The sequence below is a fragment of the Dreissena polymorpha genome, chromosome 4, assembly GCF_020536995.1.
Source record: "Dreissena polymorpha isolate Duluth1 chromosome 4, UMN_Dpol_1.0, whole genome shotgun sequence".
Classification (NCBI taxonomy): Eukaryota; Metazoa; Mollusca; class Bivalvia; order Myida; family Dreissenidae; genus Dreissena; species Dreissena polymorpha.
In genome coordinates this window covers 114,860,950-114,964,680 of record NC_068358.1, presented here as the reverse complement: position 1 = coordinate 114,964,680, position 103,731 = coordinate 114,860,950, and the positions used below count along the sequence as shown (strand labels likewise).

The window sequence follows — 103,731 nt, the reverse complement described above, 5'->3', positions numbered from 1 at the left end:
GCATCACACAAAATAGACCTGTTTGTATTACTTTTGTCTACATTAAACAACCTTAGCGCTTCTAAATACATATTACGCGCAACTCTACAATCATGATCAAACCAATCTTTATCTCTTTTACTGTAACCCTCAAAATAAACATCATTTGAATAAAAACATTCTTTGGCAAACAATGGATCCGCAACATCGCGGATAGTATTTGAAAACTTATCAATCAAAACATTAATTGAGTCCCTGTCAGGGCAGTTGGTATTACGCACAATATCATTAAAAGTTGGTAAAATTCGAATAATCCCTGATCGAAATTGTTCCCGCAGGGAATCATTCCATTTATATTTAATACCTGATTGGCTTTCTTCGCTATGAAATCTATTATTGCATAACAATGAAAAGCAGAGCGGTGCATGGTCACTCCATTCATTAAAACTTTGTATACAAAATTGTTGTATGTGTGAAAAGTAGTTTTCTTTTGTTAAAAGATAATCGATCACTGAACAGCCGTTATTTGACAAAAATGTATACTGATCACTATTACCAATGCGACCATTTACAATACGAAAAGACGAGCCTTTACAAATATCGAGCAATTTTATCCCGTGACTGTTGAGTGATTTATCTAATGAGGCCCTGTCAGGGATACAATCTGAAGTATAATCGTGCTATCGATACAACTATTAAATTTGTCACAAACAATATAATCTTTCTTATCACCAACTCTACTGTTAAAATCTCCACATATATACACACAACCAAGATTATCATATAAACATATATCATGCTCTAAAATCTCAAATAAATCAACGTTAAAAATATTATATATAGGCGAATCATCACCCCAAATATATGATCCACATAAATATATATCTTTTGCAGTATTAAAAAAGGAACGATCTAATTTCAACCAAATTATAGTGTCGTAATGGTTTTTTATTATATGTATTCCATTCTTTAAATATTCTTTGTAAAGTAAAACAATTCCACCACTATTACGTTTGGCATTTTTATGTTTGAATTTACGATAAAAATTGTGAGATAAATATCCGTTAAACTGAACATTACTTGTCGAGTCACACCAAGATTCATACAGAAAACATATGTCATAATTTTTAAGAATATTTACAAAATCGTCAGATTCTTTTTTGTCTCTCGTCAGTCCATGTACGTTCCACGAAAGTATCGATAGCTCACCCTCGCCGTGTTCCTAGGGACGTACCGGCTTGCCATCGACGTAGAGGGTATCGTATGCGATCCACGCACGTTTACCCTCCTTTCTGGCATCTTTCATGTGGGGAACCAGTTTGCGCCGTTTCTCTAGCACTTCCGGTGGAAACTGTTCGTGCATTTGGTAGTTTGTACCTGTAAGATGTTTCCACTGTTTTCTTACTAATTCCCTGTCCTTAAAAAACGTAAACTTTGCGATTATATTTCGCACTTTACCATGGACCGGATGTGATGGTGACCGGTGCACACGCTCAAAACGCATGGCATCAGCTGTTTCTTTAGCAATTTTGAGTTTTTCTTCAAGGTGATTGCGGAGCTTCCGCTCTGTGACTTCGGGCGGCTCACTTCCTGTCGAGTTATCTTCCGGGATATTAGTGAAAACTAAGTTGTTTCGCATAGACTGCGATTTCAAATATGCAACGTCATCCCGGAGCTCATTGCGTTCCTTTTCCAACTGTGTTATCCTGTCCGCCACTATCGTTGCCCCAACGTCCACTAACTCCACCTTTTCTTCTAGAGCACACACGCGCGCGTCAGTGCGCTTCACTCTATCCTCCAGAGCGACCCATATTTTCTTGAGTTCTTTGTCAAAATCACATACTTTCTTCTCTAAAGAGTCTATCGCATGTAATTTTAGCTCAATCGCCACTAACCTGGTATCTATAGTTCTCATACAGTTCATAACGTCCTTGATTGTTGGCTCATATCCGCTGTCTGCCATCTTTTCGGGACTTAATTTGAACGAATCTGTGTATGACCGCTCGAAAACTTCACTCTGTACTACATAGTGGTCCAATTGCATCTGGATATAAGGCTGCACTTGCTTGCCCCAATAATTCACTTATTGAAATACTTGTATCCTCCTGTGACGGGCCTCTCTGTTTGGTCAGCTTTGTTTTGTTTACACTTCCACTACCACTACTATTCCTGTCTTTTCGTTTTTTCCCCATATTCTATAAACTGGATAAATAATCCACACGCCATAATAGTCCACAATTTCACAAAATCAACTTAAAAAAGCAACGATTTCATTGAAATTAAATTTAAAATCCTAAAATTTCTTTCTCAGTTCAAAAACACGTCCTCTTCGCGCCTATCACGTGACATATAACCATTGGAACGACCATGGCGTCAAATAATGAAAGCTTGGTTTTAATGTCTAATTGCACTTTATCAAAAATAGATATTAAACTACAATAGGCTTTAAGAGCCTGGTCCTGTAACATTTTAACAGCGTTTTTCATGTTTCCTGTAGAGGTAAAATTTATGCCCAAGTAAGTAAAATCGTCGACAGTTTCGATGCTTTCTCCATTAATACTTAAGTTTATTTCAGAATTTACAACTGTTTTGCGTTTTCAAAAACACAGATTTTTGTTTTATTGACATTTATTTTCAAGCCCCATTTTACTGAATACGAATATATAGCATCTAGTTGGGCTTGTAAACTAAGCTGATTTGTCGTGAATAATACAATGTCGTCAGCAAACAAAATCATGTACATAGAGAGAAGTTCTACATCTTTTCCAGTTAAATCATCCAAATTGATGGTTTTAAAAACGTCATTAATAAATAAGATAAATAATATCGGCGAGAGTGGCTCCCCTTGTTTCAAGCCCATTGTTACTTCAAAGGAATCTGAGTAAGAAGTATTAGCATTATTTGCCTTTGAAAAGTTAGGCAGCTTGAGACACGACTGGACATTTTTATAAATACATTGAAACATATTAATCATTTTGCAACTGATACCGGCTTTAACAAGTTTAACCCATAATGCATCATGGTTAACGGTATCGAATGCACGTTGATAATCAATGAACGCACACCAAAGTTTTTCCTTTGAGTTAAGTACTTTTTGAATAATTGCATGCAGAAGAAAGATTGCATCAGTCGTCGAATGGTTATCTCTAAAACCAAATTGGCAACTTTCAAAAACGTTTTCATTCTCACACCATTTGTTAATGCGATTTCGTAATACAAGGGAAAAAATCTTTGCAGTAATATTAATAAGAGTTATCCCTCTACAGTTAGCTGGATTTGATTTGTCGCCCTTTTTATGAATAGGGACGATTACACCTTTTGTCCATGATATTGGATAAGATCCAACATCGAACAAGTAATTAAATATTTTACACAAATATGGCGATATAATCTCATTTGCATCGATAAAAAAATCAGCTACATTGTTATCAAAATCACAGGACTTAAAACGGTGCATGGACTTAATAGACTTAGTAATTTCTTCTATTGTCAATGGGCAGTCGAGCTGTTCAATATAAACAGGATTAGCTCTATCCGAGTTATGTTCATCGGGCGTGAAATTGCCCTCACGGGTATTCGAAATGTTAACAAAGTGATTAAGCATTTCATGTTCACTAAATTGGCCATTTGTCGATACTGATTTTTTTAATTTATTAATGTATTTCCAAAATTTACGAGGAGACTTCTTACTCAATTCAGAAAGTTTAGATTTTTCTTTGGAAAAATATTTAGCTTTGGCCCTCCTTTTAATTTTATGAAAATGGTTTCTTGCATTCAAAAATGAGAGTTTGTTATCTTTACAATTATTAAGATACAATGTTTTCTTAGCAGTATAAAACTGTTTCTTTGCTGTTTTACAATCATTGTTAAACCAAGGGCATTTCTTTTTAAAACTATTACTTTTAAACGGACAGCATCTTTTTAAAAAACAGGATGCTGATATGTCATAGATAATATTTCCTAATTCGGACATACATTCATCAATTGTACTTTCACCTGATAATAGTTGCGAAGTTATACTATCAAAAACATATTTTTTCGAGTCAACACAGTTCAAAAACGATTCTTTTTTAGAAGAATCCCAAGCCAACTTATAAGTGAAGGCGCTATTTTCGCTGTTTACAATACATTTACATTTCATATCAAAATAGATAGGACAATGGTCAGAGAATTCAGTTATATCAAGTACGTGTAAATTAGTAACAGATTCATAACAGTTATAATCGCATATAACGTAGTCGATTGTACTGGCCACAGGTTTAGTTCTTTAAATAGAATGAAAAGTACATTTACCCTCTTCCTTCCTACCATTCAATATACATAGACCATTTTCTTTGCATAGAGTGAGTAATTTATTTCCAAAATAGTTACACTGTGTATCTTGGTTATGCCTAGTCGGTAGATTATTGACAAATAAGCTATTGACAGGCATGTCAAGAAAACGGTCAAGGCTTATATCAGGGATTAAATCGGGCGAGATACCCGTGCGACTGTTAAAATCTCCTGTTAAATATATATCACCTAGTTGGCTGTAAAATCGAACACTACTAGATACTAGAACACTACTAGATAAATGCTCAAAAAAATCGAAGTCAAATAGCTCGGAATTAGTATTTCTATAGCAGCTTGAATCATGAGGAGGTATGTAGCATAGACATAAATATTTATCTTGTTCAGAAAGTGTTAATGACTTTGATATTTTTAACCATATAATTCCTTTGCTGTCACTATTTTCACAATCGATATATTGTTTCAAGTTGCTCTTGACATACACAGCTATACCACCACTAAATCGTTTAGCTTTATTGTTACCTTTCGGACGGTGACAGTTGATGTTCACATAGCCACTTAAATCAATGTTAGTGATATTAGAATTCCACGTTTCAGTGAACAATAAAATATCGTAATCACATACAAAATTAAGAAAATCAGAGTCATTTAGTTTACATTTTATACCCTGTACATTCCAGAGTAAGAATGAGAGCTGTTCCTGGTCGCCATCCTAGCTGTATCCGGCTAAGCTTACGGTGTCCACGGTGAAGGCCTGGCCGTTGATGATCAGCTTATCATATGATATATAAGCCGTCTTGCCTGGCCTTGATCATGGTTGGGATCAGCTTACGGCGCCGCTCCTGAATGGCGGGCGGAAACTGGTCACTGCACCGGATATGCGGAGTACCGGAAGTTCCGGATGAAAAATAATCATATTATAACGAAAAATTAACTTTTCTGAAAAAATCACTATCAAATATATATATATATATATATATATATATATATATATATATATATATATATATATATATATATAGTTATATAAGACAGATGCCTTAAAGTAAACATTTAGATGAATGAACTGAAATCTTCAAGGAGTAAAGGGCATTTTCCCTGCAAAGTTCACGAACCTCGATACCATAATTCAATAATTCGTATGAAAATACATTATAACCGTGCTTGCCGTTACATTATGCATCAAAACTAACTGTCCAGCGCCGTTTGAAACCTTTGTTTACATACATTTCAATAAACTGACATTTTAAACACACGAGTGATTTCATTGGTCCAATGCGGAGGTGTGTCTTTAGAACTGGAGATTTCATTCATAAATACTGCCTGATCAGTGTCAACTGGGTCATACGAGTTGTGTATCGTGTTATTTCTTAAAAGTTGACCCAGCATGTGTAAAAATATTGCAAGACATGTAAATTTCCAGAAAGGAAAATCATTTCTGCGTTGAATAAGACCGAGATCGTGAAAATCGCTGCACAATTGATGAAGATATGGCTGTTCAAAGCGATGCACCCCGTTTTGGGGTGATTTTGAGTTGCATACCTTGTTATTTATATATATATATATATATTTGATGGTGAATTTTTTTCAGAAAAGTTAATTTTTCGTTATAATATGATTATTTATCATTCAAAATGATGTTTTCACTAATTAATATCATAGCCACACGCTTACCACATGTCTTGTTAACCGCCGTGAATACGCCCTGACACTTGTTTTGTCGCATTAACCGTGATATATCTGTATCAAACCACGTCGCACCGTTACAATCCGTACTGTTTATGTCACACACTTGGCAGGTTCGTCAAATCCGTCGTCAAACCGTTTTGCATACGTATCGGTTCCGTATTGGACTAAGGAATTCTGCATATCGGGGGTCAACAATGGGGTTTGCTCCGTAGTGGAACCGGCGGGATGTCCTTGAACATGCATACTGTGACCTGAAAATAGCTCAACTTTAGGGCATACAGTTCGTATTCTCTTCCATTAACTTCAATTCGTTATTACGTTAAATATATTAATATGTTACCAGCAATTACGTATAATACACTGTCATTTACATCGAGACCAAAATGCTTAAACGATCAAGTAAACCATTTAACTGTTAACTTGAGGAGTACTGGTAAATAAAATTCGTATTCATATCAGCATACTAACCAAATCTTGAAAAAATATTGAGGTGCGCAAGTTTCATGCTTGTTAATGTTGATAAATTTTCATCCCCATGTACCCTGTAACAGCAATACATTTCGCGGGACACACAAATCCGATAGACGGACACGCGCATAACCGTACCACTTAGACCAATTTAAAATATAATCACTGGCATTTATTTCTACACATCTCTTTATAAAACTATAAATGTTAGTGCATAGCATTGAAGAAGGGACGAGTGTTTGCAATTTAAGTAAATCGTCGACTATTTTATAGAAATATTTAGTCGATACACTGACGTGTGTCGTTGGACATGGTCGCTAAATACCTATTTATTAAGATCGCGACACTATTCGCATTTGTAAAAGATCAACGAGCATCCATTTTACGCAACTTTTCGTTGCTTAACAAAGCGCGATGATGGGACAATCACATGTTCAATTGTCGCGTGTCGTTGTTCATATCGCGTTCATTGCATTGTGTCGACTTAAAAGGGAAACAAACGACATTCAATATGACATACCGGGGTAACCGGATTCCGTACAAAACAAAATCTATACCATTACAAGACCAAGAGGCTTCATATTTGGTATGTACTATCAAATAGCTATCCTATTCAATGATTTTGAGCATATTATTCCAATAAAAAATGCGCAGACCTTAAACTATGTTAGTTTAAACCTATATATTTAGCTCCATTTCAACGAAAGCCCAATGCCTATTGAAACGCTTCTCTCGAGTCCGTTTCCTTTGACTAGAACCAGTACTCAGTGTCTATGGGGGAGATTTAAAGAACGCTCCCACATTGGGGATCGAACCCATGGCCTCCAGGCAGACCCCGTATCCACTAAACAACGGCGATGTGACCATGAGTTAAGATGGAAAAGTACGAAACCGTTAAGATACCTCTTCAAGACCGCCGATTCATTATCTGAGAGCACATCTTATCTTAGCAATCGTAAGATTTACCTTACCTTGCGATGTCGTGAGGTAATACACAATGGCATAATGACGCGGTTGAATTAAGATTGTATTTCGTTTGTAAAACCTTTCTAAATTATGAATTGGTAAACGTTTGCCAAAACATGTAAAAATACCGGTAAAGATGTAGATTGTATGTACTTTCCTTATTAATTTGGTTTGAGTAGCAGGTGTTTCATTTTAATTTGAACACTGCTTTATTATGCATTTTCCAGGCTGTCATATATGAACATATCCATTAACGTGAACTAATGAATTGTACACCACTTAAAATGTGAGAGTACCGGATACATTTATTTTTCGGAAGATTCATTTGGTTGAAAATGGCGTCATCAGGAACGAACAAACGTTGCCGCGGTTGTTTATATATTTCAACTGACCGCAGCGGCTTCCGCGTCATTCAGCGACAACTTTGTGCTTTTACACGTGGTCACGATTTCACGACTGTATATTATTGTGAAGAGTGTACCATATTAAGCCCGGTTTTCTCAGAACGCGTCTCATTTGAATAATTGACTGTCGTTACTCTCTGTGCAAAAAAACCAACGCATCTGAGCTAAACTGAAAGTAATAGAAACTACCAACCATGCATTGTATGTACTGTAATCAATGTGTGGCAGATTCTCCATAGGCTGGCTGAGGTTATTCAGAGGAGAGAAATGAAGATAACTGATGATTACCTATTGTCACCGGGATGGACAAATTGTGTCTTGTTCTGAGAAAACTGGGCATAATGAATGTGCGTAAAGTGTTTTCCCATATTAGCCTGTGCAGTCCGCACAGGCTAATCAGGGACGACACTTTCCGCCTAAACTTGATTTTCGGTAAGGAGGGACTTCATTGAAACTAAAAATACCATACAAGCGGAAAGTGTCGTCCCTGATTAGCCTGTGCGGACTGCACAGGCTAATCTGGAATGACACTTTACGCACATGCATTAAGCCCAGTTTTCTCAGAACGCGGCTCAATTGATCTCATTTCCTGCTGGAGCTAGCCTATTTATCAGATTAAAGCCTCTTTATCCACTGACTGATTGTTAATAGGGATAAAAAAATCCATTAGAAAGGAATGTAAAAGACGTGATATGTTCCATGAGGCTACATAAGATAGTAATTGTGAAGCCCACTTTTGTATCATGACACCAATGTCTAAAACCCTCTATAATGACCTTAAGCGGCACATAGTTATCACATTGTCCATCTGTGTGTCCCTCTTCTTGTAATCTGAAAAGTATTTATGGGATTTAAAATATCTCATACATTAGGTTGCCAAAACAGCTTTTGGAGGCCAGGGCACCCTGTCTCGCCATATGCTTATTTGTCCTCTACCGGTTAAACCCGAGGGGACTTCTGGTTTGCGTCTGTGAATCTGTCAGTCACACTTTTCTGGATCTTGCGATAACTTTCATAAAACTTAAAACATGGACAGATTGCAATATGGAGATTATGCACGTAATTTCATTTTGTTCCTACGTCAAGAATTCTGGTTGCAATTGCAACACATAGAGTAGAAATATTGCTGAAAATGGTGGATCCTGCGATAACTTTAAAAGTTCTTGATATTTTTTCATGAAACTTGAAACATGGATAGATGGCAGTATCAAGATTGTGCACGTCATTTCATTTTGTTCATACGTCAAGAATTCTGGTTGCTATGGCAACAAATGAACAATAAATATTGCTGAAAATGGTGGGGTTTCACCGGTAGTGTACGTATATTGCTTGGTAATAGTCTTGTTTATATTTAATTTAGAAATAAAATTAAATTATTATGCTGCAACTTGATGCATGATTTTCTCTGCATCTCATTTTTTTCTTTATCCCTTTATAGTTTGGTTAAAGAGGCTCATAAATTAAACATTATGATTTATCCTTATTTCAAACTTTTATATGTCACCTGGTGCTCTATTGTGACCACTGTACGTCTTGTGTTGTTTCATTGTGTCGTTTTTTTTTTAAATTGTAGAGGCCACATTTTTATCAAATATGTAGGCGAAGTTTGAATCTGGGTCTGGTATGTGCAAATACTAGATCACCAGGTCAAATGTTAGAAAAAAATATTCTTTTAACTCTCCAGGTGGGATTATTGACTCAATCTTTTGATAAAGGGTAAAAATATTAATGTTGATATTATATAGGCCAAGAGCTAGAATCTGGTTATAGTGCGCCCAAACACAATGTTACCAAAACAAATCTAAGAAACTAAATCAAATTTCAAGCTTATTATTAAGTTGTATTGTTTCATCCAATCTTGATGAAACTTCATTCAAATTCTTATCATGTCAATCTTGGCTTGGTTTGGATCTGGTTCATGTGCATACAATAAATAGGTCACCTTGTCAAATCTTGGAAAACTTTTTTTGCTCTAGAGGGCACATTTCTTACTCAAACTTTATTCAACTTAGTCAAAATGTTAATCTTGACTACATTAGCTGGAGTTGAATCAGTCTCGCGTGCATCGCGTGCAAACTTGGTCACAATATCAAACCTTTTAACAACCATAATTCCATTTTAGAGGCCTCATTCCTCATTTCTGACACAATCTTGATGAAACTCTTTCATAATGTTTTTATTCCCCCGGATCGAATGTCCGAGTGTATATTGTTTTTGGTCTGTCTGTCTGTCTGCCATTGTATGTGTGTGTGCGTGTCCCAAAACTTTAAGGTTGGTCATAACGTTTGCAATATTGAATACTGTATAGCAACTTTATATTTGACATGCATGTGTATCTCATGAAGCTGCACATTTTAAATGGTGAAAAGTCAAGGTCAACGTCAAAGGTCTTCTTTTTTTTAATAGCTGCAATGCGGCTTCAAAGCGCAGGAGGCATTGTATTTCACAAACACAGCTCTTGTTTTTTGTTAATTAAATTCTTTCAGATATAGAGCGGATATTTGGAATGCGAGTCTACCAACATGACTTACATATATAGCGTGAGTTCCGTTCCGGTCCATTGCCTTTAGCGAGATTATGTGACTGGGTTCAACTGTCCTAAGACCGTGTTTTTTTTCCCAGTGGCGACTACTGTATGCATTACTCACAAAGAGACATAGCTTTGGCCACTTTAAATTGGTATTTTTCATTCACCACGAATTGAAAGAACCGATATAGTTAATAGGATAGTCTTATGAGTTGTCAATAACATTATTTGATCATTTTCAGCGTATTCGAGTACAATAATCTGTGAGAGTTCCTCGATGCATCTGTCCTGCCCAGCAGATCTAGTCATCCACATTGGAAAAGCCGTGTACGGGCGCATACAGGCAGGTGATATCTGCCCTCATCCCATGATCCAGACGACCGAATGTGAATCCGAAACCTCGACTGATATCGTGAAGAATCTGTGTCAAGGGATGACCTCATGCCATCTCAAAGCCAGCAATGCGATATTTGACGACCCGTGTACAATGACATAAATATCTGGAGGTTACACACGCGTGCCTCTAACTGCCGAACTGTGTATTGTCATGGATACGAGTTACAAACCCGACTTAATGATCTGTTATAAGTAAATTGAAGTTGTGAAAGACTGGTTAATTTATGTTGCACCAAACCACATTGTGTTGGACTAAGTATTCAATAGGTCATTGTTCTTTTCTGAACACAATACCGATTTGACAAACAGTCTTCGGTTTAGACATTAATTGCTTATTTTTTATATATAACCATGTTTATTAAAAAATAAACTAGACTTTAAATATTGAAAAGTAATCGAATTTATGCTCCCGGATCGATAGATCGGGGGTATATTGTTTTTGGCCTGTCTTTCTTTCTTTCTGTCTGTCTGTCATTGCGTCATTCTGTCATTCTGTCACCAAAACTTTAACCTTACAGTTAAGTTTTGCAATAACTTTTGAAATATTGAACATAGCAACTTGATATTTGGCATGCATGTGTATCTCATGGAGCTGCACATTTTGAGTGGTGAAAGGTCAAGGTCATCCTTTAAGGTCAAAGGTAAAAAAAAGCCGCGCATTAGGGGGCATTGTGTTTCTGACAAACACATCTCTTGTTTGTATTCATATATATTTCGTAAACAAACCAGCCCTTATTTTGTTCATACAACTTTGCAATAAATCTATATGTCACAAATGCAAACAACGACTTAAAATGTAATAATACAGTTGGGGTAATCTTTTCTTGTCGAATACATGTAAATTCTATAGAATCCGTTATACTTATACTGTACGGTCACAGAAGTAAAATAAATATATCCACAAGCACGAGCTCCGGCGGAGGTTCTGCTAGGTGTATGGTCATTTCCATGAGGACTGTAAAGCGGAGTAGACTTGAGTTTAAGTCTATGATATGTACCAATACTAGATATCAAAGTCATATATATATATGGGCTTCTAGATAAGTGGCTTATCAGTTTAGAAAACGACTGCATTTAAACTTGGCAGGGTTTTAACATTTACCAAAACATACATTTTATTCAAACACTGTAGTTTACAAGGATCAAAAATCTAATACATAAATTATATAAATGTTCTTTGAAATAATAAGGGTTATTCTTTATTTTAGTAATATGAACTAAAAAAATGCGAATAAACATTACTAAATATTTAGCACCATATACTTAGTATTGAATTATATTTATTACATAACTTGTAAAGAATCAAAATATTAGTGGTTCATATATGAAGTACCATATACTTCCAAATTCCAACTTTACCTCAGTAGTATTATACGCAGGCGTAACAATGTTTTCCGAGGAGTTATATTGGTGGCTGTTTTTGTACGTGTCCGATTTGGTAATGTCAAGGCAACTATTTCTCCACTAGTGCAATTTCGATTCTTGCCAATATTTGAGTTGGCAAAAGAACTGACACTAATTTTCTGTATCTAACGTAACTTATTACACAAGGTTTGCCCGTTTGAATTCAGCAAGACCTGCACAGTCTTTAAAGGCAAGTAAAGTGGCTTTACAGCGAGTGTTATTGTTTCGTTTAAAAAAGAAGTTAAAGGCTTCTATTTCAATAACAATTCCATAATTATTTAACCGACCTCTCAAGCCAGGATAGTTCTGATAAGATATTGTGAAGATGATCCAATATAAAAATTGTGTACTTACTCATTACTTTTTATGGCCCCGAAGGAGGGCATATAGTGATCGGAATGTCCGTCCGTCCGTCCGTCTGTCTGTCCGTCACACTTTGCGTTTAGGTTTCGAAAAATGCTCATAACTTCTATGTCGCTTCAGATAGCAATTTCATATTTGGCATGCATGTGAACATAGCCAAGGCCTTTCCATACGCACACAAATTTTAACCCCTGTGACCTTGACCTTGAACTTTCCGCGTTTAGGTTTCGAAATCTGCGTTTAGGTGACAGCTCTAGTTTTTATTAGCAATCAACAGTACAATGCAAGATAATTCAATTTGCGAATTAAATTCTGCAATTAGATGTTTGTAGAGACAGTACTTAAATACTCTAAATACTGCTGGTAGCTGCACAAATTATGGTCCACCCTTGCATAATTTTATAGTTTCAGATCTCTTTCTATGAGCATTATTTAGATAATATACATGTTACCCATTAACAATTTTTTTTTCAAAATAAATTATTTATTTTAAACGAGTTTAAAAAACTAAACAAATCGTACTTTAAGGCCGTATAATTGATGTGACTTCTTTCATCAATTTTTTTTCACAAGTGAAGCAATTAAGCCCATAGATCTACTATCTTTTCACGGTTTGGTAAATTGACAAAATTGAAAAAAGTTGTTTCAGATTCGCAAATGTTCGTTTTAGTTATGATATTTGTGAGGAAACAGTATTACTGAACATTTACCATAGTCCAATATAGCCATTACATGTATCTTTTGACGATTTGAAAACCTAAAAATTATTAAGCGTTGCAACGCGAAACGATCGAATAATTTGGTGAGTTCTGTTGTTGTCGATTAAATTTACGAAACTACGAAGATTGCTTATATAATGTATAAAATACTCAACTGTGTCTTCCCGGCGGAATAGCCGAGAGGGCTAATGCGTTTTTACTTCAGACTAACTCCAGGACTCCGGGGGTCACTGGTTCGAGCCCTGGTAATGGCTACATTTTTTTGGCTTTTTTAAATTTTATTCTTGATTTTTTTTAACTGGAGCTTTTAAGATCCAATGTTTACATTTATCAATATAAAGCATTTAATGACAAACTTCAAAATATGCCAAAATCTGTGAAAAGGCCCCTTTAAGAAACCTTATTGTTTAAACAATAAACCTAAGATGTCCACGTTTTAGCCCAGTTCCTGCTAAATGGTACTTATAAATATACTGCCCATGAATGCATTGAACAAACTTGCCATACGAGTTAAACACATTTATTACACAGAGAAGAGTCATCAGCTATGTTTCTTGTTATCAAATATGTATTCCTTGCTTGTTTTATTGATTTAAATATTGACAGCGAATCAGTCCGTTAAAAGAAAAAATCTCCCACTTCTATCACGTACAAGGTATACACTACAAATATCTGTTTTAATGGTTCAACAGCAATCTATGATTTGCACCAACTCTTTGTCAATGTCGAATCCTCTCCGAACCTGCCATATGCCATCGTGCAACACGCGATCAAAAGCTTTCTTAAGGTAGTGGGAGCCTAATAGGTACTTTATCAGAAATACAATTCATTATTTTTCCATTGTAAATTGTATATTAAAACTTATTGCAAAATTTCGAAACTTTTTACCAACCAGTTAACTGTACACTTGGCTGGATACAACTACTTATTGAATTGGTTTCGCGTGTTCTATGGAATGGGTCATAAAATGTTTAGTTTTTGTAAATGCGATATACATATATTTTGACAATTAACTTTTCAAACATACTCAAAATGATTGTGCTAGTAGACACGGCATGAAAACAGTGTCATAAAAGCGAATTGTGCCATTCATCTACAATAATATGTGCACTCATCTGGATAAAGTGGCAAAAACGACAACAATTCGTTCAGTGACAAGACACTTTACTTACGTTTTATGTCATTTGTAGTAGGATGAAATGCATATAATGTACATATTAATTTAACACAATATATTTTATAAATAATACATGAATTTCAGGAAGTTGTCCAGTTTCTATCTCAATTAATTACACTGAGTATGCCTACCCCCATTCATTATCACTCAATGGATTTCGGTATAAATGGGGTACATGTATATCCCGTCTATTTTTGGGTTTTCTAGTTTCTTATTATAAGAGACAGTTATACACTCTAATATATGATACAATTTGGCTTAGTAGTGTTATAATAAAACATAAATCATTAAATCGTAAGGCAACCAACCATACAGCTGCACTTCACCATAAAATGTCAAGGTATTTCCAATCTTACATAGCAAATATATGTTGTAATGGAGGCACTATTCACAATGCAACCGTTAACATACATGGTGCGATAAGCTTCAACAGAGATGCCAGCAACTTTCTGGGATTTAGGAAAATTCGGCACTTATGTCTTCACATATGTGGAGAACTTCGAATTCGTTTTCAAATCAACGACAGCAATCTGAGTTTTATCCGGAATCACTGTACATACAACTGTAATAAATTCACACAATGCGTTTTTTTAAGAATTCAAGGATCGCTTTTTAGCTCGACCATTACATATGAACTATATATAGTGGAGCTATCCTACTCACCCCGGCGGGAGCGTCGGAATGTTAAAGTTTGCGTACCACATCTCTTGACGTATTGCTTTTATATTTTGCATACTTCTTGACCAACATGACCCCAATCTATAAACAAGAGCAGACAATTGTATCAAGCATTTTGTAAGAATTATGACCCAGAGTAAAAACGGCGGATAATACTGAACTTTTTTCAGTTGCTGATATACTCATATCAAATAAATGAGCGTATATATAACCATAAATATATAGTACTTGCGACATTGTATATGACATAATTATAAAAATTCGCGCTGAAAGGCATTACTACTTCTTTCGCCATCATCTACTATCACTTTTCGCGGTGATAGACCATTTGCGTATTATGTGACATTTGAAAATCCTCAGCATTTTCAGTAATTATTTCTTGATTTAATTAAATGAATGTTTAATTTTTAAAGAAGTTTTAAAGAAGTAAATTCATATAAAAAACGTATTATGTTGTAGAACGTGTAGAACGTGTTTATTAAAAGACATGATGAAACCGTATTCGCCCACTGAAAGCTCTTTCGCTATTAAGTATCACGCTTCTTGAGACGGCTTCCGGAAAACATTTGCGAAACCGAACTTTTGCAATTCTGTAACCTTGTTCCTTTAAGATATTAATATTTCAGAAAATATTTGCGATACAGTTTGTCCTATATTGTTCCTTATCACTAGAATTAATTACAAACATAAACGACCATCAATAGCAGAAGCTGTTAATTCATAGCACCCTTAATCCTCACAAAGGCTGATATATACAAGAAAAAAGTTAACACATACAATTTCAGTATTTTTAAAATACCTGTTTAATCCACATGCCGTACCGAGCTGACCTCACTATCAGACAGCGTTTGCAATCCAAGATTACTTTTAGTAAAACATTTAGATTCAAACAAGTATTACCTATCACGATCCTGTTCGGAACACATGTTCGAAAGTATTTCCATGCAATGAGATTACTTTTCTTCTAATTTTTTCTATGGAAACATATCGTGTCTATGATCTTATACATTTGTCTAAAGCTGTACAGTACCGAATCTTGAAGGATGTTAAGTTTGTATAGGTATCCCTCAATTTCATAGTTACGGCCCTCCTCATTGTATCTTGACTTTCAAGAGTCCAATTGAAAGAACCTCAAGAAGTACAGTACAGTTGACGGTAATAAATGTTTAGAAGTTTAAATGTACCGGTATTTATTGTTTATGAATGACAATTACGATGCTGATTTTATGATTTTCGGGATTCATTTGTAAGTAGGTAATATTTATTTCAAGGTGATGCTATTATTTTTAATTTATGTATTATCAGTAGGTTAATCAATAGTTTAAAAAGACACTTATTTTTGAAAAATATAAGCATATTGTAAAAACAACATGAGAAATTGTTTCGTTTTTCCATTAAAGGGACCTGCTCCCGTTTAGGTAAATTTAAAAAATTAATAATAAATGTTTAAGAATCGCAAATTTTCGTTGTAGTTATGATGTTTGTGTGGAAAAAAAGTAATACTGAACATTAACCATTCTCCATTATAGGCATCTTTTGACGAATTAAAAACATGACAATTATAAAGCGTTGCAACGCGAAACGATTGAATAATTTGGAGAGTTCTGTTGTTGTCGTTATATTTTGTGATTGCTTATATAAAGTGTAAAATACCTCAGTCAATGTATGAGCTTGGATGGCCGAGTGGTCTAAGCGTTGACTTTTACTCTAGGGATCAGTTGTTCGAGCTCAGTTGAGTGTTACTTTTTTCTTTCTTTAATATAATTCTTGTTTTATATACTGGAGCTTTTTAGCTCCAATGTTTACAATGCCATTGTGTATATGATTAGAGCTAACGGATCAACACGGCATTATCCAAAATGTGAATCGTGTAGCCGCCGTGTAGCTCCGTGTCCTTCCTTGTAGGTCCTTTAACATCCGGGCATGTTCTTGGGGCTACGGGCGGCAAACACAGCAGTATTGTGAAGTGTAAATCTGCTGTGTTGAACCATTACCATTCATGCTTTTGCGGGACTGGGGATTTAGTAACATTAAAATGTAACCTATATTTTAACTTTAATTTATTTTTATATGTAAAAAGTGGGACCGCAATCCAATAAGCTCGCAGTATAAGTGTATTTGCTGCCCTATGAATTCTGATACCAAAATCGATTAATAAATGCAAAAGACGTTAATGTTTTCATGTTGTTGAGGAATATTGTAGTTGTTTTCGCATTTAAACATACGACACTCAAATTCATTTCATCACATTTAGTATTAAAGATGATTGCTTGTAATATGTAATCAGATCTTTGTGCAATTAGTTAGGGAATGTCTAAAATACCAATTCATATCTACACGCGCCTGAATTAAGAATTTAGTTCCCACGCAAACATCACATACATCAATATTATTATCTTTTCCTTGATAAGAAAGACTTGAATAAAATATGTTGTTGTTTTTACACTGGCTGCTTTAACCGAGACCCGAATCCTTGTCTTCTAGTCGTTAAGTAGATGCGCATACTCATACCTCTTGCAAAAGTAAATTAACGGAATTTCGGACAATACATATTTATTCAACATTAAAATGCAGACAAGTTTAAAAGTAGTTTATATGTTTATATGTTTATTTTCTGTTATTTGTATTTATAAATAGAAGCATAGATAATTGGCCTTCATGGGTGATAATTAAACTGTTGTATTTCTGTTTGACAAGTCATGTGGTTTTAACAGCAAACGATTATTTCATCAGTCGTGAGGGTAAAAAACATTCGATGTTCAAATAATATTTGTTAAATCAATTGATAAAACGCAGTAAACAAACATAGATCAAATGTTCATGCGTCAATTTAAAGATTTTCCAACCATTTCGGAAAATAAATGGGCATGGTGGGAAAGAAAAAAGCACAATTAACAATACATTATTATTACATATACTCAATACTCGATATTACATATACAGATGTAGTCTGAAAAATGTTTAACCTAACGATATTGATGGTAAAACAGCGCAATGATTACTCTTCGATCATATAACCATATCAACTTTAGAAACAACAGAAAAATAAAAAATAAAACACAAAAATAAAATAATGAATAAAACATAACAATTTATTTGGGGTTGTATTTGCAATTAACATTTTCATTAAAGGAGTAACTGCATTTTTATTACGGAACCGTCGTTTCGCATACAGACTTTGAAAATTGATCTAATGATGGTTGCGGTTTGACATCCGTTTCAGACAGGCATGATTTCTCGTCTGGTTTAGATAAAAGGCAGTTCTGAAGATGCAGGAGTTTAAAGAAACTTTGCCTGAACTTTCTAGACCCCAAGACATACATGATAAAATTCGTGGAATAGTTCAGAAGCTCGAGCAACTGGACGACCTCGATTATCACAAAATAGCCGAGAGTGTCCGAGTACAATAATCTGTGAGAGTTCCTCGATGCATCTGTCCTGCCCAGCAGATCTAGTCATCCACATTGGAAAAGCCGTGTACGGGCGCATACAGGCAGGTGATATCTGCCCTCATCCCATGATCCAGACGACCGAATGTGAATCCGAAACCTCGACTGATATCGTGAAGAATCTGTGTCAAGGGATGACCTCATGCCATCTCAAAGCCAGCAATGCGATATTTGACGACCCGTGTACAATGACATAAATATCTGGAGGTTACACACGCGTGCCTCTAACTGCCGAACTGTGTATTGTCATGGATACGAGTTACAAACCCGACTTAATGATCTGTTATAAGTAAATTGAAGTTGTGAAAGACTGGTTAATTTATGTTGCACCAAACCACATTGTGTTGGACTAAGTATTCAATAGGTCATTGTTCTTTTCTGAACACAATACCGATTTGACAAACAGTCTTCGGTTTAGACATTAATTGCTTATTTTTTATATATAACCATGTTTATTAAAAAATAAACTAGACTTTAAATATTGAAAAGTAATCGAATTTATGCTCCCGGATCGATAGATCGGGGGTATATTGTTTTTGGCCTGTCTTTCTTTCTTTCTGTCTGTCTGTCATTGCGTCATTCTGTCATTCTGTCACCAAAACTTTAACCTTACAGTTAAGTTTTGCAATAACTTTTGAAATATTGAACATAGCAACTTGATATTTGGCATGCATGTGTATCTCATGGAGCTGCACATTTTGAGTGGTGAAAGGTCAAGGTCATCCTTTAAGGTCAAAGGTAAAAAAAAGCCGCGCATTAGGGGGCATTGTGTTTCTGACAAACACATCTCTTGTTTGTATTCATATATATTTCGTAAACAAACCAGCCCTTATTTTGTTCATACAACTTTGCAATAAATCTATATGTCACAAATGCAAACAACGACTTAAAATGTAATAATACAGTTGGGGTAATCTTTTCTTGTCGAATACATGTAAATTCTATAGAATCCGTTATACTTATACTGTACGGTCACAGAAGTAAAATAAATATATCCACAAGCACGAGCTCCGGCGGAGGTTCTGCTAGGTGTATGGTCATTTCCATGAGGACTGTAAAGCGGAGTAGACTTGAGTTTAAGTCTATGATATGTACCAATACTAGATATCAAAGTCATATATATATATGGGCTTCTAGATAAGTGGCTTATCAGTTTAGAAAACGACTGCATTTAAACTTGGCAGGGTTTTAACATTTACCAAAACATACATTTTATTCAAACACTGTAGTTTACAAGGATCAAAAATCTAATACATAAATTATATAAATGTTCTTTGAAATAATAAGGGTTATTCTTTATTTTAGTAATATGAACTAAAAAAATGCGAATAAACATTACTAAATATTTAGCACCATATACTTAGTATTGAATTATATTTATTACATAACTTGTAAAGAATCAAAATATTAGTGGTTCATATATGAAGTACCATATACTTCCAAATTCCAACTTTACCTCAGTAGTATTATACGCAGGCGTAACAATGTTTTCCGAGGAGTTATATTGGTGGCTGTTTTTGTACGTGTCCGATTTGGTAATGTCAAGGCAACTATTTCTCCACTAGTGCAATTTCCATTCTTGCCAATATTTGAGTTGGCAAAAGAACTGACACTAATTTTCTGTATCTAACGTAACTTATTACACAAGGTTTGCCCGTTTGAATTCAGCAAGACCTGCACAGTCTTTAAAGGCAAGTAAAGTGGCTTTACAGCGAGTGTTATTGTTTCGTTTAAAAAAGAAGTTAAAGGCTTCTATTTCAATAACAATTCCATAATTATTTAACCGACCTCTCAAGCCAGGATAGTTCTGATAAGATATTGTGAAGATGATCCAATATAAAAATTGTGTACTTACTCATTACTTTTTATGGCCCCGAAGGAGGGCATATAGTGATCGGAATGTCCGTCCGTCCGTCCGTCTGTCTGTCCGTCACACTTTGCGTTTAGGTTTCGAAAAATGCTCATAACTTCTATGTCGCTTCAGATAGCAATTTCATATTTGGCATGCATGTGAACATAGCCAAGGCCTTTCCATACGCACACAAATTTTAACCCCTGTGACCTTGACCTTGAACTTTCCGCGTTTAGGTTTCGAAATCTGCGTTTAGGTGACAGCTCTAGTTTTTATTAGCAATCAACAGTACAATGCAAGATAATTCAATTTGCGAATTAAATTCTGCAATTAGATGTTTGTAGAGACAGTACTTAAATACTCTAAATACTGCTGGTAGCTGCACAAATTATGGTCCACCCTTGCATAATTTTATAGTTTCAGATCTCTTTCTATGAGCATTATTTAGATAATATACATGTTACCCATTAACAATTTTTTTTTCAAAATAAATTATTTATTTTAAACGAGTTTAAAAAACTAAACAAATCGTACTTTAAGGCCGTATAATTGATGTGACTTCTTTCATCAATTTTTTTTCACAAGTGAAGCAATTAAGCCCATAGATCTACTATCTTTTCACGGTTTGGTAAATTGACAAAATTGAAAAAAGTTGTTTCAGATTCGCAAATGTTCGTTTTAGTTATGATATTTGTGAGGAAACAGTATTACTGAACATTTACCATAGTCCAATATAGCCATTACATGTATCTTTTGACGATTTGAAAACCTAAAAATTATTAAGCGTTGCAACGCGAAACGATCGAATAATTTGGTGAGTTCTGTTGTTGTCGATTAAATTTACGAAACTACGAAGATTGCTTATATAATGTATAAAATACTCAACTGTGTCTTCCCGGCGGAATAGCCGAGAGGGCTAATGCGTTTTTACTTCAGACTAACTCCAGGACTCCGGGGGTCACTGGTTCGAGCCCTGGTAATGGCTACATTTTTTTGGCTTTTTTAAATTTTATTCTTGATTTTTTTTAACTGGAGCTTTTAAGATCCAATGTTTACATTTATCAATATAAAGCATTTAATGACAAACTTCAAAATATGCCAAAATCTGTGAAAAGGCCCCTTTAAGAAACCTTATTGTTTAAACAATAAACCTAAGATGTCCACGTTTTAGCCCAGTTCCTGCTAAATGGTACTTATAAATATACTGCCCATGAATGCATTGAACAAACTTGCCATACGAGTTAAACACATTTATTACACAGAGAAGAGTCATCAGCTATGTTTCTTGTTATCAAATATGTATTCCTTGCTTGTTTTATTGATTTAAATATTGACAGCGAATCAGTCCGTTAAAAGAAAAAATCTCCCACTTCTATCACGTACAAGGTATACACTACAAATATCTGTTTTAATGGTTCAACAGCAATCTATGATTTGCACCAACTCTTTGTCAATGTCGAATCCTCTCCGAACCTGCCATATGCCATCGTGCAACACGCGATCAAAAGCTTTCTTAAGGTAGTGGGAGCCTAATAGGTACTTTATCAGAAATACAATTTATTATTTTTCCATTGTAAATTGTATATTAAAACTTATTGCAAAATTTCGAAACTTTTTACCAACCAGTTAACTGTACACTTGGCTGGATACAACTACTTATTGAATTGGTTTCGCGTGTTCTATGGAATGGGTCATAAAATGTTTAGTTTTTGTAAATGCGATATACATATATTTTGACAATTAACTTTTCAAACATACTCAAAATGATTGTGCTAGTAGACACGGCATGAAAACAGTGTCATAAAAGCGAATTGTGCCATTCATCTACAATAATATGTGCACTCATCTGGATAAAGTGGCAAAAACGACAACAATTCGTTCAGTGACAAGACACTTTACTTACGTTTTATGTCATTTGTAGTAGGATGAAATGCATATAATGTACATATTAATTTAACACAATATATTTTATAAATAATACATGAATTTCAGGAAGTTGTCCAGTTTCTATCTCAATTAATTACACTGAGTATGCCTACCCCCATTCATTATCACTCAATGGATTTCGGTATAAATGGGGTACATGTATATCCCGTCTATTTTTGGGTTTTCTAGTTTCTTATTATAAGAGACAGTTATACACTCTAATATATGATACAATTTGGCTTAGTAGTGTTATAATAAAACATAAATCATTAAATCGTAAGGCAACCAACCATACAGCTGCACTTCACCATAAAATGTCAAGGTATTTCCAATCTTACATAGCAAATATATGTTGTAATGGAGGCACTATTCACAATGCAACCGTTAACATACATGGTGCGATAAGCTTCAACAGAGATGCCAGCAACTTTCTGGGATTTAGGAAAATTCGGCACTTATGTCTTCACATATGTGGAGAACTTCGAATTCGTTTTCAAATCAACGACAGCAATCTGAGTTTTATCCGGAATCACTGTACATACAACTGTAATAAATTCACACAATGCGTTTTTTTAAGAATTCAAGGATCGCTTTTTAGCTCGACCATTACATATGAACTATATATAGTGGAGCTATCCTACTCACCCCGGCGGGAGCGTCGGAATGTTAAAGTTTGCGTACCACATCTCTTGACGTATTGCTTTTATATTTTGCATACTTCTTGACCAACATGACCCCAATCTATAAACAAGAGCAGACAATTGTATCAAGCATTTTGTAAGAATTATGACCCAGAGTAAAAACGGCGGATAATACTGAACTTTTTTCAGTTGCTGATATACTCATATCAAATAAATGAGCGTATATATAACCATAAATATATAGTACTTGCGACATTGTATATGACATAATTATAAAAATTCGCGCTGAAAGGCATTACTACTTCTTTCGCCATCATCTACTATCACTTTTCGCGGTGATAGACCATTTGCGTATTATGTGACATTTGAAAATCCTCAGCATTTTCAGTAATTATTTCTTGATTTAATTAAATGAATGTTTAATTTTTAAAGAAGTTTTAAAGAAGTAAATTCATATAAAAAACGTATTATGTTGTAGAACGTGTAGAACGTGTTTATTAAAAGACATGATGAAACCGTATTCGCCCACTGAAAGCTCTTTCGCTATTAAGTATCACGCTTCTTGAGACGGCTTCCGGAAAACATTTGCGAAACCGAACTTTTGCAATTCTGTAACCTTGTTCCTTTAAGATATTAATATTTCAGAAAATATTTGCGATACAGTTTGTCCTATATTGTTCCTTATCACTAGAATTAATTACAAACATAAACGACCATCAATAGCAGAAGCTGTTAATTCATAGCACCCTTAATCCTCACAAAGGCTGATATATACAAGAAAAAAGTTAACACATACAATTTCAGTATTTTTAAAATACCTGTTTAATCCACATGCCGTACCGAGCTGACCTCACTATCAGACAGCGTTTGCAATCCAAGATTACTTTTAGTAAAACATTTAGATTCAAACAAGTATTACCTATCACGATCCTGTTCGGAACACATGTTCGAAAGTATTTCCATGCAATGAGATTACTTTTCTTCTAATTTTTTCTATGGAAACATATCGTGTCTATGATCTTATACATTTGTCTAAAGCTGTACAGTACCGAATCTTGAAGGATGTTAAGTTTGTATAGGTATCCCTCAATTTCATAGTTACGGCCCTCCTCATTGTATCTTGACTTTCAAGAGTCCAATTGAAAGAACCTCAAGAAGTACAGTACAGTTGACGGTAATAAATGTTTAGAAGTTTAAATGTACCGGTATTTATTGTTTATGAATGACAATTACGATGCTGATTTTATGATTTTCGGGATTCATTTGTAAGTAGGTAATATTTATTTCAAGGTGATGCTATTATTTTTAATTTATGTATTATCAGTAGGTTAATCAATAGTTTAAAAAGACACTTATTTTTGAAAAATATAAGCATATTGTAAAAACAACATGAGAAATTGTTTCGTTTTTCCATTAAAGGGACCTGCTCCCGTTTAGGTAAATTTAAAAAATTAATAATAAATGTTTAAGAATCGCAAATTTTCGTTGTAGTTATGATGTTTGTGTGGAAAAAAAGTAATACTGAACATTAACCATTCTCCATTATAGGCATCTTTTGACGAATTAAAAACATGACAATTATAAAGCGTTGCAACGCGAAACGATTGAATAATTTGGAGAGTTCTGTTGTTGTCGTTATATTTTGTGATTGCTTATATAAAGTGTAAAATACCTCAGTCAATGTATGAGCTTGGATGGCCGAGTGGTCTAAGCGTTGACTTTTACTCTAGGGATCAGTTGTTCGAGCTCAGTTGAGTGTTACTTTTTTCTTTCTTTAATATAATTCTTGTTTTATATACTGGAGCTTTTTAGCTCCAATGTTTACAATGCCATTGTGTATATGATTAGAGCTAACGGATCAACACGGCATTATCCAAAATGTGAATCGTGTAGCCGCCGTGTAGCTCCGTGTCCTTCCTTGTAGGTCCTTTAACATCCGGGCATGTTCTTGGGGCTACGGGCGGCAAACACAGCAGTATTGTGAAGTGTAAATCTGCTGTGTTGAACCATTACCATTCATGCTTTTGCGGGACTGGGGATTTAGTAACATTAAAATGTAACCTATATTTTAACTTTAATTTATTTTTATATGTAAAAAGTGGGACCGCAATCCAATAAGCTCGCAGTATAAGTGTATTTGCTGCCCTATGAATTCTGATACCAAAATCGATTAATAAATGCAAAAGACGTTAATGTTTTCATGTTGTTGAGGAATATTGTAGTTGTTTTCGCATTTAAACATACGACACTCAAATTCATTTCATCACATTTAGTATTAAAGATGATTGCTTGTAATATGTAATCAGATCTTTGTGCAATTAGTTAGGGAATGTCTAAAATACCAATTCATATCTACACGCGCCTGAATTAAGAATTTAGTTCCCACGCAAACATCACATACATCAATATTATTATCTTTTCCTTGATAAGAAAGACTTGAATAAAATATGTTGTTGTTTTTACACTGGCTGCTTTAACCGAGACCCGAATCCTTGTCTTCTAGTCGTTAAGTAGATGCGCATACTCATACCTCTTGCAAAAGTAAATTAACGGAATTTCGGACAATACATATTTATTCAACATTAAAATGCAGACAAGTTTAAAAGTAGTTTATATGTTTATATGTTTATTTTCTGTTATTTGTATTTATAAATAGAAGCATAGATAATTGGCCTTCATGGGTGATAATTAAACTGTTGTATTTCTGTTTGACAAGTCATGTGGTTTTAACAGCAAACGATTATTTCATCAGTCGTGAGGGTAAAAAACATTCGATGTTCAAATAATATTTGTTAAATCAATTGATAAAACGCAGTAAACAAACATAGATCAAATGTTCATGCGTCAATTTAAAGATTTTCCAACCATTTCGGAAAATAAATGGGCATGGTGGGAAAGAAAAAAGCACAATTAACAATACATTATTATTACATATACTCAATACTCGATATTACATATACAGATGTAGTCTGAAAAATGTTTAACCTAACGATATTGATGGTAAAACAGCGCAATGATTACTCTTCGATCATATAACCATATCAACTTTAGAAACAACAGAAAAATAAAAAATAAAACACAAAAATAAAATAATGAATAAAACATAACAATTTATTTGGGGTTGTATTTGCAATTAACATTTTCATTAAAGGAGTAACTGCATTTTTATTACGGAACCGTCGTTTCGCATACAGACTTTGAAAATTGATCAAATGATGGTTGCGGTTTGACATCCGTTTCAGACAGGCATGATTTCTCGTCTGGTTTAGATAAAAGGCAGTTCTGAAGATGCAGGAGTTTAAAGAAACTTTGCCTGAACTTTCTAGACCCCAAGACATACATGATAAAATTCGTGGAATAGTTCAGAAGCTCGAGCAACTGGACGACCTCGATTATCACAAAATAGCCGAGAGTGTCCGCTTCGTGAATGGATATGTGTTGGCTTGAATTCATGGCAAAATGAACCACCGTGACGGGCATTATGAAAACCACGTATGCCACCACAACGGCTACCAGCATGGCAGAAACTCGAAATGTTTCTATGTCCCCACTGTCGTTTGTGAAGGTTCCGCCTGCACGCATGTTCCGTTTCTTTGCTTGCTGTTGGTAAAGTCGATAGACAATGACAGGCGTCAACACAATCATGATAGCTAGGGGTATGATTGAGAAGAGGATTGTACCAATCTGCTTCAACGCTTTATGAAGGTTTGTGTTTTCTGGACTGGGGAAGTTTTGTTTGCAGATGTTGTTCTCAACTGTTGTGGAAACGGTCCACAGCCCGTTATATAATGAGTTAAATACATAGTTAACTATTATAGCAATGATAACTGTTCTGTTTGTTATCAGAGCGTTTCGTTTGAAGGGCAAAACGACCGAAATGAACCTCTCCATGCATACCATAACTACTAACCAGGATGAAGTCATCTTCATCGTTCTGTAGACAAGATAGAACATCTTGCAACCTTCAACGGATAACGCTCGAATATCACGTCCGGTTAGCTTCACCATGAAACTTTTATTGAATACATGCGTGACGATAAAAGTTAAATCAGATATTGCCAGCGCTACTAGAACGAACCTAATTTGCATCTTTGCAAATTCTTTGGACACCATTACCAACATCGTTAGGATATTCCCAAGGAGTCCCATCAACATAAAAGTGACTGTGAGGGCCGCAGTGATCTTCATTATATGTTCCTTAATGTCAGCCCACCAAACCTCGTCGGACTCCTGGGACATTGCCAAGGTCGAGTTTATGAGGCTGACACCATCGGTTGTATTCGCGGCATATGATGGACTTAAAAAGAAAACAGTCGATTTATTGCAATATATAATTTAGCCTATTCTCATACATAAGAAACAAAATAACTTACTTAGCGCGAATTTACATGGCTTTTTGGTGACCTTTACCTTATTGGCACCATTAAGTAATATCGCCAAATATTCGTAAATATAAACATTTGACCGATGTTCTGATCCTTAGGACTACTTCTTCCAAAAAGTAAATAATATATTACATGCTTATTACACACATACAACGTAATTCACCAGCGCATTTCTATTATGCGTAAATGTATTACTAAGATATAAGCTCTTTTGTCGCATTTTTTTTCTTTCTACGATTGCAACGAACTCATCAAAATACATAACCAACGCCCGTTTTGCTTGTATTCTAATTTATTATATTTTTGTTGAGTAAAACAGTCATGGGTTATTGGGTATAACGTTTCCACTGGTTGTCTTAAGTGTGGCCGTGTAATTCAAAACAGCCATCTACTATTACGTAAAGCGTTCTGTCTTCCTCACCTATTTATCCATTTCTTATATCCACGTCACTCCGGATTGGTGACTTTTTAATATTAGAAAATTCAGTTTTATGAATATAGCAGATAGTGGTAGTAAGTGCGTCAGTGTGTGTTTCTAAAACAATTAGCATTTCGTCAAATATCACGCCGGTGGTCCTATGGTATTTTAAAAACGCGGCGTTATCTCTACGTCATGTACGTTTTCATTACGTTTTTACTGCGATCACATTGCGTTCTTCTCATGAAGCCATAACAACGCAGCAAATCAATTTACTTTAAACATCTCAAAATTAGTAACCGTAACGTCGCTGACTTCAGCGTTCTTGGCGTTTGGACGCCGTCTTCATGTGTTTTACAACAACCTCTTGGCGTCTTTGGTGACCCTGCTGCGCTCTGCGTTTACGTGAAAACAAATTAAGTATACGAGCCCCGTGTGACGGAATATAATGTATTAGCTTTTTGCAAAGTTATCAAATAATTGTAAAATTTATGGTGTGCGTTGACCCATGCTACACAATTAACAAGAAACGCGATATTGACATAACTGTGTTTATCTGGATTGTTATACATGTAAATCAACGCAATTTTGTTTCTTCGTGTTTCTATAGCTTCAAAAGTAAAACTTTTTTATGAGTGGGTTTTTGCAGATTTATTATCTTACCTTGATTTGGACTCCATTGTTACTCTTCCTCCTATGTTTAAATCGCTATTTAAGCGTTTTCTGCAAATACAGAAAAACATATGCTGCATATATAAACCTGTCATATAAGTACTTAGACACATATCTTACGACGTGCTTCAAATATGATGAAAGATGTGCGTCAAATACAGAGAACTAAGTGCTGCATATACAGAGTATATTAGACATATTGGCTGCAAATATAGCTACACACGTACTGCAAATGAAGAGAAATATATACTTCAAATGCAGCGAAACATGCTTCAGTACAAATAAATATATACTGAACACTCAGAGAAACATGCAAACGTAAAAAAACAGTCAGTCTGTCGCTTAGTGTATAGGGTTTCCTTTTCAAAAAAACTAAATGCGAAGTTACCCATACATTAACGGGGTCCGATTTCGCCATCCCATTCCCAGACTTAAGTATAATACATACACTTTTGTTATGCTTTTTTCTGTTTCTAAAATCAACTCAAAAATATTAAATTACCATGAAACATTTTAATAATGAAACTTAGAATTCTTTATTTCCAGAAGGAAACATATTGTGATACAAAAAAACGGAATTACATAAAGTATTACACGAAAGAAAGAATAAAAAGCCATGTTTCACAATATAGATTATTGGCGTGTTATATCTATTTCATAATATCTTTACACATAAACAATTATTAATGAAGTAACTGGTACGAAAAAATATATAATAGTGAATTGAATTTTTTACCAGTAATTTAACATTTATTTTAACATAAAACAATTCGTGCACCTTTGATGAATAATAAATAACGATGCCTGCAACGAGACAACGTCATGTGAAATGTGAAATTTTATAAAAGCATCATGGAAAGTTTCGAAATCAGCTTTAACTGAATTGTTTGTATCATAGCTACCAGACTCACACAAATTTTACACATAAAGATTACATCAGTTACTTCTTAATTGTTTGGCATAAACATATGCTTGTGCCGTGATCATTAATATAACCCCAATTTTTTTTAATGCATTGACGAAAATCAGATGGGAGAGCATTATTTACATTTGTTATCATCTTATTATGATCATCTTCGAATGGTAACCATGGTAACCGGAAATTAAATATTTAGTTTGACATTTTAAACAGTTACTCTGTGTATTTTAACACTTGATTCAGAAGGAACGCACCATATAAAGTTGACATAATCATTACCTAGCTAAGTTTTTGAACAGGATCTGTTTTTGAAAATTAAATTAAATCAAATGCTTTAAACGCATTTCACCAGATCGAGTTTAAGTATGATCTGCGTTCATTCATACTTATCTAGCGGCCATTAAGTCCTTAATTCGAAATGTGAATTTCATTAAAGTTCAACACGTTTAAAACAAATAAGCAATAAACAAATAGTGCTGGTATTTTAATATAAAAACTTCTGCAAAAAAGCCCAAAACGCACTTTAATGTAAAGTATGTTGATGAATAAAAAAAAAAGAAGAACGTTCTAAATTGTCAGTAGTTCTGGCTTCCATAACTTTAAATTTCGCATTTTAAGATTTTTGACAGGCGTGACATTAAGTTATGGATCAACCCCATTAGGAAAGTCAACCAGAAATTACCGAAAAGTTGACAGTTAACAAAGACCGGTCTAAAACAGCTTTTAAATGCAGTTATTGGTCCAAATGAACCAATTGATCGGAAAGATTGACATTTTTCACATTTAACTGATATATTCTTTTACAAAATACCATCTAAAACATTTAAAATTTATTTTTTCTGAGATCGAACACACATTTATGAATGCAAACATGCAATTCATTAAACATGTTAAGTTTGGATCTTAAAATTATCACGGTAAACATTGATAATTAGCGTTTTTTGTTTGGTCGTCATATACACTTTATGCAGTTCAATCAATGTTTATGTTTATCGTACATGTATTTATATTCAGTATCAGTTTTATTTATGTTTATTAAATAAAAATTTCATACTGGCAATTATAAAGTTTAAATTAAATGAACTGTAAGGGTAAATATTCCTTATAACATAATAACAAATTATGTATATTTATATTTAAGATTTTCAGTTTGGAACGTCATCAGTGGTTGTTTTAGTTATACATAAATGTATTTGTGTTGGTGGTACAAAAAGTTATATTCTGACCCTCTTTTTGAGTTATTTATTTCATGCCCGAATTGTTTAAATATAATATATTAACATACGGATTTTTAAATTTTTATAATTATAAAAGTGTTACCTTGATAACGAACAAGTAGAGGTAGGTAAATGCTTTATTTTTGAGTGTGTATAATAATTTTAGTGATCTAAAATGATCAAATATTTGTTTTCATAAAAACTCATTAAGTGATAGCATAGGTTTGACATAAAACAGTAAGAAAAATAAAATCATTTATTAATTAAATTTTTTATTGCCATTTTATCTAACAAGGTGTGAAGGGCGTTTGATTTGTTTTAGATTGTTGCTGTATTTTACCCATTTGTTTGAAGACAGCAGTGTTCGGTTGTATTATTACGGGCCATAACTAATGTCAATATGTTTACACGAGTATTTTTTTGTAAAATACGACTTCTGTTCGTATTGAAAGCATGGCTAACGACCTACATTTGACTCGTATGCTTGTTAAAGCATTGCTTGTGTATTCAACATGGCACGTATCTTTATAAGATAACTGGATTACAGAAATCAACAAGATCAATCATGTGCTGAGCATTGGGCGGAAAGTCCAGTGGTGTTTAAAATTACTAATTATAAATATGTATAGTAGATCTAAACTGAAGGTACATTTCCCCCTTGCCGTGAAACGCACACGCAAATGTTTGTAAAGTAAGATGTATTGGGAACGAAAACAAAATGTGAAAGGTTTTTAAAAACTTATTGAAATATGTTTTGATAAATGGTCACTGCAAAATTGATACCAACACATATTATCGGCATTTACGTTCTCCCGTTTATAAATATATAATTCATGTTTTGTTAATTCTGAAATAAAAAACGCAATCGTTTCTGAGAACTTAAAATTATTTTGATGATCATATATTGACAAGAAAAATTCCCATATCTTAATTGGAATAATCAAGAAACTTGATTTAAAAGAGAAACGAGCGATTTAATGCTGATCAGTATGTTCAATCTCCTCTATAACTGCGACTCAATCATAAATGACTTGACACATTTTCAACTAAAACACTTTGAACGAGTAGAAACAAAAAAAAGATTGTAAAAATTGTATATCTATTTGCAATAAATACTTAGAAAAAAGAAATAAAAATGATATTTACGGTAATGATATGAGCCGTCTTTTTCGCGCAAAGTTTTTCAGTAACCCTTTTTTGCGTAATGCCTTATTCATTTTATAAAACACCCATGACATATGTATTATATTTGAATGACAAGAAAAATGATGATCATTCACTTACCTGTCAGAGAGACGAAACCTCTTAGATTGACTAACCAGAGCATTACAGTTCTTTTATATAGCTGACGACTTCATCTTATGCCTTCAGCCCGCTCTAAATATAGCATATTGGCAGCAGAACAAATACGGAATCTCAGGCTGTTTTAGTACTTTATCCGCACGTTAACAAACATGAAAAAATACCCATTAAACACCTTTCCAATTGACTGTTGTTGTTTTCACACGATCTATAGACCACTGCAGTTATGTGATAGAAGTATTTCGCGAGGCATTCATAGGCTATGAACTGGTTAGAAAGCGTCGTTAGTACTTTATCCGCACGTGAACAAATATGAAAAATAACCCATTAAAAACCTTTGCAATTGACTGTTGTTTTCACACGATCTTTAGACCACTGCAGTTATGTGATAGAAATCATTTCGCGAGTTATTCATAGGCTATGAACTGGTTAGAAAGCGTCGTTATTTGTTATTAGTTATTAATGATCATTACAATTATGGGTCGTAATAAACTTACAACACATCGTATGAAAATTATATGGAATAACTATACACGTTTCAATTTGGAAATAGCGTTTTGATAAACACATCGTCGTTTGTCATTGTCGCAAATATCACAACGAATCATATTTATTTGGAAACCGAAAAAAACGAAGATATTTTTATAATAATGAAATAATGGAATTCTCACTCCGCGTAGACTGATGTTATGTACTAATTGTATCGCTTATTGATTGTTTTGATAAAGAAACTCATTTACGGCTACACTCACCCGATCAAATATTTCTGAAATGTGTGTAATAAAAATGAAATATATTACAACATGAAGTGCATTCTTCTGAACAACGTTATACCTTCCCAACAGAACACAACAAATAACATACAAAACAGTCAGTGTCGTATCTAGCAGGGGGTTTAATACATGTGCGTTAAGTGTTTAAAACTAGAATAGGCGGAAAGTGTCGTCCCTGATTAGCCTGTTCGGACTGCACAGGCAGTCAATTCAAATTAAAGAAATAAAACATATTCATTATGATCAAAACTTGTATAACTTACTATGAGCTGACGGCAGACGTAACAAGCAACTGCATAGTTTTCGACTCCGCCTTCTTGTTGGCACAAGGTCGTGGTAAACACATATTAGGCGCGCACTGAAAGTGTTGAAAAGTAAAGTTTATTTTCACACTTATTCAATTTATGAAATTCATCAACATCATCATCATCATCGTCATCATCATCGTCGTCGTCGTCATCATTATCACCATCATCATCATCATCATCATCGTCACCATCATCATCGTCGTCGTCATCGTTGTCGTCGTCGTCATCATCATCATCATCATTATCATCATCATACTCATCATCATCCTCCTCATCATCATCATCATACTAATCATCATCATCATCATCAGTTGTATTGGGTGAAGTGTGCTGATATTATGTACCATAGCAGCTTACATGTAGACAAAGCTTTGGATTGCATGTTTGGGCAAATCGAATCAAGGTATTTCTCAACGATAATGCATAAGTGTATTGAGAATATGTTGTGTTCGGTTTCCACCTGATTTATTACTAGAAAAATCGCTAGTACAGACATAGAGACGTCAACATCATAATATGCTTAGCGAGAAAGGCGACGCGCAATTTCAGCTGTATTCTTTGGACCGCTAAGTGAAAAAACAATATGTTCTTAATGACCACACCATAAGTTTTCATTATTGACACATGTAATCATAGAAATCTTTTTAAAATAGTAATATTGGCCCTCATGGAAACCCTTAGCTTGAACATTATTAAATAAATAGATACACGCCTTATAACATTAATTAAAATGAACCCAATGCTCTGAATAGTATATATTTGTTATATTATGTACATAGATGGCCCTAGTAAATTGTCGATCACAACATATTCTCCACATACAGTTTATTAAATAGTGTTTTAAATAATAGGCTTTAAAATAATACACTAGATATATGTTGGATTAAAGACTAAAAGCAATTTATTACAGTTGTTTTTTTTTTTTACTGATATTGTTTACCGTATTATAATTGCTACATGGTTTCGAGCGATGTTTAAACATTGGCAAGCGTCTTAATTGCAGCCGTGTTTGAATGTTACCACGTGTTCTGCAAACGTGTTTGTTGCAGTGTTCACCTATGTGCACGTGTTTTATAGCCCAGCCAGCCCCGGAGTACGGAATATACGGCTATACGGATGTGTTTAACGACTGCACAAGTCAGTACAACACCATAATGGCGAACTGTGCTTGTTGTCAACATGGTAAGATATTTTTCCGCTTGCCTTGCAGTATTAGCATGTCTATACGTAGTATCGGCCCTCTTAATGAATACATATGAATTTTGGAGGTGAACAAATACAAAAACACGCACATGTTACATGTCAATCTATAGTTAAATGTTTATTTTTGGACATAACAACAAGAACTGCATTTAAATCGGAAATGTTTTGACAAAATACAGGCTAGACTTAATTAGCTCCCTGTAGAACTCTGCTTCATGTACTATTGGCTCATTGTATCGACCCTTCTGATTGGGTGCTAAGATTTGTCACTATGCGCATGTGCTTGTTCTATAAAAAGTAATTTAATGGAAAAACGAAACTCTGGCTCATGTTGTTCTTACCATATTTTTACATTTTATTAAAAAATAAGCTGCATATAAAATGATAAAGTTACTATTAACGCATAAACAATAATAATAAAAGTCATAGTATCACCCTGAAATAAACATCACCTATTTTCAAACGAACACTGGATAACCATCAAGTAAATTACAACTTCTAAAACAAGAAAAAAACATTAACTTTCCCGCACTTCTTGAAGGCTTTTCGTTAAAACCTATGCTACGATGCTATGAGGAGGACCGACACTTTGAGAGTAAGATATAAATTATAGCAGTTAAGGAAAACACATTCGGTTGAATAAGTACACAAATAACGAATACTTTTGAACTCCCGGGAATTCAAGCGAATAATTATTGACATCTATTAAAATGAACTACTACTACTACTACTACTACTACTACTATTACTACTACTACTACTACTACTACTACTACTACTACTACTACTACTACTACTACTACTACTAGTCCTACTTCTACTACTTCTACCGCTACTGCTTCTCCTACTAATCCACCACCACCACCACCACCACCACCACCACCACCACCACCAACAACAACCACCACCCACCACCCACCACCACCACCACCACCACCCTTTATTGTGTCGGATCTCCATTATTACTATAGTTTGCTTTTACATAGTTTCCCTTCTTTACTATTTGTTCTTTTTTGTTCCCCAATTTCATCTGGTTTCTTTCTTTGTGTTTCATTATTTTCCTTAGTTCTTTTCTCACTGGATTCCATTCCCTCCTTCAGGTATAAACGCGTGCAAGTGCGGAAAGAAACACCGAGACCAGTGCGTGGATTGCAGCCACATGGAACATTCGGACCCCGATTGATGGACCCGTAGGCAAATAAATATAAGCATTTATGGTTTGTTATCTCCGATAATGAGCTTGTCGTTTATGCGTTGATTATAGGCACTTGGACTACGTAATTAGTCAACAAATGTACGAATGTACAACGAACCGAAACAACATAATATATATATATATATATATATATATATATATATATATATATATATATATATATATATATATATATATATATATATATATATATATATATATATATATATATATATATATATGGGATTAGTAGGAATACTGCATACACAATTTTGGAAAATCGGTTAAGTCGTTCCTGAGTTCACGTCGAAAGTTTGTCTCGCATACCCTCAACTTCAATATCAGTAATCTTTTTATGAGGGAGGGAGGGAGGGAGGGAGGGAGGGAGGGAGGGAGGGAGGTAGAGAGAGAGAGCGAGAGAGAGAGAGAGAGAGAGAGAGAGAGAGAGTAGAGAGAGAGCTCGCGTCTCTCTAGCGCGCGCGCTCTCTGCTCGCCGCCGGTTGTCTATTTTGTGCGGTTTTGCTTGTTCCTTGGTCGTAGAGGAGAGAGATTCACATTTAATGTCATCTACAGTTACCATCCCGCCATATTATTTTTGCAACAACCTGGGCGGAGGAACTCTTTAGCATAGCCAGTGATGAAAAGCGCAGTTTTGCTAACATGTCTAGATGCACTTTTTACCAAATATTGAGGAGAACTGCATCAGGGATCAAATGAAACAAAGGTCTGATTATTTGAAGAAATATATAAACATTTGTGTAGGTGTTTTAGTTGCTTGCTTGACTGATATATATTTATAAAAACATAAACTGTTTTATACATTGAACTAATCCAATTTGTAGTTTCACTTTCAAGCCAATCTTATGTTGCAAGAGTGCATTCACTGGTCATTCAGGGTTTTCTGCAAAACCTTGTATCACATGACTGCAACTTACAGTTAACTCTTCTATTCTTGAATGTGTTAGGAATAATATTAAGAAAGTAATAGTTTCAAGACATTCAACAGATATTCGACCTTCATCAGTAAAGTATTTCTGCAGATTGGATTTCAACTCCATTTAGAAGTTGTAAAAATGTATCAAAGTAAGAACTAAGCTATAACTTAAGATATGTTCGGATATAAACTGTAGTTTCTAAGTAAACCTCATCTCCACTGTCTACAATATCTCCATAATGTGTATCTTTCTGTAATTTACTGGTGTGTAAGTTGATGACGTATATTGTCTTACTGCTGCTAATATCAGGTTTGAATGTATTGAATAGGAAATTTTTAGCAATTGTTATAAATGCCATCGAAGGGACTTATGAAAACTTCCGCATGGAACAAATCAGGATTTAGTTTATCACTAATTCATTGACAATAGTTCATGAATGATCGATATATCTCCGTTAAAAAGCACTGAGGTATTTTATTTAAATGAGGCATAGTTGAACTAGTTTGGAAATATTTGTATCTGAGAGTCTTCATTACGGATTGAGCGTTGTAATCTGTATTTATACCAAGTTAGGGACTCGTAAGCAGAGATGCAATTTTCTTGAAGGGGATTGTTTTTTCTATTAACTGCACTTCTAATGAAAAGAGCTTTAAGAATCCGATAATTCGACCCTCGCGAATTCGAGCCATCCGACAGCAGTTTATATGAATATATAGGAATAACAATTCGGTGATATTGTTGTGCGGGTCGTATAATTTCTGATGGTTTCTCCATTTCGTGATGTAGTTTTGTTTTGCTCCAACGGTGTCCGTTACAAAATATTTTAGATAAGCTGGTGTAAGATTCGTAAGAGTTGATGCCACCATGTTTAAAACTAGAACAACATATATTTGTGTGAGCTTGTAATTATTTAAGCCTAGTGGTAACTTAATTCGACTATTTACATGGTGCCTATACCACGTGACTTTTTAAGATCTGTGTTGGGAGAACAATGTGCGACCCAATTAACTTTTTTTATGGTGTCTTTTTCAAATATTTCACCAGTTTTAATGGGATAAAGTGGAGAGCCCGCTCATTCGTGAGAGTTTTCTATACGTATTATGATCTTTGTAAACAAATAAGTATTTTTTCAGTAAAGTGCAACCGCGCGTTGGTAATTTGAAGTCCCCACACTGATCCGACATTTTTAACCGTTTAAACGCGCGGTTGCACTAAACTGAAAAAAATACTTTTTTGTTTAAAAAAAATCATGATACCTAGAGAAAACTGTTACGAATAAGCGGGCTCTCCATTTTATCCCATTAAAAATGGTGAAATATTTAAAAAGAAATCCTTAAAAATGTTAACTGGGTCGCGCTTTATTCTCCCAACACAGATCCAAAAGAAGCCACGTGGTATAGGCACCGTGATTTACCAGACCATTTAATAAAATGTATAAGTTTGTGCAGTTTTTAGGTCAGGTACAGGCGTTAAATGGTTATTGTTTTAAAATGTTAAGACGGAATGAACTTACTATATTGTTACAGGCAATCTCGCTTCTTCCTGTTTAAAACTAGTTGTGTTTTTTCACATATCGTGCATTTCTTAATTGGCAATTACTGCAAATACATCATTTTTATAAGCAACCGTAGAAGAGTCTGTTTTTAAGGATAAAAACCAATGGTTAACAAGTGAAAGTAACGGTAAAAAAAGATACTCTGAACTGTCTTCACTAGTAATGTTTGTCAATAAAGCATAATAACATGGATGAATATATAACAAAAAGAAACGATTGACTTTTATGTAAATCAAAAGCGTTAACTCGATCAATTTAGATTGCATGTTTTTGCGATAGTGAAGCTAAAGAATAAAAAAGCATTTTTTTTATATTAGTGCGATTAAATCAATACTGTAGCCAAAAACTTGAATAGACAAGAGCACCACATAACGGGTGCCTTGCTCGGCTGCGAAAGCTTGTAAAAATTTATTTTTTAAGAGGTCACAGTGACCTTGACCTTTGACCTAGTGACCCAACAAGAGATGTGTTTGTCAGAAACACAATGCCCCCTACTTCGCCGCATTGAAATAAAATTTCTATTTATCATTTGGCAGGTATAGAAATCATCTCCCTTTAAAGGTTATGGTTACAATATACTAAATCTTTTTGGAGTGCAATGCTATACTCTAAAAACATGAACATCATTTATTTGAAGACACGGTTTTCTGTAGGGTCACTTGCCATGACTTTATTTTAGTATATTTCTGTGTGCATGTGGCAGGGAAAACATAGTTGTTTACTAAAAATTCAATCTTTTATCTGAAGATTGGAGACTACATAAGACTTTGACAGATGGCGGGAAACCCTCATGAACTGGATAGAAGCCGGTAAATAGATGGCCGTAAAACAGTGACTTTTGATGCGTTACGAGTTCTTTCTTACATACCGCGTGACCTATCTTTTTTAATGCTAATATCAATTCGGCTTGGAATGCTCTTCGAGAAAAGGTATGGTTATGAGGGTCTCTATGCGCAAAAGTTTGACATAATTTTTCGTTAAAGTTATTGCTTTTACATTGAATTTGTGTAGGAAATCTTTTGGTATATTGTGACCTTACTACTTCCTTTGAATTTTGTCCAATCCAACCGGGGGGTGGGGGGTGGGGGTGGGTGGGGAGGGAGGGTCTCACAGTCAATTATGACCATGTCAGACATCACTGAGAACCAAGGCCTGTGGTTAAAAAGAGATCATAACCAGAGGGTTTTTTCTTTTTCATAATATATATATAGAGAGAGAGAGAGAGAGAGAGAGAGAGAGAGAGAGAGAGAGAGAGAGAGAGAGAGAGAGAGAGAGAGAGAGAGAGAGAGAGAGAGAGAGAGATACATATATATATATATATATATATATATATATATATATATATATATATATATAACTAGAGTTTTTTTTTCTTTTTCATAAAACCAGAGTTGATCATGTATCTATGGACATAAGTCCACAGGTATGTAATGAACATCAAAGAAATTATTATTATATCATTTTAAAAAAACTTTGAAAAATCAATCTTTTGGGTTATAAATAATCAGAATAATAAATTAATAAATCTGTACAGTAACTGTATTCTTGGTAAGGAAATATATAATATGAGATTTATAATTATATAAATTACTTCCCTTGAAAATAATTGTAACAAATCTCTTTTTTTAGTAGCAAATAATTAAAAGCCACTATACTGTGACTGTAGATTCACCACTCAAAATGTGCAGCTCCATGAGATACACGTGCATGCCAAATATATTAAGTAAATATATTAAGTGGCTATGTTCAATATTGAATAATTTTCTCCCTTTTTAAAGCTTATAACTTCCCTTAAATCTGTATTTTTTACCATAGATCGTAAAGGATGACCTTGACCATTTACCACAATGTGTTTGTCAGAAACACAATGCCGCCTACTGCGCCGTTTTGATTTATTTAACAAAAATATATACGTGGGCAGGTCAGATAACTATGTCCATTTAAATTTTACCACTCAAAATGTGCAGCTTCATGAGATACACAAGCATGCCAAATATCAAGGTGCTATGTTCAATATTTAAAAAGTTATGGCCAATGTTAAGGTTTTAGCACGACGCCTACGGCGGACGTCGGACGACGAGCTGGCTATGACAATAGCTCGGGTTTTCTCCGAAAACAGCCTCGCTAAAAATTATTTGTCAAAAATGTGAAAATTATACGGTTTAACAAGCGGCATATTACATGTACCATGTTGTAGATATCATTACTAACACGCAATTGTTATATTACTACCGAATATATTTCTCTTGAAACAGGCGCCGGAAAAATTTAACATGTTCATGATGTTTACTAATGGATTTCGGCTCTTATAGCCTGGTATAAGAGCTAGCAATGGACCAAGTATATAGCTCAGCCCTGACGAAGAGCTTTATTTCTATTAAAAAAGCATTTATTCTCAATGATCTTTCACTTATCACCTACGCAGATTGCTTAAAAAGATCATACATCACCACGACAAAAGCTTCATCACAATATTGTTTCATTTTGTTTGAGACGCTTACAAACGTGTGTATTGACCCATTTCGATATAGCAACAGTTTCGGTCACTCGGTCTCGACGAACGATATAGATTACCACGATATTTCTACGCATGCCGGCCACAGACCATTGTTGCCAAGCGACCCATGGGGATCTTAATTAGGGCCTAACGAGTGTTTCACTGTTGAATTATAATATGCTATTTGTAACAAGGAAACCAATCTATTTGGCTATGCATAAGTTTCACAATTAGCATCATGGTATATTCTGGTAAATTTAAGCAACATATTCAACATAGACTGCGTGTTTAAAAAAAATACAGTATATGTAAATTCAAAAAGCATGCGTTGATGAACTGAAAAAGAAGACATAAAGCTATGCATTCAAGTCGTGATTAAGTGCGGAGTTACCGATAATTAGACAGTGATATTGGCAAAAAATCACTAAAGAAATAAAGACCTTAAATTGCTCACATTTAACTGATACCGATTACTTAAAACGCAAGTGGTACGAAATCCGGACACTTAAATATTTATTTTCGCTTCTTTAGAACACCGTGTGCTATGAATATATGAAACGGATATGCTACAGAACAATAAAACAAATTAGTACGTAAGAGCAGAACGACGAAACTAAACATCGGAGTATAATTGCTATTTTTACCATTTTTTACCATCTTAAAATATACATAAGAACAAGTGAAACCCCGAACTCAGAAAACGGTTGAACAGTGGGGGCATTTTCTCAAAAGGGTTAATCTCATCTCGTACCAGATATGGGATGCGGAACGTCCAAGACAGCAGAAGAGACGTGCAAAGCAAAGCAGCCGAGAGGGAAAACGATCGCGCGCAAGTTGAGCATTACCCAGACTTCACATATCGAGATCACTTGCGTACAATTGACGCCGGACGCTGACTCGGATATGAACCCGAAGCTGGGATTCAAACGCCTTTCTGTTGGTGGTGGGACGTAGAGGAAAGTGCGTAGCGATTTGTGGACATTTGTTATCGAATGTGAGGATTCTTTTGTCCCTACACACGTCTATATATATATTGTTGCGATATATGCACTACTAGAACAGTAATATTGCTCAACAGTTTTAATTTTTTGCTCATATCGCTGGTTTTATCACAAAGTTCAACTAGCTATTACTATAAATCTTAAAATCTATAACTTCTGTTTTTGTGCTCGGAAATATCTAAATGGATGGAGATAAATAAGACACTCAATCATATAAATAGGTACTGTCGAATGTTATATTACTCAATTTCTCGGTTCAAGAATGATTTAAAGTAGGTTTGAAGTCCTTGCACTCTTTTCAAGAAGAAATAGTCTTGTATTATGTTATTAAATACGCCAGTGTATTGTCTGACTGCATAATCATGTAATCCGAAAAATACAGTCACTAAATAACAATCAAACACGTGTTATTTATTTATTGTGTTGGTCACATTACACATGAATAAGGGCCATTAGTTTTTCCAATTTACAAAATCGCGCCAGAAATTGATTAAAAAATATGTTTTGGCTCCGGAAAACAGAAAAATAGGAATTCCTCATCGCTAGACGCCGTCATCTAACGGCGTGAAAGGCGAGGCTGGTGTACTGGCAAATAATTTCCTGTGTCAGGGAGGGTCGCACGGATGTCAGTGCTCGTCGGAAGTGGTCATGGGAGACCGCAGCAGCCTCGAGATTCTCCGTGAGAGCACACAGGGCCGCCTGTAAATGAAAAAATAATGTGCAGGATAACCGTAAATGGTTGTGAATTGAAGTGTAGGAATTTGAAACGCATATTTAGAAAAGTAAAGGATATTCCTGACGCCGAATATGTTAAAAAGTGTGTGTAGCTAGTTGAATCAATTAAGATGAGACTTACAATGCTCTGATATTCAATACACAATACCAAGGTTCAGTGGCAGCCGTTTCTAGTAGTACTAAACATAGCCTAGTGGCTAATCTCGACTGGCGAGTAAATACAAGCGCTCATCCCCTTGTTTATCAGGGGCAATAAAACACATCCGCGCATTTGTATTACGGGGAAGTGTACTGTGGGCCCGTTCATGTGAAAATTTTTTGCAGAAGGCCCATTATTATAAAATCATAACTCGACAGTCAGCTGGGGGGCCCGGGCCCCTAGGCCCAGTGCCTGGGTACGGGCCTGAGTAGAGTACGGAAATTTGCGCACGAAATTAGAGTTGGAATTTAATTACTTCTGTTTTCATAACGTTAAGAAAGCATTTTCTCTTTCAGCGAGTACCTTTTAGAGTTTTAACAGAATTTCATGATTTCATAAATGAGACTATGGATGTTCGTTATGTATGTTAGTTTAATTAGCTGTTAGAATTAATTCATTTTCCCATTCGATGCTTCAACATAGTTCAAATAAAGCTAAAAAACGAAAACAGCACATGTGTAGGTTTTTCTTAATGAACAAATGGTGTAAGAAGACACTGTTCTATGACATTTCAAGCAACAATTGCAACGTGCATATTTTCTATGAGGCAGTGTTTTCAAATACATTTTGTGTGTGAAATATAAACTATGTGCTCTTAAGCAATCGACGCGTTGACGACTTATATACAATAGTACAGTAATTAACCAGTAAAATTGATCTTATGTATAAACATATATCTGCGAGTAAATGCATTATTATTGTATAATGTTGAAAATTTAAAGTAAACAAAGTACTTAAATAAGTATTCTTATAATATTTAAATATCGAGCGATCTTTCTTATTTATTATTTCAAACTTTGTATTTTGTAAATTGAGTCTAAGACATCCATTAGTACTGTTTAGTACAGAACGTTACCTTAGGCAAGTCTAACAGCGAGCGTAACTAAATGCAAATATAAGACATTCTCAGTTGAAGGAATTGTATAGAAATACAATGTATTCCGTTACTGTGTTAAAGTTTACATTTTCGTAATAATTTTTTTTGAACTTCTGGATTTCTGAGAAACTGCTCCCAGCTCTTTGTGTACCTTGCCATATAAAGATAAAATGCTCTTTATTCTCTTTATCATAAGGGATAATGCAAACAAGCTTGAATGTTGTACATTTGACAGTTCTTGGGACATTCTTCAGACATGTTTGTGTCTTAATATGAATAATCACGCTGACAGAAAGATACACGGACAGATGTTGAATGATGTTCCATTATATGTTTACTTGGGGGGCTAAATAGTTTTTATGAAACATGTATATATTGGAAAAGGTATAGGAAAATGATCTTGAAATAGGAAAATAATCTTGAAATTCCATTTTATTATCTACTCTTTAAACATGATCAAACGAACAGAAGTTCCAATTAATTTACAAATTAAGTTTAAGGCTTATTGAAAGACAACAGCAAATGTTTGAACAAGACTGTGTTGTGAAAGGATAAACAAGTAAATAAAATGTTTATTTTACCTAAATAGTTTTGGATATAAAAACATATCTTGATGCAATTTCAGGGTTAATAAAGAACTTGCAAAACAAAATTCAACTAGAGCTTTGTCACAGACATGACGAAAAACCCCACATAAAGAGGGGATTAAAAGTACTTGAAATAGGGGACACCATGCTGAATGTGTAAAATGCACTAACTGACCCCGTTACCTAGTTTTTGGCCCAGCATGGCTCATGTTTGAACAAGGACTAGAGATCATCTAGCTAAAACTTCTGACCAAGTTTTGTGAAGATCAGATGAAAACTACTTGAATTATAGAGCAGACACCATGCTGAATGTTAAAAAACTCACTAAGTGACCCCATGACCTAGTTTTCTGCCCAGCATGACCCATGTTCAAACTTGGCCTCAAGATCATCTAGATAAAACTGCTGACCAAGTTTGGTGAAGATTGGGTATAATACTTGAATTAGAGAGCGGATAACATGCTGAATGTTTAAAACACACTAAGTGACCCTATGACCTTGTTTTTGACCCTGCATGACCCATATTCAAACTTGATTTCGACATCATCTAGATACAACTTCTGACCAAGTTTGGTGAATAATCGGATGAAAACAACTTGAATAAGACAGACAGACAGACCGACAGACAAGTTCACTCCTATATACCCCCCTAAACTTCGTTTGTGGGGGTATAATAACATCTAAAGGACTTTCCATTCAATTGCAAGGATTTATATTAAAAAAGAACCCTATTCATTTAATATGTCCTTTGTTTAATTTACACAGAATATTTATTAAAAGTCTGTGTTTCCTTGATCATATTGTTCAAACATAAAAATTCTCCAGTTCAGTAGGTTTTACCTCTTTTTAAAGCTTTTTGTACCAATATATGAAGAAATAGTTTATGTTATGTGTAGAAATGGTTTTGTTAGTCAACCATTACCTTTCAAGATTTAAGTGTCAATAACAGATGGATAATAATCACTCTTAAATTTCCTGCTTCTCTAAGGGCCTGCATAAATCCCAGGCCTGCTATATATATATATAACAATCAGGTATCCCATATTGCCCTTAGGCTATGACCCCCAGACTGCATACTGACCTCTCTACATAGGCTCTCGAGGTCAGCACCAGTGTACATGTCAGTCTCCTGCGCCAGCTGACCCAGGGTCACGTCTGACAGGCCCCACCCCCGAGTGTAAACTGACAAGATCTGGTGACGCGCCTGCAATCACAACTTATATAGAGGGACTCTGTATGTGTTTATGGTGTTAAAGTTGGCTCAGTGCATAATTATGTGTTGTTGTTTTTTACAAATGTTATTAGTTTATTACAAAAAAGTTTTGTTTAATATGGAAATATACTTGTATACAGTGCACAGCTGAAAAATCATATTTGCCAATGTGAGTACATGTATTTCAAACAATATTTTAATTATATTCCTATTGCATTCATAGCCATTTGCACTGCTCATTTTCAATACAAATTACGCAAATGAGGACAGGAGTTTACAATATTCAATGACAATATTTTAGAAGGTCACATAGTGTTTATTTAAAAAAGCCCTCAGAAAAAATTAACAATGTTATTTCAAGCATATTTAAATGAGACACTAATAAGTTAACCACATTTCCACAGATCTTCAATAGATCTACATTCAACATCAAGCAGTTTCTATGTTTGAAGTTTGCTACAAAATGATCAGAAATTATGATGTTAACTCGGATCAGCGAATATGGAATATATTGGATGCAATACAGTGGAAAATTGGACGGTAACATTGCACAAATGACGACATCTGATTAAATGATATAACAAGAGATGTGTTTGCCAGAAACACAATGCCCCCTATTGCGCCGCTTTCAAGCCATATCTTTGACCTTGAAGGATGACCTTGACCTTTCACCACTCAAAATGTGCAGCTCCATGAAATACACATGCATGTCAAATATCAAGTTGCTATCTTCAATATTGCAAAATTTATGACCAAGGTTAAAGTTTAGTGAAAGACACACAGACACACACATACAATGACAGACAGACAGGCCAAAAACAATATACCCCCGATCATTCGATCCGGGGGCATAAAAAGACATATAATCAACAGATGTATTATACATATACTATAGTAAATTCTTATAATAAATTCACATGTTAGGAACTAAACGTTCACATGCATGAGTGTATTAGTATATAAACTGCTTTTTTATCAATAATTGTTTCTCACAACAAAACTGAAACAAAGTACATGGTATTTATATTAAATTTTTTAACATAGCAGTGGTATGTGCATGTGGTAATATTGAATTCTTTAAAATATCAAATCCAATGGACACTTATTTCCTATATGCTACTCATTTATTTTGTTAAATTAAAACATGTATTCAATGGAAACATACTATGTTAGGATACATCTCGCATATATCTTCCAACATCCAACTACAATCTTATGAAATACCGCTAAATAACATGTTTACGCCTTACCAAAACGTCTGGGGGCCCCACAAAACATACTATGTAAAGATACATCTCCCATATATCTTCCTATAACCAACTGCAATCTTGTGAAATACCGCTAAATAACATGTTTACACCTTACCACAACGTCTGGGGGCCCAACATATATCACGCGATCCATACGTCCCGGCCTCATTAGTGCCTCGTCCAGCATGTCGGGCCGGTTGCTAGCGGCAACCACAAGCACCTGTTTGTTGTCAGCTTCCTCTGTGGTTTGTGACTTCTAGAGACATAACAGAAACAAGCACAACTATATACTTTTGTATTTCTTCAGGGCCCGTATTCACCAACCCATTCTTAGACTTGAGAATAAAGAAAAGACTTGGAACCAAGAAAAATGCATTCATTATTTGAATATATAGACGCCTCCACTGGTACTTGTGTCATTAACAAACTGTTCTACATGAAGAATGCCACAGATAGAGGTGGTTAATAACAAGTTTTACTCAAATTTCAAGTAATTATTGAATATATCAATTTAAAGAATATTCTTTATTCTTAGACTTAAGTCTAAGAATTGTTTGGTGAATACGGGCCCCGGTGTTTTTTATTGCTTTTGATTTCTGCAAATTTCCGCGTGATTTTCCTCCTAATGAATATTGTTTTAGAATAAGCATCAATGGAAGAAGAGACAGCATAATAATAACTTAACAATCATAATACTTCACTATTAAGATATTTCACTAAAAGCTTTACATTATTTAGAAATAAATCCATTTTTTAATAACCTTCTATTCAACAAGATATGCCCTTCAATAAATGCTGATCTGGAGGAAGCCATGTCAGTATTGATATTGGCCGCTATAATACATGTCATTGTGGGTTATCCTTGTATGGACTGACAGAAGGTCTGATTAAAAATGAAAGAACAAAGAAACAAATTGGAAAAGCCAATATATGGTTTTAATAAATAAGAACAATTGTTATTAAACAAAACAAGAGCTGTGTTTGTGGAATACAATGCCCCCAACTGCGCCACTTTGAAGGGGCATGACAGCTATTATAGAAACAAGAGCACCGCATAACGGATGCCAACGCTCGGCTTTGGGTGCAGTTTTCAAACAAAAGGGCCATGATGGCCCTGAATCGCTCACCCGACTAACCAAATACAATCCCAACCCAGATTTCATCAAGATAAACATTCTGACCAAATTTTATAAAGATTAGATGAAAACTGTGACCTCTATTGTCTACACAAGGTTTTTCTATTATTTGACCTAGTGACCTAGTTTTTGACCCCAGGTGACTCAAATACAATCCCAACCCAGATTTCATCAAGATTAACATTCTGATCAAATTTTATAAAGATTGGATGAAAACTGTGACCTCTATTGTGTACACAAGGTTTTTCCACTATTTGAACTAGTGACCTAGTTTTTGACCCCAGATGACCCAAATACAATCCCAACCCAGATTTCATCAAGATAAACATTCTGACCAAATTTCATTAAGATTGGATGAAAACTGTGAACTCTTTTTTCTACACAAACAAATTGTTGACGGTTTTTCTTTTATTTGACCTAGTGACCAAGTGTTTGACCTCAGATGACTCAAATACAATCCCAACCCAGATTTCATCAAGATAAACATTCTGACCAAATTTCATAAAGATTGGATGAAAACTGCTACCTCTATTGTCTACACAAGGTTTTTCTATTATTTGACCTAGTTTTTGACCTAGTGACCTAGTGTTTGACCCCATATGACCCAAATACCATCCCAACCCAGATTTCATCAAGATAAATATTCTGACCGAATTTCATAAAGATTGGATGAAAACTGTGATCTCTACTGTCTACACAAGGTTTTTCTATTATTTGACCTAGTGACCTAGTGTTTGACCCCATATGACCCAAATACAATCCCAACACAGATTTTATCAAGATAAATATTCTGACCAAATTTCATAAAGATTGGATGAAAACTGTGACCTCTAGTGTCTACACAAGGTTTTTTCTATTATTTGACCTGGTTTTTGACCTAGTGACCTAGTTTTTGACCCCAGATGACCCAAATACAATCCCAACCCAGATTTCATCAAGATAAACATTCTGACCAAATTTCATAAAGATTGGATGAAAACTGCGACCTCTATTGTCTATACAAAGTTTTTCTATTATTTGACCTATATTGTGACCTAGTTTTTGACCTAGTGACCTAGTTTTTGACCCCAGATGACCCAAATACAATCCTAACCCAGATTTTATCAAGATAAACATTCTGACCAAATTTCATAAAGATTGGATGAAAACTGTGACCTCTAATGTCTACACAAACAAATTGTTGACGGACACACGCATGCACCCACATATGGACGCCGGACATCACACGGTCACATAAGCTTACCATGTCACTTCGTGACAGGTGAGCTAAAAATGAAAGCTTGTCTGATTTTTTTTTTTTTTTTGAGGTCACAGTGACCTTGACCTTTGACCTAGTGACCAAAAAATGGGTGTGGCGTGTAGAACTCATCAAGGTGCATCTACATATGAAGTTTCAAAGTTGTAGGTGGAAGTACTTTGATTTTAGAGCCAATGTTAAGGTTTTAGCACGACGCCTACGGCAGACAGCTGACGGCGGACGACGAGCTGGCTATGGCAATACCTCGGGTTTTCTCCAAAAACGCCGAACTAAAACATAACCTTTGACCATGAAGGATGACCTTGACCTTTCACCACTCAAAATGTGCAGCTCCATGAGATACACATGCATGCCAAATATCAAGTTGCTATCTTCAATATTGCAAAAGTTATTACCAAGGTTAAAGTTTTGGGACACACACACACATACAATGACAGACAGACACATACAATGACAGACAGACAGGCCAAAAACAATATACCCCGATCATTCGATCCAGGGGCATAAAAAGTGTTTTGATGACTACATCATACTAGAACCTAAGTAGATTTCATGTACCGATTCGTTTTTCACAAATAGCAATTACAGATTAACAAACAAAAATGTACATACGATAATCTAAAAAAATATAGTTTCATAACAATATGCTTTCTAGTGAAAAAATGGCCTTTGCCTGGTTAGGAAACTGTGTGCTTTAGCTAATCTATGGTTCTTACAATAGTTCCTTTAGACATCAGAACTTTATTTATAGTGTCTTTTCACACCAATTCATATATTTTTTTAATATCTATCCTAAATATGTGTTATAAATCGTCCTCATGATTATTTTTGGACACAACAGTATTTTGTAAATAATTGTTATTGTCAAAAATGTAGTTTAAAAAAATATGATTTATAGTTCCTTCTTAGTATCTATGGTTTCCGTTAAGAAAATAGGTTCTTCCTTTTCTGCAAATAAATATGTTTACAAACAAAGTCTCATGACTACAACATTTAATCTAACCTCAATAAAACCTTGAGAAGAACCTTCCAAAAGCTTCTGTTTAGCCGACCCTGATGCCTCCCCAAGTCTTACACCTATGCCATCCATTTCATTGAGGAGCGCGGAAAGTATGCGCTCTCCAACCCCATGGTTACCAGTTTCACTCCGCTTGCCTATGATGGAGTCGATCTCATCCAGGAACAGAATCGATGGGGCGCATGCCCTTGCCTTGTGGAAAACCTGCATATGAAATGTATACATCCTTAAAGGTTGAACTATAAATTGAATCCTAATATATATTAGCATCAGTCTGGGAAATTGGGGCTTAATACATGTGAGTAGTGTATTCCCAGATGAGCCGACGCAGAGTGCACAGGCTAATCATGGATGTACCTTTCCACTTTTATGGTATTTTTATATAAAGGAAATCTCTTTTAAAGAGAACATCTGGTTTATTCAGAAAGTTTCCTCCGTGATTAGTATCTGCTGACTGCAAGGCTAATTTAGGACAACACTTCACACACATGAATTTAGCCTGTTTACCCACAAACAGGCTAAGAATAGTTTGAGCTGGACAGAATAGACTACATGATGATTCCTTAACCTCACAGTCATTTAAATCTACAGAAATAACTGGTTTCCTTGCAAAGAAAAACATAATGATTTATAAACTTGTCTTTGCTAAATTTAATGATTTCTAAATAAGCAATTATGTTGTTTTCCCCTTAATAATTATACACCTATTATACAAATATTCTGACCACAATTCATGAAGATTGAAGTAAAAATAATACTTAAGGAGTGTTAACAGGGTAATACTGTAGCCATACATGAAAATCTGCCCCGCTCCCTGGTGGCCATGTTTTCAACGGACCAGAACCATTTTCAAACTCAGCTGAGATATCATCGAAAAAAATGTTCAAACCAAGTTTCATAAAGATTTGATAATGCATGTGGCCTCTTGAGAGTCAATAAGGTAAATGTTAACAATCTCAGAGGACAATGGAGGACACATGCCAGACAAAAAAAAATCACAAAAGTTTACCATGAGCAGGTTGTGCTCAGGTGAGGTAAAAAGACCTTAGTCATTTGCTTAAATGAAAAAATAAATGCAGACACATGTTAAAAAGACGGACATGAACAAGAAACATATAAAGTTCTAAACCCAAGGGAACCAGGTATTTAGTGTTATGTTTATCAATTAAATTTATCAATTAAATTTGAATAACTGCAATCCTGAACTAGGTCTGCATATAAGAAGCCTAGAAATATGAGGGACACAAAATGTACTGTAAGCACAAGATCTCATTCCATATTCAAGTTATTAAGCAGAAACCAGTTTTCATTTTTTTAATAACAGTGCTTTTGTTAATCGTCCCCAACCAGCTCGTGCAACGTGCGCCAAAATTCAGGTTTGACGAGAAACTTCTGTTTTGGACCCACCATTCATGACTCCTCTTTTTTCTTATTCTGTTTTAATACACAACTTGCAGCCTAAATAAATTCCTTTCCAAACCAACCTCAGAGATAAGACGTTCAGAGTCGCCCACATAGGGCGAGTACAGCTGAGCCCCACTGATAGACAGGAAGGTAACATGACACGAGGTAGCTGCTGCCCGCACCAGGGTTGTCTTGCAACATCCTGGGGGCCCGTAGAGCAGCACGCCTCGGGGTGGGGACAGGCCCATACGCTTGAACGCTTCTGGGTGCTTCAGTGGCCACTCTACAGCCTGTGTAGCATAGGCAAGAAGGAGTAACAAATGTGTTATATTACACAATACTTAATTGACATTAGGATTCTAACATACATTTTTTACACTAGCCTCCATTTTGTTTAGAATATCAATAAAGCCTGCAATAATTAAGTATTGTTTGTACATATTTGACAAATATATACAGAAATCAAAGAACTGTTACTGAGCTCTTTCATATAAATGATGCAAATTAATCCATGCGTCAATCAGCGCTGACTTGGTGAGCTTAAACAAAAAATGGAAGGCACAAAATCATTTCCGAGCAAAGACTGCCATGTCATCACACCTTTGAAAGACACATTCAGTCTCACGCTATGTTTTGAGAGCACTTGCCCACATAATCATGTTATGCAGTTAACATTTTAAATCTGCTACTTGTCCGAATTTTAAAATGCAAAATACATACTTTTCCAATTTTCATTTAACTTGCAAAAGGCCTCTGTGGATAAGCATAAACACTGCCCCTAGCACAACGGTTTGAGGTGCAACTTAAAAATAAACAATTATGTCTATATGAGACCAATATTTTATTATGAAAAAAAGTTGAACGGGAAATTGGAAATTCAACAATGTGTATTTTGATGAAATAAAAAAAAGAGGAAAATCCACTGGTCCGGAGAAAAAGTAGAGTTCACCAGTTCTCAAGGTGAAACACCACCACCTAAAACAGAACCCCTGGAGTCACATGGACCTGCTGTAGCTGCCTCTTGACCTCGTGCAGGCCCCCTATGTCCCCCCAGCTGACCGGCCTCACATCCACCACCCCCTCCGCACCCTTCTGTAGTGACGGACGGATCTGACGACTTGCACGGATGAAATGCTCCTGGTTTATCTGAGATAGACACAGTCAATTACAAACAGCTGTCACACACTGACCTTAGGTACAAATACTACAATTACTATGGCTGTATTCAAGGCATTTAAGTATTATATATCATAATAAAAAATCAGGCCCATACCTTGACTTTTTTTTATAACATGGCAGGTGAAATAAAATAGTAAAATACATGCCTAACAAGTAAAAAGATTCATTTGATGATAAAATAATAAAAATGCATTATTAGTTTGAAATATCTATTAAACGTTATATTCTTAGTTTTTCTAAGTTTAGAGCAAAGTCTAAATTTAAATATACTTTAACCAAGAAATAATTGTGGGAGTTAGATCTGTACCAAAACATTTTCCCCAGAATCTTTGCACTCAGCCATCGCAAGATATGATGCTTCTTGACAAAGAGCCTTAAGGTCAGCTCCCACGTAGCCATTGGTGATGGTAGCTATGGCAGCCAGGTCAAGGTCACCAACAACAGGAAATGATGTCACATTCATATGAAGAATCTCGAGCCTCTGATGGAGATCAGGTGGGCTAATCAGCACCTGTTAAACATGCAAAACACATTTCGTTTAGACCTATAAATTATACTGGTATACATGTATTTTGGTTGACCAGATTTCATTGGCAAAAGGTTTTACAATTCATTTGATTTCATGAATATTTGTATAAAAATACTTATAAACAACAGAAACTGTTTATCTTAAGGTTAATTTAGAAAGGCATTGCTTTCACTGTCATAGTAAGGTATAGCAAAGCCAGGTTTTTAGTCTGATACAAAGTGAATAGTAATAGTGAAAAGTTATAGAAATATTAAGGGTATATTTGATAACATTTTAATCATTTTGCCATTGACTTATTAATAACAATAATGATATACAGTATAAAAAAATGTCCAACATTACAATAATATCACTTATCAGAAAAAAATTAAACCTTAGACAAAAAAAAGAGAAAGTATTGATATTATTTATAACTACAGTACATAACCTCCCTATCCAACCTCCCAGGTCTTCTGAGTGCTTGATCTACTGCTGACGGTCTGTTTGTAGCACCAATAACTAAAAAATCATCATCAAAATCCATACCATCCAAGAGGTCAAGGAACTGCGCGGTGGCTCGAGATGCATTGGTACTTGAGGAAACCCCACGTCTTGGACAAACTGAATCAATTTCATCCACAAAAAGTATACAAGGACCCTCCTGACTTAAAAGCTTTGTTTTTTCAAATATTTTGCGAAGATTTGATTCTGTTTCTCCAGGCAAGGAATCAAATATTTCAGGTCCATTTATGGATACCAAAAGAATATTTTCTGACGCGGCTAAATAACGGACTAATGATGTTTTGCCACATCCTGGCGGTCCTCGAAGAAGGATTCCACGAGGTGGTTTGACACCAAGCACTGCAAAATTTTCCCTCTGAGTAAAAGGAAGACATACTAGGTCTTTTAACATAGATAATACAAAATCGATTCCACCTGGTTTTGGTGCTGAAATATTTCTATTAATTTGATTAAACCATTCCAAGCTATGTATTGTGTTTATTTTAACAATGCATTTCATGTCCACTGACAGGCAATCAGCAGTTGTTCCTGAATTCCTCTGCGATGCATCTTGTATAATAATGTAAGCAATTCCGACCATACTGGAGTACTTTGACTTCGAGCAATTAACTACATAATTATTTGCTAAATACAGATGATTAAGAATATTCAGACAGGTTTTTGGTAGATCATCGAAAGGAGAAACACATTTTTTAGCCTTTTCAACATCATTTATATTTGTTAAAATCACATCAACTGTTATTCTATTAGCCTTCGTTGGGGTGAGAGTTTTAAATATGTTTGTTGTGTGCGAGTCATGATTTTCCGCTGTCAAAGACACCTGTTTATTGAAATATATTGCATCAGAGGGTACAGCTCTTCCAACCCACACTGAGTTTATGTATCTTTTGGCACCAGTCTGAATTTCCACCACTTGCCCGACAAAGAAGGAAAGTGAATTAAACAATTCACAACTAACAAAGCATTTCTGATGAAAGCCATCATCATAATCTTGATCGATAACTTGGATATGCATAGTCTTCAATGATTTGTGTTCGGCTCAAAAACCTGAAATTGAAACAAAATTAAAACACCATGTCCGTCTCAAAATTCAGCGAGTGATAAGTGGACATGTGTTGATGTCATTTGATGTTTTTGTTGTTTCCCGTAAAAATGTGGATATGTAATATATTTTACTTAAAATAAACGCAAACCGGAAGAAAACGTATACTTTGGGGCAGTTTCGATTATGAACTGGTATTTCCGCTCAGGTATTATTGCTAATAAACCATACCTTTTACAGATAGGCTGAAGAACATTTTATATATTGGAGTAATGCAAAATAATAATAAAAAATGTATTCCGATACATAAGTGTTTATCGTATTTATCTTTGCCTGCCTATAGCTTGACTGCTATTGAACTAGGCGAATGAATGACATACTCCCCCGGACTATATTCAGAGTGGCAGACAAGACACAACGATGAAAAAGTCGATCCTACCCGGACTAGAGGCCCTGGTCGAACTTTCTTATTCATTTGACGCCAAGTAAGTTTTTAGCCACTGCTTGTCCGTCGAACTCCACCGCTCTTTCTGTCGTAATTGTTGAACGACCGAGGCGATTTGATGACAGACAATGACCGCACCAACAACCTCTGCGAACGCCTCCAGCAGAACGTAGCATTGGCGATCACGTCAAGCATTCAGCGGGCCTCCTGTCAGCGACACAGAAACTGCAGACGAAACTACTGTCGCTCTGCCATGCCACGGAGTGTATATTGACAGGAGATGAATCGAGTATTTGACCCTTACTTTAGTAAATTCAATCTTATGCAAAAACTATTCATCCGATTTTATTGGTTTATACGTTATCTTGTTGCTTATTAATTCCTCTTTCAAAAAAATATAACTTTTAGTATATTCCTGTTGTTATTAATGGATTTATAGCGAGTTAAACACAAGAAATACAAATTTTATGTTTTACCACCGCGCGTTTTAACGTGTCGTGGCTATCGATCTTTTACGATTAGCGTACAGCGAAGCGCCGAGGTTATACATTTTGATGTACCCACTCACGTCTTTTGTTAAATTATAGTTTCATTTCTCGGCCGATTTTGACAAATTATATATCATTAGAAAGCTTACGTTACGCAGTAAACAGATATATCAATATATATTAAGTTTTTCTTCTGATTTCGACAGCCCGGCGAGTTATAACTTTAACTTTTGCAAATATCATACCGTTTTGGAGTTTTAGAATCTAGATTTACGGTTGACATGTTCGTACTTAATACCAATTTGTAGCGTTTATATTTGGAGTTCAGTTTTAAAAATTACATCTTGCTTAGGAGAAAAGAATTCTGTATACGATAGAAAAAAATTTTGTTTAAAAACCAAAGTAATTAAGGAATGAAGGCGGGAAAATGTAGCGCGCGTTCCTAACGCACTGAACTGATGCTACGGTCTTGGCGATTATGCTTTTGTTTAGAAATCGGCCATTGAATTTCTTTTGCCATCTTATTATATTTTTTATGGAATATATTGTAGTATTTTGTTCACGAAACATATCAATAAAGCTTATTATAAATGAATCTTAATAAATTAACGATTTCAGCTCTTGTTTATAACACAGAAAGGTTGTAAAATTTATGATGAAACAGCGTATATAGCGGACCCTCTCGATATTATTCGGCTTTGCATGCATACTTGAAATAAAATGGGTGTCAAAAACATTCATCGTTTGCTGTTTATTATCAACAAGGTAATTATGTATAATTATTTGAAATGTTATTTACCTTAAATTATCAATTTATTAAAGATTCTTGAAAATCACGGTCCGTGTTACGCGGGTCATTTCGTATTTTGACATCAGGGCATCATGTCCAACTATTGAAAATCAGATTTTTTCACCGGGACGATGACGGCTTGGATTTAGACAGGCAGACAGATAGTTTATTCAGACTTAAACAACAGTACATCGTCTTCAACTCAAATATATAAATTATTTTTAGACGAATTGTTAGGTGATTACACATATAGCAGTGATGATTCTGAGAATGTTGCCATGTTTCTTATCCGTGTATTCTAGAGTCCATGGTTTGAGCATTTTTATCGCGGTGTTCAAAAAAAGATATCTCAATAATCTTGTTTATTGATAGATCTGTGGTTTTATTGCCCCTGTGTTCAGCACAAACCAATTATCTCGTTATGATCAGATACTGTGCCGACCAATACTAAATAACACTATGGTGTCATACGCCACAGCAGGGACCTATACTTGTATATTGGTCCCTAACCACAGGTGGCAATGTCTGGTCAGATTACACTTTTTATGATACCTCCATGTCTTCTCGTGGTATTAGTGGTCATTTCTTGGAGTAATGTAACGCCCAATACTCAATTTTGCGTTTATGAGATATGTAGCGTATTGAAAACATTTATAGTCATCTGCCCATACAGATTGCCATAAACTAAATACTGTATAGATGTCAGCCAGCTAAATCACAATAATTATAAGTGCTTAATACCTATACATGTACATTTTAAACATTTAAAAAATCTAATACTTAACATTTGACGTATTTAGCGGGTACCGGTAAAAAAACTCCGTCATTTCGTAGTCCTATAAAGAGTGTATGAATAATCTTTCCGAAAAATACAAATAATACAGTGTTTTAATTTAGAATTCTATATATTTATAACTCTGTTAACTTATAAAGATATTTCAATATACATGCATAGACAGTTGACCGTGATTTTCAAGAATCTTTAAATAATTTTAATTAATTTATAATTTATGGTTAATAACCTTTCATATAATTTTACATAATTACCTTTTTGATAATAAACAACAAACGATGAATGTTTTGACACCCATTATATTTGAAGTATGCAAAGCCGAAAAATATCAAGAGGGTCCGCTATACATTTGTATACGCTGTTTCATCATAAAATTAACACCCTTTCTGTGTTATAATCAAGAGCTGAAATCGTAAATTTATTAAGCTTCATTAATACTTAGCTTTATGGATATGTCTCTAGAACAAAATATTGCAATATATTTCATAAAAAATATAATAATCATGGCAAAGGAAATTCAATGGCCGGTATCTAAACAAAAGCATAATCGCCAAGACCGTAGCATCAGTTCAGAGCGTTAGGAACGCGCGCTACATTTTCCCGCCTTCATTCCTTAATTACTTTAGTTTTTAAACAATTTTGTTTTCTATCGTATACAGAATTCTATTCTCCTAAGCAAGATGTTATTTTTAAAACTGAACTCCAAATATAAACGCTACAAATCGGTATAAAGTACGAACATGTCAACCGTAAATCTAGATTCTAAAACTCCAAAACGGTATGTTATTTGCAAAAGTTAAAGTTATAACTCGCCGGGCTGCCGAAATCAGAAGAAAAACTCAATATATAATGATATATCTGAAAACTACGTTACGTTAGCTTTCTAATGATATATAATTTGTGAAAATCGGCCTAGAAATGAAACTATAATTTAACAAAATACGTGAGTGAGTACATCAAATTTATAACCTCGGCGCTTCGATAAAAGATCGATAGTTACGACACGGTCACGTGACTTAGACACGACAAGATATTTGGCGTAACGGTCCCGTTTCTTATCCGTGTAATCTAGAATCCGTGGCCATGCTCGTCGCGATTAGAAAGTTGTCAAGTTAAAATTTCACGCTGCAATTTACTATAATACGTTAGTACTAGTGATCAATTGAAATACAATGCACTTATAATTTAAATATATTATCATTTGACACTTACGTATGCTTAGTTATATGTTTATGATAGATAGAAATATTATATACTGATGAAATATATGACAAATTTACATGTTGAAATACGGATAATGTCTGGGGAGATAATAAACCACGGTTAGATATTTTCCAGGATGTGTTATATCCTTGAGATCTATTCATAGAACATATCATATTGTTAATGACGTCGGTGACGTTCATGACGTTGTCGTCACGGTGATTTAGTTTATATATACAGAGTCAAAGAGAGTGAGCATTAAAGTATTGAAATAGCGAGCAGTCTTAGTGTGAGTCTTTTACATTGGCGACGAGAGAAAAAAAGAGGACTGATGCAGCTGTTATTGCACGCATAATACGGAATTGAGATATGGCAAACAGCAATAGAAGGCTTGATTTGCAACCGTTTCGGGTGGACTGCAGTGACCACATAGCAACGGGCGAGGCATGGTGTGAATGGCTAGAGGACTTTGAAAGGCAACTCAGATACTTCAAAATCACTGAAGATGATGATAAAACGGACGCTTTACTAATCTACGGCGGGCCAGAGGTAAAAAGGCACTCTGGATCAGCAGACGATTTATTTCATAAATCAATCTCTGGGTTAATGGTCGCCATCTTTCGAACTACTTTCAAGGTTACATTACACTAAATCATTGTGTATCCCTCCGTGGTCCATTCGAAAGTAGTGCCTATTTCTAAAGAGTTCCTTTTCTCTTCTTGAATATAAGCCATTTAACAATGTGAGACATGTCTTTTGTGGTTATTTGTAATATCCTGTATGTGTCTGGAGTACTTTGATGCCTTGGATTGGAAGCTAACTTAAAAGATGAACTTTTGAGGGTGTGTTTTCTATTGTGTGGGGCTTTTGTCGAAATTAGGATTCCGAAACGCGTTTTTCTACGGTGGGTTCATTCGACAGCGATTTACTTTCTTAGAAGTTGCGAGACGGTATGTTTTTGATTGCAATTATTGGAAGATGACAGATCCATCTTTAAAATGATACCAGGTTCGGAAAAATTGATACGTCGGAAAGGCAAGAAAAATGCTGTGAAAGTTGTCAGTTTTATAATGGGACCCTATGGGAATCGGAATTAGTGTAATATAACCTTTAAAAAGCACATTTACTGCAATGTCAAGGTCACATGGATTCGTCTGCAAGCGAGACAAGTAGAAAATGAATTTTAATGAATGTTTTGATGATTTGGGTGCTAAAATAGATGAGAGATGTCAATATTTTGGTCCAAATGGATGTTTTAGGTGGTTTTGGACTGTTCCGGACGGGTGGGGGACCTGGTATGGACAAGTAAGGGTAACATTTCCAACAAATCTTAAATGTAAATATTATTATGTCCATAGATTGAAGTTTCAGGTGGAGAGCAAGATGAAAAATATGCCAAATTACATGCATGCAACCAATTTATGCCATTTTTCTCTTTGTTTGTAGGCCTGACCGTTTGTCCTTGAGCCGTAGATGGTCAACAATCCGCTAGCTGTCTTGCTCTGACTGGTGCACTGGACATGATTTCAATGTGAGTCATCATACTGATTGTTTAATTAACACATGAATTTCAGTTTGTTCGTTAAAGTACTAACTTAGCTGTGTATTTACAGTGGACGTAGTGGTGCGCAGCAGGTGGTAGACTAGGTATTTCCATAAGTACACTATGTTTACAGAATTGCGGCCAGTGGAGCAACATAGCTGATGAGTTAATAGCACTAGTTCTTCAGACAAATAACTTTATTTTCAACCTATAAAGCATATTTAGCTGTAGGTGGGGCCATTTAGCTGTAAGATCTGGCTTTTGTTCTGTTATACCCTTAGAGTAATGAATTTCAGAGTGAAGACCATAGCGCCTTTTCCTAGTCAAGTATCGGGCAGCTGTATGTCTTTTCAGAAATGCACATGCCTTCTTAAGCATGTCATTGTGTTTGCTTTTAATAAGATAGGCAATAAACTCATAACCTTTAGACAAATGAGCATCTGCAAATTCAGATTTCACTATTTCAGAGTCAGCCTGACCATGATTGAGCTTAAGGATTGTGCTGCGGATGCAGCCTGTGCAGTTCCGGGAGAAAGTCACTGTCTTGGGCAATGCGGTCTGGTATCAGGTAAGCACTATTGAAAGCCTCACGCTTTTGGGGGGTCTGAAACCTTGTGCTGTCAATGCGATCTGGTTCAAGTACAATCAGAATGCATTTTCAAAGCAGTACTTCATCAGATATGGTTATCTCAAGCTTACAGTTCGCGGGCAGATATGACTTCGATTTGTTCTTGCTAGCAGAACCCCTACAGGCCAAACTATGCGTTAAGCACTATTTTCCACAGCAACCCTTGCAGACAGAAAAACAATACTTAAAATTACTTCTGGCATTTAATTTCTAATTTCCTTAAAATCTCTTTTGTATGTTTGTTTGCCCTTTTTAACTCTGACATGCCATCTTGCTCACATTGATGGAGCATACCTGTTTTTGTTTAGAGCCAAGTCCCCAGCCGCTCGAGTTTTCCGTGTCGATAATGAGAAAGCCATGGCATGATGTCTCCTCTATGTGTTTCCTTATCTCAGTGTTGAACATAATTGCCAGTTTCAGGGGCCTAAACATTTTATTTTATTAAAGGTCTGGATGATCCTTGCCTGACCGCGGGTTTGTGTACACCTCAATCCGACTCTGTGTCCTGAACAGAGGCCGCAGTGGTGCAGCGCTTGTGGACGATCCATCAACATCCTGAAAGGTCAACACTACACCAAGCTGGGAAAATTGATCCTGATAGTCATCCCCAGGTAGTGGAATGAATGTACACTGAACTACAGAGGAATCACACCCAAATGACTTTCCTGCCACGACATTAGTGTGGCCACTCGCGTAGGGATCCTTAGCCAACGTGCTCTTTTGCATGGTGACTGTGGGCATTTTTGCAAAACTTACGCTTTCAACACTGGATTTTAAAGGGAATACTTAATAAAATGTTGCTAACAGGACTTATTTATATGAGAGAGACTATCTGGATGCGCATTAAGTGTCACTTTGTGTCGTAAGCTGTTGAAGGAGCGATTTGCGCCTTTTTAAGTGTTAATTTTGGGTAGCCGGCTTGTATCGGCTTGAAAGCTGCAAATTATGCCTCTCATCATAATAGCATTAATTTTTGTAAATGCAATGTGTATGTTTAGATTGTAAGTGAAGCTTTTAATAATAATTTTCTTAAAAAACATGATTTTATATGCTGTCAGTGAGTTTTTTATTGAAAAAAGTGCTTAAAATTTAAAAAAAGTCTCCTATTTCATCAAGAAAAGTACACTGATTCACAATCAATACATTTATTTGGGCCTTTTGCTGATATATTGGTGAATTTCGCATGCAATGATACCAGTTTTTGCCATAAAAGTTACGCATAACAATAATTGGAGACACAAAATCAGCTGTCGTCACTAAGACTAAAAATCATGCATTCCGACTTGACTGCGGCCAATTTAGTCACCGCTTTAAATGGCCATTTTAAGGCCTTTACCCCCATCCGAATGCACTGAAATTGCATATTCATTGTGGAAATAGTTGAAATCTCATGTGGAGAAAGTTTGAAAAAGATAGGACAATGTTGAGTTCCCTTAAAGGTTACATTACACTAAATCATTGTGTATCCCTCCGTGGTCCATTCGAAAGTAGTGCCTATTTCTAAAGAGTTCCTTTTCTCTTCTTGAATATAAGCCATTTAACAATGTGAGACATGTCTTTTGTGGTTATTTGTAATATCCTGTATGTGTCTGGAGTACTTTGATGCCTTGGATTGGAAGCTAACTTAAAAGATGAACTTTTGAGGGTGTGTTTTCTATTGTGTGGGGCTTTTGTCGAAATTAGGATTCCGAAACGCGTTTTTCTACGGTGGGTTCATTCGACAGCGATTTACTTTCTTAGAAGTTGCGAGACGGTATGTTTTTGATTGCAATTATTGGAAGATGACAGATCCATCTTTAAAATGATACCAGGTTCGGAAAAATTGATACGTCGGAAAGGCAAGAAAAATGCTGTGAAAGTTGTCAGTTTTATAATGGGACCCTATGGGAATCGGAATTAGTGTAATATAACCTTCAAAAGTACAACAACAACAATAACAGTAGAAGACAATTTTAATTGCGAAAAGTTGAAAAATTGAGTACATGTGTCACGGTTGTTGAGTGAAATAGTGTTATTTTCAACTGTGTATGAAGCATGTGAACTGGTAGTTGAATAACCGAATTGTTGGTGGAAATGGAATTTAGAAATATATCTAATAATTCATCATCGTGTAGAATAATCATCAGCATCATTTCTGTGGAACATTGCACTATTAAAAAAACAAGTGTTTCATAGATATGGTGCTTTTGACATAGTTCACTAACCATCAAGACTGAAATGATTCATGCACACAGGTAAAGTAAATAATTGAATTTGTGCAGAATGTTTATTTTTTACAAATTATTATTTAATTTGACTAGTTCTGGCTACCATAACTTTAAATGTCGCTTTTTATGATTTTTGACTGGCGCGACTTTACAGGTCTGTCAATACTATATAAACTGTACGCTGAAGTTTCTTTAGCTATAATTTGACCAATTTATTTTAGATTGATTGCACTGAAACTCAAAGTCTAAAGCTTAGTAAGACACTTAAGCCAGTTTTCTGAGAAGAAACAATACTTGTTCAGAGTATAGCAGGCTCATGCGGCCTCTGCCCTGGTTTATTTATTTGGCCTCGGCCTTTAACCTGGGTCGCTGTTTAGCCCCCATATCAACAAGGCTCTCGACCCTATATGTAGTTATTTATATTGTTTAAAGATTTTGAGAACCCTCACTCGGTGCCAGTGGGGATAAAACAGGGACCTTGTTATAGCTAGATGAATGCATCAAATATGCCAGCAACACTTTATAATCAATAACTTTATAATTGATGATTCTGTTCTTTTAACTACATTACTAATTTACCAAAACAATGTGAAACACATTTTTATGCCCCCAAAGGAGGGCATATAGTGATCGCACTGTCCGTCTGTCTATCCGTCACACTTTGCATTTAGGTTTCAAAAAAATGCTCATAACTTCTATGTAGCTTCAGATGTAACATTCATATTTGGTATGCATGTGTATATGGACAAGGCCTTCCCATACACACACAAATTTTGACCCCTTTGACCTTGAACTTAGGGTCGGCTTTTAGGTTTTGAAAAATGCTCATAACTTCTATTAAAGCGTTTATTGGGGGCGTATGTCATCCTACGGAGACAGCTCTTGTTTTTGCTACTGTCCTCTGCACAAACCATGATATATCTGCATATATGCATCCAACCAAATCAGTAAAACTATTTGTCACTTAATTACAGTAAACTTATTGCATGTTAACTTTTCAACAATATATATATACATGTATATATAATTATATATAACAGATCTTGAAAAACACTCACATCAAACTTCAAATTGTTTTAGTAAATTATAGGCTTTAATTGGTATTGTGACATTGACACCACTCATGCATGCGACTATACAATTATACAACTATGGAGCACATTATTTATGAGAAATTCCAATACATCAACATATCGTCTCAGATTTAAGGCAGATAATCTAGTGCTTTTTTGCTGCCATTTTTACTATTACACATTTTTTCATTTTATGTTATGATGCATTGATCTTGTTTCTAAATTAACCAAGCAATCATGTTAAACTTTTGAAGAAAGATGTTGTCTGATAAATATAGGAAATATAATCACTACAAAGTGAACAAAATTCAGTTGCATACTGTGACCAACAAAGATTTGCCAAAGAGCAATTCAGATCATTATTTAAATTAAATACAAGTAATATGAAAGTCTGCCTATTAGATCCCAGTTAAGACTTATTTGTCAAATCTGCACATTAATTTTCCCTTAGCCATGTAGAATTGGGGACTAAATACTATCAAGTCATGTAAAAAGGTGCAGGGTATAGCACGCTGCTATTGATCTCTTGAGCGTTCACATGAATTTTACGGGTAATTTTCATACAACAAATGATATTTTGTAGTGTAATGATAAAGCATTATGAGCACAAATTATATCTCTTACTAGTGGTGCAAAAATCATTTAAGTGTCACATTTCAAAAGAAAATTTATATAAGAAGGTATTATTAATTGTTAAAACGTTATAAAAGGTTATTTCAATTCACTAAAGCATTTAATTACAAGAACAAGTGCATTTTATGTCCATTACAATACATGTAACAGTATTGGCATTGTATTTATCTGCATTTGATGTGCATTTAATACACTTAAAAATGCAGACAAGACACACTTCTAACAGAAACAAATGTATTTTTTTCTGCATTTTTCCAGCATTAATACTCTTCAAGTGTATTTTTTATCATCCCAAATACACTTTACCAGGAAAAAGGTATGTTAAAATGCATTTTTAGTTTGTTTTAAGTATATTTTCAAATGCATTAAGACACTCTTTTCTTTTGCAAAAAATGTTGAACAAAAACTTGAAAATATTTAATATACTAAAGTGTAGTAATAATTAAAGTTTTGTATGAGTATCAAAAACAGTGTCAAATTCATACCAGTGCCTATTTAGTAGCAGTAAGCCTTATATGGTCTACTTGTGGTAGAAATAATGCATTTTGTATAATACAACATACATAAATTAAAAAATATAGCTGCCCATACAGTTCAATACAATGTTCAATTAACTACACTATGCAAAGTTGAAATATGACATCAAGCTTGGAATAATCTTTTCAATTATGAATAATATGCTGTTTTAATTTATAAGTGAAATAGACACTTGCATATAAAAACTGATTTTAAATCAAAACTAAATGTTTAATTTGATTTTTAGCTCCACTGGCCAAAGGTCCTGTGTCCATCGTGCATCCATGCATAAACTTTTCCTTTAAACATCTTCTCCTAAACTACTGGTCCAATTCTGATGAAATTTCTGAGGAATGTTCCTGGGGTGTACCTCTTTCAAATTTGTTCAAATTATGCCCCTGTGGTCAAATTTGACTCTGCCCTGGGGGTCACAAAATTGAAAATTTGCTTAAATACAATGTAAGGCCTATTTTGTGAACACTTTTAAAATCTCCCGTCCATAACCATTGGGCCTAGGGCTATCAAATTTGGTATGTAGAGACATCTAATAGTCCTCTACCAAATTTGTTCAAATTATACCCCTGGGGTCAAATTTGACCCTGCCCAGGGGGTCACAAAATTGAACATATGCATATACAGGGTATATTTTGTGAAAACTTTACAAATCTTCTCGTCCATAACCATTGGCCTAGGGCTACCAAATTTGGTATGTAGTGGCATCTTATAGTCCTCTACCAAGTTTGTTCAAATTATGCCCCTGGGGTCAAGTTTGACCCTGCTCCGAGGGTCACAAAATTGAACATATGCTTATATAAGGCCTATTTTGTGAAAACTTCAAAAAAATTCTTGTCAATAACAATCCGGCCTAGGGCTATCAAAGTTGGTATATAGTGACATCTAATAGTCCTCTACCAAATTTGTTCAAATTTAATCCCTAGGGTCAAATTTGACCCATTCCCCGGGGGTCACAAAATTGAACATATGCTTATATAATGCCTATTTTGTGATAACTTAAAAAAAAATCTTGTCCATAACCATTAAGCCTAGGGCTACACAATTTGGTATGTAGTGACAATGTATAGTCCTCTACTTAGTTTGTTTAAATTATGCCCCAGGGGTCAAATTTGACCCTGCCCCGGTGGCCACAAAATCAATTTTATGCTTATATAGTGCCTTTTTTTGTGAAAATTTTAAAACTCTTCTTGTCCTTAACCATAAGGCATAGGGCTACCAAATTTGGTATGTAGTGACATGTTATAGTTCTCTACCAAGTTTGTTCTAATTATGCCCCTTGGGTCAAATTTGACCCTGCCCGGGGTCACAAAACTGAACATACGCTTATATGGGGCCTATTTTGTGAAAACTTTAAAAATCTTGTTGTCCATAACCATTCGGCCTAGGGCTACCAAATTTGGTATGTAGTGACATCTAAAAAACCTCTACCAAATTTGTTCAAATAATGCCTCTGGGGTCAACTTTGACCCTGACCCTCACAAAATTGAATAAACGCTTTCAAAGCGCCTATTTTGTGAAATCTTTAAAAATCTTCTTGTCGAAAACCATTTGGACTATGGCTACCAAATTTGGTATGCAGTAACATCTTATAGTCCTCTACCAAGTTTGTTCAAATTATGCCCTTTGGGTCAAATTTGATCCTGACCTGCATGTCACAAAATTGAACATTATATACGCTTATATCTTGCTTATTTTGTGAAAACTTTAAAAATATTCTTGTCCTTAACTCTAGGACCTAGGGCTACCACATTTTGTATGTAGTGAGATATAGTAGTCCTCTACAAAGTTTTCTCAAATTATGCCCCTGGGGTTAAATTTGACCCAGCCCAGAAGGTCACAAAAGTGTACATGTGCTTAAATAGGGCCTATAGTTAAGTATTTGCACATGCAGAGAAATTTGTTTCAGCCTTTTTTTCAGCAGTGGAGTGATACAGGGCCATCATGGCCCTCTTGTTTAAATACTCAAAAAATGAAACCGTGTTCATGCTTGCATGAACACAGTTTATAAATGCTGTCAGAATTATAAAATATGCAATTACTATAAATACAAATGCCAGGGAAAAGTGCTTTTTGTACTAAAAAATTCGAATGAATATTACAATAATACATTCTGAATACTTTAGTATGTAATTAACAGTTTTTGTCTGAGAAAATCACTAAATTTTATATATTTATTCAAATTCACATAAATCATATTTCAAAAACACATCATTACTTCAAATCCTTTCACACAATACTGTAAAAAATGCACAGTTTCTGATTGTTATTGATTCTTTATTAATTTATACATGTACCATTTTTTAATCTTGATGCATCCTCAATTGTATAATGCACATCTTAATCTGTTTTAACAATTATAATATAAAGATTAAGGCTGACTCAGTAAAATAATAATCCATGATTTCTGCAGTACTTGCAGACAAAATAGGAATACTGCTGTGATATTATCTATCTATCTAATGGGATATTAATTTGGCTTCAATAGAAAAAAATCAAAGCATACACATGTATAAAATGTGTATGTATATATTAGTTAAACTTAAATTGATTGACCATCGATAAAAAGATATTATAATATATGTATGTATATATATATCCTTGTAAAACTAAAAATTAAATATGTATGTTTCTATTACATCATTTAGGACTTTTATTTTCAGACAAAGTAGAGTGAAGCTTAAAACAGTATCCAATTGTAACAGTCAATTTTGGGAAAATCAACCTTATAATTATTTTCTGTGTTGGCCAATGTCATAATTGGTATAAAATGTATATTGAACTGGAAGTTTTCTTTATTTTAAATGATAACATTTGCTTGGTCAGCCATAATTGTCACAATCAAGTGGTCTTTTTACACTGTAGTTTTCTCACTGACTATGGGTTTGTTCTGAGAATGAGCCACACAAAGTGTTGTTCGGGAGATGAGTTGTCAATTTTATGTTTATCAGTCTTTCATAATCCAGTATACCTGTAAAAAGGGAATTTGTAACTAATAATCACACAATATACACAATTAAAATTGTATGCATTTAGATTTATTTAGTACAGCACATTAATCATTTTCCAAAAATATGTAGCAACATTACATTATATAATGCTGCAATACTAAAGTAATTTACTAATTAAAGGTCGCTGATGTGTAATGGATGTGGTGTCCACCTTATGATCTGGAGGTCACTGGTTTGATCCCCAGTGTGGGAGCATTCTTAAGAAATCTCCAAGAGACACCCAAGTACTGGTTCTAGGCCCAGGAAACGAACTCAAGAGCATTTCACATACATGTACGTAGGTAGTACTTTAAATTTAATCAAACTAAAAATGGGTTAAAACTAACAACTGAAACCCTTATTAATACATTTTATTTTGAATCAAGCAAATGTGCAAATTCATTAAAAATAATGAGTAAACTATAAAAATTCTACTTTAAAGTAATCATGATAATTTAGATCATTTTCAGAATATTTAATGATGATAATGATACAATTATATATTCCCTAAATGATAAAAATAAAACATGTAATGTTAATTTATGAAAAAAACGTTGTAATTTTATCAATATCATGGTAATTACAACTAGATACAGGCAATTAGATCAGAAACGTGCATTAATTATATTAACCCAGGACATTGCAAACAGCGTAAACCCAGATGAGACGCCGCATGATGCGGCGTCTCATCTGGGTCTGCGCTGTTTGCTTAAAGAAATTTCTGTAAGAAATATTCTAAATATAGAAATAAATATACCAGACACCCCTACTTTTGGAAATAAATTGATCCAATTTAGAAGGATGGGAGAGTCCACTGGGCATAAATGGGTTAATGAACAACCCAGACATTAACGTTCTATACATGACCTGTCATAAAAGGTATTTTTTAGCCAGTACTACATTCGGCAATGATAGTCTGTATTGCATACATATTCCAACGTCTATTATCGATTCGCTTCCTCAAACTGAACAAATATTTAATGTTTACATCGCGAAACGTAATGCATTCAGTTTCACTTTCGGTTTGGTTGGTTTTGTAAACACCGTAATTTCATCTTAAAAATTGGATGATAGGGTGATTAAATAATACTGGAAAAGTAAATCACTTGGATAATAGGTCAAAATGCAACACAAATGAACGTTAATAGTGCTCTTAATATCAAAGTTTCGGTAAAAAGTTTGGCGCTAGTTCAACGCGCATGTATACAGCCTCATAACAATAGACTGACAACCTTTTGGGTAGTAAAGTAGTAATACAAGGCAATATGGCGACGGTTAGCCACGAGGCCTATCTTACGGAGGAATCCGAGATAGCCGATGTATCACGATTGGTAAAAAGGCTAAGTAGAAGTTTAGAGGATCCGGAGAAAAGCACAAATTATGAGAAGCTGTCAAGTAAGTTGTCGGATTATTTTTCGCCTAAAAAGAACAAACATTACTCTATATATTTATTCTTTAAGATGCGTCCCAATAGCGGGGAAAGCACAATTGAATATGCTGCTAGGCTACGGGAAAAGGCGCTTTCATGCAATTTTGTGGACATAGATGATCGTATACTTGAACATCTCGTACAAACTACTAGCAATTCTGAGTTTGTTAGGAAAGTACTATATAAAAAGTGGACTCTCCAAGAAGCACTTAGCGCTGCACAAATCAGTGAGAGTACAAGTATCCAGTTAAAGGAGATGAATAAAAAAGCACTGGAAATAGATAGAATACGCAGAAAGAAGAAAGAGTACAGCACTTCAATAGAAACATCTAGTAGCAGCAATTATAAGGATGGAAATAGCAAATCTAATCATCAGATTTGTCAAGATAGACAAACAACTGGCAGAAGACAGATGCCCAACAGACGGAAAAATGACTACACAGATAGTGAAACTTCAAGCAGTTCAGAAGAAGAATCCAGAGAATTCATTCATGCAGTCAAGAGTCGGACCAAACTGCATTTGCAAAGACAGAAAATAGCAAAGAGAAATTACGCACCGTGTGGATATTGTGGACGAAATCAAGTGCATGCAAGAAAGGAGCATTGTATAGCTTATGGGAAAAGGTGCTATTCTTGCAACAAGTGGCACCACATAGCCAAAGTATGTAAATCTGCTGAAAACGATCATAACGAGAATACAGTACCAGGCAAGAGCAACATGCAAAGGAGAGGAACAAGACAAAGAAGAATTAATGACTTTTCATCTTCTGATGAATCGGATCACAGCTTATCCAGATCTAGTTTAACAAGAAGCGTTCAGCATATCAGCAAATGTTATGACTTGATCGGAAATGGCTTTATGGTTGATGCCTTTCAAGGAACAGGAGTCAATTCATAACCATCATAAACATTGATTATACGTTTAATCAATTGTTATTTGATAATTTATTTGTTTTGTTTAATTTGCACAATTTCATTCTTTTTCAAATGTTAGGAGAAATGTTATATCCTTGAGATCTATTCATAGAACATATCATATTGTTAATGACGTCGGTGACGTTCATGACGTTGTCGTCACGGTGATTTAGTTTATATATACAGAGTCAAAGAGAGTGAGCATTAAAGTATTGAAATAGCGAGCAGTCTTAGTGTGAGTCTTTTACAGGATGGTGAATATTATTATTTGCCTTTGCCTTGAGTATTGCTGTTGTATTTGAGCTTCCTTCTTTTTCTTTCTTCTTCTGGTATTTTTATATAAATTCAAGGACTCGTCGACAAGGAATTCAATTTTTCGTATTCACTGGGGGCTGACGAAGTATAAGCGTAGTCCGTTTCGCTACGAAGTCGGGTATATGTTTTACTACGAAAACATTGTGTACATACACTTGACATCGAAGAACGGATTAGTGGAAATTTGTGTTTAAAACAGGTAAGATTAGGCTTTGTAATAACAAAACTCTGAATTTAAGCACAATGACATTTCATAGGTCTGTTACATCAAATTATGATTCAACATGTGTCTGGTTTATGCGTTAAACATTAAATTTACCACTGATTTATCAAACCGAAGTCAAGTTTTATTTTACAAAAATGCAATTAAGGTTTACAACTATGTTTAATTGACACAATTTTACAATTTCCATATTGATGTATGTATCGTTAAGCCACTGGTGTGTTCAGAAATGTATAGGGTGACCCAGTTGTCAGAAATAAAGGCTAAATAGTATTATTATGTATGATCATGTCTCTGACAGTATACGTATATGCCTCGCTACGACAACGCTTTAGCGTGTATGCGTTTCTAACAGAGGACGTATTGGTTATCTCTCAAACGCGAAATAAAGAACATATTTTTTTTAAATACAGAGTCATGGAGTGGCTGGATGTTTCCTTTGAGGAAGAGATAGTAACAACGACACAACATGATCCGAAGCGCACAGTCGACATGGTAATGCACATTATTATGATATAATTAAATTCACGACTAGGCCAAAGGAAACGATCAAAATCGAAAATCCATATATAAGACGATAGTTGAGAGTCGAGAACCTATTGTCGTCGGTCTCAATAAAAATTACGCATCTTCACCTTGTGACAATCCCTTATACGTTCTTTTGGATAGAGACCGACGATAGTTTTTTAGCATACGGTATTTTTTATCAAATAACATTCGATGCTCGTTATGTTATCTCGAAACTCTGCTTATGTCAAAGTAAATCCCATGTCCCAACTTCGATCCTTCTTTATCTCATACGGATTTTGATTTTTACATTTTATCTGTCAAAGCGATTTTCTTGAAAATCGGTTATCGCAAACTAATTTTTGAGATGAATTTCATGTTCGTATACATGATTTTACCTGTAAAATCAACACCTGTAACAGCCGTAAGGTGTGGAAAGCAGGTACCCAATGGCACAAATCCGCAATTTCCTAATCAATGTATTGTTGTTAAGGCTTGACAGTGGGTTTCTGTCACAGGTTATTGTTTACTGTGTACATGACGGCCGGTAAATTTACCTCGTGTTACAATGCGGTTAAGGTCCGGTCACACTATGATGCCGGCGGAGCCCCGGTGCGTGATCAGGCATCTACCGGGATGAACCGGGGCCATACCGGGATGAACCGGTGCTCCACCGGGATGGACCGTAGACGACCGGGGACAACCGGGGCTCCACCGGTAAAATATTAAAATGTTTAATACCTCCGAGATGAACCGCGAGTCACCGGGAAGGACCGACAACGATCGGCGTGGCACTGTGAACAACCGGGACTGCACCGGTACGGCACCATAGCTCCACCGGGGCCCAAACAGACCCCGGCAGAGCTACGGGGAGCTTGGTGAATGCCGACAGAGTCCCGGTATAGCTACGGTACATAATTAAACCGGCGCTCTGACGGTTCCATCCCGGTTGTGTCTACATTGTCCGAAGGTACCACTGGCTCGGGAAATATCTGACAATGGGCGTGTTAATTCGTGATATCTTTCGCACAGGACTTACTGTCACTGTAGATTTTGTCGGAATTATCAATTTGCCAGAAACCGGATTGAATGTAATATTTTCAGAATACTTTTTAATGTCGCCACCCATAATATTGAACGTGCGATTTCTGTATTGTACACCTGGTGCAGTGTCACAAGGCATCTCCACATAAAGGTAACCTTTTCGTTTGGATGCTCATGCGCACAATTAAGCACAGCATCTTTTGCACTGGGAAATGGTAGTCTCACTGGGGGCTGACGAGGTATAAGCGTAGTCCGTTTCGCTACGAAGTCGGGTATATGTTTTACTACGAACACATTGTGTACATACACTACTTAATCAGGCGAGTTTCATCTTTTCTGGTGTTTATGGGTTAGAGAACGGAACATCAAGTAATGGTAGGTACTTATTTTCAATATCAAACTAATTACAAATGTGCGTAGTTTCAGCCTGTACATTTATTTTGAGGTAAAATCGAAATATTATGATTTAAAGCAATGCATAAGGTGGTTATTATGTTAAAATAGCCAATTACGGTAACTTAAATCGAATAAAACTACATGTTACTTTGATTCATTGTACATTACACATTTTAAAGTACAAAAACGGTTACGAACATGTATTTTAATTATTCAAATGCTTTGTTTCGAAGGAAATTACAAGTCGCTTTATGTATAGGTTTCGCACAGATTATGTATTGGTTGTGCTACGAAGTACAAATATAATGTATAGGTTACTCAACGAAGTCTCTGTATCCTTTTCAGGACATATCACATGCAGTTTGCAGTTACTGCAGACTACCATTTCCCAGTGCAAAAGATGCTGTGCTTAATTGTGCGCATGAGCATCCAAACGAAAAGGTTACCTTTATGTGGAGATGCCTTGTGACACTGCACCAGGTGTACAATACAGAAATCGCACGTTCAATATTATGGGTGGCGACATTAAAAAGTATTCTGAAAATATTACATTCAATCCGGTTTCTGGCAAATTGATAATTCCGACAAAATCTACAGTGACAGAAAGTCCTGTGCGAAAGATATCACGAATTAACACGCTCATTGTCAGATATTTCCCGAGCCAGTGGTACCTTCGGACAATGTAGACACAACCGGGATGGAACCGTCAGAGCGCCGGTTTAATTATGTACCGTAGCTATACCGGGACTCTGTCGGCATTCACCAAGCTCCCCGTAGCTCTGCCGGGGTCTGTTTGGGCCCCGGTGGAGCTATGGTGCCGTACCGGTGCAGTCCCGGTTGTTCACAGTGCCACGCCGGTCGTTGTCGGTCCTTCCCGGTGACTCGCGGTTCATCTCGGAGGTATTAAACATTTTAATATTTTACCGGTGGAGCCCCGGTTGTCCCCGGTCGTCTACGGTCCATCCCGGTGGAGCACCGGTTCATCCCGGTATGGCCCCGGTTCATCCCGGTAGATGCCTGATCACGCACCGGGGCTCCGCCGGCATCATAGTGTGACCGGACCTTAACCGCATTGTAACACGAGGTAAATTTACCGGCCGTCATGTACACAGTAAACAATAACCTGTGACAGAAACCCACTGTCAAGCCTTAACAACAATACATTGATTAGGAAATTGCGGATTTGTGCCATTGGGTACCTGCTTTCCACACCTTACGGCTGTTACAGGTGTTGATTTTACAGGTAAAATCATGTATACGAACATGAAATTCATCTCAAAAATTAGTTTGCGATAACCGATTTTCAAGAAAATCGCTTTGACAGATAAAATGTAAAAATCAAAATCCGTATGAGATAAAGAAGGATCGAAGTTGGGACATGGGATTTACTTTGACATAAGCAGAGTTTCGAGATAACATAACGAGCATCGAATGTTATTTGATAAAAAATACCGTATGCTAAAAAACTATCGTCGGTCTCTATCCAAAAGAACGTATAAGGGATTGTCACAAGGTGAAGATGCGTAATTTTTATTGAGACCGACGACAATAGGTTCTCGACTCTCAACTATCGTCTTATATATGGATTTTCGATTTTGATCGTTTCCTTTGGCCTAGTCGTGAATTTAATTATATCATAATAATGTGCATTACCATGTCGACTGTGCGCTTCGGATCATGTTGTGTCGTTGTTACTATCTCTTCCTCAAAGGAAACATCCAGCCACTCCATGACTCTGTATTTAAAAAAAATATGTTCTTTATTTCGCGTTTGAGAGATAACCAATACGTCCTCTGTGAGAAACGCATACACGCTAAAGCGTTGTCGTAGCGAGGCATATACGTATACTGTCAGAGACATGATCATACATAATAATACTATTTAGCCTTTATTTCTGACAACTGGGTCACCCTATACATTTCTGAACACACCAGTGGCTTAACGATACATACATCAATATGGAAATTGTAAAATTGTGTCAATTAAACATAGTTGTAAACCTTAATTGCATTTTTGTAAAATAAAACTTGACATCGGTTTGATAAATCAGTGGTAAATTTAATGTTTAACGCATAAACCAGACACATGTTGAATCATAATTTGATGTAACAGACCTATGGAATGTCATTGTGCTTAAATTCAGAGTTTTGTTATTACAAAGCCTAATCTTACCTGTTTTAAACACAAATTTCCACTAATCCGTTCTTCGATGTCAAGTGTATGTACACAATGTTTTCGTAGTAAAACATATACCCGACTTCGTAGCGAAACGGACTACGCTTATACTTCGTCAGCCCCCAGTGAGTCTGCAGTAACTGCAAACTGCATGTGATATGTCCTGAAAAGGATACAGAGACTTCGTTGAGTAACCTATACATTATATTTGTACTTCGTAGCACAACCAATACATACTCTGTGCGAAACCTATACATAAAGCGACTTGTAATTTCCTTCGAAACAAAGCATTTGAATAATTAAAATACATGTTCGTAACCGTTTTTGTACTTTAAAATGTGTAATGTACAATGAATCAAAGTAACATGTAGTTTTATTCGATTTAAGTTACCGTAATTGGCTATTTTAACATAATAACCACCTTATGCATTGCTTCAAATCATAATATTTCGATTTTACCTCAAAATAAATGTACAGGCTGAAACTACGCACATTTGTAATTAGTTTGATATTGAAAATAAGTACCTACCATTACTTGATGTTCCGTTCTCTAACCCATAAACACCAGAAAAGATGAAACTCGCCTGATTAAGTAGTGTATGTACACAATGTGTTCGTAGTAAAACATATACCCGACTTCGTAGCGAAACGGACTACGCTTATACCTCGTCAGCCCCCAGTGGTACTATAGTGCAATACAGTACGAATTACAAAAGCATTGCATACAGTTTGTATGCGATAAATGTGATCACATTTCCGTTGTGGTAAAATAATGATTACGCACACCTAGGAACGTGTTACCATAGGCAAACTGTACTCGTGCTACCTAATGCACATAAGCTCTGTTCATCACGCTTATGCATGCACGTGTTTAACATTTTAAGGACTAACAGTATGGATCACATTAGTCAAATAGTCAAAGGAATGAGTGACACATGGACTATATCCTTAACTAATTAATGCGGCTATTAGCTAATAGTATAATGATCAAGCGAATACAAACACACGAGATCAAAACGATAAAATATAAAGCAACGTTTTAAAGAAGATCAGAGGTAACTTCACGTCAGGTTTTCTGCACATATCTAAGTAAGCTTTCGCTCTAAGTAACTGTTACTTTTTTGTTGACCGTTGTTAAGTGATGTTGATAACGTAACGCTTTCGCAATTTTAATACGGAAGTACTAACATGATGCGATAGTGTATTATCAGTTCCTTATTTAGGATTAATTAATAAATGCATCATTTTCGCTACATGATTTCGCTATAACTCATTTGATGCGTGTGTCAAAAAATGACTGTGTTTAAGAATGTGCGTATGTTTGTCTGTAGTCGTGTATTCATTACCGTTATACAGCAAATTCAAGGGATCACTTGTTTGATGGGATTTGTCTCGAATTATTGTAAAGAACAAGCACTTGAATGTACCCGGGTTCGGAAAATATTATGAAATGTACCCGGGAATTCTAACCCTAAATTATTCGTTGTCGGCTGTTTTTTCAAATAAATTATATTCTATAATAATAAATACTCTGTAAAATGGCCTCTGCAATATCGAAACTCCTGCTCAAAAAAGCATTTGGGTGAATTCTGTATCGAACCTAATTTTGTTTCGTATTCCGTAGCGCGCGTTTTACATAATCGTATTGTAGGCGGGAACAAAACTCGGGTTCAGTTTAAATTGATCAGGTACGTGTTAGTATATTTCCGTACCCGGGGTACAATTAAGTATACATAAAAATACAAGGGGTTCATGTACGTAGTACCCGAGCAGACAATGACCAATCAAGCAATAGTATAAGATAATGTTTGTTTTTTTCATTTTCGAGATAATTAAAGGCGAGCGCGAAGGCCGAGTAAAAAAATCCTGTGCCCGTATTTTGTTTTAAAATATGTTTATGATATCCTTTACAGCCAAAATTTTCATCTAAATGATATCTGACCCATGTGTTTTCCTGTTATTTTATTAATGAGTGTTAAAATACGAAAACTAGACAAATGTTTCAAAAATTTATAATCTTAACCAACATAAATTTTTAAAGAAAATCGCATCTTGTTCAATATTCCAAAGACCTATAGAAAACATATTCGTATTCTATAGGTCTTTGAATATTCGAATCCTTTACATCCTGCAGCCTTAATCGAATTGTTTTTAGTGAGTAAGATTACGTAGATCTACGAAACACTTTTCGACCAGAAAAAATAACGATCTTTGGCAAGAATCGTATCTGGGATTTCGTGATTCTGTAAAGCACGACGCTCTACCTTTATATAACCACAATAAGAACAAGCCTTTAAAGTAATAAAATATGTATGTAGGAAGCGCATGTTTCTTTCTTTTTTTATACGCAGACACACCCTCCTCCACGTCCATTTTTTATATATGGTAGTTGTATGTATCCGCTATATGAACCGAACCAAACCTAAATATTTCAGATTTGCGTTTGTTGTGGTTAGACAAGGTAATACAATATCGCACTGCGTAGTTGCAACATATTTGAAAGGTAAATAGATTTTTAACGACATTCTTAGTAAAAAAACTGTTCTCAACGAGTCAGCTTTCACATTTGCTTCTGCAGGTTAAAATAATCTTTACTTGATTAATTTGATGCGGGTTAATTTCTTATTTATATTTTTAGCGAATCCGGCCATTCCGGGTCCGTTCGCCCTAATTCCAGTTCGCCCTTATTCCCGTTCGCCCTAAATCCTGTTCGCCCTGGGTCCGTTCGCCTAAATTTTATTATCAAAGCAGGGAAGCAATAAAAATAACGAAAATTGTTATAATTTCAACAGTTTATTGTTACCTTCACCATTTATTTATGTAAAAATATAGATATATATAGTATATACATGCATATAAATAATAGAAATATGTACATGGAACAAATCCACAAAGAATATATATATACCAGGTATATATAAAGTATCATACAATGAGCACATTACACCTTTACATTAATCAAAACATGCATATAAATCATACAGATATGTACATGACACAAATACAGTGTACAGTACAATAAAGAAAAGAGTATAATACAATTATCACAAAAAGCACAAGTCTTCTGACGACCGTATGTGTTCCATGTGCAACGGAAAACTACCTCAATGGCACCGCTCAGTTGATGAGTCTCTAGACAACTGTAAACGGTGTAACATCCTTATTCAGATGTGTAAAGAACTGAAACGATACTATTTAAATAATGTAGGGCATGTCATTAAGAATACTTAATTTGTTCAAAGAAGCTGCTATTATCTGCAAGATTAATTTATTACGTAAGAAAACAAACAAATGATAACACTGACATTTAAACAAATAAATATGCAGGAAGTACTATCCCCAGGAAGTGAGAGACTCAAATATGAAGCACATAACTTAAAACACAATATGAAGTATTAGATGAAACAAAATAATCAAGAAAACTTAGCGGCTTCAGACTTAAATGTAAATACACCCATCAACTTTCTCGGTAATGGAATCGGTTCGTGTTTAGATCCCATCTCACGTGGACTAAAATTCGAACTGAAAACAAACTTAATATCGCCTTTTATTATTGCAAAATTATAAACGTAAAAATAATGTACCGGTAACCAATTATTTAGACATACATATGTCCATTAAGGGCGGGCGGGGTTATCAACCTTTGTTTTCCTTTTCAATTACTTTTGCCTGTCAAATACACCCTCGAATAGCGACTTGATAGATTTGCAAATCATATATACCCCAAAACGAAAAACTCGTGCAATTTTCAGGTATCAAGAAATCATGACTCTTCAGGTAGTCCATATCGACCTGAAACAAAAACATGTAAACCTAGACCTTTGTCACAAACGTGAATAAAAAGTTTGGAATAATACATACAAGGTTGTGTTTGTACATGGTTACATTTATGCTTACTGTGCTGTTTAGGCAGCCGAATTTTCACCTTTGTTTACTAACATCAAAATTCAAGTCTGTCGGTTCAGATGGCCTATGCTTCGCCCGAAACTTGTTGGCAGTGCGCTTCAGCAGCTTCTGCTTCGGGGTCAGAAACCGCTCATCGTTAGGAATGCCCGACATGACATCAGCCACAATATCCAGTGCCCGGATGTGGGGCTGTTCCTAGAAGTCTATTAATTCAAGAACCCTTATTCAAACTATGAAACAAATAAATACTACCGAAAGCAGATACCAAAAAGAGCATAGCAAATTAAATGGATGTCATAATTGATCGCTTTAGTATATTAGTTTCCAAAGTCGGCAATATTTGATTAACGTATTTTTTAATTTTATATAGATATTTGCATTTTATTAGAAATAATTTGACATGATTTATTTTTGTACAGAAAGTTACTATGAAATAAACAAAATATGCAACCTATGAATTCTTTGTTTGTTCGTCAGTCGCTGTCTAACACCTTCAATTGTTTGTATAACAATAGGCGTGCAATACGTTTTTTGGAGTGTAAAGTATTTGTCATAGGTGTGAAACCATTGTAAAATACCGGCATAAATGGTTTTTAACTCGATTACGCAAATGTAATGGGCCATTGCCCTAAGGGGAATAAATAATAAACTTGCCAGGTTTTATAACTTTAATCTGGTCATGAAAATGCATGCAAGAAATATTTAATACTTAGTTTCATTTAAATACGTACTGAAATTAACATTAAATTAATTAAATCGTAGTTTAACGCAAATATATCACGATGAAAAGGTATTTAAATACGTACTGAAATTAACATACGTTAAACGCAACTATCACGATGTAAAGGTGGGAAATCTAAATGTTTTCAGTAAATTAACTGTTTTCGCGAACTTAACAACTAAAAAGTTATATTTTATTGTAGATGTATGTATTATATACACTTGACAAAATAAATTTAACTAACCAGTTCCACAAACGTCGCATGTTTGTAACAAAGGCCAGTAATTGTCACTAATTGCTTATTATATTAATTAATAACGGTACTCACTTGCTTACATGTGTGAAAAATCAACTGTGTATACGCCAATATGCAACTGATAGTATAGGGCGAACGGACCCAGGGCGAACGGACCCAGGGCGAATGTGTAACTAGGGCGAACGGACCTGATACCATTTTTAGCCAGCTTAGCCCCAGCCTGGTCCAGGTCTGACTAATAACTTGTAGGCACGTCCTTTCGCAGCCTTGTATCAATCTTTAAATGTGAGGACCCTAGTGCCTTTGCAACTTTTGATATAATGGCTTGCATGCAATATTTTTCAGGGATTTTATTTGAAGCAAAATCCAGCTTTTGCATGCATTCATGTTTACAGTTACTCTTTCCTCACTGATGACTCCTGCAAATAATATGCAATGTTTCATTTTTACTCAAATATTACCAAGAAGCTTTTATGTGATATGGTATCTCTTTTATATTTTTGCAAAACCATTAGACAAACAGTTCTCAATGTAATACAACATTAATAAATTATAATATGTTTTAAAACATTTTTTTTTATAGAAATAAACGGGCAGGGTTTGGACATTGGAAGGGCAGGGCGCAGCGCCCTTTCATTTCGGCCTAGCTGGAATACTGAATAAATATACAGACACAAAATAACTCCTTACTTTCAGTATTTTGACCCCTGACAATGTCTTCACATCACAGGGTCGTTTGACTTGAGACTATTTTTTTGCCAAGATAACTTAGCCTTATTTATTGAGAAAACTAATTTGAATTGATGTTAATTTTCAGAGTATCATTTTATACAAACCTTACATTGCAAACAATATATTTAACATTTCCTGCCTACACTCATACTGGTTAAGGACCAATAACTGAAGAGGACCAATACAAACCAAAGGATCAGTACCATTAATGAACACTTAATCTTGCCAAATGAGAATACAATTCATAAAAGGAACACTTTCCTGAGAAGTCTGTACATGTCCAACTTATTCTCAGTATTTATAAAAATACAGTCTTTACTCCCTGTTGTTTACATGTGTTATGTCCTACTTGGCTGGGGATCTATGTTTACGAGTGTGCATGCACAGAAATTCAAGATCATATTTAGACCACCACGGTAAGATGCACTCACTGTTTGCAAGTTTGGTTTTGCATCCTTTCTTCAATTTTTGTTCTCATCTTTTTTTTAATCATGACTGATTGAATTTTAAGTGTTTTTTTTTCATTCACCAGATTGAGACAATGTCTGAGACTGAAGGCTCAGAGTTGTCAACAGATGGCTGGGCGCTGATAGACACGGGAGAGGATTTGCCCACTACCACTGTGTGTACAGAAGTGAAAATTATAATTTTACATTAAACAGCAAGTAAAAATGGTCTTTATCATAAAAAAAGTGTTTATAATGATAATTCAAAACAACATCATAATTATATAAATGGTAAAAAGTATCATTATCAAATGGAACAGTATTAAAACTAAAAATGTGTACCGTAATTACTCTATGTTTTCTGACACTTAAAAATAAATAATTTTTTTCGTGTCCGAAAACTTAGATACGAAAAATATTCACCAAATACAGGTGTCTGAAAACTTAGAGTCGAAAATTGAAGTGTCAGAAAACAGCGTCAATTGTATCAACGACGGTAATAGCACACGCTTGTAAAATACTATGCTTTATAGTATAAATTACAGTTATATATGTTTGCACTGCATTTTAAATAATTTTAAATGCTTAATTTATTTGACAGAAAGTTACTACAAGGTTGTACTTTGACCAACAAGTTCAAAGATGAGCATGTGATGTACCGATACTCGCTAGTATGAACCTGTAATTAACGCAATAAAAAAGCAAACTATGAATTCTTTGTTTGTTCATTTCCAATAGTTGTTGTCTAACACGTTCCATTGTTCGTAAAACTTGGAATAGGGTGCATCACACTTTGAAGCGTTTAGTATTTGTCACAGTTATTTTACTGAGAAGGGATAGTATCATTGCGGCAGATAATTGAACTGTTTATTGGCACTTCCCCCGGTAATTGTCATAACGCTTATACTATTGGGCGAAACCATTGTTTAATACTGGTATACAAGGTTATTTACCCATTAACGCAAATGTAATTGTCCGTTGCCCTCAGGCATTCACCTGCCATGTTTATGATGTTAATCTGGCTGTAAAACCCCATGTTTGAAGTGTCATTAGATGTTGAAAAAAGGACCGAAATTTGGTAAAATAGGGCTGTAAAATATACTGTCCGAAAACTCATGTGTCCGAAAATTAAGAGTCACGAAAAATAATTATTTTTGCTAAAAAAAGAGGTGTCCGAAAACTTAGTGTCTGAAAACATAGAGTAATTACAGTAAAGATGTACTAACAGCATCAAATTAATGCAGTCTCATATAACTTGTTATCAGAATGAAGGTCTATTTGTGATTGTCATTGATATTCTAATAATTTAAATAATCTTAATGTCCAGCTCGAACCAACATAATATATTTGTTTATGTATAGATTGAAGTGAACATTTCGCACTTCTTTAGAAATAATTTTCTTATCCATGATTTTGTAATGCATGTATATATTTGTTTAACTAAAATATTTATGAGCGTTATTGACCAGCTAGTATAATGTTGCAAAACTAAAGGATTTATGATGTTGTTATATTGAAGGATGATGATACATACAGTAGCACCAGCTCGGTCGAGGTGATGGATGATGATGACGAGGATGCAGGGGCAGATAATCTGGACAATGCAGGCACCCCCCTGGTGGGATCGCATCCTAAACAAGGGCCGTTTTACATCCTCAGGCTGCCCTCCATTCAAGGCAAGCAAGGCGTTTTCTTGCTTCAAAACTCTTCTCAAATTGAAACCTTTGTTATTTGAATTTATATATTATTTATGCCTGATAAACATATGTAAACTATTTTTGTTAAAATAATTGGTTAGAACTAAATTTATTTTAAAGCACTTCCTTGTAGCAAAACTTTTTTTCGGTTGATTGAAATGATCTAGTTGTCATTCACTTGTATTCTCAAATTATTCTCTTCAAAGCATGAAACTATATTTCTATATAGCGTAACAAGCTGTTTTTGAATTTCAAACGATGATTACTTATGAAACTTATGAAAGAAAGTATTATATACAGTAGATGTTTTCGGCTGTAGAAGGATGCTGTTTTGCTTTCATTTATCCTATATCTATCTATACTTTTCAGAATATTTTGAAAAAAAAGAATAAGGTCAATTTATCAATATGTGAACATTTCCTTCAATTAGTCAATGTCTGTTTTACCTATGTACAAGTAGGTGAGGTACATGGCAATCAGCATGTTGGTACCCGGCCCAGCCACCTGTCTCAAGAGCAGGAAACCAAGGCCTGCCCAAATTCAGGTCTGACAGAGTCTGAACTGATGAATGCCAGCTTCAATGATGCAGACCCTGTTGTAACTAGCCAAGTAAGGACCGTGTAATGATGTTATGTGAAGGCTAAGCAATAATTTTAATGGTACCCGGCCCAGCCACATGTCTCAAGAGCAGGAAACCATGGCCTGCCCAAATTCAGGTCTAACAAAGACTGAACTGATAAATGCAAGCTTCAAAGATGCAGACCCTGTTGTAACTAGCCAAGTAAGGACCGTGTAATGATGTTATGTGAAGGCTAAGCAATAATTTTATGACAGTTCAAAGTGCAAGCAATTTTGCTCACAGGTTGCAAACATAAAGTTTGAGTTTAAAAATAAGCATATTTTTGGTCAAATACAAAGTACATGTAGTCATGATCAGTAGAAACTTATTGTTGTGTTGTTAAATGACTAAAACAATACAAATGTATCCATTTTTTTTTTAACTCTTTATTATACTCCCACTTCCATCTGTCTGTCAGTCTTTTGGTTTATCAAAAAACTTTTTTAATGTAATTTCCTTATACATTTAAGGATTTTGAAATGACTTATACAAATGATCACCCATATCAGAAGGTTTGTTGAGCAAAAGTTCTTCAAGGCGGACATCAAACTTTCAGGTTTAAGGCAAAAATAAGCACTTTATTGACAAAATAGGGCTTGTCTTTGTAAACTTTACCACGCATTAAATATTTTGGCATAAATGTTCACCTATATGATCCAATTTGTTGCACTATATGTGTTTCTTACCATGAGGCTGCCTTCAAGGTCAAAGTCACACTGTGGGGTCAAAGGACAGCATTTTATTGTCAAAATAATTATTGTCTGCTCTATTTATAATATTATAAAAAATAAATTTGTTGGATCAAACAGAACTTAATTTTCAAAATGAGCTCTGTAGCTTTGCTCTGTATTGATTGTGTATAAAATAACATTGCTCAAATGTTCACCTTTATGAGACAGTAGGTCACACAATAAAACCATATCTGTATGTTTAAGTCCAAGGTCTAACTATGTTCTTAGGTCTAACATGAGGATTTTTTCTTAAATTAGGGTTTGTCATCTCTATAACTTGAACCTCTTTTGACGGAACCTAAAATAACTAGGCAGAAATATTTCAAGTACATGTGTATGTTAGTTGTTGTGTCCCAAAATGGAACCTAGTGGATACCTTCAAAGTCAATGCTATATACTTAGGAAAAGTCAGGCAACAGATGATATTATTTTTATGTCCCCCACCCACTATAGTGGGGGACATATTTTATTTTTGCCCTGTCTGTTGGTTTGTTTGTGTGTTTGTTTGCCCCAACTTTAACAGTTGCAATAACTTATGCAATATTGAAGATAACAACTTGATATTTGGCATGCATGTGTATCTCATGGAGCTGCACATTTTGAGTGGTGAAATGTCAAGGTCATCCTTCAGGTCAAATGTCAAATATATAGCTTCAAAGCGGCGCAAAAGGGGACATAGTGTTACTGACAAACACATATCTTGTTTATAAGGCTATTATTTAAACATGTATTTAAAGTTTTCAAAATAACACAGGCGCATATGTTTATCTATTCAAGAAGATTTTTTGCACTCAATCCTTTGAAGGTCATGCTTTACCAGATTTACCATTAACCCATTTATGCCTAGCGTTAAGAAAAAGGCCTTGGCAAACAGCGTAGAACCAGATGAGGTCAGATCAGGGTCTGCGCTGTTTGCTAAAAGAAATTTCTGTTAGAAATCTTCTAAATATAGAAATAAATATACTAGACATCCCTAATTTTGGAAATAAATGGATCCAAGTTAGAAGGATGAGAAAGTCCACTAGGCATAAATGCATTAAAGGCTGTAAGTGTGTGTCAAAGTGATATGTGGGGGTATCAGATACCTGTTGTTATAGCTTGAGAGTTAAGATAGAAATGCCATGTTGTGACTCCTTGTAAGTATGCAGGCCCTGAGTACTTTTTACAGAGGCCACCTGTGCATCACCAGATATCCAGAGAGGATATAGAGGACCTCTGTAAGACTCTGGAAGATCTTAAGAATCGTGTGCAGGCATCCAAGGAGGGAGCTTGCTCACAATCTGACATCACACAAACCCACACAGGGGCTATTCAAAGGTGTGGCAGCTCAGGCTCGGGAAAGCTTTTCAATATTAATATCATGAGCAATAAGCATAGTCTGTTGAAAATTTTAATTCTATTGTACATGCAATATCTACTAGACAAGTTTATCTTAAGTCAGGTGATCTTTTTAAGAAAGATATATTTTAATCTGTATGTTTATTTAGAATTTAATGTTATTTAACATCAATAAAATATAAAAATATATTATACGAATATTGTGTGTGAGTTTGTGTGTATGTATGTTTTTTTTGTTCGACATTTCGTGTTTGACTCATTACTTTGACATTCTTTACGGAAATTCAAAATAACTTGATGTAAATGATCAGTATATCAAGAAAATTTATCATATCAACAACCATATCACTTGCTTAAAGTTCAAGGTCACATTGGACACCAGAAGTTTACACTAATTCGGGAATTACATTCAGTGAAAGTACATGTTAGTGTCTGGTCCATATTTTAATTCTTCATTATGGGATTTATTGGGTCATATCAAAACAACATGTCGCGTGGAAAACCCTTTTGCTCGCTTTAAGGTCAAGGTCAACGTATTTGCATATTCCTTATATGGATGTAGTGAAACAACCAAGTTCTTGAATGATGGGATTTCAAAATGAATTTGTGGCAAACTTGATCATCATATCAAGTGGACATGTCACATGCACCAACTATTGTACTGGCTTTAATTTCAATATACTCAGTGTTTTGTTCACCATTTTGGGATTGGGGCTGGAGCCCTTTGGATTGGGAATAATCGCGTCTTTCTGACTTAAATTTGGAAATAAGTGTTGTTGTTTTTTGGCAAACAAATGCATTAAAATTGAGTATAAAAGTGATTTTGATAAAACATTTAGTAAAATTATACTTATAGAGCTTAATGGGAGATAAACTCAATGTTGAGACTTATTAAAAAAAACATATTTATTTTGTTTGTAATCTTTCGTTTGGGAATTTTTTAAGGTACCATTTGGGAACAAAACAAACTTTTTTCCTTTGGGAATAGGTCCTTTCTCAGGCTTCAAATTTAAAAAAAACAAAAAACAACACACTATTTGTATAATTGTTTTGTCCTAACTAATACAGTAACATTGAAAATAAGTGTTAATGTAAGAAATGTAATATTTACTGAGGTTCAATCCATTGAGCTTCATACAGAAATATTCTAAATTGTGCATTTTATTTATACATTTTTTAAAATTTATTTGTGTGTTGTTGTTGGTTTTTTTTGGTGGGCGGGGGGGCTTCGATCAGATATTGTAATTTGGCTGAATAACTGCCCCAAATTTGAAATAATATTCAACTGATCCCAATTGTGAAATACATTTTGTCTGTAGGACATCAGTGACATCAAGCAGGGCATCATTGTTATATTCACACATTTCTAGTGTACATCTCTTATCTAACACAAATTTTCTCCATCAAATAAACATCTAACAGTACATAAAATAGCGCCAAAATAATGTCTATGTAAGGTTTGCAAGATTGATGGAAATCTTACGTGAAACCATTAAATATTAAATCTACATCACATTACAAATAGACAGGTTTGCTTATAACTAAACATATTTTTAATGAAAATACTGAAGTTGACATATTTTACAAATAATCCTTAAAAAGGGAGAAAATTCATGATTCCTGTATGCGGTACAGGTTTGAGATGATTATGACAGAGTCTTTGCTGTTTAAACCCATATATAAGTATGCATGTAATGGCTTTAGTTTCAGTGAGTCAGAAAATCATGCTGCTGATGGCAAGGGAGATGATTCTATGTTCACGTCACCTGACTCACAGTTCAGTTTCCTTAGATCTGAATTAGCTGGTAATTAAATAATTGATAAAAATGTTTACTATATAATGATTTCTGGGATTAATTTTCACCCACACATGTACTTTGGAAATGACATACTTTTATTGAACAAGAATTTAATACTACTTCTTCTTAACAAAAAATGAATAAATAAAGTTATATCATAAATGAACTGTATTTAAATGTGAATTTATATTTCACCTATTTACAAATATATAATATACATAAATTAATAGATTTTTTTTATAACCATAACATCAAGTTACTTTAAGAATATCAAGCAATAGCTTGAGGCGATTCAATTTATTCCTTGTTGCTTTGCTTTATTTCTTTTAATGAATTTAGCAAATTTGATAAGCGCTTAATAAATGTGAACATGCATATGATTCCCATGTGCAGTTACGTGTATATGATTTAGAAATATACCTGTCATCATTTGACTACTGATGTATTTCATTTTATATAAAAAAAGTATTAGCAAACCAATATATTGGATGTCTACAAAATTTCAAAATTGAAGGGTTGGGGGCGGGTATGAGTTTAGAAAATCAGATTTAGAAAGGTCTAAATAAAAGTGCCTATACAACCTTGGACGTCTCAAGTCCAAAGCTCTGCATTGTCACTTGAGAGTTATGATAAAGATATGATTGCAGAGGAGAAAGACGTTGCCCCAGTGAATGATGATCGAGATACGAGTGCAATGATTGGACCTGACAGGGAGGGATCACTAGAGGAGGAAGGGATCTCAGACAATGAAAGGGCTGGATTGCAAGGTAGGGGAAGTTTTATTTAGAATTTCATCATCAAGCCCTGCAAATGAAATTTGAGAGACCCAAATGAAGAGTCACTTTGTGGGTCAATTTGTTGTTTGGTCTGTTGGTAATAAACATTTATACGATTGTGGAGTGAACATGTGTTGTGTTCTGCATTTTTATGTTGGATCACTTATATCTTGGAAAGTGTTTATATGAAATGTATCATCTAAATTATTCTTTTGATATACCAAACACCTGTGGTCTCATTTTTTATATAGAACAGAAAAAGCTTTATTTGTAAGCTTTTGGTATTGTATCATTATGTACATTGTTTCTTTACTTCTTTAGGGAAGTTATAAAAATAAATTCAGTATCAAACATTTTTGGCCTTGCCAGAAGCAGTTCCAATGCTAAATGTTATCTTAATTCATTGAGTATTTAAATGCTTAGCGTTGGTCCATATTTTGGCTTAGCATGTGTCTTCTATTTCCTAGCCCCCATTGACCTGGCCCCTGTAGATGAGAAGGTGTGTGGGATCAAATGGCACTTCCTGCTGTTTGTTGTCTGTGCAGTGCTTGTTGTTGTACTCGGAATGCTACTGACACAGAGGTACAGTACGGTCTGATTCCTTTTGTCAATAATGTGGATTTTACAACATTGCTCTATTCTTTATATTTGAAAATTTTGTTAGCTAGTACTAATTATATTATATATCAATCATACACGTGTTTGGCTGAAATTAACATTGTCTGTAATACAAGTGGTTTTTAGCTCTACTGCTATAGGCAGAAGAGCTTATGGTATGGCATGGTGTCCGTCTGTCTGTGTGTGTGTGTGTGTGTGTGTGTGTGTGTGCGTGCGTTAGATTTTTCTTGTTATTCCGATAAAGTCCACAGTTTACATCCGCTTCTTTTCAAACTTGTTCAGTGTCTTTATATTAATGAGGGCTCAAACCCTTTTGATTTTCAGGTCACTGGGTCAAAGGTCAAGGTCACAGTGACTCGAAATAGTAAAATGGTTTCCGGATGATAACTCAAGAATGCTTAGGCCTAGGATCATGAAACTTCATAGGTTCATTGATCATGACTGGCTGATGACCCCTTTTCATTTTCAGGTCACTAGGTCAAAGGTCAAGGTCACAGTGACTCGAAATAGTAAAATGGTTACTTTTTCTTGTTTATCGGATAAAGTCCACAGTTTTCATCCCATTCTTTTCAATCTATTTCAGTGTCTTTATATTAATGAGGACTTGAACCCTATTGATTTTCAGGTCATTGGGTCAAAGGTCAAGGTCACATTGACTTGAAATAGTAAAATGGTTTCCAGATGTTAAGTCAAGAATGCTTAGGTATAGGATCATGAAACTTCATAGGTACATTGATCATGACTGGCTGATGACCCCTATTGATTTTCAGGTCACTAGGTCAAAGGTCAAGGTCACAGACACTCGAAATAGTAAAATGGTTACTTTTTCTTGTTTATCCGATAGTCCACAGTTTTCATTCGATTCTTTTCAAACTTGTTCAGTGTCTTTATATTAATGAGGACTCAAACCCAAATGATTTTCAGGTCACTGGGTCAAAGGTCAAGGTCACAGTGACTCGAAATAGTAAAATGGTTTCCAGATGTTAACTCAAGAATGCTTAGGCCTAGGATCATGAAACTTCATAGGTACATTGATCATGACTGGCTGATACCCCTATTGATTTTCAGGTCACTAGGGCAAAGGTCAAGGTCACAGTGACATGAAATAGTAAAATGGTTACTTTTTCTTGTTTGTCCGATAAAGTCCACAGTTTTTATCCGATTCTTTTCAAACTTGTTCAGTGTCTTCATATTAATGAGGACTGGAATCCTATTGATTTTCAGGTCACTGGGTCAAAGGTCAAGGTGACATTGACTTGATATAGTAAAATGGTTTTCGGATGATGACTCAAGAATTCTTACGCCTAGGATCATGAAACTTCATAGGTACATTGATCATGACTGGCAGATGACCCCTATTGATTTTCAGGTCCCTAGGTCAAAGGTCAAGGTCACAGTGACTTGAAATAGTAAATGGTTTCCTGATGATAACTCAAGAATGCTTACGCCAAAGATCATAAATTTGAAGAAATATTCATAATTTTGTCATAACTACAATATGCATCATGTGATTTGGTAATATCTTTCATTAATTGTTCTCCTTTATCTGGAAGTGTTTCGCAGGTAAATCTGAGATCTCTAGGGTCAAGTTCAAGGCCACGCACTTAAATGTTACACATTTTGATTAAATACGCCTTATTATGTTAAGATTTTACTATACATCAAGTGATTTGCACCCAGCCATAAAAAATTATTTTGTGGGGGATATCAATTCAATGAACAAGCTTGTTTTCTAAGCAATTCCAACATTTTTTTTAATTTTATTTGAGCTGGTTTTGCAGCTGTTTCATAGCCGCTGTATATGTTAATATTAGTACATGTCACGGTGCATATACAAAAAATCATGCTAACTAAACTTAACTTCTGTATAATTACTCATTGTTATTCACAAAGAAAATAACAGAGATGATGATCACATTTAAAATGTATATGTGTGATCTTAAATGGAAAATAAATTACCCATAGAATGTATGGATCCAAAAGGTTTTGAGATTAATGAGATTTGGAAATCCAGTCGAGAATGATTTTAGTTTTAAAATGATCCTATGGTAGCAAATGAACAATAAACTGATGGTGCTTTCACTTAACTCATTGAGCTGTCATATGCAATAACAATAAGCATAAAATAATTTCATGCTTACTACATTTCCATGGTCAAGGATTAAGATGGATAAATTGGTGATGGAGACAAACACAAAATCAAGAGAGGTGCAATTGTTGGAAGACCAGCTGGATACAGTAACAAAAGCAAATCTAAGAATGTTAAGAAGAACACGTGATCTAGAGAGCCAGTTGGGAGAATTGAGGCAGGAAGACAATGCTGGTGCTGGCGATGGAAACAAGTGGAGATCGTGTGTGGACTACCTTAAGCAGAAATATCGGGGCAAGTCTGCAAAGGTATTTAGGCGTTCTGTGACAAGTATTGTTTAAAAATTAAATATGAGCTGGAGAGGAGTCTTAACTACTCATGTCAAAACCCTGATCCTTCTGACATAATAGCCAGTACATGATAGAAATAGTATCTACTGCGAAAAGCATTAAAAGTCTGTATTAATGTTTGCCTGCAAGGTTTATCACATGCTCATGAGTGTCCAATGGTGTTCAGGCTTGTTCTTTTACAGCTCAACATCACCTGGCAAGAGTTCCGTACAGAGATGAAGGTCCTGGCAGATGAACTACTGCATGGGGATGTGTATAACTACTTCTACCAATACTGGGCCCACTTCAATCCCTCCTCCTCCTCCTCACAATCCTCCTCCTCCTACTCCTCCTCCAGATATTCAGATTCAACCTCCTCATTCTCGTCATCATTTTCATCATCACCACCACCACCATCTGGCAAGTCCTATGACAGCTCGGATTCCAGTTACAAGTCAAAATCAGAGGGGTCAAGTGATTCCAATGAAGAACAGACAGGTGGCTTTTGGACGTATACTGTTCTGAAAATGATGAACAAAACCAGAGGTCATCTTAAAGAGACTTTGGAACAGGTAGTGTGCTTATTTAACTCTTACTGCAGTATATATTTAACAAAAAATAGCAATCAAATTGGGTAGGTTCTGGTCTGAAATGGTTGGTGTTATATGACCACTTTTGTCAGGGCTAATCTCCCTCCTGATATTGCAATTCTAAACCATTTATTTTGCCCTATTATTTATTGTTCATATAACAAGGTTTTGAAGCTGCTTGTACAAATATAAACATAAGCTGGTAGATATTCGCTAGTTTCTTGGCCCATTCATGTTTTGCAATCATAACATCATAACAGACTATAAGGTCTGATTGTTTACCTATTGCTTATATCCATCTTAAAAGCAGTATATTAATATTACCAGTCCTAAACTGGGATTCTTTAAGGTATCTCGACAATCGTTTCCACGGTCTATCGTTTCGACACTAATTTTGACAAGGCGGGCAGTCATTCCTTTGTTATTTTGACAACCCAGACAGTCATTCCTACGCTGTTTTGACAACCTGGATAATTGTTCCTTCATTATTTTTACAAACCGGACAATAGTTTCTACATAATTTTGACAACCCAGACAATCTTTCCTACATAATTTTGACACCCTGGTTAATCAAACGGCAAGGGTGAATAAAGACTGTAAGTCACCTACAGACATAACAGATTTTGTGCGATCAGTATGTTGCTTAAAGCATGTCAGTAGTCAAATTCCTTCAGAGTGTTTGCGACTGAATACACGTCTCAACTAGGATTTTTGTTTTTGAATAATCATTATTGACTCATATACATTCAGCTGTATGTATGAATGTACATATGTGTTTCTTATGCATTTTGTTTGCTTTCGTTTGCATATTGTATTGTGTTAGTCAGATTCAGAAAAATCTGCCTGACTGTCACTTAATTCCGGGGTGCACATGTACTGTTGAATGAAAAAATCATCATAATCACTATCATCTTCCGTCTTCCTGAAATATCACATACAAAGCTCTATAATGCCGTTTTTTTTGTAAAGAGCATGCACATGTGTCAAACTTATGTTACTTCCAGTTTGAATGAAAAGGACAAGTAGATCGGAATGTGTGAAAATTTGGGACTTTATCATATTCTTTCTCCCTAATAACACTTTTATTGAATCAAAGTGAGGTGGGAAACGCTTTTATATGCACTAAATTTGATAAATATAGAGTTTTTATGCGTTTATAAAAATTGCTGCATTTCTCCTTTAAGCCATATAGCCTTTAAAACCAAATATCATTTTAAGCAACTTATTATCCCCCGCCATAGGCGGAGGGATATGGTTGTGGCGTTGTCCGTCTGTCCGTCCTTCTGTCCATCTCTCTGTCCGTCCGGCACTTTTGTGTCCGGAGCCATATCTTGGAAGTGCTTTGGCGGATTTCATTGAAACTTGGTATGAGTATATATATGGATAAGAGGATGATGCACGCCAAATGGCACTGTACACCATCTGTTAATAACGGAGTTATGGCTCTTTGTATCTTAAAAAATTGCTTTTTTAGTGTCAAATATAACACTCTTGTGTCCAGAAGCATATTGGCTGGGATATCAATTCAATGAATTTGCTTGTTCCTTTAAGCAACACATCTCTTAAGGCTTCATTTTATTTGAAACCACACATCTCTTAAAACCACACATCCCTTTTAGCCGTCCATATTTTTGCCTCCCATTGAAGAAGAGGGGGTATATTGTTTTGCACATGTCGGTCGGTCAGTCTGTCCGTCCGTCCACCAGATGGTTTCAGAATGATAACTCAAAAACGCTTAGGCCTAGGACTATGAAACTTCATAGGTACATTGATCATGACTGGCAGATGACCCCTATTGATTTTCAGGTCACTAGGTCAAAGATCAAGGTCACAGTGACTCGAAATAGTAAAACAGTTTCCAGATGATAACTCAACAATGCTTATGCCTAGGATCATTAAACTTCATAGGTACATTGATCATGACTTGCAGATGACCCCTATCAATTTTCAGGTCACTAGATCAAAGGTCAAGGTCACAGTGACTTGAAACATTAAAATGGTTTCCTGATGATAACTCAAGAATAATTAGGCCTAGGATTATGAAACTTCAAAGTTGCATTGATCATAACTGGCAGATGACCCCTATTGATTTTCTGGTCACTAAGTCAAAGGTCAAGGTCACAGTGACAAAAAACATATTCACACAATGGCTGCCGCTACAACTGACAGCCCATATGGGGGGCATGCACGTTTTACAAACAGCCCTTGTCCTAATACCAACAAATTCCTTTCGGCCATTAAAGCCACATGTTCCTCTAAGCCCTTAAAGCCAATCGTCAATTTAAGCCATACATCTTTTAAAGCTAAACGTCAGTTTTAGCCACACATCCCTTCAATCCAAACAGCTTTTTAAGACACACATTTATTCAAGCCAGGCTTCCTATTAAGCTATAAACCACTTAACTCTTTCAGTGCTGGAACCGAATTTTGAAGGCCTTTGCATACAGTTTGGATCCAGATGTGGCGTCTCATCAGGATCCAAACTGTTTGCTATTCTGATAGTATTCTTTGACAAAAAAATCGAAGAAAATGCTAATTTTAGAAATTCAGCAAACAACATTTATTTGAAGCAGCCGACAAATTCTCCAGCATGCAAAGGGTTAAAGCCACACATCATGTAAAGCCATTTATCCAGCTGACTTTCTTTCAGGTCAAAAATGTGTCTGACAGTCTGTGGTCAGATCCCATAGTCTCCAGACTTCACCAGGCGTTCTCAAGCAAGCTGGAGAGACTGAGCAACAAGTTTCATGATAAACTGTCCAGTAAGTTCAGCCGCTGGTTTGGGAGATGGGGAAATGTTCCACCAGGACCAGAACATCCCCACAATGCTGAAAAACAGGAAAATGACTACCATAAGGGAAAACAGGAACCGTCTGATAGTGCTAAAAAGCAGGAACCATCCCACAATGCTGAAAAGCAGGAACCTTCACAAGCAAGGACCTTTAGACGAAAGTTTGAGAAGGAGGAGGGTTAGTTTAAAATATGATTTAATAGAATTAAGAATTATTTGGAAAAAAAAAGAAAGTTGGATCCCAAGAGTTAAAAAAAATATAAACATTTTAAAATACTTCTTGTTTTTAAAATTAACAAACTATTTCAGTAAATATTATTCATGTTATCTAAAGAGATTTTCCATTACACTAATACCATTAGAGTTTGGTTTCGAAAAACATTACAACAGAAATAAACAGCATCATGCGAAAATGGGTCTTATGTGTCCAGCTTAGCTACAGACATTCCTGTTCATCCACACAATTTGGTCAGGACAAGCCTTAAAGACCACAAAACAATGCTTGACTTTATGGCATGAGACTGATTATTGCATGACGCAGCTCAAACTCAAACAAACCATTTTTCAGAGACTACACAAGACCCAGTCAAACAGCTGGTTGATCTCAGTGTCCGTGTTGATGCTCTCAACAAATGGCGCTTTGAGAGACTTGTAAGAAGTCGCAACTTCCAGCCTCTAATGGCAATAGCAGACACTCTATCTGCCATCAATGGTAACAGACTTGTTAGTTTTCAGGAGAAGGATATAATTTAGAAAATTGGTTCTGTGGTTTGTGAAAGGGGTTTGTTTTGTTATGTGAGAACATTTTGTAAGTGTAAGACTATTAAAAAACACAGCATTTAATTAAGTCATTTAAACAATACCACTTTATTGCTTCCATTTAACAGATTTTGTTTATCAAAAAATGATCAGAGTATTTGTTATATTCTCAGAAATAAACAGTATCAAACATTTTGAATTTGTAAATTTGTGATCAATATAATTTGTAATAACAAACAAATCAAAACTGTGGCTTTTGGCCTTTTTATACGCCTGTTTTTAAAAACGGGAGGTATTATAGTTTCACCCTTGGTGGGCGGGTGGGCGGCCTCCACAGCAGTGTCCGCTCTCTAATTCAAACAGTTTTCATCCGATATTCACCAAACCTGGTCAGAAGTTGTGTCTAGACAATATCTAGGTCAAGTTCGAATATGAGTCATGCCAGGTCAAAAACTAGGGGTCACGTAGTGCATTTCAAGGATTAAGCATGGTGTCCGCTCTCTAATTGAAGTAGTTTTCACCCGTTCTTCACCAAATTTGATCAGAAGTTGTGTCTAGATGATATGTAGGTCAAGTTGAAATATGGGTCATGCCGTGTCAAAAACTAGGTCACTTAGTGCATTTCAAGCACTTAGCATGGTATCTGCTCTCTAATTGTAGTAGTTTTCATCTGATCTTCACCTAATTTGGTCAGAAGTTGTGTCTAGATGCTATGTAGGTCAAGTTCGAATATGGGTCATGCCGGTTCAAAAACGAGGTCACGAGGTCACATAGTGCGTTTCAAGCATTAAGCATGTTGTCCGCTCTCTAATTGAAGTAGTTTTCATCTGATCTGCACCAAATTTAGTCAGATGTTACATTAAATGTTATCTAGGTCATGTTCAAATAAGGGTCATGCCGGGTAAATAACTAGGTCTCGAGGTCACTTAGTGCATTTCAAGCATTGAGCATGGTGTCTAAAACCTTCGAACGGGCGTATCTTGTGACAGTTTGGCACGCTTGTTTGGGAGTTATATTACATCATACATATTATGAGCTGTGTTTTAAGGCAAGAACAGTAGTATTTGTTTAAGGCATTTATTGATTCTTCAAAAAGCTTTTCTGGAACAAATCTACAATTCATGCGAAAATGTTTACACTAAATAAAGAAATGACAACATTTAAGTTTTAACCTCAGAATTGGTAAATTGATAATCAGATTTGTAATGTGTTGTGTTGTAATATACCCACCATAACTTTAAGAAAATTGTCAAATCTCAATGTACATATACATACATTTTGATGAAAAGAATCAGAAATAATTTATAAAAATGGTAAATTATAGTATAACTTTTTTTTGTTCTGCAAGCATTTATTCATAGTATCATCTTATATGTAAACACTATTAAACATAGTATATATAAATTGTAACATGGTGAGTATTATTGTCACTGGCTTTTAATAAATAACTCTGATGATTATATATTGTAATGAATATTTCCCACTCTCAATATGCTAACCATAATAACAATTACTCAAGACCTTTTGATAACTCAAGCAATTTTCACCGTCCTGTTGCATTGCATTGTTAAAGAAGATTTATTGTAGCCTAAACCTTTCCTCCATTAGAAGCAAAGTGCAAATGGCTTTTGCAAACAGCATGAAACCAGACCAGCATGCAAGTTACTCGCAGCCTGTTCAGGTTTTATACTGTTTGCTACTCATCAGTATCTAAGGGTTGGAAATGAAGCCTTTAAAACTTAAAACTTGTAAGAAAGGTCTTTACTTAAATTCAACTTTCTAAGGTACATGATACATTCATTTTAACTGTTTCAGTTGATTCCCTCTCTGGCGTTGAATCAATTCAAGACTTTCATTCCTGCCAGTATGCATGGTGGAACAGAGCGCTCAAGGATTTGAACGTGTTGTCCAAGGGTGCAGTGGATGTTCGTGTTGACCCCAGTGACCCCTCATGTTTCCCGTCGCTATGCTGCTGGCAGGTCAAGGTCATTGGAGGAGACGTGAAGCATTGTCGGAGGTTGAAGAGAAAGTTAGGAGCATGTACGTTCAGTGAGAAATTACACTCTTCTTCTTATAAAAACAACATCTATGTAATAAAAAATGTGATTTTAAGAAGTATTTCTTGCGTATGTATATAAAAAATTATTCATAAGCTTATCATGTATTACCAATGTTTATAACGCAACTATTTATGAAATTATGCTTCTTGTTTTACTTTTAGGATTGAGGTTTTGTTGCAACGGCACCATAGCACTGTTTCTATTGTACAGATTCAATCTCAGCGTCTTAATGTGTCATATTGTGGAGTCAGTGACTTAGACCAATTACCATTATAATCATACCTTGACAATTTGTTGCATGCAGCAGCAATTGTGCTTATGTAGAGATCAAGGTCACAGGCCTTTTGCACAAACATGAAATAGGATTTTTTCACATAAAATACATAAAATAGACAAAATGTGTTAACTGTTCACATTGTGGCTGTCATACAACACTTATTTTTGTGTCCAGTGATATTCAATGGTGGCTTCTGTTTTCTATCGATAGATTTCTTTGTAAGGATGCTTCCCTACTTAGGGTTCATGTTCTTATGTCAGGTTGTTAAAGTGTATTGATTGTTCAAAGAGTATTCAGTAATTGATTAATTTTCTTGTGTCCAGGTATTGAATTAAACTGTGCTATTGAAAAGCTTACTATCTGGAAGCATCAATCAGTTTCACTTTTATGCTTATTGTTGTGATAACATTTAAGTTAAGAATACAACAACTGGGTATTTCTACGTCTAAAGATATTTATAAATAACTTCACTTATGTCTTAATTAAAGTTCAATGAGGTCAATTTCAACAACATTTTAGCAGAATTATGTTGTTGTTTTTTTGTAACAAAGGCTAGTTGAGCATGCTGTCTAGGGACACCTGATCTTGCAAATACACTTAGCAAATGTCAATCAGATCAATAGGTTATATTGCTTCAAGACATGCTCTGATTTAGATTGTTATCACTTATTTCCAATGCTTTATAATTATGGTACTCCATCAATTATTTAAATGCAAACAGCTTTAAACAAATCTTAAAATGACTGAGTATCAAAAATATATCATGCTATAGTTGGCTTCCACTTAAACTTCATTTAGGATATTTTATATAGGATCAAGATGAATTACATAATAAGGTTTATTTTCATTCAGTCTTATTACAGAAATTTTACTTGTTTCTATTTTTGTTTCATAGCTTGTGTGTATTTCAGTGGAAGATTCGTGCCTGTTGGATCCAGACAACCTATCTGGGTCTTACCTTAAAATGTCCCACCATGAGGCTGATGGCAGGAAAAACAAACACCAGAAACACAGCGCTCATAATGTGGATTGGAAGGCTGGACATAAATTGAAAGATAATGATGATATAGATGATGGTGAGGATTTTGGTGATGATGTTACCGTCAAATACATTTATGATGATGAAGATTGCAACAAGAATGGAGACAAAAAAAGTGGCTGCAGCAATGCAAATAGCCAGTACAGTTCAAATAATGATTTCGATGTTGATTATGATGATCAATCGGAGGAGATAAATACAGATAATGATGATGCTAATTGGTATATAGAGAGGGCAGAAGGAAGGAAATATCTTCATGATGAACCCGATGATTGGTTTTTTCGACGTTCAAGGGAGAAACACAGCGTCTATAATCGTCAATCACACGACCAGTCACCTAGATCTGATAAAAAGGAGGAGGTGAATGAGGATAATGATGATGACTTCAGGTTAAATTCTAATCGTCGTTATCATTGCACTGAGCTTTAGGGGAGAAAAGTGGCTGCAGCAATGCCAATAGCCAGGACATTCCTAATGTAGCTTTTATGCCCCCGGATCGAAAGATCGGGGGTATATTGTTTTTGGCCTGTCTGTCATTGTATGTGTGTGTGTGTGTGTCCCAAAACTTTAACCTTCTTCATAACTTTTGCAATATTTAACATAGCAACTTGATATTTGGCATGCATGTGTATATCATGGAGCTACACATTTTGAGTGGTGAAAGGTCAAGGTCAATGTTATCCTTCAAGGTCAAAGGTCTTTTTTTTCAAAAACTGAAACCAAAACTTAAACCTTCGTCATAACTTTTGCAATATTGAATGTAGCAACTTGATATTTGGCATGCATGTGTATCTCATGGAGCTGCACATTTTGAGTGGTGAAAGGTCAAGGTCATCCTTCAAGGTCATAGATCAAATATATGGCTTCAAAGTGGCGCAGTAGGGGGCATTGTGTTTCTGACAAACACATCTCTCGTTTGCTATGTTTCAGCTTATTTTTATTCTCTTAATTCATTTAGAACTAGTATTCTTCGAGAGGGGCCTATGTTTTCATACTGCAAGAGGGGCCTACGTTGTCCTACTTTATCATGCTTTTTAAATTACTGTGGGGGAAACCTGAGAAGTTTCATATAAATCTCATGAAGGGTATAGATTGTGTCATTGCATGGTGATGGACCTTTTTTTAACTCAATCCTAATTAGTTCGTTAGTCTTTCATGTTTAACTGCATTTTGGCATGCACAAATTAAAAAAGAAACATTGCTTGTTTTGTTACTTAAGAGTTATATAAAAAGACATGTATACTGTTTTTTGTAAATGTTTAATTTGATGTCATAGAGGCAAAATGTTTTTGATTTTGAAGAATATGTTAATTGCATATTTTCAAAGAACAAGTTACACAACGTGTTGTATTTCTCTGGCATGATGAAACAAAATGAGTGTTATGACTTGATGGCTTTTATTTATTATTTAGAGTGAAGTTTGAAATTCCTGTTCTCTGATTTCCATAAATTTTGCTCATAGCATTGGGAAGTTTTGACACAATTACATGACATGTGTTCCTTAAAATGTCCCCCAACATATGAATCACGATTAAGTCTATGATTAACTTAGTTTTGTTCCCTTTGAGTAAATTTTAATGTGTGTTGATTAGTAATGATTCCTGATTTAGGCAGAATTTACACCGAGGATAACATAATGGAAGTCCTCACTTCCATGGTATGGATTTCTAAAGCATAAAGCTGCCATGGCAGCGAAATTTTGCATATCATAAACAATGAGCAGTGCAATTGTTTGTTGCAACATAGATTACAATACAGAAAATGAGCTTTATTGTTTTGTTGTTCCATTTTGCTGAAGATCTTTCCAGCCAGATTCAGCCCAAAGTGATGTTGATATGTTTGCTATGCAGCCTATATATATATATATTTATATGCTTGCTTATACGTGAATTGGACTTGTAACCATTTCTAGCGATGTGCATTTTAAGCTTACCTGAGCACAATGTGCTCATGGTGAGCTTTTGTGATCGCCTTTTGTTCGTTGTAGGGCGTCAACATTTGCCTTGTTAACACACTAGAGGCCACATTTATTGTCCGATCTTCATAAAAGTTAGTCAGAAGATTTGTGGTAATGAAACCTTGGGCAAGTTCGAAAATGGTTGGTTGAAAAACATGGCCCCCAGGGGCGGTGCATTTTTCCTTACATGGCTTTAGTAAAACCTTGTTAACATTCTAGAGGCCACATTTATTGTTCGTTCATCATGAAACTTGGTCAGAAGATTGGTCCCCATGATTTCTTGGACAAGTTTAAAAATCGTTCCGCTTGGTTGAAAAACATGGCCACCAGTGAGCTGGGCATTTTTCCTTATATTGCTGTATATGGCTTAAGTAAAACCTTGTTAACGCTCCAAAGGCTCCATTTATTTCCAATCTTCACGAAACTTGGTCAGAAAATTTGTCCCAATGATATATTGGATGAGTTTGAAATGGTTCCGGTTGGTTGAAAAACATGGCCGTCAGTGGGCGGGGCATTTTCCCTTAATAGGCTTTTGTAACACTCTTTAAGTCACATTTATTGTCCGATCATCATAAAACTTGGTAAGAATATTTGTTTTATTGATATCTTGGATGTGTACGAAAATGGTTCCGGTCTGTTGAAAAACGTGGCCGCCAGGGGGCAGGGAATTTATCCTCATATGGCTATAGTTAAACCTTGTTAGAACTCTAAAAGTTACATTTATTGTTTACTCTTCATGAAACTTTATCAGGACATTTGTTCTAATAAAATCTTCGGCTGCACAGAAAGGTTAGTTCCTTTGTATCTCAGGTGAGCTATATTGAGCCTTTCAGGCCTTCTTGTTTGAAAAGTCATTTTCTAAGACTTGTTTGACTCATTGGATAAATTGCAATTGGCTTCTTGCCTGTTTGTTTGACTGAAGTCCTCAGTTGTCAGGAATAACAGTGTAACCAGGTTAATTTATCTTAACTGATAAATCTGGCTTTAGCTGAATCAAATGTGACAAATTACAAGACAAACCCAAATGGAATGAATATTAAAATAATTATTTTCTTTCTTCGTAGAAGTTTTGCGAACGTCATACTTAATTTAATACTGCTGTTTTGTAGCTTCCTCTTGGATATTACTGTCACCATGTTATTATTGTTGGTGTTTTGTTTACTGGAAATAAATATCACCCTTGAACATGTTTTAGTTGTCCGACATCGATTACCACAGACATGCTGCTGACATAACATACATCCACGACGCTCTCCCATAGATATTGTCCTTACATTGGTCCTTAATTAATAAGCATAGCGACGGTATTTCCCAATTAGGGTTACCGGTACACATATTTAACCAAGCAAAGTCATTGAATTGATATCCCCACCGAATAAAATGTGTTTACAGATGGGCGAAGAACTAAAAGATATCCATATCCGCATTACATCTACCGGTATGCACGCATTAAATTTCATGTTAAAATGTTGGACAGTATCTGAGATACTAGTATAGCACTGCAGACTAAAAAGCATGTTTGAAACAACAAAAAACACAAGACAATTTAAGCCTGATTTTCTTGACAGACCGACATGCGGGTGTATTAACAGGACAATAGCCGTTAAAATGCGGGGTTTTGGTAATTGTGCATGGAACTTCTCACTGATATCGATTCACCCATGAAGTTTCATGTTGTATCGTATGTCATGTTTGTCCCTTAAACGTCACATCATACAAAATAACTAGTAGGGTTAAGTATAACTAGCAATTATAATGCCTTGTTATATGAGATAGCTTTTATAGTGATGCGCTAGTGTTGACCTTGCAACTTGGAGATCCCATGTCCAAACCCCATTTCGGTCGGGGATTTTTAGAGCCCAGTTAAATTAGCGCCTAACGTCGGACCCGAATCCACGACCCTCTAAAATTTATAGGTGAATGTAATAGGGTGAGGAATAAGGAGCACTTTTATTGCCTTGCTATTTGAGCTAGTTTTTTGTATAGCGACGCGGTAGTGTCCGCCTTAAAACCGGTAGGGCCCGGGTTCAATTCCCATTTTTATCGGGGATCTTTCTGGCTGGGTTACATGGACGCCCAGTGAAAATAACTCATATTTGTTTGTTAGTTTGTACGCGGAAAATTTTCAAAAATGGAGGGGGTGTATGTAGTAGGGTGAATTACATGTATAAGGAACACTTATACTGCCATCGTATATGAGGATACGTACCTTTTATAGCGATGCGGTAGAGTGTCTGCCATGGAACCTAGAGGTCCTGGGTTCAATCCTCATTGTATGCGGGGATTATTCGAGCTGGGATGCATAAAAAAGGGAGATTACCATTATAAAAGAAAGTTAAGGGTTATGATTCTTGCGCATGGCATTTTTATTATTGATATCTACCAGTATACACCCATGAAGGTTCATGTTGATAACTTGCATATCATCTGAGATATAGCCTGAACAGTAACATCATACAAAACAAGAAAGGACAAATACTCTTTAACAACTTAAGAAAGTTGATGCATATGGTTCTTGTGCATGTCACTTCTTATAATTGATATCTATACACCCATGACGTATCATCTTGAAATCTGATTCAATTTCTGAGATATTGTCCTTAAAAGTTTGTTATAGACGGACGAACTGACAATGCCAAAACTATACCCCCGCCTCGGTGGATGATAACGATAAATACATTGCGATAAATACATTGATTAAATTGTTAGGACATATGTATATAATGTGTTGTTTAAATACAATATGCAACCACGATGATTGGATATCACCCCTAAAACTAGTATTTCGTGTACAGTTTAATAAGTACGATTTTACTCCTACTACGGGTTAAACTTTTTTATTATAAAGACAGTACATATCTTATTTAGCGTTTATAAAAAGGAACATTTTTCACTGTAATGAATACGTTACAAGAATCACTTAATAAACTTATTTCAAAATACAATATTGCTGAAACTATAATGCATAAACCGTCAATTTTCTTTACTTAAAATCGTTGACTTTTCTTAAACGATTATGACCCATATTACTATATTCAATTGTTTAAATTTTGGTGAAAATACAAACAGGCAAACAAATGGGAAAACCGAAAAGTAGCTAACAAGATGCTTTTCAGAGATTACATTATCATCTTCTTTTACCCGAGCATGATTGATACATTCACACATGCATTTATGTTATAAACTCGCGCGAACCAACGCGCAAAATGTATGCACCTATAAACACGAATACATAAGGAGCTATAGGTATACTTCAGTCAAGTTAAGGACACTCAGATACCGTAGACGCGTGGCACTTAGGTGTAGAATTATGCGGGTCGGTGAATTTATCAAACTCGAGCACCGGTTCACCAATCACCATATTCCTGGCCATGGGTATCTGCATGTATTGAATTCCTCTATTTAAGGTTTAACTTACTAAATACAATATAACCCCAAAATAAAGACGACACTATAAATAATCACGACATTAGGCAATTATTTTTTTTCTCATTAAAAAAGAAAGAATACGCATAGGCACATCCTTTACTAGCATTATTAAGTTTTATACGTAGACAATGATAAATTTCGAGAACAGAAGATTCATCACAATTTTGTCGTCTCCGATGTAGACCTGTGCGTTTCTTATCTTAAAGTTGTCA

General features: G+C 35.2%; 3 protein-coding genes across 13 annotated transcripts; 1 reads left to right on the top strand and 2 right to left on the bottom strand.

Annotated features, from left to right (window-relative positions):
• Positions 1–25,616: 25,616 nt before the first annotated feature.
• LOC127878220 (neuropeptide receptor 15-like) lies at positions 25,617–33,400 on the bottom strand. 2 transcript variants are annotated; one of them, XM_052424740.1, is made up of 3 exons: positions 32,878–33,400; positions 28,395–28,454; positions 25,617–27,225 (listed from the first exon to the last, which is right to left on the bottom strand). In XM_052424740.1, exons 2-3 carry the CDS (start codon positions 28,409–28,411, stop codon positions 26,097–26,099), a joined length of 1,146 nt encoding a protein of 381 aa, XP_052280700.1. In that variant the 5' UTR covers positions 28,412–28,454; positions 32,878–33,400; the 3' UTR covers positions 25,617–26,096. The 2 variants fall into 2 exon arrangements, with proteins under 2 accessions (XP_052280700.1, XP_052280701.1); XM_052424741.1 differs by lacking the exon at positions 32,878–33,400 and adding an exon at positions 31,824–31,927.
• An 8,309-nt stretch (positions 33,401–41,709) lies between these two features.
• On the bottom strand, positions 41,710–54,356 carry LOC127878209 (ribosome biogenesis protein SPATA5L1-like). Of its 2 annotated transcripts, none has more exons than XM_052424706.1 (8): positions 53,120–54,356; positions 52,471–52,674; positions 51,990–52,130; positions 51,065–51,274; positions 49,566–49,784; positions 46,284–46,424; positions 44,787–44,909; positions 41,710–42,007 (listed from the first exon to the last, which is right to left on the bottom strand). In XM_052424706.1, the coding sequence occupies exons 1-8, from the start codon at positions 54,206–54,208 to the stop codon at positions 41,861–41,863; spliced, it is 2,274 nt and encodes a 757-aa protein (XP_052280666.1). In that variant the 5' UTR covers positions 54,209–54,356; the 3' UTR covers positions 41,710–41,860. The 2 variants fall into 2 exon arrangements, with proteins under 2 accessions (XP_052280666.1, XP_052280667.1); XM_052424707.1 differs by having other exon boundaries at positions 53,218–53,354.
• A 3,816-nt stretch (positions 54,357–58,172) lies between these two features.
• On the top strand, positions 58,173–101,275 carry LOC127878206 (uncharacterized). Of its 9 annotated transcripts, none has more exons than XM_052424695.1 (15): positions 70,271–70,414; positions 70,852–70,933; positions 80,708–80,809; positions 82,141–82,297; positions 82,779–82,927; positions 84,837–84,985; positions 86,711–86,811; positions 87,453–87,572; positions 88,049–88,163; positions 90,359–90,596; positions 90,821–91,189; positions 93,858–94,176; positions 94,567–94,710; positions 96,573–96,797; positions 98,006–101,275. In XM_052424695.1, the coding sequence occupies exons 2-15, from the start codon at positions 70,856–70,858 to the stop codon at positions 98,560–98,562; spliced, it is 2,823 nt and encodes a 940-aa protein (XP_052280655.1). In that variant the 5' UTR covers positions 70,271–70,414; positions 70,852–70,855; the 3' UTR covers positions 98,563–101,275. The 9 variants fall into 9 exon arrangements, with proteins under 9 accessions (XP_052280663.1, XP_052280660.1, XP_052280662.1 ...); XM_052424696.1 differs by having other exon boundaries at positions 70,273–70,414; positions 80,708–80,797; XM_052424703.1 differs by lacking the exons at positions 70,271–70,414; positions 70,852–70,933 and adding an exon at positions 58,173–58,243 and having other exon boundaries at positions 80,708–80,797.
• The last annotated feature ends 2,456 nt before the right edge of the window (positions 101,276–103,731 follow it).

What these genes read in the sequence shown, in the direction of transcription:
- LOC127878206 (XM_052424695.1), top strand. Translation starts at nt 70,856, where the DNA reads ATGGAGTGGCTGGATGTTTCCTTTGAGGAAGAGATAGTAACAACGACA. An exon ending in CTACCACTGTGTGTACAGAA is followed by an intron (nt 80,810 to 82,140) that starts GTGAAAATTATA and finishes GTTATATTGAAG; the next exon opens with GATGATGATACATACAGTAG. An exon ending in ACCCTGTTGTAACTAGCCAA is followed by an intron (nt 82,928 to 84,836) that starts GTAAGGACCGTG and finishes TACTTTTTACAG; the next exon opens with AGGCCACCTGTGCATCACCA.
- LOC127878209 (XM_052424706.1), bottom strand. Translation starts at nt 54,208, where the DNA reads ATGCATATCCAAGTTATCGATCAAGATTATGATGATGGCTTTCATCAG. An exon ending in CTGGGAGGTTGGATAGGGAG is followed by an intron (nt 52,675 to 53,119) that starts GTTATGTACTGT and finishes CATGTTTAACAG; the next exon opens with GTGCTGATTAGCCCACCTGA. An exon ending in TTGGGCCCCCAGACGTTGTG is followed by an intron (nt 44,910 to 46,283) that starts GTAAGGTGTAAA and finishes TTGTGATTGCAG; the next exon opens with GCGCGTCACCAGATCTTGTC.